General features: G+C 45.4%; 1 protein-coding gene and 1 pseudogene across 2 annotated transcripts; one reads left to right on the top strand and one right to left on the bottom strand.

The window, feature by feature from the left end:
* The first annotated feature begins 15,507 nt into the window (after window positions 1-15,507).
* On the top strand, window positions 15,508-104,404 carry elp3 (elongator acetyltransferase complex subunit 3). 2 transcript variants are annotated; one of them, XM_078213426.1, is made up of 16 exons: window positions 15,508-15,605; window positions 20,442-20,541; window positions 23,578-23,716; window positions 24,644-24,714; window positions 32,356-32,419; window positions 34,664-34,732; window positions 36,105-36,259; window positions 42,172-42,333; window positions 46,222-46,348; window positions 57,340-57,533; window positions 65,001-65,091; window positions 65,807-65,872; window positions 69,151-69,378; window positions 74,623-74,704; window positions 101,373-102,012; window positions 103,623-104,404. In XM_078213426.1, the coding sequence occupies exons 1-15, from the start codon at window positions 15,584-15,586 to the stop codon at window positions 101,447-101,449; spliced, it is 1,647 nt and encodes a 548-aa protein (XP_078069552.1). In that variant the 5' UTR covers window positions 15,508-15,583; the 3' UTR covers window positions 101,450-102,012; window positions 103,623-104,404. The 2 variants fall into 2 exon arrangements, with proteins under 2 accessions (XP_078069552.1, XP_078069551.1); XM_078213425.1 differs by lacking the exons at window positions 15,508-15,605; window positions 74,623-74,704; window positions 103,623-104,404 and adding an exon at window positions 15,880-15,939 and having other exon boundaries at window positions 101,373-101,658.
* A 10,795-nt stretch (window positions 104,405-115,199) lies between these two features.
* Window positions 115,200-125,086, bottom strand: LOC144493932 (serine/threonine-protein kinase PDIK1L pseudogene; annotated as a pseudogene).
* Between the last annotated feature and the right edge of the window lie 7,276 nt (window positions 125,087-132,362).

The following is a 132,362-nucleotide window of genomic DNA, read 5'->3' as shown; positions in this document are numbered from 1 at the left end:
GACCAATCAGTTACTGCCACCTCATCACTGGGCAACACTGCTAATCCATAGGAGTAGTTCCAGTTGACATTTGGTGTTGTTAGTTGATGGATTAATTGTCCTTCCCCAGTAAACACTTTGACTGCTTTGTCTCCATTGGTAACTAGTAACCGTCCATCTCTGGTAGCTTTAACATCCCCCAGGCATTTTACTGGAGCAGATTCATAGGAAAAGCTGTGTTTCTGGAGTCCTTCAGGGCTGAAGACCTGGATCCTGTCATTTCCACTGTCTTTAACTACCAGGTCTCCAGTAGGTGTAAGCGTGACAGAGCTTGGCCAGATTAACTGGCCAGGCTCACAACCGAGTGTTCCAACTTCACCAATCAGTCTATTAAAGAAAATCTGCCTGATTCCGGACAGCTTCCATTCCTGGTCCAGACTATGGAGTGTTGCCTATTAAATAAACAGCATTATTCAATGATAATAATTACGCCTCTACTTTCTCAGGAGGTTAAGGAATTCGGCACGTCTACTTGCGACTCTCACCAACTTTTACAGATGCACCATAGCAAACATCCTTTCCAGATGTATCACAGCTTGGTATGGCTCCTGCTCTGCCCAAGACTGCAAGAAAATACAAAGGGTTGTGAACGTAGCCCAGTCCATCACGTAAACCAGCCTCCCATCCATTGACTCTGTCTACATTTCCTGCTGCCTCGGAAAAGCAGCCAGCATAAGCAAGGACACCAGGCACCCCGGACATTCTCTTTTCCACTTTCTTCCATCGGGAAAAAGATACAGAAGTCTGAGATCACATACCACAACCGACTCAAGAACAGCTTCTTCTCTGCTGCTATCAGACTTTTGAATGGACCTACCTTATATTAAGTTGATCTTTCTCTACATGTTAGTTATGACTGTAACACTACATTCTGCACCCTGCCCTTTCCTTCTCTATGAACGGTATGCTTTGTCTGTATAGCGCGCAAGAAACAATACTTTTCACTGTATAACAATACATGTGACAATAATAAATCAAATCAAGATTAGCTGACATGAAACATAATTTAGAATAGACGATGTCTAAAAAACTTACTTCCTCATCCTCCAGTTCTTTCAGAAAAAATGAGTCCAACAATTCCCTTTTCTTTAACATTTTCAAAATAATATTAACTAAAGTGGCCCAACCCAAAAAGCGACTGATGAAGAAAGGTTTTTAAAAACTGAGTCATTAACTTTTTTTTAGAAGCTCTCACAGTGGTGTACTTTGACTACTGTACGATATACGCCTAGAGTAACATCTGATAGGGGCTTTTTTTAGAGAGCCATATCAATTTAGCAGTTCCTTTAACAATAATTTATAAGGTGACTGAGCCTCTCTTCCAATTTGCTCTCGAAGCCAGGCACAGCCGAAACCACCTGGTAATTGTGCTAATGCAAGTTCCTTGCCAAAGCGCACACAGTCCTTTCCATCTAGGACGGGGTATTCAACTTCATTTAACTTTTTTCCAAGTGTGCAAAACGGACAACAATTCAGCTGTGCACGCAAACATTCCTCTAGGTTAATACTGCAGTCTATTGGTGTAATGTTGTTTGCTCTCTCACTAAGAGGTCTGGAGGCTTGCATAGTTGAACATAAACTGTTTATTGGTAATCCATAACTAAACATAGCCAAGGTACTGCCATGCATGGCTGCTGTCTTCATGCTGGCTCCTTCTAGACTCTAATCTACACAGTCTACTATTGTGTGACTCTCTACATACTAACATGCACAGTACTGTTCTCCTGTCCCACATTAATCCTTTCTCTGCCTGAACACCCTTATACGACATCATCCGCCCCCACCCCTGAGTCCTTACCCAAATGTATTTACAATATAATATTTAATCTACGTGCGACCCCTTCTCCCTGACTCAAATCTTTGACTTTGTACATTCAGATGGTCTGGGGACTTGAAACTTCTACCAGACCTTGTCCTGTCACATTTGGAAGGATGGTGGTTTCAGTTGCTTTGAGTTATCACTCTCGGTTTGGCATTGAAATTGTAGTACTCTGTGTTTCCGGTACTTGGTTGTCTCCATTTGATTCACTTTTTGCACTTTTTGAAGTTGTGTTTTTTGACAACCCATCTGCTTCATTTGAACACCAGGAATTTATTCCGTTCCTTCCGTGGGAATGTTTGCTCTGTTCATTCCAGAAGGTGGACCTCCGGAAGACATCCTCCATCCTCGTGTGAAGGCAAGCGTCCAGGTGAGGGCAGCAGAGCGCTGACGCTGATTGGCTGTTTCAGGTAAGACTTGCATAGGCGCAGTCACTGCGACCAGAAGGTGGTTTGTAGAGGAGCTGTTGTAAAAGGACAGTTAAACCCCAAACACTACTTCAGTGTTTCCCTCCCTACCTCCTCCTCTAACCAAAAAAAAGGTCACTGGGAGGACCACAAGCAGGGGAAAGGTGAGTTGAGATTCTTTTATCCTCTTCCCTGTTTAAGGGCAGTATGGCAGCGAGGGCAGTGGTATGCTCCTTCTGCCAGATGTGGGAAATTAGGAAGCAATCTAGTCTCCCTGACAACTTTGTCTGCAGGAAGTGTGTCCAGTTGCAGCTCCTCACAGGCCACATTGTTCGGTTGGAGCAGCAGATGGACACATTGCAGAGCGTACAGGAGGCAGAGAATGTGATAGACACTAGTTACAGGGAGGTTGTCACACCACAGGTTCAATCAGGTAGATGGGTGACTGCCAGGAGAGGCAGGCAGGTTGTGCAGGAGTCTCCTGTGGCTATTCCCCTTTCAAACAGCTATACCATTTTGGATACTGTTGAGGTGGATAGCCTCTCAGGGAAAATACAAGCAGCAGACAGGCCTGTGGCACCACACCTGGTTCTGCTGTAGGGCAGGGTCGGGCAAAGAGCAAGCGAGCAGTAGTAATAGGGGAACTCGCGAGTTAGAAACACAGACAGTATCTCTGTGGCTGCGTGTGGTGCCAGGTCAAGGATGTTTCTGAGTGGTTGCAGGACATTCTTAAGGGGGAAGGTGAGCAGCCAGATGTCGTTGTACATATTGGTACCAACGACATAGAAAGAAAAAGGGATGAGGTCCTGACATGCGAATATGGAGAGTTAGGCAGAAGGCTAAAGTGCAGAACTTCAAGGTAGTTATTTCTGGACTACTGCCGGCGCCACGTGTTAGTGAGGGTAGGAATAGGAAGATTAGACAGATAAATGCATGGCTTGAGAGCTGGTGCAGGGGGCAGGGATTTAGATTTTTGGATCGTTGGGATCTCTTCTGGGGCAGGGGTGACCTGTTCAAGAGGGACGGGTTACACCTGAACTGGAGGGGGACTTCTATCCTGGTGGGGAGATTTGCTAGAGCCACTCATCAGGAGGGTGGGACCCAAAGCAGTAAAACGACAGAAGAGAAGGTTGAGGACAGCACAGAAGTTAAAGAGAGCACATTAAATAGTAAAGGCAGTGTCAGTAATCCTAGTACTAGACAGGTCAGACAAAAGCAAGACAGAGAGCAAGGGAAGTCCAGATTAAACTGCATTTATTTCAATGCAAGAGGCCTGACGGGCAAGGCAGATGAACTCAGGGCATGGATGGGTATGTGGGACTGGGATATTTTAGCAATTACTGAAACATGGCTAAGGGAAGGACAGAACTGGCAACTCAATGTTCCAGGGTATAATGCCATAGGAAAGATAGAACAGGAGGTAAGAGAGGAGGGGGAGTTGCACTTTTGATTAGGGAAACCATCACGGCCGTACTGAGAGGGGATATATCCAAGGGTTCGCCCACTGAGTCTATATGGGTTGAACTGAGAAATAAGAAGGGGGAAATCACTTTGATAGGTTTGTACTATAGGCCCCCAAATAGTCAGCAGGAAATTGAGGAACAAATATGTAAGATTACAGTTGGCTCCAAGAAAAATAGGGTGGTAATAGTCGGGGATTTTAACTTTCCCAACATTGACTGGGACAGCCATAGTATTCGATGGAGAGAAATTTGTTGAGTGTATTCAGGAGGAATTTCTCATTCAGTACATGGATGGCCCAATTAGAGAGGAGCAAAACTTGACCTCCTCTTGGGAAATAAGGAAGGGCAGGTGACAGAAGTATTAGTGAGAGATCACTTTGGGACCAGTGACCATAATTCTATTAGTTTTAAGATAGCTATGGAGAATGATAGGTCTGGCCCAAAAGTTAAAATTCTAAATTGTGGCAATGCCAATTTTGATGGTTTCAGGCAGGAACTTTCAACAGTTAATTGGGGGAGTCTGTGGAAGGCAAAGGGAAGTCTGGTAAGTGGGAGGCTTTCAAAAGTGTGTTCAGAGTTCAGGATAAGTACATTCCTCTTAGAGTGAAGGTCAAGGCTGGTAGAAGTAGGGAACCCTGGATAATTCGGGATATTGAGGCCCTGATCAAGAAGAAGAAGGAGACACATGACATGCATAGGCAGTTGAGATCAAGTGGATCCCTTGAAGAGTATAGAAGGTGTAGGAGTAGAGTTAAGAGAGAAATCAGGACAGCAAAAAGGGGACACGAGATTGTTTTGGCAGATAAGGCAAAGGAGGATCCAAAGAGCTTCTACAAACACATAAAGGGCAAAACAGTAACTAGGGAGAGAGTAGGACCTCTTAAGGATCAACAAAGTCAACTATGTGTGGATCCACAAGAGATGGCTGAGATCCTAAATGAATATTTCTCATCAGTATTCACTGTTGAGAAAAGCATGGATGTTAGGGAACTTGGGGAAATAAATAGTGATGTCTTGAGGAGTGTACATATAACAGAGAAGGAGGTGCGAGAAGTCTTAAAGCACATCAAGGTAGAAAAATTCCCAGGATCTGATGAAGTGTATCCCAGGACACTGTGGGAGGCCTGGGGAGGAAATTGCGGGTCACCTAGCAGAGATATTTGAATCATCGATAGTCACAGGTGAGGTGCCTGAAGATTGGAGGGTGGCAAATGTTGTGCCTTTGTTTAAGAAGGGCTGCAGGGAACAGCCTGGGAACTATAGGCCGGTGAGCCTCACATCTGTGGTGGGTAAGTTGTTAGAAAGTATTTTGAGAGACAGGATCTATAGGAATTTAGAGACCCAAGGACTGATTAGGGATAGTCAGCATAGCTTTGTGAATGGAAAATCATGTCTCACAAATTTGATTGAGTTTTTTGAAGGGGTAACCAAGAAGGTAGATGAGGGCAGTGCAGTTGATGTTGTCTACATGGACTTTAGCAAGGCCTTTGACAAGGCACCATATGGTAGGTTGTTGAATAAAGTTAAATCTCACAGGATCCAGGGTGAGGTAGCCAAATGGATACAAAATTGGCTTGATGACAGAAGACAGAGAGTGGTTGTGAGAGGGTTGTTTTTCAAACTGGAGGCCTGTGACCAATGGTGTGCCTCAGGGATCAGTACTGGTCCACTGTTATTTGTCATTTATATTACTGATTGGATAAGAATTTAGTAGGCACGGTTAGTAAGTTTGCAGATGACACCAAGGTTGGTGGCATAGTGGACAGTGAACAAGATTATTTAGGATTGCAACGGGATCTTGATCAATTGGGCCAGTAGGTTGGTGAATGGCAGATAGAGTTTATTATGGATAAATGCATTTTGGTAGATAGAACCAGGACAGGACTTACTCAGTTAATGGTAGGGCATTGGGGAGAGTTATAGAATGAAGAGATCTCGGGGTACAGGTTCATAGCTCCTTGAAAGTGGAGTCACAGATGGATAGAGTGGTGAAGAAGGCATTCGGCATGCTTGGTTTCATTGGTCAGAACATTGAATACAGAAGTTGGGACGTCTTGTTGAAGTTGTACAAGACATTGGTAAGGCCACACTTGGAATACTGTGTACAGTTCTGGTCACCCTATTATAGGAAGGATATTATTAAACCAGAAAGAGTGCAGAAAAGATTTACCAGGATGCTACCTGGACTTGATGGATTGAGTTATAAGGAGAGGCTGGATAGACTGGGACTATTTTCCTCTGGAGCGTAGGAGGCTGAGGGGTGATGTTATAGAGGTCTATAAAATAATGAGGGGCATAGATCAGCTAGATTGTCAATATCTTTTCCCAAAGGTAGGGGAGTCTAAAACTAGAGGGCATAGGTTTAAGGTGAGAGGGGAGAGATACCAAAGGGTCCAGAGGGACAATTGTTTCACACAGAGGGTGGTGAGTGTCTGGAATGAGCTGCCAGAGGTAGTAGTAGAAGCGGGCATAATTTTGCCTTTTAAAAAGCGTTTAGACAGCTACATGGGTAAGATGGGTATAGAGGGATATGGGCCAAATGCGAGCAATTGGAACTAGCTTAGGGGTTAAAAAAAGGGGTGGCATGGACAAGTTGGGCCGAAGGGCCTGTTTCGCTGCTGTAAACCTCTATGACTCATTCCTAGAGTGGGCTCAGATTTTCTTTTTCCTTGGAGTCTGTCACGATCTTGCTGGACATTGACATTCATATGTGGAACCATCCAATTCAAATTGTTACTCGGTAACAGATATAGTTAACTCTGCTATGGAGAAGAAGGGAGTGATGTCAACTTCATGAAGACAAACGATGCCTGAAACTATCCAAAATGATAGTGATTCCAAAATAACGGGGAGTATTTAGTCGCAAACCTCTACTTCAGTGATTAATATTGATCTTAATTCTCCCCATTTTCCATGTTCACGTTTTCAGCTATTTGGATTAGACCATAAGACCATAAGACATAGGAGCGGAAGTAAGGCCATTCGGCCCATCGAGTCCACTCCACCATTCAATCATGGTTGATTTCAACTCCATTTACCCGCTCTCTCCCCATAGCCCTTAATAAGATTCAGCTCTGTATAACATGAAACATTCGGTTGCATAGCATAGCACACTACACCTCTGTAGTATTTGCAAGGGGGAGATTATTTGCATTATATAATGCACAAATTGATGTTTTCAAATAATTGTTGCATTTTTTTTTAAAAGCTGAAAAAAAATCACAGACTAGGTTGCCATTATGAATGTTCATTGCTCAAAACTTTCAAGTATTTAAAGGTTTTTTTTCATTCATTCATGGGACATGAGTGTAACTGGCTGGTCAGCATGTATTGCCCGTCCTTAATTGCCCTTGTTCAGAGGGCAGTTGAGTCACCACATTGCTGTGGCTCTGGAGGCACATTTAGGCCAGACCAGGTAAGGATGGCAGAGTTCCTTCCCTAAAGGACATTAGTGAACCAGATGGGTTTTTCTGACAATCGACAATGGTTTCATGGTCATCAGTAGATTCTTAATTCCAGACATTTTTTATTGAATTCAAATTCCACCATCTGCCGTGGCAGGATTTGAATCTGGGTCCCCAGAACATTAGCTGTCACGGGAGATAGAATGATAAACTATAAATATGGATCAAAATGTGGAAAATGACACCACTCCTTTAGATATGATTCAACTTCCAAAGCACTCATGTGGTATATTTTTGTCGACGATACCACTAATAGCTGTCAATACAGTTGCTTATTTATTGTATATTTATTGCATTCAATTGGTGAGGATTAGATTGTAATTTTGTTGTTTACAAGAGAACTGGAAACATCAATTTCAGAACAAAATGAAAGCGTTCAGAAAAGGTGAGGTGGTGGGTGGGATTGAGGAGCGAGCTGGATTTTACCCTTTTTAAATTTCCTCATTGATCCACTGGAGCAAGCTGAGAGGGGTGATTGAAAAGCAGCAGTGCTGGTAAGAGATTAATTGGATTAATTGAATTGTTTATTTATTTAATTAGTCAGCTAGTGTGTGTATTTTTTTTGGCCTTTACTTTAACAGCAGTTTTTCAAGTTTAAAGTGAAAACTAGAAGTGGGCAGCAAAGGAGTCTGGGAAGGGTTTTTATTTTAACTTTAAAAGTCAGTTACCTGGGAGGTTCCCCCTCAGTAGTAGTTTTTTTTTTTTCTCTCGGGCCCCTAGCCCTATAAATTGGTGCAGAGGAGATACCCGATCCTCTACACTGGTAGAGGATCCCACCCTTCCATCCTCCTCTAACCTAATTATAAGTGTGGGGAAGTTTTTTTGTTTTCTTTTTTTCTTGCTGGTAATGGCTTCAGGGATGGCAGTTCAGGCAGTATGCTGCATCTCCTGTGGGATGTATGTGGTGAGGAAATCCAGTAGTGTTTCAGGAGATTTTAGTTGTAAGAAGTGCATTAGATTGCAGCTTCTGGAGGAGCGTGTAAAGGAGCTGGAGGGGGAGGTAGAGGAACTCCGCATAATTCGGGAGGCGGAGGTGGAAGTTGATAGGAGTTATAGAGAAATAGTAACTCCTAGAAATGAGGCTTGGGTCAATGCCAGGAGGAGGGGTAAGAAGCAATCGGGAAGACAATCCCCTGGGGCGGTTCCCCTCCATAATAGGTTTTCGGTGCTGGAGGCTACAGTTGAGGAGGAATCAACTGAGCATAGAGAGCAGATCTCTGGGGGTGAGCCGAGTGAGAAAGCTCAGGTGGTTAGGGGCTGTAAAAGACTGGGCCTTGTGATTGGGGACTCCACAATTAAGGGGACAGATAGGAGGGTCGGAACTAAAGGTAGGGACTCAGGGTTGGTGTGTTGCCTACCAGGGGCTGGGGTCCGGGATGTGTCTGACAGGGTATTCAGGACTCTTAGGGGGGAGGGAGATAAACCACAAGTTATTGTACATGTGGGGACACACGACATAGGGAGGATAGGGGAAGGGGATATTAGGCAGGAATTTATGGAGTTGGGGTGGAAACTAAAGGCCAAGACTGACAGAGTGGTTATCTCTGGACTCTTGCCTGTACCACGGGATAGTTTAGAGAGGAATAGGGAGAGGGAAGGTTTGAATTCATGGCTGAGGGGATGGTGCAGGAGGGAGGGGTTCAGGTACTTAAGCAATTGGGGCTCGTACTGGGGAAGGTGTGACCTCTATGAGAAGGATGGTCTACACCTTAATCAGAAGGGGACCAATATCCTGGGGGGTAAATTTGCTAAGGCCATGCAGGGAGGTTTAAACTGATTCGGGGGGGGGGGAGGGATCCTGAGTAGTGGGGCTGAAAGTGAGGGATGCATGGATGGGGACTGCAATGCACGGCATTGCAGAGGTGGGGTGGAGCAGGGTTTGAAATGTGTATACTTCAATGCCAGGAGTATTCGCAATAAAGTGGGTGAACTTGCAGCGTGGATCAGTACCTGGGACTTCGATGTTGTGGCTATTTCAGAGACATGGATAGAGCAGGGGCAGGAATGGATGCTGCAGGTCCCGGGGTTCAAATGTTTTTGTCGAAGTAGGGAAGGAGGTAGAAGAGGGGGAGGGGTAGCATTATTGGTCAGAGATTGTATCACAGTGTCAGAGAGGAGGTTTGATGAGGACTTATCTGTTGAGGTAGAATGGGCGGAGATTAGAAATAGGAGAGGAGAGGTCACCCTGTTGGGAGTCTTTTATAGACCTCCTAAAAGTTCTAGAGAGGTTGAGGAAAGGATTGCGGAGTCAATCCTGCTTAGGAGTGAAAGTAATAGGGCAATTGTTATGGGGGATTTTAACTTGACTAATATTGACTGGAATTGTTATAGCTCTAGCTCGTTAGAGGGGTCAGTTTTTGTTCAAAGCGTGCAGGAAGGTTTTTTGACTCAGTATGTAGACAGGCCAACTAGAGGTGAGGCTATATTGGATCTGGTGCTGGGAAATGAGCCAGACCAGGTGCTAGACTTGGAAGTTGGTGTGCATTTTGGTGATAGTGACCACAATTCGGTTACGTTCACCTTAGTGATGGAAAGGGATAGGCATGAACCTCGGGCCAGTGGTTTTAGCTGGGGGAAGGGTAATTATGAGGCTATTAGGAGAGAATTAGGAAACATAGGTTGGACTAGGAGATTACAGGGACTGGGAACGTCCGACATGTGGAGTTTTTTCAAGGAGCAGCTACTGCGAGTCTGTGATAGGTATGTCCCTGTCAGGCAAGGAGGAATTGGTAGGGCTAGGGAACCGTGGTGCACCAAAAAAGTTTCTTTGTTGGTTAAAAAGAAAAAGGAGGCTTATGTTCGGATGAGACGTGAGCACTCGGGTAGTGCACTAGAAAGCTTTAGATTGGCTAAGAGGGAGTTGAAGAGCGAGCTTAGAAGGGCTAAAAGGGGACATGAGAAGACTTTGGCGGATAGGGTTAAAGAGAATCCTAAGGCGTTCTATAGGTATGTCAAGAACAGAAGGTTGGTTAGGGCAAGTTTAGGGCCAGTTATAGATGGCAGAGGGAAGTTATGTGTGGAACCGGAGGAGATTGGTGAAGCATTGAACCAATATTTCTCTTCGGTGTTCACGCAAGGGGACATGAATATAGCTGAGGAGGACACTGGGTTGCAAGGGAGTAGAATAGACAGTATTACAGTTGATAAGGAGGATGTGCAGGATATTCTGGAGGGTCTGAAAATAGATAAATCCCCTGGTCCGGATGGGATTTATCCAAGGATTCTCTGGGAGGCAAGAGAAGTGATTGCAGAGCCTCTGGCTCTGATCTTCAGGTCGTCGTTGGCCTCTGGTATAGTACCAGAAGATTGGAGGTTAGCGAATGTTGTCCCATTGTTTAAGAAGGGGAACAGAGACTTCCCCGGGAATTATAGACCGGTGAGTCTCACTTCTGTTGTCGGCAAGATGTTGGAAAAAATTATAAGGGATAGGATTTATAGTTATTTGGAGAGTAATGAATTGATAGGTGATAGTCAGCATGGTTTTGTGGCAGGTAGGTCGTGCCTTACTAACCTTATTGAGTTTTTTGAGAAAGTGACCAAGGAGGTGGATGGGGGCAAGGCAGTGGACGTGGTATATATGGATTTTAGTAAGGCGTTTGATAAGGTTCACCATGGTAGGCTTCTGCAGAAAATGCAGATGTATGGGATTGGGGGTGATCTAGGAAATTGGATCAGGAATTGGCTAGCGGATAGGAAACAGAGGGTGGTGGTTGATAGTAAATATTCATCATGGAGTGCGGTTACAAGTGGTGTACCTCAGGGATCTGTTTTGGGGCCACTGCTGTTTGTAATATTTATTAATGATCTGGATGAGGGTATAGTTGGGTGGATTAGCAAATTTGCTGATGACACCAAAGTCGGTGGTGTGGTAGACAGTGAGGAAGGGTGTCGTAGTTTGCAGGAAGACTTAGACAGGTTGCAAAGTTGGGCCGAGAGGTGGCGGATGGAGTTTAATGCGGAGAAGTGTGAGGTAATTCACTTTGGTAGGAATAACAGATGTGTTGAGTATAGGGCTAACGGGAGGACTTTGAATAGTGTGGAGGAGCAGAGGGATCTAGGTGTATGTGTGCATAGATCCCTGAAAGTTGGGAATCAAGTAGATAAGGTTGTTAAGAAGGCATATGGTGTCTTGGCGTTTATTGGTAGGGGGATTGAATTTAGGAGTCGTAGCGTTATGTTGCAACTGTACACAACTCTGGTGCGGCCGCACTTGGAGTACTGTGTGCAGTTCTGGTCCCCACATTACAGGAAGGATGTGGAGGCTTTGGAGAGGGTGCAGAGGAGGTTTACCAGGATGTTGCCTGGTATGGAGGGGAGATCCTATGAGGAGAGGCTGAGGGATTTGGGATTGTTTTCGCTGGAAAGGCGGCGGCTAAGAGGGGATCTTATTGAAACATATAAGATGATTAGAGGTTTAGATAGGGTGGATAGTGATAGCCTTTTTCCTCTGATGGAGAAATCCAGCACGAGGGGGCATGGCTTTAAATTGAGGGGGGGTAGTTATAGAACCGATGTCAGGGGTAGGTTCTTTACCCAGAGGGTGGTGAGGGATTGGAATGCCCTGCCAGCATCAGTAGTAAATGCGCCTCGTTTGGGGGTGTTTAAGAGATCCGTAGATAGGTTCATGGACGAAAAGAAATTGGTTTAGGTTGGAGGGTCACAGTTTTTTTTTAACTGGTCGGTGCAACATCGTGGGCCGAAGGGCCTGTTCTGCGCTGTAATGTTCTATGTTCTGTACAGCCATGTGCAGAATCACATTTGAATAGAAATCAGTCTACATCAGTTAAAGCAAATATGGAAACTGCCCCAACAATTCTAAACAATTTCTTAACTCAATGGCACTCAAAATAGCACTTGTTGAATTGGGGTTTTTCCCGGTAATGAAGTCTTGTCCTGACTGGTCGGCTATGCACTTTCAATTTCAATACGTTTGCACTAAATGTTCATGAGCTCCGGAGAAAACTGACAGATTTTTCAACAATACATGAACTGCCTTATAAAGAGTTACTATCTGATAATTACTGATAATTACTGGTGGGCTAAGCTTGCCTATCTCGCAGGCACTTTCGCCATCTGAAAGCTGAATACTAAAATGCAGGGGAAGAACAAGGTGATCCTGATATTCACAGATAAACTTCAAGGTTTCAGATCAAAACTGGCCTTTGGTAAGAGCCAGTAGCTGGGATCTCTACGTGCAGAAGGAGGCCATTTGGCCCATTGAGCCTGTACCAACAACAAAGAACAAACAAAGAACAATACAGCACAGGAACAGGCCCTTCGGCCCTCTTTATATTCTCTAAAAAACCTAACACTTCCTCCCTTGTAATGGAGATTTTCTCCAACGGTTCAACACTCCCCTCCGAGACACTCCCTCTCCACACATCCCTCTCCTTTGTGAATACCGACGCAAAGTATTCATTTAGGATCTCCCCTACTTCTTTGGGCTCTAAGCATAATTCCCCACTTTTGTCCCTGAGAGGTCCGATTTTTTCCCTTACAACCCTTTTGTTCCTAACGTATGAATAAAATGCCTTGGGATTCTCCTTAATCCTGTCTGCCAAGGACATTTCGTGACCCCTTTTTGCCCTTCTAATTCCTCATTTGAGTTCTTTCCTACTTTCTTTGTATTCCTCCAGAGCTCCCTCTGTTTTTAGCTGCCTGGACCTAACGTACGCCTCTCTTTTCTTTTTGACCAGTCCCTCAATTTCCCTGGTTATCCACGGTTCTCAAATCCTACACTTCCTATCCTTTTTTACAGGCACATGCCTGTAACAACAATCCCACCCAGGCCCTATCCCGATAACCCCATGTATTTACCCTGCTAATGCCCCTGACACTAAAGCCAATCTAGCATGGCTAATCCACCTAATCAGCATGTCTTTCGGACTGTGGGAGGAAACTGAAGCATCCAGAGGAAACCCACGCAGACACGGGAAGAACGTGCAGACTTTGTATAGATAGTGACCCAATCCAGGAATTGAACCTGGGTCCCTGGCGCTGTGAGGCTGGCGCTGTGAGGAACAAGACCTCTTCACCGCACAGGACCTTCAACCGATGTTATACACTAGATACATCGATGACATTTTCTTCCTTTGGACTCATGGCGAACAATCACTGAAACAACTATATGATGACATCAACAAGTTCCATCCCACCATCAGACTCATCATGGACTACTCTCCGGATTCGGTTGCAGTCTTGGACACACACATCTTCATTAAGGACAGTCACCTGAGCACTTCACTGTACCGCAAGCCCACGGATAACCTCACGATGCTCCACTTCTCCTGCTTCCACCCTAAACATGTTAAAGAAGCCATCCCCTATGGGCAAGCCCTCCGTATACACAGGATCTGCTCAGATGAGGAGGATCGCAACAGACACCTCCAGACGCTGAAAGATGCCCTCATAAGAACAGGATATGGCACTCGACTCATCGATCGACAGTTCCGACGTGCCACAGTGAAAAACCACACCGACCTCCTCAGAAGACAAACACGGGACACGGCGGACAGAGTACTTCCCCGGAGCGGAGAAGCTATGACATCTTCTCCGGAGCCTTCAACATATCATTGATGAAGACGAACATCTCGCCAAGGCCGTCCCCACACCCCCACTTCTCGCCTTCAAACAACCGCACAACCTCAAACAGACGATTGTCCGCAGCAAACTACCCAGCCTTCAGGAGAACAGTGACCACAACACCACACAACCCTGCCACAGCAACCTCTGCAAGATGTGCCGGATCATCGACACGGATGCCATCATCTCACGTGAGAACATCCACCAGGTGCACGGTACATACTCTTGCAACTCGGCCAACATTGTCTACCTGATACGCTGCAGGAAAGGATGTCCCGAGGCATGGTACATTGGGGAGACCATGCAGACGCTACGACAACGGATGAATGAACACCGCTCGACAATCACCAGGCAAGAGTGTTCTCTTCCTGTTGGGGAACACTTCAGCGGTCACGGGCATTTGGCCTCTGATCTTCGGGTAAGCGTTCTCCAAGGTGGCGTTCACGACACACGAGAGCGCAGAGTCGCTGAGCAGAGACTGATAGCCAAGTTCCGCACACATGAGGACGGCCTCAACTGGGATCTTGGGTTCATGTCACACTATCTGTAACCCGCACAACTTGCCTGGGCTTGCAAAATCTCATTAACTATCCTGTCTAGAGACAATACACATCTCTTTAACCTGTGCTTAACCCTCTCTCCACTCACATTGTCTGTACCTTCAGAACCATAGAACATTACAGCTCAGAAACAGGCCTTTTGGCCCTTCTTGTCTGTGCCGAACCATTTTTTGCCTAGTCCCACTGACCTGCACTTGGACCATATCCCTCCACGCCCCTCTCATCCATGAACCCGTCCAAGTTTTTCTGAAACGTTAAAGCATTTACCACTTTATCTGGCAGCTCATTCCACACTACCAACACTCTCTGCGTGAAGAAGCCCCCCCTAATATTCCCTTTACACTTTTCTCCTTTCACCCTTAACCCATGCCCTCTGGTTTTTTTCTCCCCTGGCCTCAGCGGAAAAAGCCTGCTTGCATTCACTCTATCTATACCCATCAAAATCTTATACACCTCTATCAAATCTCCCCTCAATCTTCTACGCTCCAGGGAATAAAGTCCCAACCTATTCACTCTCTCTCTGTAACTCAGCTTCTCAAGTCCCGGCAACATCCTTGTGAACCTTCTCTGCACTCTTTCAACCTTATTTACATCCTTCCTGTAACTAGGTGACCAAAACTGTGCACAATACTCCAAATTCAGCCTCACCAATGCCTTATATAACCTTACCATAACACTCCAACTTTTATACTCGATACTCCGATTTATAAAGGCCAATGTACCAAAGGCACTCTTTACAACCCTATCCACCTGTGACTTTAAGACTTGATTACCTGTAAAGACTCACATCCCAACCATTATCTTGTAAATTGAGTTTGTGTCTTTATATGCCCTGTTTGTGAACAGAACTTCCACCCACCTGATGAAGGGGCAGCGCTCCGAAAGCTCATGGCTTTTGCTACCAAATAAACCTGTTGGACTTTAACCTGGTGTTGTGGGACCTCTTGCTGTGAGGCAGCAGTGCTAACCACTGTGCCACTCTACACTGAGCCCAAACCCCGCCCCCTGAGCTCAGACCCCGCCCCCTGGGCCCAGATCCCGCCTCCCGAGCACAGACCCCGCCCCTGGGCCCAGACCCCGCCCCCTGAGCCGAAACCCCGTCTCCTGAACCCAAACCCCGCCCTGTCATCTGAGCACGTGACCCAGCCGCGGGTCTCCAACAGTGAGGCGTTTTGCGACATCTAGTTTTACGTCAGTGCCGTGCAGTGAGCTCTCGATTTACGGCGGCTGCCCAATTTCTGGAGCCGGGATGGGGAAACCGCGGAGGAAAGGTCGGTGCGGCCCGGGGAGGGGGGCGGTGCGGGCCCGGGGAGGGAGGGGACTCCTGTCCGACCGCGGCCCGGGGAAGAGGCGGTAGGGAGGGGGCTCCTGTCCGGCTGCGGCCCGGGCAGGGAGGGGGCTCCTGTCCGGCTGCAGTCGGTGTGGGAAGCTGTGACGGGGAAGCTCCGGCCTGTTTTGCAGATTGCGGCTTGTAGCAAATCTCCTGTCACCAATTATAACCAATAAAGATGCTGCACATTTTACAGCCTTTAAAATGAGGAGATCAAACCTCACAACAGGATATGGGACAAATGCTGGAAAATTGGGATTATTGTGACTCTAGTGGTAAACATTGGCGGTACAGACTCGATGGGCTGAATGGCCTTTCCGTGCTGCACGGCTCTAACCTGCCTGACACATTCCATTTCATTTCATTTTGATTTGATTTATTATTGTCACATGTATTGGGATACAGTGAAAAGTATTGTTTCTTGTGCACTATGCAGACAAAGCATACCGTTCATAGAGTACATAGGGGAGAAGCAATGGAGAGAGTGCAGAATGCAGCGTTACAGTCATAGCTAGCGTTTAGAGAAAAATCAACTTGATGTGGTAAGTTGATTCAAAAGTCTGATGGCAGCAGGGAAGGAGCTGTTCTTGAGTCGGTTTGTACATAATCTCAGACTTTTGTATCTTTTTCCTGATGGAAGAAGGTGGAAGAGAGAATGTCCGGGGTGCGTGGGGTCCTTGATTATGCTGGCTGCTCTTCTGAGGCAGCGGGAAGTGTAGACAGAGTCAATGGATGAGAGACTGGTTTACATGATGGATTGGGCTACGTTCATGACTTTTTGTAGTTTCCTGCGGTCTTGGGCAGAGCAGGAGCCATACCAAGCTGTGATACAACCAGAAAGGATGCTTTCTATGGTGCATCTGTAAATGTTGATGAGAGCGGACATGCCGAATTCCCTTCGCCTTCTGAGAAAGCACAGTCATTGGCGGGCTTTCTTAACTTTAGCATCGACATGGAGGGCCAGGACAGGTTGTTGGTGATCTGGACGTCTAAAAACTTAAAGCTCTCGACCATTTCCACTTCATCCTCATTGGGATGAAGGGGCATGTCCTCCACTACGCTTCCTTTAATTTCATATCATTGAGGAACTTAAAATAAGGCCAGGGCCTGGTATCCAATTGATTGTGACTACCTATTGAGGATGGGAAGGCTGAAGCAGTGGGGAACTTGTTTAATATTCACTTTTGGTTCATGGGTGTCCATTGACAAGTTTATTCCCCACACCTGATTACATTGCAAAAGTGGTTGTGATTGCATCGCAGTGTGACTTGCTAGGCAGCCACAGAGGGTTAAGAGTCAACAATGCCAGCGCCACATAAAAACACAGACCGTTTGAGGTTGGACGATTTCTTTCCCTAAAGGACATTGGTTGAATTTGAGAAGTTTTACAAATATCTGGCAGATTCATCTTCACTTTTACTTTGGCAATGCATTCTGGAAATGCAACCTGCAAATGCATTCCAATTCTCAAATTGGCATGGTGGGATTTGAACTCATTCTCTCAATCTTTCACCCCAATCTCCAGATTACTATTTCAGTCATTTAATCAGTTCTGTATATTCTGTATATTAATCAGTTCTGTATATTATCCCAGTGTATTTATGGAGAGGGTTAAAATAACAGTTATGGATTAACTGGTGGTTCTAAGGGATGGAGGAGAGGAGGATGGTGAAAGTGAGATGCTGAGGTTTTTAAAAAAGAAAATAAGAAATATGAGCATTATTACTACGAGACTGATCTCCAAACTCTGTGGTCTAGGACTTGGCCCCTTCCCCTGCGACTGAACCCTAGACTTCCTAACTCACAGACCACAATCAGTAAGGATAGGCAGCAACACCTCCACGGTCATCCTCAACACCGGTGCCCCACAAGGCTGTGTCCTCAGCCCCCTACTATACTCCTTATACACCTCTGACTGTATGGCCATATTTTCCTCCAACTCGATTTTCAAGCCTGACAACACCGTTGTGGGTTGGATCTCAAACAATGACGAGACACAGTGCAGGAAAGAGACAGAATCTGGTGAACTGGAGTGACGACAATGATCTCCCTCAATGTCAACAAAATGAAGGAGATAGTCATCGACTTCAGGAAGTGTAGTGGAGGGCGTGCCTTGTCTACATCGATGGGAATGAAGTATAAATGATCGAAAGCTTCAGGTTTTTAGATGTCCAGGTCACCAACAACCTGTTCTGATCCCTCCATGTGGACACTATGGTTAAGAAAGCCCACCAACACCTCTAATTTCTCAGGAAACTACAGCTACAGCTCTCTCCAACTTCTACAGATGCACCATAGAAAGCATTCTTTCTGGTTGTATCACAGCTTGGTATGGCTCCTGCTCTGTCCAAGACCGCAAGAAACTACAAAGTATCGTGAATGAAGTCCAGTCCATCACTCAAACCAGCCTCCCATCCATTGACTTGATCTGCACTTCCCGTTGCCTCGGAAAAGCAGCCAGCATAATCAAGGACCTCACACACCCCGGACATGCCTCTCTTCCACCTTCTTCCGTCGGGAAAAAGGTACAAAAGTCTGAGATTGCGTACCAATCGACTCAAGAAAAGCTTCTTCCCTGCTGTCATCAGACTTTTGAATTGACCTATCTTATATTAAGTTGATCTTTCTCTACACCCTAGCTATAGCTATGACTAGCTATAGCTACTACATTCTCCACTCTCTCCTTTCCTTCTCTAGGTACGATATGCTTTGTCTGTATAATTTGTAAGAAACAGTATTTTTCACTATCCCAATAAATCAAATCAGGAGTTAGCTGTATGGCCCCTCAAGCTTACTCTACCACTCAATGTGATCATGGCTGTACTTCTACATTAATTCTACTTTGCTGCTTTATCCCCATAACCTTAGATTTTTGGGGCACAATTGGAATCAATCAAACTTTGCCTTGAATGTAAACATCAACTGAACATCCACAGCAGCCCTCTTAGAGAATTCCAAAGATTCCCAATCCCCTGAGTGAAGGAATTTCTCCTTATCTCAGCCTTAAATGGCTGATCCCTTATCCTGAGGCAATGATTCCAAATTCTACACCCTCCAGCCAGGGGAAATAGTCTCTTCGCGTAAAACCGTCTAAGAGTTTTGTCTTTTTCAATGAGATCATCTCTCATTGTTGTAAAATTCAGAAAACATAGACTCATTTTACTCAATCTTTCCTCATAGAATATTCCTCTCTATCCCAGGAATAAACCTAGTGAGCCTTGTTGCAACTCATAAGGGCAAATATACATTTCCTTAGGTGAGGAGTCCAAAACTGTACAGCACTCCAGGTGCGGTCTTGCCAAAGCCTTATATAATTGCAGCGAGACTTTCTACCTCTTGTACTCTGACCTCCTTGCAGTAAAGGCTAATGTGCATTTGTTTTACTGAATGTTGCTGAATCTGCAAGTTAACTTTATGCTTTGTACACAGGAGCCCCCAAATGCCACTGATAACATTTACTGTCTCACTAAAATAATTCTGCTTTTCCATTCTTCCAACAAAAGTGGATAATTTCACACTTTCCATCTGCCACCTTGTGTAATCACGTAATCGGTCTATGTATTCTTGCAGCCTCTGTTTCATCCTCCGAGCTTACTTCCCCACCTAACCTTGTATCGTCAGCAAACCTGGATAGTTTACCCTCAGTCCCCACATTTAAGTAGTTTGTAAACAGCTGAGGTCCAAGCACTGACCCACAATCAGCATTCCATAAGTTACTCCTTGTTATCCTGAAAGTAACATGTGTTCATGTGCTCTCTTTTCTATCAATCCTCAACCCATGCCAATATTATCGCCACCATGAACCCTACTCTTGTGTGGCACCCTGTTGAATGCCTTCCGTAAATCCAAACATTCACTGGGACACCAGCAACAAAAACTCAAATAGATTAGTTGAATATAACTTCCCTTTTGTAAAAGACTCTGCCTAATCATATTGTGATTTTCCAAGTGCTATGTAACCACGCTCTTGGTAATAAATTGCAGTGTTTCCCTGACTCCTGATGTCAGGTTAACTGACCTATAGATTCCAGATTTCTCTGTCCCTGTCTCAACACTGATGCCAAACCATCATCCATACCTCCTATTATCCATCGACTTGACTATTCCAGTGTTCCTCTGACCAGCCTCCCATTTCATTTGTTATCCTGTCCTGTCTCCTATCATGCATCAAATCCTACTCGCAAATCGCCCTCAAGATTGTCAATCTTGACTCCCAACCCAGTTTAAAACTCTCAACCTCAAGTTCAAATCTTGCCTTGCTTCTCCCTATTTCTGCGACCTCCTCCTCTCCTACACCCTCCTCTCCTACACCCTCTCCAAACTTTCCCTCTCTGATTCAGTCCTCTTATGCCACCCCTGGCCAATTCCGTTTGCCTCTCCATTGGCGGCCATGTCTTCAGCTTTCTCGACCCTAAGCTCCAGAATTCTCTTCCTAAAGCTTTCTTCCTCCCACTTGTATCTCCTCCTGAAGATGTGCGGTTAAGTGGATTGGCCATGCTAAATTACCCTTGTGTCAGGGGATTAGCAGTGTAAATATGTGGGGTTACGGGAATAGGACCTGGGTGGGATTGTGGTTGGTGCAGACTCGATGGGCCGAATGGCCTCCTTCTGCATTGTAGCGATTCTATGGATGCTAAGATCCTTTTTTGACTGGGATTTTGGTCACCAGGAGTCCTGTTTAGCTCGGTCTGTTCGTGTCTGATTACAGCTGTGTGAAATGCCTTTGGGAAGTTCCTCCACATTAAAGTTGCTTTGTAACATCTGCCCTCTCTTACAGTGGAGTTCAGCCATGCTGAGCGGATGATGATGACAATTGCTGATGTCCTCAAGCAGCTGATTGAGGCACATGAGCAAGGGAAGGATGTCAATCTAAACAAGTAAGCGTCTGCGCTAAACAATCTGCTCAACTTGATTTAATTTGAAACTGCTTGAGCAGTACGACAGAGGTTATCAAGCAGAACTCTGACAGAGAACACATCGGACGGCTTGTTTAGGAGGGCGAGTAAAGCCCAGATATCACCCCAGGGGATTTTCACAGTAACTTCATTGCAGTGTGAATGTAAGCCTACTTGTGACGAATAAACTTTAACTTTACTTTAGTATCCTCTTCAGCTCCCCCATCATGGGGCGTGGGTACAGTGGTTAGCACCGCTGTCCACAGCACCAGGGACCCGGGTTCAATGCCGGCTTCAGCTGACTGTCTGTGTGGAGTTTACATGTTCTCCCCGTATCTGCATGGGTTTCCTTCGGTTTCCCCTCTCAGTCCAAAGATCTGCAAGTTAGGTGGATTGGCCATTGTAAATTGCCCCTTAGTGTCAGGGGGACACGCAGGGTAAATACGTGGGGCTATGGGGATAGGGCCTGGGTGGCATTGTTGTCGGTGCAGACTCAATCGGCCAAATGGCCTCCTTCTGCACTGTAGGGATTCTATGAAAGGTCCAGATATCACTCCAGTATCTCCTATCACCTTCATGTTCCCCTTCACTGGTTAAACTAGTACAAAGTGGTACTGTTGTGCAGTTTTGGTTCTGCCAAGATTAACTTGCACACAGCTCATTTGAAGCCTCTAGCGATCTTAACAAGATAGTGCAGAATTCAGTACAGCCTCATAAGAACAGTAGGTGACTATTCAGCCCCTCGAGCCTGTTCCATAATTGAATTCGATCCTGGCTCATCTGCACCTTAACTTCATTTACCCACCTCGATTCTGTAATCCCTAATACTCTTATCTATCAATCTAGGGCTTGAAATTTTTAATTGATTCCTAGACGTGAAGTCCTTTTGGGGGAGAGAGGTCCTGATTTCCGCTACACTTTGCGAAGAGGTTTTTCTTGGTTTCATTCCTATTAGAGGAAAGAGTTCGCACCATCCATCATATCCAACCCTTTATCATTTTAACTCAAAATCAGAGTTCACTTTTTTAAAGCACTAAACTTGCCTTGTGCTAGGTTGCTCAGTTAGCACAGTTAGATCATTCAAACGCAAAACAAAATAACTTTGAGTGACCACGTGTTGTCTGTGCCATGGATACTGTCGACGCCACCAACTGAAGATAAGAATTACAATGAGATTTTCTGCCAGGAGGCTAGAGTAGCAGGCTGCTCATCTTCTTACTTTGCACTCATTCTTATCTTCAGTTGGGGGGGGTATGCGATGGCCTAATGGTATTATCGCTAGACTATTAATCCAGAAACCCAGCTAATGTTCTGGGGACCCGGGTTCGAATCCCACCATGGCAGATGGTGGAATTTGATTTTAAAAATCTAGAATTAAGAATCTACTGATGACCATGAAACCATTGTCGATTGTCGGGAAAATCCATCTGGTTCACTAATGTCCTTTTAGGGAAGGAAATCTGCCATCCTTACCTGGTCTGGTCTACATTTGACTTCAGAGCCACAGGAATGTGCTTGACTCTAGGGATGGGCAATAAATGCTGGCCGGCCAGCAATGCCCGTGTCCTAACTTGCCTGGTTCCTCCCATACTTTAAATGTTGCTGTTTTTGTCTGATCCACTCCTTGCTAAAAGTTCTTTGCAGGAAAACTGCAACCAAGGAGTTGAGAAGAGAACAACTAACCAAACGGTGCTTGTTAAGTAAACTAAGGTTGGATTTCAACCATGAGATGTTTTTGTTGTGAGTGCAAAAGTTCCGAGAGTGCCCATGTCCAATTGCAAACAGCAATCATAGGTAGTCTGGACTCTGGAGCAGGCAGGATAGTCTGCGTTGCTCTTGTGCAGTCCTGATCCCTCCTGCTGGATTGTTGCTTTAGTTTCACAATTGGAGTCGGATCACTCATTCCACGAATCGCCTGCTTCCAGATATTCTCCTGTCCCTCTCCCCATCCCATCCAGGGTCAGTGTTTGAGACGCTCCACAAACAGAACTCCAAACATTGAAATGTTTAATTAATCAGTTGTGTATTACAATTACTACATGTACCCTAATCACTAATTACTACTTGGTATTGTATAGCAACAACTTACATTTAAACAATGCATTTAACACAGTGAAACATCCCAAGACACTTCAGAGGAACGTAAATCAGTCAAAAATAGAAACCGAGATACAAAAGGAGATTTTGAGAGGGGTGACCAAAATCTTGCTGAGAGAGATGGATTTTAAAGAGTTTATTAAAGGAGGCGAGCGGGGCAGAGAGGGTGTGGGAGAGAGATCCAGACCTTGGCGCCTGGGTATCTAAAGGTCTGACTGCCAGTAGTGGAGTGATTAAAATTGAGTGCTTTCAGATTAACACTGGGAATGCTGAAGAAACCAGGATTAGAAGGGGGCAGAGATTTCAGAACCAGGTTTCTTGATACTGACAGCAGTTGGAGTAGGAAAGACACATTGCTGATGAAGAGTTTGGTAGCTGGATCCCTTGGGCAGAAGGCTTTCCCTGGCATCTGTGGTTGATGAATTGCTTTGTGCTGATGTTGGCCTGCCGATGGTTCCTGCAGCGAGTTAGAGCCCCAGTCTGACTGTTCACGAATACGTAACCCACCAAACACCTTCCAAACCTGTGGCCCCTACCATCTAGAAAGAGCAGCAGATACCTGGGAACACCATCACCTGGAGGTTCCCTTCCAATTCGCTCACCATCCTGACTTGGAAATATATCGCCATTCCTTCATTTTACTTTGTCAAAATCCTGGAACTGTCTTCCTAACAGCACTGTGGGTGTACCTACACCACAGGGACTGCAGCAGTTCAAGATGGCAGCTCACCACTATTTCCTTAAGGGCAACACGGAATGAGCAATAAATGCTGCTATCGCCAACGATGTCCACATCCCATAAAGGAATTGTTAAAAAGCTACGGGGCATACTGGTCCCAGTGGGATTAGTTGCTTCAGTTTGCTATTGAGTGTTTTTGTGCTGTCTGTTTATTTACGCTTCCACCTTCATTTGTTTAAAAGAGTGAAAACCAAGACCTCATCAAAGTATGGACTGACCTCACAACCTCGCCTTGTGGACATCATCGCGGCTGTGCCCCCTCAGTACAGAAAGGTGTTGGTACCAAAACTGAAAGCGAAACCCATCCGGACAGCCAGTGGGGTAAGAGTTTAAAGTTTACTTATTAGTGTCATGAGTAGGCTTACATTAACACTGCAGTGAAGTTACTGTGAAAATCCCCTAATCGGCACACTCTGGTGCCTGTTTGGGTACACTGAGGGAGAATTTAGCATGGCCAATGCACCCGAACCAGCACGTCTTTCAGACTGAGGGAGGAAGCCAGAGTACCCGGAGGAAACCCACGCAGACACGGGGAGAATGTGCAGACTCCACACAGGCAGTGACCCTTGGCCGGAATTTAGCCCGGGTCCCTGGCGCTGAGGCAGCAGTGCTAACCACTGTGCCCCCGTGCTGCCCTTTCCATCCCTAAAGGTCATTAGTGAACTTGATGGCTTTTTTACGACAATCAGTGATGATTTCATGGGCATTATTAGAGCTTTAACTCCAGATTTTTATTGAATTCAAATATCACTATTTGCCACGATGGGATTTGAACCCAGGTCCCCAGAGCATTACCCTGGGCATTTGGATTACTAGAATTTCAACCCCATGCCTGCTGTCGCGAAGTGTATCTGTCTGACTACCTGGAACAGATGTTGCCTAATTACTTAAACTAACAGGAATGCTCAGCTAATAAAAATAGCCTTTCGATTCTGATCGGAACTCTGTTTCTCCCTCCTGACCCGCTGAGTATTTTCAGCATTTTCTGGGGTTTTTTTTCCAGACTTCCCTCATCTGTACTATTTTGCTTTAGCCTTCCAATTTCTTCAGTGATTGTGAAGAGTTTAATTCGTTCATTCAGGGATGAGAATGACCCCACAAGGGTGGGACAAGGGGACTGCTGAGCACATCACTCTGGGCATTGTGTCCTGGATTACTGGGTTCCATCTTGACCTCTGCGTCAGTCTGGTTATATCCAACTTTCTGTTAGTATTTGTCTCTTACAGACCCTCTCTCCTCTGTCCGTAGATTGCTGTGGTCGCAGTGATGTGTAAACCACACCGATGTCCTCACATCACCTTCACAGGAAACATTTGCGTGTAAGTTCTGAAAGTAAAGCTCCCGTCTGTCCTGATTCTTTTAAGTGATTTGAGCATATTTGCTGGTGGACCCCATGTCCCTAAAATAACTGAAAATGGTGATGGTAACCACACGAATCCCAAGTCGGAGAAACAGGAAGAAAATGTCGGTGCTGATCTGCATCAACAAATTGGGCAGAGGCTCCTGGGTGGGTTGCATTGATTTTCTTTATTTTCCCTGTGGCCAGTGGTGGAGAGCTCTATCAACTGGAAACTAGCAGGACCAACCCTGCTGAAGGTGTAGGTTTGAGTGGTATTGCACAGTCACACGGTAGTGTCTGTCCTCTGGTTACGGGAACTTGTTGGCCTGCAGGGATTGGAAAAGAGGCCAAAAAGAAGAACATGTAGACTGGTCATTTTCCAAAATTCTTTGGACCATGGATTGGTCCCTACAGATTGGATGGTAGCTAATGTAAACCCGCTATTCAAAAAGGGAGGCAGAGAGAAAACAGGGAACTATAGACCAGTGAGGCTAATGTCAGTACTGGGGAAGTTGCGAGTCTATTATCAAGGATTTGATAGCTCAGCATTTGGAAGGCAGAGGTATAATCAAAGAGCAAAGAAAATTACAGCACAGGAACAGGCCCTTCAGCCCTCCAAGCCTGCACCGACTATGCTGCCCGACTTAACTAGAAGCCCCTACCCTTCTGGGGACCATATCCCTCTATTCCCATCCTATTCATGTATTTGTGAAGACGCCCCAAAAAGTCACTATCGTATCTGTTTCCACTACCTCCCCCGGCAAGGAGTTCCAGGCACCCACCACCCTCTGTGTAAAAATTCTGCCTTGTACATCTTGCCCCTCGCACCTTAAACCTGTGCCCCCTAGTAATTGACTCTTCCACCTGGGAAAAAGCTTCTGACTATCCACTCTGTCCATACCTCTCATAATCTTCTAGACTTCTATCAGGTCTCCCCTCAACCTCTATAATTCCAGTGAGAACAAACCAAGTTTCTCCAACTTCTCCTCATAGCTAATGCCCTCCATACCAGGCAACATCCTGGTAAATTTTTTCTGTACCCTCTCCAAAGCCTCCACATCCTTCTGGTAGTGTGGCGACCAGAATTGCACTCCATATTCCAAGTGCGGCCTAACTAAGGTTCTATAAAGCTGCAACACGAATTGCCAATTTTTAAACTCAATGCCCCGGCCGATGAAGGCAAGCATGCCGTATGCCTTCTTGACTACCTTCTCCACCTGCATTGCCATTTTCAGTGACCTGTGTACCTGTACACCCAGATCCCTTTGCCTATCAATACTCTTTAAGGGTTCTGCCATTTACTGTATATTTCCTATCTGTATTCGACCTTCCAAAGTGTATTACCTCACATTTGTCCAGATTTGAACTCCATCTGGCACTTCTCCGCCCAAGCCTTAAGCTGATTTATATCCTGCTGTATCCTCTGATGGTCCTCATCGCTATCTGCAAATCCATCAACCTTTGTGTCGTTTGCAAACTTGCTAATCAATCCAGTTACATTTTCCTCCAAATCATTTATGTATATATATATTACAAACAGCAAAGGTCCCAGCACTGATCCCTGAGGAACCCCACTTGTCACAGCCCTCCATTCAGAAATGCACCCTTCCACTGCTACCTTCTGTCTTCTTTGACTGAGCCAGTTTTGTATCCACTTTGCCAGCTCACCTCTGATCCCATGCGACTTCATCTTCTGCACCAGTCTGCCATGAGGGACCTTGTCAAAGGCCTTACTGAAGTCCATTACAACGTCCACTGTCCTACCCATATCAATCATCTTCGTCACTTCCTCGAAAAACTCAATCAAGTTAGTGAGACACGACCTCCCCTTCACACAACCATGTTGCCTCTCACTAATATATCCACTTATTTCCAAGTGGGAATAAATCCTGTCTCGAAGAATCCTCTCCAATAATTTCCCTACCACTGATGTAAGGCTCACCGGCCTGTAATTACCTGGATTATTCTTGCTACCCTTCTTAAGCAAAGGAACAACATTGGCTATTCTCCAATCCTCTGGGGCTTCCCCTGTAGTCAGTGAGGATACAAAGATTTCTCTCAAGGCCCCAGCAGTTTCCTCCCTTGCCTCTCTGTGTTCTGGGGTATATCCCATCAGGCCCTGGGGACATATCTACCTTAATGTTTCTCAAGAACTCCAATACCACCTTTTTGATCTCAACATGACTCAAACTATTTACACACCCTTTCCCAGACTTATCATCCACCAGGTCTTTCTTTTTGGTGAATACTGACGCAAAGTACTCATTTATTACCTCACCCATTTCCTCTGGCTCCACGCATAGATTCCCGCCCTTGTCTTTGAGTGGGCCAACCCTCTCCATGGCTACCCTCTTGCTCTTTACCTATGTATAAAAAGCCTTGGGATTTTCCTTAATCCTGCTGACCAAGGCTTTTTCATGACCCCTTTTAGCCCTCCTTCCTCCTTGCTTAAGTTTCTTTCTACTTTCCTTGTATTCCACACTTGCTTCGTGTGTTCCCAGCCTCCTCGCTTTGACAAATGCTTCCTTTTTCTCTTTGACTAGACTCACAATATCTCTCGTTATCCAAGGTTCCCAAAACTTGCCATACTTATCCTTCATCCTTACAGGAATCTGCTGGTCCTGAATCCCTATCAACTTACACTTGAAAGCCTCCCACATGCCAGATGTTGATTTGCCCTCAAACATCTGCCCCCAATCTACATTCTTCAGTACCTGCCTAATATTGTTGTAATTAGCCTTCCCCCAATTTAGCAGCTTAACTTGAGGACTACACTTATCTTTATCCGTCAGTACCTTGAAGCTTACTGAATTGTGGTCACTGTTCCCGAACTGCTCCCCTACTGAAACATCGACCACCTGGCCGGGCTCATTCCCCAAATTCCAGTATGGCCCCTTCCCTAGTTGGACTATCTACATACTGTTTCAAGAAGCCCTTCTGGATGCTCCTTACAAACTCTGCCCCATCCATGTCCCTTGTTGTAGGTAAATAATACCTCTGAGACTAGTTGTGAGTCAAAGTACAGTGGTTTATTTTCACAAGCTTGTGGGCGAAGTCCAATTCCTAACACGGTCTCCAGACTTCTCCCCGAATGCAGATTAAGAACAAATATTTATACATATATTTTCGCCCCTGGTCGCGTCCACATTTTCTCACGATTATTGCTGCCTCAGCGATTCCATCCTTCGTGTACATAGAACGTAGAACAGTACAGCTCAGTACAGGCCCTTCGGCCCTCGATGTTGTGCCGAGCTTTGTCCGAAACCAAGATCAAGCTATCCCACTCCCTATCATCCTGGTGTGCTCCATGTGCCTATCCAATAACCGCTTGAAAGTTCCTAAAGTGTCCAACTCCACTATCACAGCAGGCAGTCCATTCCACACCCCAACCACTCTCTGAGTCAAGAACCTACCTCAGACATCCCTCCTATATCTTCCACCACGAACCTTATAGTTATGCCTCCTAGTAACAGCTACATCCACCCGAGGAAATAGTCTCTGAACGTCCACTCTATCAATCCCCCTCATCATCTTATAAACCTCTATTAAGTCGCCTCTCAATCTCCTCCGCCCTAAAGAGAAAAGCCCCTTATTTTTCACACGTGTAGTCCATGTAATCGTGGCCATCTCAAGGCTGTCTGTTTTGTCGCCTCGATGTGGACACCTGTGGTTTGTTTAGATTATGAGTTTGCCCAAACAATTTATATCGGCAAGGATGTATAGTATATAATGAATATATATGAATCTATTATTATCCGATCACAGAAGGCATGCATGTAAGCTCCACCATGTTAAACAGCAAAGTACATAATATAAAAGAACACAAAATGGATTCTAGTCCAGCTTCTACTAGCTGGGTTAGCCACATTCCTGAACACAATTAGCTGGGAAAAATCATGAGCTTGTACATAGCAGCTGCTTCTCTTATCTGTTTGGCTACACGAAAACAAGTTCTACAGACACGAAAACAAGTTCTACAATGCTTCTTACAAATCCCAAAGTATTACAAAGTTCATTAACCCATTCCCGTCTTCATCCCTATCACTAAGTGAGTCCCAGTCAATATAGGGGAAGTTAAAATCTCCTCCAGCAACACCCTGTTACTTTTACACTTTGCCAAAATCTGCCTATATATCTGTTCCTCTGTCTCCTGCTGGCAGTTGGTGGCCTATAGTAAACCCCCAACATTGTGACTACACCCTTCCTATTCCTGAGCTATACCCATATTGCCTCGCTCTATGAGCCCTCCGTGGTGTCCTTCCGCAGTACAGCTGTGATATTCTCCTTAACCAGCAGTGCAGCTCCCCCACCTCTGTTACATCCCCCTCTATCCCGCCTGAAGCATCTGTATCCTGGAATGTTAAGCTGCCAATCCTGTCCTTCCCTTAACCAAGTCTCTGTAATAGCAACATCATAGTTCCTATTACTAATCCAAGCTCTAAGTTCATCTGCCTTACCTGTCATACTTCTTGCATTGAAACAAATGCACTTCAGTCCACCAGAACCTCTTTGATTAGCAACCACACCCTCCTGCTGTTTCTCTGAGTCTTACTGGCCCTACTCTCTGGTTCCCCTTCAGTTAATTCACCTTTGCTTTGGTTCCCACCCCCCTGCCAAACTATTTTAAATCCTCCTGTGTGACACTCGCAAACCTCCCGGCCACAATATTTATGCCCTTCCAGTTTAGATGCAACCCGTCCTCCTTGTACAGGTCCCACCTGCCCCGGAAGAGACCCCAATGGTCCAGATATCTGAAACCCTCCCTCTTACACCAGCTGTTTAGCCACGTGTTGAGCTGCAATATCTTCCTATGCCTAGCCTCACTGGCACGTGGCACAGGGAGTAATCCTGAGATTGCAACCCTAGAGGTCCTCCTGCTTTTTAACTTTCTACCTAACTCCCTAAACTGCTGCTGCAGGACCTCATCACTCTTCCTGCCTATGTCGTTAGTACCAATATGTACCGCAACCTCTGGATGTTCACCGTTTCCCTTCAGAATGCTTTCTGTCCATTCAGAGACGCCCTGGCACCAGGGAGGCAACATACCTTCCTGGAGTCTCTTTCATGTCCACAGAAGCGCCTATCTGCACCCCTAACCATAGAGTCCCCTATAACTATTGCTCTAGTCCTCTTTGTCCCTCCCTGCTTAACATCAGAGCCAGCTATGATGCCACTGCTCTGGCTGCTGCTGCTTTTATCCCTTGATAGGCCATTCTCCCCAACAGTATCCAAAATGGTATACCTGTTAGAGAGGGGGACGACCACATGGGATTCCTGCACTGACTGCCTGCCCCTTCTGGCGGTCACCCATCTATCTGCCTGCACCTTCGGTGTGACCATGTCTCTAAAGCTCCTATCTATAACGCTTTCCGCCTCCTTCATGCTCCTAAGTGCATCCAGCTGCTGCTCCAACCTATCCATGCGGCCTGTAAGGAGCTGCAATTGGGTGCACTTCCTGCAGACGTAGTCATCCAAGAAGCTGGAAGCGTCACAGATCTCCCACATCTCACAAGCACAGCACTTAACTCCACTGACCGACATTTCGAACACCAATTCAATTATTTTAAGAAAATTTATAAAACTCTTACCTCCACTTTTACCTTCTCACAGTGGCCTTTTTTTTTCGTCAGAGGGGGAGGGAGAGAAACACTAATGTAGTGTTTGGGGCTTACTGCTCCTTGACACCAGATCTTCCGCTTCCCACTTCTTGGTAGATGTTGCTGGCCTGACGTCTCCCAGAATGCACCAGTGAAGTCCCTCAGCCGCTTCTACCGGATCAGACAGCATGAATTTACAAAGCGGAAATTGTGCTGGGTGAATCTACAGGAATTCTTTGAGGATGTAACTAGTAGAGTTGACAAGTGAAGACCTGGTGATTGTGATCTATTTAGACTTTCAGAAGGTCACAAATAGCATATTACTGTGTAAAGTTAAAGTAGATGGGGTTGCAGGTAGTATCTTGAGATGATAGAAAGCTGGTTAGCAGACAGGAAGCAAAGAGTTGGAACAAATGAAGCTTTTTCTGATTGGCAGTCAGTGACTAGTGGGGTTCTGCAGGGATCTGTGCTAGGACCCCAACTGTTCACATGATATATTAATGATCAGGAAGAGGAAACTGAATGTATTATCTCCAGAATTGCAGACGATACAAAGTTGGGTGGGAGGGTGAGCTGTGAGGAGGGTGTAGAGATGCTTCAGTGTGATTTGGACAGGCTGAATGTGTGGGCATCTGCGTGGCAGGTGCAGTATAGAATGTGGAAATGTGAGGTTATCCACTTTGGTAGCAATAATAGGAAGGCAGATTATTATTTGAATGGGTGTAATTTGAGAGAGGTGGATACTCAGCGAGACCTTGGTGCCTTCGTCTATCAGTTGCTGAAAGTAAGTGCACAGGAACAGCAGGCAGTAAAGAAGGCAAATGGTATGTTGGCCTTAAAAGCGAGAGAATTTGAACATGGGAATGGGGATGTTTTGCTGCAATTGTATAGGGCGTTGGTGATGCCACACCTGGAGTATTGTGTGCAGTTTTGGTGTCCGTATCAGAGGAAGGGTGTTTTTGCTATAGGGGGAGTGCAGCAAAGGATTACCAGGCTGATTCCTGGGATGGCAGGTCTGTCATATGAAAATAGACTCTGTTGATTATATTCATTGGAGTTTAGAAGAGTGAGGGGGATTTCATAGAAACTTACGAAATTCTGACACGATTAAACAGGGTAGATTCAGAAATAATGTTTCTGATGGTGGGGGAGTCCAGAACTGGGGATCATAGTTTGAGGATAAGGAGTAAACCTTTTAGGACTGCGGTGAGGAGATATTTCTTCACCCAGAGAGTGGAACTCACTACCACAGAAAATAGTTGAGGCCAAAATGTTGTCTGAATTTAAGAAGGAAATTGGGGCTAAGGGGATATGGGGCGAAATCAGGATCAGGGAATTGAATTTGATGATCAGCCAGGATCAAAATGAATGCCAGAGCAGGCAAGAAGGGCCAAATGGCCTTTTCCTGCTTCGATTTTCTATGTATGATTATATGTATACAATACCCACTGGAATTGTGGAAAGGTTGAATTCTGTTATTTGCTGCTGAAATATTGGAAAAACTCATAAGATTTTACTTCAATCTCCAGCCATCACTCCTTCACAGGAAATCGTCTCCTCAAAACTCTTCCCAACTCCCAACTGCTCACCTTCAACACAAACAGAAAGAGCTTTTGGATTTCTCTGCCCGTCAAACCTGGGCCCACTGCACTGCTACCTCACTTACTGCCAAGATACCCTGCTGTCCAGAATCCCCTGTCCTTGTAAAGCTTTCTGTCTTAGCTATTTTCCCAAGCTCATTATTTTGATGAGACCTCTTTCCTGCTCCTCAAAGTCGAAACATCTCGAAGCCTTGTTCATCGTGGCTGGGGACTTCAATCAGGCCAAGCTCGAGCGTACTGCCAAGTTACCACCAACACGTCACCTGTTCCACCAGAGGCCCAAACACCCGAGACCACTGCAACACAAATATCAGACGTGCCTACCACTCTATCGCCCGCCCACACTTTGGCTTTTCAGGGGAAACGGGCTCTCCAACGAAGCAAAAACACATTTAGGTCTAAAACGTATTTTGTGAATTCCAGATACTGCCCAGGGGGCCCAGATTCAGACTTTGAATATTCAACCCAGTCGTACACGGGATACGAGGTAAGGAAGCTCTTGTGTTACAAGGAATCAACAATCATTTTTTTGTATAACTTGGTGTCAGTAATTCTTGCCCTCCTGACCCTCAATTATATGTTCTGGAAAACAAAAAAAAGGTGTCTGCTTCCAGCCAAGAACCTGAGAAATGTTTTAATGAAAGGATAACATTTCCTGATCAGTAATTATAAATTGCTGGGTTTATTAAGCAACTTCAGCCTGCATCAGAGTATCACCACAACAATATCATATCCTTGTCAGAGTTGTAGAGATATACAGCATGGGAAGAGGCCCTTCGTCCCAATTCGTCCATGCTGACCAAGCTTCCTAAACGAAACTACTCCCATTTGCCCGCTTTTAGCCCATCGCAGGGTGTAAGGGGAAAAATCCTAATAGGTTAGTAAAGATTTTTAAACCATTTAAGACACTGACAGAACTACCAGCATTGAGTTAAATGATTTTAAAACACATTTATAAGCAAACAAGAAAGCAGTTTATATGAAATGCAGTAAGAGATTTAAACAAGTGATTATGATTTAAAAACACATTTGCTAATATTTTGAATGTATTAATGTATTTTTAAGAATCATTGTTCAAAGGCAGATTGCTGCAAAGCATCATGGTAAAGGACATTCGGACAAAGCCATGTTCTAAGGGAATATTGAAGCCTTGGAAATATCTGTAGAGTTTCTAATGGTAACATTCAGAACACTTAATCAAACTTCATGAATGGGATTTATTCACTGTCCAGATAAGATGGATGCATGCCCAGATGTGAAATCGGGTGTTAATCTGGTTTGGCAGTGACCTGTAGGGGAATTTACGGGAATGTACCCTTCGAACTTTGTGGTTGGCACCTGGTTACCAAGAGATACAGGATGTTGAGTTAGCCAAAATGGGAGGAAGTGTCCGGATTTAAGGACTAAGAAATGCCATTATGCCCGAGGGTAGGATGAGATTGGCTAAAGTATATGATAGGTATTATTGTTGAAGATGATTGATTTAAAGCGAATGAAAGACGGGAGTAATTGATAAGAAAATCTATAATTGATCTGTTTTGAATTGTATACATTGAAATTAATTGGAGAGGTCCAGCTGCTCCAACTCGGGAGCTGTCGCGACCCTTTGATTTCTCCCAGCCCCCACAGATCAAAATAATGGTTATATCTTTAAATTGAGACACTGGCTTCGTGAGTCTTGTATTGTCTAAAATTTCTGACGGTACCCGGCCACCTCGAAAGCCCCACCAACACAGGGTCTGCTCTTGAATCTCTGTGTAAGCTTTCAGTAACAACTCTCATGTTAGCCCTTCAGTGCACCCGGCGACAGGTAAACCCTTCCTTTATTTCCATAGTAAGAAGTCTCACGACACCAGGTTAAAGTCCAACAGGTTTATTTAACTCCGAAAGCTCGTGATTCCATCAGCCAAGTTCTGCACACATGAGGACGGCCTCAACCAGGATCTTGGGTTCATGTCACCTCACATGTAACCCCCACCATTTGGCCTAGGCTTGCAAAATCCTCCTAACTGTCCTGGCTTGAGACAAGTCACACCCCTTTAATTATCCCTCTCTCCACTCGCATTGTCCGTACCCGTAGACACATGATTACCTGTTAAGACTCGCATTCCAACGATCATCTTGCAATTGTCTCTTTGTCTATATATGCCGTGTTTGTGAACCCAACTCTCCACTCACCTGATGAAGGGGCAGCGCTCCAAAGCTCATGATTCCAAATAAACCTGTTGGACTTTAACCTGGGTTTGTGAGACTTCTTACTGTTCCCACCCAAGTCCAACACCAACATCTCCACTTTATTTCCATAGCTATGGGCATGCTCATTTGCTTTTTGGATCCTGTGTCTAACTATGTTCTTTCCATCGGTCTCTCACTCTGTCTTCCCCTTTTTGGTTTATTCCCCATTTGTCATATTTCCCCCAGCACCAATCCTCTCCAGCCTCAGTGGCATTTCCACACAAAATAGTCCCACAGAGATAATAGTCCAAAAAGTTGCAAAATGACTTGGGAGTGTGTGTGTATCTTTGCACAGAGCAGGTGGAATATAAAGTGTAACCCAGCCTGAATGCAATCGTTAAATAATTTTCATATTAAAATATAAGTTCCTATCCTTATAGGATGGGGGTGGGGGGGAGCAGGTTATGAATTGTCCCCATAAAGAAAATTAATCTCGGAGAACTTTATTTTCAGGAATTTGGCTGCATTAGATATTTATCTTTATTCCTTTAAACAGCCAACCTCGATGAGGGCCATTCGTGCAAGATACGACCCCTACTTACAGACAAGACACCGCGTGGAGCAGGTACGTACAAGTCTGCCGTCAATAATCAAACTTCCCTCGACTGCTAGTGTTTTAGTCCAGCCCCAGATTGTGAGATGGTTTCAGAGAGGATTATTAGTGAAGGGCATTGTCGACCAGGTGAAAGAGCCAAGTACTGAGAGTTTGGTCCCACCAGCCTGCGTTTAATGTCACACTTCCAAACCCTGAGAGTTTGTAAAGTTGTGCTTTTACTAATCAACTTTTAATCATCAAAGGGGGAACTGCTATCATTGTTATGAGGTGATTGGATACGTAAATGTGTTTGACATCAAGGTCAAGCAGAGGGCGGCACGGTGGCACAGTGGTTAGCATTGCTGCCTCACAGCACCAGAGACCCATTTTTGATTCCCACCTTGGGTCACTGTCTGTGCGGAGTCTACACGTTCTCCTCATGTCTGCGTGGGTTTTATCCGGGCTCTCCGGTTTCCTCCCAGTCTGAAAGATGTGCATTGACTCGAACAGGTGCCAGGAGTGTGACGACTACGAGAATTTCACAGTAACTTTATTGCAGTGTCAATGTAAGCTTTATTTGTAAAATAAATAACTTTTAAACTTTTAAGTCGCTTTTTTTGGCACCTGCCCCGGTGATTTCTTCATATGTCTGGTGGGCTCAGCTGCTTTCAACAGAGAAGAGAAAAAAGAAGTTTAAAATATAAAAAACGTGGATCTTTATAAAGGAAAATGCAGTATAAAGACAAGTACTAAAAAGTCTAGAGAAGGTTAATGGAGGAAGTGGAGAGACCTTGGTTGATGACCCACTGCTGTTTTGTGATCAGTGACTGAGAGGATCTGTTGAAAGGACGTAAGAAATAGGAGCAGAAGTAGGCCACACAGACTCTTGAACCTGCTCCACCATTTAATAAGATCACACTGATCTTTGATCTTAACTCTGTGTTCCTGTCCAATCTCATATACCTTGATTCCATTAAGAGTCAAAAATCTATCGCTTTTGGCCCTGTGTACACTCAGTGACTGAATATCCACAGCCCCATGCTGTAAAGAATACCAAACCTGAGTGAATAAATTTCTCCTCATCTCAGTCCTAAGTGACTGACCTCTTATCCAGAGATTGGGCCACTTAGCCCTAGACTCTCCACCCAGGGGAAACAGAATCTCAGTAACCTCCCTGTCGAGGGTTTTCAGCAGCAAGTAGGTAATATAGATTTTGCAGGTCTGTGTAGGCCTGGCGAGGAGTTGAGATGAAAATGGGACTGTGTTACTGGACGTAAGGGATATTTACAGGGAGTGAGAGCATGTGGAAGACTTTCAGTATTGTGATTACACAGTAATTTACACAGGTCTTTCCAAAGTGATGTTTCCCCCGTTCCCTTTCCCCCGTCTCAATCTCGTTTAGCTGAAACAACTGGGACACAGTGTGGACAAGGTTGAGTTCATTGTGATGGGAGGGACGTTTATGGCGTTACCAGAAGAATACAGGGATTACTTCATCCGTAACCTGCACGATGCCCTGTCTGGGCACACCTCCAACAGCGTAGCAGAGGCTGTCAAGTAAGTAACTAGTTCAAAGAGTCTTGAGATGATGGAATTGAAAACCTCTCACTTGACTATGATGACTGTGTCACCAGGGCTGGTACGCTGTTGGTTTAACACAATCTGCTGGGTGCTGCACTAACAGAATCTCACCGCTCCAACAGAGCCTTACCGTTCATCCTTGGAAAGCTTCACCCAGTCAGTGATTGGACGTTAGTTTTCCTGCAGTAGCTACTTGTTTCCAGCAGAGGGTAACCTACCCTCGTGTGTGTGTGTGTGTGTGTGTGTGTGTGTGTGTGTGTGTGTGTGTGTGGACCTTTTGCAGATCCTGGCAGTGGTTTGCCAATTTCTTTCAGGACTGACACAGTAACACACTGTCGCAGCTGCTCATGTCCACCCAGCTGTGTACCCTTGCAGCTGCTCATGTCCACCCAGCTGTGTACCCTTGCAGCTGCTCATGTCCACCCAGCTGTGTACCCTTGCAGCTGCTCATGTCCACCCAGCTGTGTACCCTTGCAGCTGCTCATGTCCACCCAGCTGTGTACCCTTGCAGCTACAGGCAGTCGGCTAGCTGTAGTCTTGCAGCTTCACACATCCAGCTAGCTAAGGACCCTTTTTCTTTCTCTGCATCTCTTTTTTTTCTCCCTAACCCTATTTTTGTCACTTTCTATCTCTCTTTGCCCCCTCTCCCTGTCGTGCTGCGTTGTTATCCTGTCAGATGTCTGCTCCATCCTCGGTATCAGTCGAGACTCTGTTGGTAGCGCACTTGGCTCTGTCACCAGGTTTGTATTCAAGTTCTGTTTCAGGACTTGAGCACAAAGACCCAGGCTGACCCCTCAGTGCAGTACTGAGGGAATGTTGCATTGTCAGATGTCTTTTGGATGAGATGTTAAAATGAGGATCCATCTACCCTCTAAATTGGATGCAAAAGATCCCAAAACACATTTCAAAGAAGATCGGGGAGTTATTCCTGATGTCTTGGCCAATTTATATCCCTCAGTCAATACCACAGTAACAGATTAATTGGTCATTATCACATTGCTATGTTTATGGGAGCTTGCTGTGCACGTACTTTCCAACAGTACAACAGTGACTACACTGAAAAAATCTCTCATAAAACACTTTGATTCAACTGGTAGTTATGTCCCATTGTCACCGTGCTCTTCCCATCACTCACGCTGTTGCCATTTACACTTTGTTTTTTCTCTTCCCCCCCCCCCCCCCCCCCCCCCATCCCTGGAATCCTCAATGGATCAGCTGTCTGCTTTCCCCAGACACACCCACGGAGGTGGGGAGCAGTTTGCACGGTTAAACTTGGTGGCGCTTTCTCCTATGAAGGTCTAGTAGCTCATTTCTGTCCAATAACAGAAGGAACATGAAGTACATTTGCCTCAGCTGTCCAAACATTGACTCGGTCTACACCTCCAGCTGTCTGGGGAAAGCAGCCAGCATAATTAAAAACCCCACGCACCCCGGGCATTCTCTCTTCCACCTTCCATTGGGGGAAGAGATACAAAAATCGCCTTTCCTTATTCAGACAGGGCACTGGGAGTTAATCAGAAGCAACGGTAGCTTTGTGACACTTAAGGTGGAGCCGTGAGTACATGCATTTAAATAGCACTGCCCATGTGCAGAAAGACATGTCAGAGAGCAGTGCAATAAGGAAGAGAATGTGGTGTAGTGCAAACGTCACTAGCCTTGTAATCCAGAGGCCCAAGCTAATGATCTGGGAACTCACCATGGGAGCCGGTGGAATTGAAATTCAATCAATAATCTGGAACTGGAAAGCTAGTCCCAGCAATGGTGACCATGAAACCACTATCGATACTCTTAAAAACCCAACTGATTCACTAATATCCTTTTAAGGAAGGAAATCCACAGTCCTTCCCTGGTCTACATGTGACTCCAGACACACACCAATGTGGTTGACTCGTAAACTGCCCTCTGAAATAGTGTGTCAAGCCACTCTGTTCAAATGTTGGCCTTGCCAGCAATGCCCACACCCATGTTTGGAAGGTTGACTTTGAGGAGCTTTTTGAACGTGGGTTTAGATTCTGCTTGCTGAATTGGAATGATAGGAATTTCCTGAGCAAGGCAGTAGAGTGTGGGGCGTGTGGGGGGTGGGCACAGGGGGTGGGGGATTAGGGAACCAACAACTATAAGAGGGTGAATTCCACACACATTCTCTACACTGGACCCTGAGTTCACAGGAGATCTTTAGAATTGTACATTTCAAACTTGGACATGGCATATTGGAAACAAGAGGGAGACAGTTCAGAGAGCAGTCTAGACACAGAACCTTGGACAGGTGTTCGGTCCAAAGAGTAGTCCTGGAGAAGGTATCCAGAGATCAGTATATACACAGAACCCAGCCACAGATCCCCTGGAGGCTGAGACCATCCAGGCTGCAGTCTAAACATAACATCCCTGCAGTGTAGAAAATGCCATTCGGCCCATCGAACCTGCACCGACTCTCTGAAAGAGCATCCCCTCAGACTCTCCCTCTGCCCTATCCCCATAACCCTGTGCATTTACCATAGCTAATCCACCTAACCTGCACATTTTGGGACTCTTAAGGGGCAGTTGAGCATGGCCAATCCACCTAGCCCGCACATCTTTGGACTGTGGGGGGGAAACTGGAGGAACCCCAGACTGACACCGGGGAGAATGTGCAAACTCCACACAGATAGTCACCCAAGGTCTGAATTGAACCCGGGTCTCTGGCACTGTGAGACAGCAGTGCTAACCACTGTGTCGCCGTGCCATCCCCTGACCAGACTGTCCAGGGAGCTGTCTAGAAACTGACCCCTTGACAAGAGTCGGTGGTTGTTCTCGGTCTGTCTGCAATGCTTCAGGCCAATGGGGCCCACCCCATCTTACATTTTTGCCATTTTATCTTTGTTGCTTTGATCTCCCCTCTGGACAGGAGGGCTTCCAGGGAGCAGTCTGGATATTAATCCCCAGGCGATACTCCCTGAAGGATTGTCCATGTGTTGGACCAGCTGTGAATTGGGAAGTCTGTGTTCCTGGCTGGGAAGGCGTTGTGAAGAGGGGAGATCGGGTGCAAGGCGACAAAGATGAAGTGGCAGGAATTTGAGATGGGATGATACCATTGTCCGGAAGCATTGCCCGTTCCAATCCCCATGGAACAGCCCTGAAACATTGACTGGGAGAAGGGGCATTGCCACAGTCCCGCAGCCAAGTGACCAGTGCGATGTTAATCATCATTCTCATCGAGGAGGTCATGTTTGTGCTGTGCGATTTCTAACAAACTTCCATTCCAGCACCTGCTCTACTTAACCATGTTCAGATTGAATATTGATTGGTGAAGTATTTATTAAAACAGATCTTTTTATGGTCTTGTATTCAATGAGATATTTTTAGTGTTTGCCCTCTTAGTAATAGCTTTTTAATGTAGCATCAATGAGTGTGGTTATTGTGGGTAAATTAGACAGGAGAGCAGTAGGCTGGATGGGGGGGTAAGAGCTGATCAGTCATTCCAACAGCCAGCAATGTGTGAATGGGTTGAATGTGAAAGGTTCACTGCAAAGCAACAGCAAGCGAGTCTCCGCTCAGTATTCTCTATCGCATGTCGTGTTCCAGCATTCCCTCTGAGACTTGCTGATACTCATCAGTGGTGCTGACTGTCCCTGTGCAGACCCCACCCTATGGCACATCCAGTGTGTTACTTCAAAATGAGGGAGCATTGTATCGCACCAGTTAACCTGCCCGTCACAAATAATTTTGCTTCCATTTAGCAGCCAGTTGTAAGTGCTCTGTGAACATAAACTTATGTAAGTCTCTGCCGTTTGAATCAGGTTCCATTCACTCACTACCCTCCCTGTTCCCACTGACATACAGGACGGAATTTTCCCACCTCGCCCGCCACAGGAATCGTAGCGACGGGACAGGACCATGTAAAGGTCCATTGATCTCGGGTGGGATTTTCCAGTCTAGGGGTGAGCACGGCTGGAAAATTCCACCCACAAAGTTCCTGCCCCTTTAAAAAGCTTCAATTCCCTGGAAAGGATGCATCCCTAATTTAATCCTTCAGGCTTGAAATTCCCTTCTGAAATCTTCCCTCTCTTCCATCTCTCTCCACCTTCAAGACTTTCACATCTATCTCTTTGCCCAAGCTTTTTGAGTGCTCTCAGCACTTGTCTTAATATTTTGGCTTGGTGTTAATTTTTTGTCTGATGTCTCACCGTGTGAAGCCCCTCGGGGTGTTTCACTCTGTCGTGTGAAGCCCCTCAGGGTGTTTCACTCTGTCGTGTGAAGCCCCTCGGGGTGTTTCACTCTGTCGTGTGAAGCCCCTCGGGGTGTTTCACTCTGTCGTGTGAAGCTCCTCAGGGTGTTTCACTGTGTTGTGTGAAGCCCCTCGGGGTGTTTCACTCTGTCGTGTGAAGCTCCTCGGGGTGTTTCACTGTGTCGTGTGAAGCCCCTCAGGGTGTTTCACTCTGTCGTGTGAAGCCCCTCGGGGTGTTTCACTCTGTCGTGTGAAGCCCCTCGGGGTGTTTCACTCTGTCGTGTGAAGCCCCTCGGGGTGTTTCACTCTGTCGTGTGAAGCCCCTCGGGGTGTTTCACTCTGTCGTGTGAAGCCCCTCGGGGTGTTTCACTCTGTTGTGTGAAGCCCCTCGGGGTGTTTCACTCTGTCGTGTGAAGCCCCTCGGGGTGTTTCACTCTGTCGTGTGAAGCCCCTCGGGGTGTTTCACTCTGTCGTGTGAAGCCCCTCGGGGTGTTTCACTCTGTCGTGTGAAGCCCCTCAGGGTGTTTCACTCTGTTGTGTGAAGCTCCTCGGGGTGTTTCACTCTGTCGTGTGAAGCTCCTCGGGGTGTTTCACTCTGTCGTGTGAAGCCCCTCGGGGTGTTTCACTCTGTTGTGTGAAGCTCCTCGGGGTGTTTCACTGTGTCGTGTGAAGCCCCTCAGGGTGTTTCACTCTGTTGTGTGAAGCTCCTCGGGGTGTTTCACTCTGTCGTGTGAAGCTCCTCGGGGTGTTTCACTCTGTCGTGTGAAGCCCCTCGGGGTGTTTCACTCTGTCGTGTGAAGCTCCTCGGGGTGTTTCACTCTGTTGTGTGAAGCTCCTCGGGGTGTTTCACTCTGTCGTGTGAAGCTCCTCGGGGTGTTTCACTCTGTCGTGTGAAGCCCCTCGGGGTGTTTCACTGTGTCGTGTGAAGCTCCTCGGGGTGTTTCACTCTGTCGTGTGAAGCCCCTCGGGGTGTTTCACTCTGTCGTGTGAAGCTCCTCGGGGTGTTTCACTCTGTCGTGTGAAGCCCCTCGGGGTGTTTCACTGTGTCGTGTGAAGCTCCTCGGGGTGTTTCACTCTGTCGTGTGAAGCCCCTCGGGGTGTTTCACTCTGTCGTGTGAAGCTCCTCGGGGTGTTTCACTGTGTCGTGTGAAGCCCCTCGGGGTGTTTCACTCTGTTGTGTGAAGCCCCTCGGGGTGTTTCACTCTGTTGTGTGAAGCCCCTCGGGGTGTTTCACTCTGTCGTGTGAAGCCCCTCGGGGTGTTTCACTCTGTTGTGTGAAGCCCCTCGGGGTGTTTCACTCTGTCGTGTGAAAGGTGCTGTAAGGTATTGCTGCCATTGATTGGCAGCGGCCAAGGCTGAGTTAGGTGATGCCATTAGATTGAGTTAGTTTGCACAAAGGAATGGATAGAGTGGCCTCGAGCTGGTCTTCCACCCTCGCAACAGATAAATTAAAAGCTGTTTGCTTAATGAAAGATGCCCCACGGAGGGAAGATTACTAACAATGGAATATTTTCCCCCCCATTCGCCCTGAGCGATATTTAATTGTTTTTAACTAAGTGCTTTTCATGAGTCCTGACCATGGTGGTGACTGTGCACCTTGATGTGTATGTGGTGGATGTAGCCTCGCCGCTCCTTATTTTGAAAGTACCACTCACCAGATAACCTTTGGATCGATGGATTTCAGGTACTCTGAGCGCAGCAATACCAAGTGTGTTGGGATCACCATCGAGACCAGACCAGATTACTGCCTGAAGCGCCATCTTAGTGACATGCTGCAATATGGCTGCACACGGCTGGAGATCGGGGTGCAGAGCGTCTACGAGGACGTGGCCAGAGACACCAACAGGTGGGTGTGGTTCAGAACGCAGATGTTTGACTTTGGTGTTGTTAAAATTGCCACATGGAAAATAGGAATGGGGCATTTAGCTTTTCGAGCCTGTTGCGCCATTCAGTAAGATCATGCTAATCTGTGGCCTCACTATATGTCAACCCTTACTCCACGATCCTTCATAATTTCTGTTCTCTAAAAAAAAAATCAATCTCAGATTTAAAATTACCGATTAAGAATGTGTGAAATAGGAGTTGGAGAGGCCCATTCAGGTCTTTTATCCCATTCAGGAAGATTATGGCCCAACACCACCACCTTACACTATCCCCTTCATTCCCTCAATACACAAGAATCCATTGATTTCTGATTTCAATAGACTCAAATACTGAGCTTTCACAGTCTTCTAGGATGGAGAATTCCAAAGATTCACAACCATTTGACTGAAGCAATTTCTCCCCCCCTCAGTCCTAAATGGCAGATCCCTTATTTTGAGACTGTGACCCCCAGTTCTAGGCACCCGAATCAGGAGAAACACCCTCCCGCACTACCCTGACCTAACGTCAATGTTTCCTTGTAAAAGAGAGCTCTAAACTTCCACCACCCTTGGTGTAGAGATGCGTTCCCTAATTTTACTTCTGGAAGGCTTGGTTCTAAACCTTAGGCTATGACTCCTGGTCAGCATATATAGCAGACAGTTTTCCCATCTCGCCCCGATCCGGGAAAATAGTGTGCTGGCAATCATTTCAGTCACTGTCTATTGCCACACACCGGTTAGTTTGAGATTGACTGGATTTCAATCTCATTAGCAAGTTTGTCATGTGATCGTCCAGCCTCTGAAGCTGGGCTTACCAGCATATTTCGGCCTTCCAATAAAGTCAATGAGTGTGGGAGGATTGAAGTGTGAAGCACACCTGAGACCCCGGCACGGATCACTCCATTATCCTCGCCGTTATTACACAGTTTCCCTTAATATCTTGAAAACTTTGGTCATCCCTTGATCTTCTGAATTCCAAAATACAACCCAAGTTAGCATAATCCCTCCTCAGAGTTGAATCATTGGTGTCCACATATTATTCAGCACTCTCAGATCACTCTGTTTATGTTCTAACGAGGATGTTTAAAGTTTATTTATTATTGTCACAAGTAGGCTTACATTAACACTGCAATGAAGTTACTGTGAAAATCCCCTAGTCGCCACACTCTGGGGCCTGTTCGGATACACTGAGGGAGAATTTAGCATGGCCATTGCACCTAACCAGCGCATCTTTCAGACTGTGGGAAGAAACTGGAGCACCCGGAGGAAACCCACGCAGACACGGGGCGAACGTGCAAACTCCACACAGATAGTGACCCAAGCCGGGAATTGAACCCAGGTCCCTGGCGCTGTGAGGCAGCAGTGCTAACCATTGTGCCACCCCAACTTTGTGCAGCTGAAGCATAACTTTGAACCTCTTGTATTCTAGTCATCTCGACATAAGGGCCAGCATTTCAGTGGGTTTTTTTTTGTACCTGTTCATCACCTTTTAATAATCCCTGAGTCTCTGGATTTCCACTGCGTCTAGCATTTCACCAATAAGAAATTACCTTGATCTGTCCAAAGTGGCTGCTCTTGCATTTGCCCATTTACCGCAGTTTTGGTCATTTAGTTAATCTATTAATACCTCTTTGTGACTTCATGCTTCCATCTAAATTACTTACAATGCCCATCTAACTTTGTAGCATTGACAACCTGGACATGTGGCGTTCTATCCCATCACTGATGAATGCAGTAAGCCCCAATACAAATCCTATCAATTTGAATACCTGCCTATGTCCCCACTCTGTCTCTTTTTGCTCAGCTAATTGCAGTTTCAAGGGTTTTAACCCCTCAGTTGCCAGTATTTCCCCGCATATAACACGCATGGACTCTGCATCCTAATTTGCATTGGCTCAATTGACAAAACCATACCTCAGAAAAACCATCTTCATACTGCCTTGTTCCTGATTTTAGTTTATTCTTTGCTGTTCAGCGGAGGCCCTGGCGCTCTATTCAAAGCTAACATTAGTACTGCTCTGTCCTGTTGTGGACACAGCAGAGTAGCTGTCGCTCTCTCTGACAGATCAGATACGTGAACGTGGTCAGTAGGTTTATTGATTATTGGTGTACCTGGCTCTGTCTTTCGCGTAACAAAGCAATCTATGTTTAGAATTGGCTTACAAGAAAGAGAAAGAAAATTGACACCATGTACACGTACATGCGGGACGCTTGGCACCGAGTGCGCGTACGTGCGGGACGCTTGGCGCCGAGTGCGCGTACGTGCGGGACGCTTGGCGCCGAGTGCGCGTACGTGCAGGACGCTTGGCGCGGGGCAGCATGGTGGCACAGTGGTTAGCTGACTCTCAGCGCCAGGGACCCCGGGTTCGATTCCTGGCTTGGGGGTCACTGTCTGTGCGAAGTCTGCACACTCTCCCCGTGTCTGCATGGGGTTCCTCTGGTTTCCCCCCACAGTCTGAAAGACGTGCTGGTTAGGTGTATTGGCCATGCTAAATTCTCCCTCAGTGTACCCGAACAGGTGCCGGAGTGTAGCGACTAGGGGATTTTCACAGTAACTTCATAACAGTAAATGTAAGCCTATTGGTGACACTAATAAATAAAATGAGCGCATGTACGTACAGGAGGCTTGACACCAAGTGCACATACATGTAGGGTGTGTTGATCTGTTTATTCCTGCCTCTTGTGGTCATACTCTGTACTGCAGCAAGAATTTACCCAGAGAGAAAATGGGGGAAAAGGCGAGGCAATCTTTGGTGATAATTTTTAGTGACCCATTTCCAACATCCCGCACACGGGTCGCAACCTCCACTTTGAAAGCGACTAGTCTAGATACTACCCCTGGTGAGGCAAACCTTGTCTACACATGCAACAACTGAGCAATACAGATAGGAGCTGAGTACAAAGTGAGGATCTATGTTTATGTCTAGCAGGAGCAGCATGTGTGTGGAGAAAGGTGACATCACTTTCTAAAGAAAAAGCTAAAGTTTATTTGCTAGTCACAAATAGGCTTACATTAACACTGCAATGAAGTTACTGTGAAAATTCCCGAGTCACCACACTCCGGCACCTGTTCGGGTACACAGAGAGAATTTAGCATGGCCAATGCCTCTAACCAGCACGTCTTTCAGACTGTGGGAGGAAACCGGAGTACGTGGAGGAAACCCACGCAGACACGGGGAGAACATGCAAACTCCGCACAGACAGTGACCCAAGGCCGGAATCGAACCCGGGTCCCTGGCGCTGTGAGCAGCAGTGCTGGCCACCGTGCCACCCTAGGCACAATGACAAGTTGCATCAACCCACAGCCGAAACAGGGATTTGATTAAAGTAAGACTGATTTAAGATCAAAATAAGTGTCAGATGATAAATGAAGTGTCAGATGAACGGCACGGCGGCACAGTGGTTAGCAATGCTGCCTCACAGCACCAGGGACCCGGGTTCGATTCAGAGCTTGAGTCACGATCTGGGTGGAGTTTGCACATTCTCCCCGTGTCTGCGTGGGTTTGCTCTGGATGTTCCAGTTTCCTCCCACAGTCCAAAGGTGTGCAGGTTAGGTTAATTGGCCGTGCTAAATTGCCCCTTAGTGTCAGAGTAAATACGTGAGGTTATGGGAATAGGGACTGGGTAGGATTGTTGTCGATGCAGACACAATGGGCTAAATGGCCTCTTTCTGCACTGTAGGGATTCTATGATTCTATATGCAGTGTGGTTTTTTAAAAAATGTTTTAAGTCATTGGTACACACAAGCAGAAAATTCAACATAAGTTTGCTTTGGATCCTAATGGCATTGAGTCCTTGCTGTTTGACTGTGTCCTGCTGATAGAACTCTTGACTAGCGCCTGGCTAACCCTTTGCTTCTTTTCTCTCCTCAGGGGTCACACTGTCAGGGCCGTGTGTGAGTCATTCCAGCTGGCTAAGGATGCCGGCTTTAAAGTCGTGGCACACATGATGCCTGACCTTCCAAATGTTGGCCTGGAGAGAGACATCGAACAGTTCATTGTAAGTGTCCATGAGCCGGCTCCTTCTTTGCCCAAGTAAATAGTATAGTTTTCACCATTCAAGACTGTCTTCATTATAAACCAGAAAAAAAATACAGTGGCCAGTTCAGCGTACATGAATCTGTGTCCCTGACTTGCGCTTGGCACCATTGCAACAGCACAGGAGGAGACGATCATGCCTTTGCTGGTTCCTTGAAAAGTGACGTCCATCATCCAACTATGCCAAGGTTCATCCCTCTTTCTCTTGCCCTCAAGATCTCAATGAGATCTCAATACTTTTTCTAATCAAATGGCCTAAATGCAGGCATTTCTTTTTCTGAATGTTACATTTCAGAGGCTTTTGATTGCAATTTTGATCATTTGTATCGTGGTCTATATATAAAATTTTCAGCATAAGTCTTAACATCTCTATTTCAAAGGCACCTATTTTTTTCACAGATATTTACTTATTGTCAACGTTTCTGAGGCTGACAAGAAAGTGAATAAAATGCCGCATCTTGTGATCTTTTTTCTTTGTTACCAGCTTAAATTTCCTTGTTGTTAACACATCCTTCATGAAATTACTTCTGGCTATCTTGATCCTTCTGATTTCAGCATCGCATTTGCCATTTTCTGTTATCACTTGTTCCAGATAGACAATCTTATCTCATTATTTCAATGTGACACCATCCACTTCGATCTTCCCTCCAGTTTATTCTAAAGAATTCCTTCTGACTACTATAGCTTTTGCCTTTTAGGTGTTCATACTCAAACCATATTCTAAACGTCTAGATCTTTCTTCATTTATGATCTTTTGCAGAGCCTTTCTTCTGCCAGTTCTGTGTCGTCAACACACTGCAAGTTTGTAATGTTCTTCCTTCCAATTTATACCCCTGAAAGTGCATCTAATTCTCTGAATATTTGTTCTGTGTACAGATTAAATAATTTAGTTGATTGAATAATTTGGGCGGCACGCAGTGGCTAGCGCTGTTACCTCACAGCGCCAGGGACCCGGGTTCAATTCCGACCTCGGGTCACTGTCTGTGTGGAGTTTGCACGTTCTCCCAGTGTCCTCCGGGTCCTCCGGTTGCCCCTCACAGTCCAAAGATGTGCGGTTTAGGTTGATTGACCATACTGAATTGACCCTTAATGTCAGGGGGATTAGCAGGGTAAATATGTGGGTTAAGGGAGCAGGGCTTTGGTGGGATTGTGGTGGGTGCAGACTCGATGGGCCGAATGGCCTCCTTCTGCACTGTAGGGATTCTATGAATTGTGGCTACAGTATACAGCCTTCTCATACTCCTCTTTTCACTTGAAAGATCCCTGATTGTTTGGCTTCTAGTCTGATGTTCACTATTTCATAGAAACCCTACAGTGCAGAAGGAGGCCATTCTGCCCATCGAGTCTGCACCGACCACAATCCCACCCCACATATTTACCCGCTAATCCCTCTAACCTACACATCCCAGGACTCTAAGGGGCAATTTTTAACCTGGCCAATCAACTTAACCCGCACATCTTTGGACTGTGGGAGGAAACCGGAGCACCCGGAGGAAACCCACGCAGACACGAGGAGAATGTGCAAACTCCACACAGACAGTGACCCGAGCCGGGAATCGAACCCAGGACCCTGGAGCTGTGAAGCAGCAGTGCTAACCACTGTGCTACCGTGCCGCCCTTTTGGTCCCAACCATAGTTCTGGATAAAGCTCATGTCTTTAATGACAATCTGACAGCTTCATTAGCTTTTACCACGTTAACATTTATACATTCACGGTGCTTATCATGTTATGTTAGTTAGCGGCTAGGCGACCTTTTCAAAAATGCAGTGTCAGATACTGTAAAAGATTTGTCCCCTGAGGAATATTCGACCATTTAGTTCGGTTTAATTGAATATGTTTCTCTGATCCTTTCTGGTAGTGTTTTTCTATGCAAGACTTATGCCCCAAGCAAGCCAGGTCACGTAGCATTTTTGCAATTTTCATGCAATTTATAATCTGCAGTAAATACCTCGCCTTCCTATATGATTCTTGTAAGCCTGTTTTTATTGATTTTATAATAGGAAGATTACTTATTATAAATCCAGAGACCCTGACAGTATTTTCACACCATATGTCAGTGCGAGAATGGTTTTTGGCTTCACATCAATGCTAAAGCTGTGGAAAGTAAATGGGGCGTCAAGGATGGATTTGACAGGTGAATGAGATGAGACTGTTTTCTCAGGGAGCTTATTCCACGTTTTTTTTTTCAATCCTAAGTCAGGCTCCGCATTTAGACTGTGCTGACACTTTAACTACAGTGTTGTCTTGAAGTGAGACTGCTTTGCACAGATGCTGGCATTCTGGCGAGGATGGCTTCTCCAGATTCTGATGGCAAAACAAACATAAGTCAGTCTCATCCACACTGGGTGAAACTGTGCACTGCAGTGGAGTGAGACCTGCTTAAAATCTGTGAGGCTGATTTTGTACCGTGGAGTGAGAGGTGCCAGATGTTATGTTTTGTAAGCAAATGAGTGAGTCTTGTTCGAAATATGAGAGACTTGTCAAGTCTGGTAGAATCGGAAGTAGCACCTTTGTACCTGGGTTTGAGTTAATTGTTCAAAAGGACATGGAGACTGCTGTAAGTGTTGTCGGTGAAATGAACCTGCCTCCATCCATTTCCAAGTAGTAGTGACTTCAGTTCACTGACCATAAGAAGAAAACATAACATAAGAAATAGGAGCATAAGTATCCCATTCAGCCCTTAAAGACTGCTTAGCTATTCAGTTAATCATCACTGATCTTCTACCTCAACTACACCTTTTCACATTAAAGTTTATTTATTGGTGTCACAGGTAGGCTTATATTAACACAGCAATGAAGTTACTATGAAAATCCCCTTAGTCGCCACGCTCCAGCGCCGGTTCAGTACACTGAGGGAGGAATTAGCATTACCAATGCAGCTAACCAGCACGTCTTTCGAACTGTGGGAGGAAACCGGAGCACCCAGAGGAAACCCTCACAGACTCGGGGAGAATGCGAAGACTCCGCACAGGCAGTGACCCAAGCTTCAAAAGACATGCTGGTCAGGTTCTCCCTCTGTGTACCCGAACAGGCGCCGGGTGTGCCGACTAGGGGATTTTCACAGTAACTTCTTTGCAGTGTTAATGTAAGCCTACTTGTGACACGAATAATTAAACTTGGGTATTAAATGAATGCTTTGCATCTGTCTTTACCAAGGAAGAAGATGCTCCAGAGATCATGGTAAAAGAGTTAATTCAGAAACTATAAAGGTTTAAAATTGGAAAGGAAGACATATTCTGCACTGCAGGGATTCAAAGTCTGCTATCCGTACTTCCTGTTGATAAAACACTGGGACCGGATGAGATGCAACCAAGAATACTGCACAAAATAAGAGTGGAATTTGTAAGGGTACAGGCCATAACTTCTTAGTCTTCCTTAGACTTAGGATTGGTGCCAGAGGACTGGAAAATTGCAAATAATCTACCCTTGTTTAGAAAAAGGTGTCAGGATAACTTCTAGAAACAATAATTTGGGAAAAAGTTAATAGTCACATGGACATTTGTGATTAATTAAGGATTTAAGAGAAAATCAAGTTTAACTAACTTGCTGGTGTTTCTGAAGAGGTAACAGAGAGGATTGATGAGGGCAATGTTGTTGATGTGGTTTACAAAAGGCATTTGATACCGTGCTGCACAACAGTCTAGTGAGCAGAGTCATAGATCATGTAATTAAAGGGACGGTGGCAACATGTATACAGAATTGGCTCAGTGCCAGGAAGCAGAGAGTAATGGATGTTTTCCGTGCTGGAGGAAGGTTTGAAGTGGGGTTCTCCAGGGGTCGGTGTTGGGACCCTTGCTTTTGCTGATCTATATGAATGACCGAGCTTGGTATACAGCGCACCATTTCAAAGTTTGCAGATGGTACAAAACTCAGAAGCGTTGTAAACTGTGAGGAGAATAGTGTAAAACTTGAAAAGGGCATAGACCAGTTGCTGGAATGAGCAGACAAGTGGCAGAGAATGCAGAGAAATGGATGGAAGGAACAGCATAAAATAGCAGGTACATCTCTAAAGGGGATGCAGGAGCAGAGGGATCTGGGTGTGTAAAAATCATTGATGAGAGCATGGTCAATAAATCGTACAGTATCCTAGGCTTTATTAATAGACATGATGTGGAGATGCCGGCGTTGGACTGGGGTAAGCACAGTAAGAAGTCTCACAACACCAGGTTAAAGTCCAACAGGTTTATTTGGTAGCAAATACCAAAGCTTTCGGAGCTTGCTGCTCCTTCGTCAGATGGACAGTTTTCCTTAGAGACTTGATAATGGTATTCAAATCATGAGGAGTCTGGAGTGATGGAGATAGAAGGTAGATGTGGAGAAACTGTTCCCACTTGTGAAAGGCTCAAGAACAAAGAGGCACAAATCTAAAAAAATTAGTAAAAGAAGCAATTGTGATATGAGGAAAAACTTTTTTCATGCAGCGAGTAGCTAGAATCTGGAATGCTCTGCCTGAGAGTGAGGTGAAGGCAGGTTCAACTCCATCTGACGAAGGAGCAGCAAGCTCCGAAAGCTTTGGTATTTGCTACCAAATAAACCTGTTGGACTTTAACCTGGTGTTGTGAGACTTCTTACTTTATTAATAGAGGCATAGAGTACAAATGCAAGGTGGTTATGCTGAACTTGTATAAGTCACTAGTTTGGCCTCGGCTGGGGTATTGTATCCAGTTCTGAGCGCTGCACTTTAGGAGGATGTGAAGACATTGGGGAGAATGCAGAAAAGATTCACAAGAATTTTTTAAAAATCATTCTTGGGATGTGGGCACCACTGGCTGGGCCAGCATTTGTTGCCCGTCCCCAATTGTCCTTGAACTGAGTGTCTTTCTGGGCCATTTCAGAAGGCATTTTAGATTCAGCCACATTGCTGTGGCTTTTTAGTCACATGTAGGCCAGAGTGCATAAGGATGGCAGATTTCCTTCCCGAAAGAACATGAGTGAACCGATGGGTTTTTGCGACCATCAACAACGGCCATCATTAGACTTTTAATTCCATATTTTTTGTTGAATTCAAATTTTGCCACCTGCCATGGTGGGATTTGAACCTGGGTCCCCAGAGCAATACCCTGGATCTCAGGATTACTAGTCCAGCGACAATGCCACTTACACCCATCACCTCTCCTGGGACGGGAATCTTCAGTTATGAAGATAGATTGGAGAAATTGGGACAGTTTTCCTTAGAGACTTGATAATGGTATTCAAATCATGAGGAGTCTGGAGTGATGGAGATAGGTAGGTAGATGTGGAGAAACTGTTCCCACTTGTGAAAGGCTCAAGAACGAGGAGGCACAAATCTAAAAAAATTAGTAAAAGAAGCAATTGTGATATGAGGAAAAACTTTTTTCATGCAGCGAGTAGCTAGAATCTGGAATGCTCTGCCTGAGAGTGGGGTGAAGGCAGGTTCAACTGAAATGTTCACAAATGAATTCAACTGTTATTTGTAAAGAAATCATTTGCAGGATTACCGGAGAAAGGGTGGAGAAACTTGATGAGTTGCCCATTCAAAGAGCCGGCGCAGACATGATGGGCCAAATGGCCTCCATCTGCATTGTAACAGTCCGGTGAAGGCAAATGCCATCGAATCTGCTCCAAAGCTGGCAATCTCCCCCCAAGCTGCACTTAGAAAAATAAAATGTCACAAAACAGGGACGTGGCAGTAGGAATTTTCTGAAGATGTGCTTCAGAACTATGTGACAGAGTGAAGAAACCTTTAATTCTGTTCCTGACTTGAACTGTACTTGGATGCCAGAGATGAAAAAAAGGGGATTAAAAAGTTCCATTCCTTTAGCGGCTACATCACTTCGGCTGATTTAAAAATTGTAAAGGAAATGAAAATAAAGGAATGCAAAATGTAAGAAATAAGAGCTAGAGTAGGCCATTCAGCCCTTTGAGTCTGCATTGCCATTCAATAATGCCATGACCAATCTGATCACAGCCTCAATTCCACCCCACCCCATGACCTTTGACTCCTTTGTAGATCAAAACACTGTCTAACTCAGCTTGAATATATTCAATGACTCCGCCTCCACTGCTTTCTGGACTGGAGAATTCCAAAGATTAACGACTGAGAGAAATTCCTCCTGATGTCCATTTTAAATGAGAGACCCCTTATTCTGAAACCATGTCTCCTGATTCTAGTTTCTGCATGTGGGGGAACATCCTTTCAGCATCTACCCTGTCAATCCCCCCCCTCAGAGTCTTGTATCTAATTAGATCATTTTTCATTCTTCTAAACTTCAATGAGTATAGGCCCAAATGGCTCAATCTGTCCTCATAAGACAACATAGTGCACCTTCTGTGAACTCTAATACAAGCGTATCCCTCCTTGAATAAGGAGACCAAAAGTTTATGCAGTACTCATAAATACTCTGTACAGCCGTAACAAGGCTTTGCCATTTTTATACTCCATCCGCCTTGCAACATTACAGTTGCCTTTCTAATTATATGCTGTGCCAGCATGTCAACTTTGTGATTTATCCTTGTGTGTAAAAGCAAAGGCACTCAAAGAAATTGCTCAAGTGACTGAGACACTGACAGAATAGGAGTCACGAGGAGAGAGTGTCAGAAAAAGACCCGAGAAAGAAGACTAACACAAAACATAGAAAGAAGGAGGCACAGGCAAGATGGAAAAGCATAATATGACCGTAAGAACTAGGAACAGGAGTAGGCTGTTTGACCCCCTCAAGTCTGCTCTGCCATTCAACAGGATCATGGCTGCTCTAATATACCTCACATCCGCTTTCCTGCCCTTTCCCCGTAACCCTTACTGATCAAAAATCTATCTATCTCAGTCCTAAATATACACAAGGACTGCCTCACAGCTCGCTGTGGCAAGGAGTTCCAAAGACTTTCAACCCTCTGAGAGAAGAAACCGCTCCTCCCCTCAGTCTTAAATTGGCACCCCTTTAGTCTGAGACTGCCCGCTGGTCCTAGACTCTCCCCTGAGGGGAAGCATCATCTCAGCATTTACTCTGTCAAGCCCCTTAAGAATCCTGTATGTTCCAGTGAGATCACCTCTCATTCCTCCAAATTCCAATGAGTAGAGTCCCAACCTGCTTAACCTTTCCTCATAAGACAATCCCACGGTGGCACAGTGGTCAGCAGTGCTGCCTCACAGCACCAGGGACCCGGGTTCGATTCCCGGCTTGGGTCACTGTCCGCGTGGAGTCTGTACGTTCTCCCCGTGTCTGCGTGGATTTCCTCCAGGTGCTCTGGTTTCCTCCCACAGGCCAAAGATGTGCGGGTTAAGTGGATTATGCTGAATTGCCCCTTAGTGTCAGGGGTCTAGCTCGGGTAAATGCATGGGGTTATGGGGATAGTGCCTGGGTGGGATTGTGGTCGATGCAGATTCGATGGACTGAATGGCCTCCTTCTGCATTGTTAGGATTCTATGATTCCACCATACCAGGGATCATCCAGTGAACTACCAGGAGACAGGAACAAAGGGGGAAAATGTAATGAAAGACACTTCTATTGAAAGTAGGGCTGTGGCAGAGTCCAATTCTGTGAGACCAATACCAACTGTATGCGTTTTTCTTGAATATAATTGACTTGAGGGTTTAGTGGAATTTAATGGCTTGTATTGTATTTCACCAAAGTGCAGGATTTCTGAGAGACGACCGTTTGAAGGCTTTTTAATATCTCAAAATGTAATGGAAAATCTTTCCTGCATTGTTGATGATTAATAAGCGAGTTTGGAAGCAGCTATAAAATAAACCAGGCCCGGCCACAGGAGAAAATACTCAGACCATTTAAAGAGTTGGATTTTGCTCAGGTTAAACACAAGCGAACGTGACTGACACGGCAAGGACCAGGCCAAGTAGATTGATCTAGGAATTAGTTCGGATATGAGGATGTTGTTTTTGGAAAGCAGTTGACCTCTGCTGAGTACTCTGTCCTGTCGTTGTGCTTTTAATTATGGATAATTGACAATCCTGACTTTAAGAGGCCCCTGAACTCCACTGCGGAATTCTCCCGGGTTCTTACGCTCAGGAGGAAATCCGGATCCTGATGGATTGGCTGTGCCCACATACGTCATATCCGAACAAAGCTTCGCAGACAAACTTGACTCTCATCCAAACTTCCTGTTGCTTAGCAAACTCGGAAGAAATGCTGACTGAAATGTGGGTCTACAAACTGGCTGTGGACTGATCCTGTTGCCATTGTATTTAAGCTCTGTTTCAATTGAGCATCCTGCTGTATATTCCAATTCTGGCCTTTTGTGCAGGCCCAATTTTAACCATTGTTAACCTAGTTCCCTCCACTCTGTAATGCCCTCCCAAACCCCTCTACTCCTCTCTCCTCCTCCTTTTAAGTAGCTCCTTAAAGCTCACATCCGGAACCAAGCTTTTCGTTACCTGCCCTGCTATCCTTTATGTGGCCCAGCGTGAAACTTTTAATTTTATTTATTAGTGTTTAATAAATCACAGCACCGGGGACCCGGGTTCGATTCCCGGCTTGGGTCACTGTCTGTGTGGAGTCTGTATGTTCTCCCCGTGTCTGCGTGGGTTTCCTCCGGGTGCTCCAGTTTCCTCCCACAGTCTGAAAGAAGTGTAGGTTAAGTGGATTGGATTGGCCGTGATAAATGCACAGGTTATGGGGTTAGGATGGAGGGAGGGAGCGCAATGGGGGCCTGGGTAAGTTGCTCTTTTGGAGAATCGGTGCAGGTTAAATTGCTCCTTGGTGTCAGGAGGATTAGCAGGGTAAATATGTGGGGTTATAGGTGGGTTTGTTGTCGGTGCAGACTTGATAAACCAAATGGACTGCTTCTGCACTGTAGGGATTCTATAAATCCACTTAACCTGTACATCTTTGGACATTTAGGGGCAATTTAGGATGGCCAATCTTCCTGATGTGCACATCTTTAGACTGCGGGAGGAAACTGGAGCACCTGCAGGAAACCCACGCAGACACAGGCAGAAAATGCAAACTCCACACAGACAGTGACCCAAAGCCAGAATTGAACCCTGGCACTGCGAGGCAGCAGTGCTAACCACTGCATTTCTGGAGTGAAATAGTAGCAGTGTTCATTGAGGTGTTAATGTTTAAGCCCTGCTAAGTTAGCTTTGTAACACCGCAGAGGACAGGAAGTCATAGATTTTTATTTGCTTCTCTCAGGAGATAAGATGGCTGCTGCTGGGAGGGTGTGTTAACAACCTAATTGAACCTGGCTGAGTGGAACAAGCCCAATGGAGCATTTGGACTTTTCCTGTCTGTCATTTTAAAATGTTTATGTACCTTCACACCTTATACCACTGATAGCGAGGAACTATCATTGGATTTTGGGCTGTGATAGTGGGAAGTGTGTTTTTAAGATTGGATTTTGGGCTGTGATAGCGGGTAGTGTGTTTTAAGATTAGATTTTGGTCTATGATAGTGGGGAGTGTGTTTTAAGATTGGATTTTGGGCTGTGATAGTGGGGAGTGTGTTTTAAGATTGGATTTTGGGCTGTGATAGTGGGGAGTGTGTTTTAAGATTGGATTTTGGGCTATGATAGTGGGGAGTGTGTTTTAAGATTGGATTTTGGGCTATGATAGTGGGGAGTGTATTTTAAGATTGGATTTTGGGCTGTGATAATGCATTCCCCTGTTCTTCCCTGCAGCATGATCGTGGGGACTTTGTTTTTTCGATGAGGTCTAGTGCATGCACTGGGCAGGCCTAGGATATCAGGTGTTTGCATCAGAAACAGCACTGACCTGACTACAACATTACTGGGGGGTTAGACTTGATTGACTGGAAATGATTTCAATTTCATGCCAGATTTGTAATGTAGGTGTGTATGTTATAGAATTCTCAGGATTAATCTTACAGAAAGATGGCAAGGAAATGGAAGAGAAGATAGTTTCAGTGGAACAGCTGGCACTGACATGGGCTCAGTAAACTGAAGTGCATTCTTCTGTGCCTCTGTAAACCAGCTCACAACCCACAAGTTAGCATGATATTGATTAATTAATTCAAATATAATTCATCAATAAGGCTATAAATTAATAGTCACTGATTGTCACACCAAAATTAACTCGACTGCTGACTTCTCTTAGTAAGTGTAATGTTCAATAAATCTGAGACATCTCACTGAGCACTGATAAATGCAACATCCTCCACTAGACATGCTCTAGATTGTCTGACTATTAAAAAGGGATGATAGCCCAAAACCCATACATCAGCTTGGCATAGAGATCATGCATGAGGAGCTGTCAGGCATATTCCGTCAACACAAACCTGTTCCATTACAATAGCAGGTAGCTCAAAGCTTATCAAAGTCACCTCTGTAAAACTCTGCATTTCATGCATTATAATTGACAGGTCAGTCTGCCTGAACTATAATTAGTGAATGATTAGTCATGGGGAAAATCCCCCAGTGTTTTTACACTTTTTACTGTTTTGTGCAATTTACAGTTCTTGTGCTATGTTTTTCTATGGTTTAGGGAAGAAATCCCAGGTAACTGCGTGGCTACCAATGGTGAGGCCATAGGGTCAGAGTCAAAGGAATGGAGGATGAGATCGGGGGATACGGAGGCAGGGAAAATCTGGTATCACCTTCTGGTGTTTCCTGATTTATCACAACATCTTTCCTTGCTTAACCTTTGTAGTGTTAAAGTTTATTTATTAATCACAAGTAAGGCTTATATTAACACTGCAATGAAGTTATTATGAAATTCCCCTAGTCGCCACACTCCGGCACCTGTTCGGGTCAATGCACCTAACCAGCACGTCTTTTGGGCTGGAGAGAGGAAACTGGAGCACCCAGACAAAACCCACACAGACACGGGGAGAACGTGCAGAATCCACACAGACAGTGACCCAAGCCGGGAATCAGATCGGGGTCCTGGCGCTGTGAGGCAGCGGTGCTAACCACTGCTTCAAGTCCCGGCCGTTTACATCCCGTTATCAGTAACATGTTCATAATGGTCTCGTGATGGCTCCTTGTCCAGTGAGTTATACTATTTGTTGTGTTGCAGGAATTCTTTGAGAACCCAGCGTTTCGCCCTGATGGTATGAAGCTGTACCCCACCCTGGTGATCCGTGGCACTGGACTTTATGAGCTCTGGAAAACTGGCAGATACAAGAGTTATACGCCCAGCACCCTTGTGGATTTGGTAGCCCGGATCCTGGCACTTGTCCCTCCATGGACTCGAGTGTATCGCGTTCAGAGGTACTTCGTAGCGATATTGCCCACCAACCTCTTAAGAATATTCATATACTATATAACCCATTTTGTCTCCTTTTGATAGATTACTCAATAAAAATCATAAGAGCATAAGCTATAGGAGCAGAATTAGGCCATTCGGCCCATTGAATCTGCTCTGCCATGGCTGAAACGTTTTTCAGCTCCATTCTCTCACCTTTCCCCCATAACCATTGATCCCTTTACCAATCAACAACCATCCATCTCTGTCTTAAATACGTTCAACTTAAATAGACTCAACGCTGCGAGTAGTGTAAGTAGAACTCATTCAGTTACTCTTTACAATGCAAAACGTGTCCACATTTATCTCAATGTTAACTCTCAGCTGCATGGGGTGTTACAAGAGATTAAACATTCTTCATAAGCACGTCCTTGAGAGGTGAGCGCACTTTTCCCAATCACGGCTATTTGCTTGACCTTGGAGCACTCCCAGTGCTTCCGCAGAATGACTGATGAAGGTCGTGCGTTGAATGTGGTTTGGATTCCAGCCAGGTTCCTGACAAAAGGTCGCACCCAACAGACTGGTCGGAAAAGTAAAGGCCCGTGAGAGAACGTGGCAATTTGGATCCAAAGTTAACCGAGAAGCTGGAACCAAAGGTAATGGTCAATTGGCCACGAGAAATCACAAATGCCCAGAGATCTGAAATAAAGCTGAGGTGGTGGACGTACTCGACAGGTCAGTCAGCACCTATCTGAAAAACAGAAGCAGTTTTAGATACTTCAGGTGGTCAGGGAATGTTTGCTGAGCTGTCGTCCATAGGAACCGGCAGGCTTAACGCTCCATCAATTCCACTGGAGGGAGGCTATTCAGTCCCACGCATCTGTCCTATCATTCTCTTCAATCACAGCAGGCTTATACCTCAGCCCATCGCTCACAATTTCTTGATCCCTCATCAAGCGAAACTCCTCAATGTCAGTCTCTCAAATTTTAGTTAACCCCCAGCATTCGCTGCCTTCAGGGGTCATAGAATCCTTACAGTGCAGAAACAGGCCATTCAGCCCATCAAACCTGCACCAACTCGCCAGCGGGGCAACCCACCCAGACCTTAACCCTGTAACCCCACATATTTACCCTGCTAATCCCCTAACCTGTGCATCCCGGGATACTAATGGCCAATCAACCTAACCGGCACATGGGAGATTCGGGTAGCCACTGCCCTTTGAGGAGAGATGCTTCCGGATTTCACTTCGAAATGTCCAGGCTCCATTATTAAGACAATGAGCGGCACAGTGGTTACCACTACTTCCTCACAGTGCCTGAGACCCTGGTTCGATTCCCGGCTTGGGAAACGTGGAGTTTGCACGTTCTCCCCGTGTCTGCGTGGGTTTCCTCCGGGTGCTCAAGTTTCTTCCCACTGTCCAAAGATGTGCGGGTTAGGTGGATTGGCCATGCTGAATTCTCCCTTAGTGTCAGGGAGACTAGCTAGGGTCAATGCCTGGGGATAGGGCCTGGGTGGGATTGTGGTCAGTGCAGACTCGATGGGCCAAATAGCCTCCTTCTGCACTGTAGGATTCTGTGATCTACCTCCTATTCTGCATTTGTCACCAGAGGAAACAGCTTCGATGTATTGACCCTACCAAATGCCTTTATTATTTTAACAATCTTGATTCTATCACCCCCTCAATACAAACCTGGTGTATTTTAACCTTTATGACTGGTATCATTCTGATGAATCTGCCTTGTTTCACCTCCAAAGCCAGTCAATCCTTTCGAATTTTCGGTGTCTAAATTGAATGGCCTGTCCAGGATTCTGTAAAACCTCTTCATTTTATTCCGAGCTCTGATATAAAATCCACCATTCCATTAGTCATTCCTGTACCTGTTTACCCTCCTTTAATTATTCGCGTAAATGGATATACAATTCCCTTTGCTTCCCCACAGTTCCTCCTCCTCTTACCATTAAGGAAACATTCCTATTTGTCTTTCTTGGAAACAAGTGAATGACCACACGCTTCCCAAAGTTCCACTTCATTTCTCATAGTTTTGTTTGTTCACTTAATCTGTCCTTTTGTAACCTCCTGCTCCCTCGTTCATAACTTCGGTTTTAATATTCTCAGTACTGTACTGCGTCTAAGAATAAAAATCCAATTTCCACGTGACACAGTGAAGTAGGAGCCAGACCTGTCCTCATACTTCTTACTTAAAAGTGGTGCCACAGGAGTGGCGAGGCCAGCTCAGTGTTCTGTTCATTGGGGATCGATAAATGCATTTTCTGCCCATAAGGCAACTCATTGAAGAATGACCATTCTGCTCTTTACAGCGCAGCGTGCTTGATAATCTTTTAAACCTGATTGAATATTGGCCCTTTGAAAAATAAATAGCATTTGGAATCCGCATTGGTGCATTAAAATGGAATGAGCACGTCGCTTGTGCCAGCAGAGCTCTTAAATTATTAACTTGCTCATGAATTAGACCGTTTCTCCCTGATGTCTGTGCAAAAGTAGATGAGTTAATTTGTTCCCTGTAATCGGTGCCTGTTGACTGCCTCTTAACTGGCACATGGGCTCACCAGGTAACTTTTAGTCCCACTGGTGTGTGCGTGAGAAAATAGCTGCTTTACGGAGGGGCCGTTATCTTGGTCCCACTGCTCAGAAAATTTTAAATTGGGGGGGGGGGGCACAAAGTGGAACAAATAGTTCAATATCATTCTAGTGAGTCTTGACGAGGTGCTCAAATGTTGAGGAAGCGCTGCTGCTTCACAGCGCCAGGGACCCGGGTTCAATTCTGGCCTCGGGTCACTGTCTGTGTGGAGTTTGCACATTCTCCCCGTGTCTGCGTGGGTTTCCTCTGGGTGCTCCGGTTTCCTCCCATAGTCCAAAGATGCACAGGTCAGGTTGATTGGCCATATGAAATTGCCCCTTAGGGGGACTAACAGGGTAAATATGAGGGGTTGCGGGAATAGGGGCTGGTTGAGATTGTGGTCGGTGCAAACTCGATGGGCCAAATGGCCTTCTTCTGCACTGTAATATGGAGTTGTCGGCTTTGGTCTGGGGCAGAGAGCATTTCAGTGACTCTGTGGCGCAATGGATAGCACATTGGACTTCTAGTCAATGACTTGAGTTGCCATTCAAAGGTTGTGGCTTCAAGTCCCATCAGAGTCTGTGCTGTAGAGATTCTATGATTCTGTTCTAAGCATAAAACGAAGGAGCTGGGTGGTTTTGTAGTCTGGGCAGTAAATTAAAAAGAGGAAAAATACCACATCTTCCCCCCCTCCTCCCTCGTAAATTATTCGAACTCCCCTGCACGTAATATTTATTACTGAAAGAAGTTGCATATCCAGGTTGAATATTCCCTCCCAGGGAGAGTGGCTATTCTGGGTCTCTGCTTTAATGATCTCGATTGTGGGTTAGGGAGACTTGTGGGAGTGGTTCGCTCACCACCTCCGTATCAGTAAAAGCCCCAGAAGGCCAAAGGCTGTGACTGGTGGTGATTTAACCTGAGGTTCACCACACCTCGGGCAAGGGGCAAAGTTGAGAAGTCGGGGCCTTCGTGAATAACCTCAGCTGGTGCGGGAATTGAACCTGCGCCGTTGCCACTGCTCTGTATTGCTAACTAACTGTCTAGCCAACTGAGCTGAACCAACCTCTATCAATCCCTGGATCAACTCCGTTTATCTCAGGATGGTCCAGAAAGGAGAGGCCATTTGGTCCATTGTAGTTCATTCCAGATAGTCCATGTCCTCCTTTTAGTATATCATCCAATTGGTTCCTAAGTGAGGGCTTTTGCCTTCCAGGAGATCTCTCAATGTTTTTATCAACCTCTGAGAAGAAGGGCTTCTTGATGTCAATCCAACATTTTACTCATTAGAACCTGAGAGTTTACTCTCGCACTTTATATTGTTTAGAAGTTGCCTTATCTGCACTTGGCCTATCTATATCTTTCTGTGCAGAGTCACCTCACAGACGTCTGTTTGGAAAGGTCAATCCCTATGTGCTTTCCTTAATGTTAACTCAGGCTCCTAGTTCTCTGCACCACCACCACCCTCGGTAGAAGTGAGGCTTGCTTTTATGTAGCATCTTTCACAGCCTCAGGTCATTCCACATCACAGCCAGTGAAGGATTTTTGAAATGTACGCGCTGCTGTAATAAAAGGAAACCCGGCTGTCAATTTGTGCACACATAGCAACGTGAAAGAGTCCTGTGATATAGGCCTGTGAATCCGTTTTGTGAGGTTGGTTGAGGGATGAATATTTGCTAGGAATCTGGGAACAGATCCTTTGAATTTGATTTGATTTATTATTGTCACATGTATTGGTATACAGTGAAAAGTATTGTTTCTTGTGTGCTATACAGACAAAGCATACCGTTCATAGAGAAGGAAAGGAGAGGGTGCAGAATGTAGTGTTACAGTCATAGCTAGGGTGTAGAGAAAGATCAACTTAATGCAAGGTAGTAGGTCCATTCAAAAGTCTGATGGCAGCAGAGAAGAAACTGTTCTTGAGTCGGTTGGTACGTGACCTCAGACTTTTATATCTTTTTTCCCAATGTAAGAAGATGGAAGAGAGAATGTCTGGGGTGAGTGGCATCCTTAATTATGCTGACTGCTTTTCTGAGGCAGTGGGAAGTGGAGACCGAGTCAATGGACTGGAGGCTGGTTTGCGTGATGGATTGGGCTACATTCATGACCTTTTGCAGTTTCTTGTGGTCTTGGTCAGAGCAGGAGCCAGAACAAGCTCTGATACATCCGGAAAGGATGCTTTTTTAAAATACTTTTCCAATTCAATCAAATCCAGTCCAATTCAGAGTCTCAACAAGTTGAGACATTTCCGATCCAGGCTGACAAGACAGGGCAAGCGACCATTTACCCTGTCCTGGGCCTGATCTACATGAGCCAAGCTGATTGGAGCAGGCGGAGAATTCCTCCTCCAAGGCTTGATCTCATTTGCATCTAAGCCAAAAGGCCGAGATACCGCTTTTAAAAATTGCTTCATATGAAACATATGAAGCTTTCTATGGTGCACTTGTAAAGGTTGGTGAGAGTCGTAGCTGACGTGCCAAATTTCCTTAATCCTCTGCTGCTCTTCAAAATAATATTGCTTTGATTGTCCATGTGGAAGGCAGGCAGAACTTTGGTTTCATGTCTAAGTTTGTTTATTAGTGTCACAAGTAGACTTACAGTAACATTGCAATGAAGTTACTGTGAAAATCCCCGAGTCGCCACACTCCAGCGCCTGTTCGGGAACACTGAGGGAGAATTTAGCATGGCCAATGACCCTAACCAGCATGTCTTTCAGACTGTGGGAGGAAACCAGAGCACCCGGAGGAAACCCACGCAGACGCGGGGAGAACGTGCAGACTCTGCACAGACAGTGACCCAAGGCCGGAATTGAACCCGGGTCCCTGGCGCTGTGAGGCAGCAGTGCTAACCACTGTGCTGCCCATTTAACACTAGGTTGGGCTCTGTTGGTCGATTGCCTTTTTGGAAACACCCTCTTCATCAGGCAGCTGACGTGATTCTACAACCGAATGAAAAGTGACGTAAAATCCTCCATCCAGCCAGTGCCTAAAGGAATTCCAGCTTAAATTAATATAAACTCCTGAAATCATGCTGAAGATTACTGCTTTAATCGCTGACTCTCTATCATGCTCTGAAGACAGACCTGTTTAAAATTCTGACCCCCCCCCCCATACTCTCATTCCCCCAACCCCACCCCCCATCTTTTTTTTCTTACCTTGATCACCTGAATCAGTACTCCAGCACAGCCATATTTAAAACTCCTCGGTATATTCTTCAAAAGATTGGGCCACTTCTCCAAGTACAAACTGTATCCCAGCATTTGATTTGATTTATTATTGTCACTTGTATTGGGATAGAGTGAAAAGTATTGTTTCTTACGCTATACAAAGCATACCATTTGTAAAGTATAGAGGGGAGAAGGAAAGGAGAGGGAGCAGAATGTAGCGTTACCTAGCTCGGGTGTAGAGAAAGATCAACTGAATATCCTGGTGCCATGTATACACACAAGGTTTTGAGTTTCTTCATAGTGTGTGTCTGACAGTCTCCATATGGCATGACTGCTAGTCCAGTTTGGTAAGATTTTTCAATTTGGCCAAATTTCATTTAACACAGTTGTAATTTATTGATCTGTAACCCCTTCCCCTCCTCTTCATCCCACAACACCTCTTCACACAGTAGATACAATTTTAGTTGTGTTCTGATGCATTATCGACTATTTAACTTCCATGATGCACAGTTTTGTTAGCCTGATCTGGCTTAGCTTGGCTCCCATGTCCTCAATACATTCTGTTTCCCTGTATCTCCAAGCTGAACCCTACTTTTAGCCTAAGGATTAGAGGGATATGGGCCAAACGTAGGCAGGTTCAGTCGGCAGTTAGGAAGGCAAATGCAATGTTAGCATTCATGTCGAGAGGGCTAGAATACAAGAGCAGGGATGTACTTCTGAGGCTGTATAAGGCTCTAGTCAGACCCCATTTGGAGTATTGTGAGCAGTTTTGGGTCCCATATCAAAGGAAGGATGTGCTGGCCTTGGAAAGGGTCCAGAGGAGGTTCACAAGAATGATCCCTGGAATGAAGACCTTGTCATATGAGGAACGGTTGAGAACTCTGGGTCTGTATTCGTTGGAGTTTAGAAGGATGAGGGGGGATCTTATTGAAACTTACAGGATACTGTGAGGCCTGGATAGAGTGGACATGGAGAGGGTGTTTCCACCAGTAGGAAAAACTAGAACCAGAGGACACAACCTCAGGCTAAAGGGACGATCCTTTAAAACAGAGAGTGGTGAATCTGTGGAACTCTTGGCTGCAGAAGGCTGTGGTGGCCAGGTCATTGAGTGTCTTTAAAACAGAGATATTTAAGTTCTTGATCAATAAAGAGATCAGGGGCTTTGGGGAAAAGGCAGGAGAATGGGGATGAGAAAAATATCAGCCATGATTGAATGGCAGACCAGATTGATGGGCCGAGTGGCCTAATTCTGCTCCTATGTCTTATGATCTTATGGTCTAAATGGGACTAGTTCATTTTCTGGTTGGCATGGACGAGTTGGGTCAGAGGGCCTGTTTCCGTGCTGTACATCTCTATGACTCTGTTCTTAACCCCCGTATACAGCTTTGCTTTGTTCTTATCATCATTATTGGGCGGAATTCTCTGGCCTCCCCGTGGCGTGTTTCTCGGCAGCGGGAGGTGGCCGGCTTTGGCCAGTGTTGCGGTCCTGGCACCACTACGGTCAATGGAATTTCCCATTGACTCCAAACCATCCCCCCCGCCCCATCCCCACCCTATTGGTTCCCCCACCCTGGATAATGTATTGACCTATTTTCAACCTGTTCTCCCCACTTGATGCATAAGTCTGCTGTGTGCTAAACAAACGTAGAGTGCAAGAAACCTGAACAAGAATAGTTTTCTGACTGGTTAATGTATCTTTCCCTGAGCTTTCATGAAATCTGATCAGTGTTTTGACTGCTTTCCTTTGCAGAGATATCCCAATGCCCCTGGTCAGCTCTGGAGTGGAGCATGGGAACCTACGAGAACTGGCTTTGGCCAGAATGAAAGACTGGGGAACCGAGGTAAAGAATCAAAAGGAAATGTGTGCACACTTGAATTTAAAGTAGTTTCACTCTGCCTGATCATTTGTTCCAGTGAATTAAAATGTAAGTAATTAATTGATTCAATAAATTATCATCACCAAGTAATTAAATGTTTTAACCTCCGAGAGATATCTGGTAAGATTGAGTCCTTAATAATCGGAACTCTTTGTACTTCTGTGTTAATTCGGTCTCAGGGATGACACAATGCAGAGTTATATGCAGTCAGTAATGCGACGTGTTTGTATGAATAGAATAGAATCCCTACAGCACAGAAGGAGGCCATTCAGCCCATCGAGCCTGCACCAACAACAATCCCACCCACCCACCCGTGCGGTCATGAGGATCCCACCTATCCTCATGACCGCACTTATTTACATCGCTAATCTCCCTGAGATTAAGGGGCAATTTATGACGAAATCCTGGCGAATTAACCCAACCCACACATCTTTGTAGTGTGGGAGGAAACCCACACAGACATCAGGAGAACATGCAGACTCCGCACAGACAGTCACCCAAGGCTGGAATCGAACCCGGGTTCCTGCCGCTGTGAGGTAGCAGTGCTAACCACTATGCCACCGTGCTGCCCTCTTGATGCAGACTTTGTGAGGACCAGTTAACTATGAGGTGATTCTTTTCAAAGATTCCCATGGTACGAGCCTTGGCGATTTGACATTTTGTCCTGTATTATTTTCAGTGTCGCGATGTCCGAACAAGGGAGGTCGGGATCCAGGAAATTCATCACAAAGTGCGACCCTATCAGGTACATGAGCGAAATGAGTTGGTGCTTTTTGTCTTTGATTGGGGCAGAGGCTGACAATCAGACTTCCAATTCTCAAACCTCACTCATTCTAGACTTTCAAACTGAGCCTTTGTTTCTGAAACCTATGGCTTTTTAAAATTACTGTGAAATATTTTAAAAGTTAAGTGAGGATGAGGGAGGCCATTAAGTCCATTTTCTGTTGAAATCTACAGCCTCTTCCTCCATGTAACTAACTTGAATGATATTTGTAACCCCGTTATCTGTTCCAAATATATTTCAAATATTAATCACCATGATGTATGCGAGAAGATGCTTCTTGACATCAATGCTGAATCGTACATTGAGTCAACAGCACAGAAACAAGTCCAATTGACCCAACTGGTTTATGACGATGTTTAGACCCCACAGAATTGTCCTCCCATCCTAATGACTTGTTCCCCCCGCAACACCATAGCCCTCTATTCCCTTCCCCCTCAGACCTATGCAGCGGTATACTATGCTTCAGTCACTTCCTGTGACAGTATGTTTCATGTATTCACCACTGGTCTACGGAAGAGGCTGATGGTAACCGACTCTCTGACTTTGTTCATCTGGCCTGCGCAGAATCGCTGGGGTTCTGTTCAAATGGGCTCTATGTAGAGGATCTGGTCCTTTTGCAGCAGAACACATTGCAACACGCAGCATCTTGCATGTTGATCACTGATGTCCTGGGCTGTGCATCTCTCTCACATCCTGCCCAGAGGTGGTCCCACAGGCTAAACTTAGTGTCTGATTCTCTTCAATGCAAGTCTGTGCCAACTTCTAATCGTTCATAGTTCCTGAAATGATGGGTCAGTAAACTGTACTCTGTAAAGTGGATATTCCTAAATTGTAGGAAGCTTCACCTTTGCCTATTTGCAGCAGCTCGCAAAGGTTAGGAAGAATTCTTGGACACCTTTCCCCCCGTCCCTTATTCCCTCACGCATTTACATTTTTATCACCTTCATTACTCTCAGGATATCAGATTATAATCTGTGGCCTTCCTGAGTGGCAGAAAGCAATTTGGATGATAAAGGAGCTTTGAACTCTTCCTGAAATGCTTCAGGGCTGGCTGCAATTCTGCTCCACATCATTCATTTCTTTACTAACTTTTGATTATCGATTCTCTGGAGGGTAAAGCAGGTTGGGCTGCAGCTCAGAGATAAGATGTGAAGACGAAATAAAAGAAAATTGTCTCTTAGCAGGGATGAGCATTGATAATACCCGAGAGGTCGCACTCACTGATCCTTCCACATCTGAAAATGTACCTGTGCTGCTAACTGCAGATATTGATGACCCGCGCTGGCCAGATCCCGTCCAGATCTCTTCTGAACTTGAAGCGTTTAGATAAGCAGACATTTCCATCGTAAACTGCCAGAGTAAATAATTGGTCATTTAACCAGTTCAGCTTGCTTCAACCACAACCACTTGAGTCCTGTTTATTGGTAAACCCATATATTTTTTTGTTCTTTTCCAACACCCTCCACCCACTCTCTCAAACTGGGGTTGGATCCCCTTGAGACGAGAAGGGGTCAAAGTGTCAAAGCATAATCTAATCTCGATGACAAAGGATTTCATAGGGTAGATAAAGAGAAACTATTTCCTCTGGTGTGGGAGTCCTGAATGAGGGCGCGCAGTCTTAAAAGACAAAATCCTGTGGATGCTGGAATCTGAATCAAAAGCAGAAAATGCTGGAAAATCTCAGCAGGTCTGACAACGTCTTTGGAGAAAGAATAGACTCGAAACGTTGGCTCCATTCTCTCTCCACAGATGCTGTCAGACCTGCTGAAAATTTCCAGCATTTTCTGTCTTTGTTGGCACAATCTTAAAGATAGTTTATTTATTAGAGTCACAAGTAGGCTTACATTAATAGTGCAATGAAGTTACTATGAAAATCCCCTTGTCACCACACTCCAACGCCAATTTGGGTACATTGAGGGAGAATTTAGCACGGCCATTGCAACTAACCAGCATGTTTTTCGGACTGTGGGAGGAAACCGAAGCACCCGGAGGGAGCCCACACAGACATGGGGAGAATGTGCAGACTCCACACAGACGGTGACCCAAGCCGGGAATCGAACCTGGGACCCTGGCACTGTGAGGCAGCAGTGCTAACCACTGTGCCACCGTGCCGTCCCACTGTGCCACCCACAGTACAGCATCCTCCGTAAAGAAGGTACATTTTGGATTCACTAAGATGCCACCTAGAATGACAAACTTTTTTAAACAACTTGCAAAATTCACATCATTTTTATGAAAACAGTGGCAGTTAAGGGATGTTTTGGTCGCAGTGTTTCAAATTCGGAAGGGCTGGGCCATATTGTTTTTCTTGATTGAAGGTCATTAGTTGAGGGGACAGAGAGAAAAGATTAAATGTAAAAGATTTGGGGCAGGAGATTTTGTTTTTCTTACACCGAGGGCTGTGAAGCTGTGGAATACATTTCTGTAGTTGAGTGATTGAAGCAGAGACCATGTCAGCATTTAAGAATAGATTAGACAGGGTGGTGAATGGAATGGAAAATAAGGGAATTTGGATCAGAATGGACACATAGGATTAGGACTGCTGCTGTCAAAGAGGATAAACACCAGCACGAATGGGGCGGCACGGTGGCACAGTGTTTAGCACTGCTGCCTCACAGCACCATGGACCCAGGTTCAATTCCAGCCTCCGCTGACTGTGTGGAGTCTGCATGTTCTCCCTGGGTCCGCATGGGTTTCCTCCGGGTACTCCAGTTTCCTCCCATGCTCCAAAAATGTGGTGTCTGCATAGATTGCCTCCCACAGTCCAAAGATGTGCAGGTTAAGTGGATTGACCGTGGTAAATTACCCATTAATGTCCCAAGATGTGCAGATTGGGGGGATTAGCGGGGTAAATGTGTGGGGACAGGAAGTAAGATTCTCTTTCAGAGAGTTGGTGCAGACTCAATGGGCCGAATGGCCTCCCTCTGCACTGAAGGGATTCTATGATTGTATTGCATGATCTAAGTTGGTTAAGTTGAGGCAGTGCTGTGCTGTAAGCTATATGTTTGCATGCTATATTAGACAAATCATTCTCCCCAACACACTAACAGCTTGCCTCTGTAATAGCAGGCCTGAGTGTGTGGTTAATGGAATAGCCTGCCCCCTGCAATGGGAGGATCTGAGTGTGTGGTTAACGGAATAGCCTGTCCTCTGCAATAGGAGTAACTGAGTGTGTGGTTAACGGAATAGCCTGCCCTCTGCAATAGGATTAACTGAGTGTGTGGTTAATTTTTTTTCAGGTAGAGCTGGTGAGAAGGGATTATGTTGCGAGTGATGGATGGGAAACATTCTTGTCCTATGAAGATCCTGAGCAAGACATTCTGATTGGATTACTCCGCCTGAGGAAGTGCTCCGAGGAAACCTTCAGGAGTGAGCTGAAGGGAGGAGTGTCCATCGTGCGAGAGCTCCATGTTTACGGCAGTGTAGTGCCTGTCAGTGCACGCGATCCATCCAAGTTCCAGCATCAGGTAAGCCTGAAACATTGCAGCAGTTTAACTCCACAAACAAATACTGACACAGATTTTTTCACCAAGATCCCAGTTTCAAAACGCAGCCGTTTATTTTATTTCAAACTCCATTTGTTGACCCTCAGCGAAATGCTGGGAGCTTTACTGTGATAGTTTGTTGACCATTTCACTATCTCCCCACCCGAGGATCGATCGCAGGACAATGGAGGGCACCATTTACCATAATGCAAAGAGGCTGAAACGCCTTCTCTGTAACACACACTGTTTTGCACCTTGAAGAGGTGCTAATAGAAACATAGAAACCCTACAGTGCAGAAGGAGGCCATTCAGCCCATCGAGTCTGCACCGACCACAATCCCACCCAGGCCCTACCCCCACATATTTTACCCGCTAATCCCTCTAACCTACGCATCCCAGGACTCTAAGGGACAATTTTTAACCTGGCCAATCAACCTAATCCGCACATCTTTGGACTGTGGGAGGAAACCGGAGCACCCGGAGGAAACCCACGCAGACACGAGGAGAATGTGCAAACTCCACACAGACAGTGACCCGAGCCGGGAATCGAACCCGGGACCCTGGAGCTGTGAAGCAGCAGTGCTAACCACTGTGAAGTTGCATACTACAGCACAAAAACTGACCATTCGGCCCATTGCCTATGACTATGTTTATGTACCACACAAGCCTTCTCCGATGCTACTTCATTGGGCAGCACAGTGGTTAGCACTACTGCCTCACATCTCCAGGGACCTGTGTTCAATGCCCAGCTTGGGTCAGTGTCTGTATGCAGCTTGTACATTCTCCCTGTGTCTGCGTGGGTTTCCTCCGGGTGCTCCAGTTTCCTCCCACACTCCAAAGATGTGCGGGTTAGGTTGATTGGCCATGCTAAATTGTCCCGGGATGTGTATGTTAGAGGGATTAGCAGGGTAAATATGTGGGGTTTCGGTGATGGGGTCTGGGTGGTATTGTAGTCGGTGCAGGCTCGATGGGTTGAATGGCACCTCCTGCAGTGTAGGGTTTCTATCTCACTCCATGAACATAGCCTATTCCTCTTGCCCTCATGTGCTTACCTAACTTCCCTTAAATGCATTGATTCTATTCATCTCAGCTACTCCTTGTAGTGAATTCCACATTCCCACCACTCTCTGGGTAAAGATGTTTCTCCTGAATTTCCTATTGGAATTATTAATGACTATCTTACTGTAATATTCCCTGGTTGAGATGACCCTCACAAATTTAATCTCCTGCCTTTGAAGTTCAGATGAAACACTTCTATGGCCCCAGAGCTACAAGCTCTATTTTCTTCTCTCAAGATTAAAGTACAGCAACTAAGTGACCACCACCCCCCAAAGAGACCAATCATTAGCATTGATTTTTCAACTAAACCAGTGGACTGACAGATTACAAAGTGGACCCATCACACTGCATTCACTCGGCTTCAGAAAGACAGCACGCTAAATTCTCCCTCAATGTACCCGAACAGGCGCCAGAGTGTGGCGACTAGGGGATTATCACAGTAACTTCATTGCAGTGTTCATGTAAGCCTACTTGTGACTAATGAATAAACTTTATAAAAACTCATTCAGAAAAACCAACAAGCTCCTTAAGCTTTTCTGAATTAGTGAAAAGATCTTTTTTGTTACATTTCTCAGTTTGATAAGGAATTGTCAGTCGGTGAGGAAGGTGGGATAGGTTAGGTCAACTCCATGACATTGCTGTCTGACTCCTGAACCTTTAACTGTTGTTAAAGTATCCTTGTTATATTTGGGAAACTTTCTTCCTCAGTCTGTCGCTGACTGTTAAAAACTAGCCAGTTGATGCAAGCCAGCTTTAGGTGGGGCTGAACAAGTCTAACCAGAATGTACAGGTGTGAATCGTTTTTCAGTTCACTCCTGGATCGACCCCATTGGACATTGAGAAAAATAAGTTCATGAGATATAGGAGCAGAATTAGGCCATTCGGCCCATCGAGTCCGCTCCGCCACTCGATCATGGCTGATATACTCCTTATCTCCATTTTCCTGCCTTCTCCCCATAACCCTTCAACCCATTACCAATTACAAATCTGTCTAACTCCTCAAATTTCCTCTCTGTCCCAGCGTCCACCGCACTTTGGGGTAGCGAATTCCACAGATTTACTATCCTTTAGGAGAAGTAGTTTCTCCTCAACTCTGTTTTAAATTTGCTATCCCTTATCTTAAGACTAAGTGATTATCAATGCTGGTGACTAGTGCTAACTTGCGGGAAGATCTTGCCTGTGCATTGAAAGGAAAAGAATTGAGCCCAATTGTAATTAGTTTTTTTCAACGATTTTTAGTTAATATTAACTTCCTTGCTAAAGTTTATAAAGATATGAATAAGGTAATAAAATAGAACTTTTGCATTACTCTGAACCCAAGCACCAACATAAGCTATGTGACACAGTTTCAAGATTCAAGTACATTGGAAGCTGTAATGAGAATTTCAATGGTTATGAAGTGGGGTAGAGTCTCCAGTTGTCCTGTTCCACCAAAGACTTTGAGGTGGAGATGCCAGGACTGGGGTAGGCACAGTATGAAATCTCACAACACCAGGTTAAAGTCCAACAGGTTTATTTGGAATCACAAGCTTTCGGAGCGCCGCTCCTTCATCAGGAGAGTGGAAGTTAGTTCACAAACAGGGCATATCTAGACAGGGCATATCTAGACAGGGCATATCTAGACAGAGACACAACTGCAAGATATGGTGGAGAAGCCGATGTTGGACTGGGCTGGGCACAGTAAGAAATCTCTCAACACCAGGTTAAAGTTAATTATCTTAATTGTTAAAGAAAAATGATTTTGCAATTGTATCTTTGCCTATATATGCCGTGTTTGTGAACTAACCTCCACTCACCTGATGGAGGAGCAGCGTTCCGAAAGCTCGTGGTTCTAAATAAACCTGTTGAATTTTAACCTGGTGTTGAGATTTCTTACTGTACCAAAGATTTTGACACATTTCCTGACTGTTCTACTCCTGTTCCCATATTTCATTGTCCTGTCTTCTCCACCTGGCTCAGAGGTGCACACGCAATCAGTTCATTTGACCCCCATCTCATTTGTCTCCCATTACGTCATCTAATTGTCTTATTAATGAGTCCAATGTCCTGACCTCAATCTCCTTCCTAGCTATTGATAGCTCTCTAAATAGAAAAATACTCCCTGGCATGGATTTTACACCTGATTTTTCATTTTACCTTGTTGGCTTGTTACAAGTATTGCGGTTCTAGTTTCTGTATCCCATTCAATATCTTGTGAACCTCACTCACTCTTGCTTTCTTTGAGAAAAGAAACAAATAAAGAGAGATTTTCATTTATCTAGAAATCTTTGCAACTTTCTGATACCCAGAGCGCTTTGCAACCAATTAAGTGCTAATTGAAATGCACTGTTTTAGTTCCGAGAAAGCACGGTTCACAAACATAACTTTTAATTTTATTTATGTATTGTCACAAGTAGGCTTACATTAACACTGCAATGAAGTTACTGTGAAAATCCCCTAGCCACCACACTCTGGCGCCTGTTCGGGTTCATTGAGGGAGAATTTAGCATGGCCAATACACCTAACCAGCACGTCTTTCGGATTGTGGGAGGGAACCGGAGCACCCGGAGGAAACCCACACAGACACGTGGAGAACGCACAGATTCCGCACAGACAGTGACCCAAGCCGGGAATCGAACCCCGGTCCCTGGCACTGTGAGGCAGCGGTGCTAAACACTGTGCCACCCATACAACGCTTGACACCCGTCATTGCCATTCTCATCCTGCAGCATGGCTCAGTCACGTTCTCCAGTCGCCAGCCTTTTCATTTTGATCGATAACTTGAACAACTCCTTTTAACAGAAATGAGGAAGGATTTCTTCTCTGAGAGTCGTTCATGTTTGGGATTCATTCTGCACTCAGTACATTCTGCACTTTCTCCTTTCCTTCTCTATGAACGGCATGTTTTGTGTCTATAGCGTGCAAGAAACAATACTTTTCACTATGTTAATACATGTGACAATAATAAATCAAATCAAAATCAAATATATTGAGTTTTAATTGACAAGGGAGTTAAGCATTATGGAGGGTAGGCCACGTTGGATCAGCCATGATCTTACTGACTGACATAGCAGGCTTGAGGGGCCAAATGGCCTTCTCCGGCTCCTGTTCTTATGTTAACTTGCTTTTTTATACCACTGTTAATGTAAATAATCAAGCCGGGGCACTTCACAGATGCCAGCAGAGTGCTTTTGAAGGGCAGTCTCTGTTGTCATGAGGGAAACATGACAGATTGTGTGCAGGTTGTCACATTTCCCACATTACGTCATTAACTGCCCTTTAAAAGTACTCCATTGATATCTGTTTCTCTCCCTGTTCCCGTTTGTGAGTGCCTTGGGATGTTTATTTACATTAACAACACCATTGAATCGATAAACTGCATTTGTAATGGAAAGGCTGATGAGTGGAACATCGGAATTCTACTGCAGGTCGAAAAGGGCAATGGTGTCGGGTGTTGCATTGCGAAGAGTCCTTTATCCGAATTAAAAAAGGAACCTGCATTTCAAGCAAGTTTTCCCATTGTCCTAAATGAAGAATCTTCTCAGCACAAACAATTCCCATGAGAGATCCACTATGTTAGGACATAAGGCGGCTCGGTGGCACAGTGGTTAGCACTGCTGCCTCACAGCGCCAGGGTTCAATCCCAGTCTCGGGTGACTGTGTGGATTTTGCACATTCTCCCCATGTCTGTGAGGGTTCCTCCGGGTGCTCCGGTTTCCTCCCACAGTTCAAAGATCTGCGGGTTAGTTTGATTGGCCGTGATAAAGTCGCCCTTAATGTCAGGGAATTAGCAGGGTAAATACGTGTGGTTATGGGGATAGGGCCCGGGTGGGATTGTTGTCAGTGCAGGCTCGATGGACCAAATGGCCGCCTCCTGCACTGTAGGGATTCTATGACATGGTGTGCCTGGCCAGAAACAGTGGGGGATTAGATTAAAATTATATATATTTGAGAAACAAAATGTAAAAGAGCATTGGGAAAGTAATGAAGAGCTAGAACAGCAAGTGCTGTATGGCCAGTGACGCGCATTGCCAAGGTCTTGACTTCAGAGTTAGCACAGATGTGATGGGCTGAATGGCCTCTTCCAGCGCTGTAAACTCTCTGATTCTAACCTCTTTTAGTGGAGTTCTTTCCTTTCTGGAGTTGCCACCTTGTTCCTCAGTTATGTTGAATGTCTGTGTTTTCCAGGGTTTCGGAATGCTTTTAATGGAAGAGGCAGAACGGATTGCTCAGGAAGAGCATGGCTCATCCAAAATTGCCGTCATTTCAGGTAATCTCCACAGTTAGTTCACAGAATGAAACATTGGTGTGTTTGATATAACTTACAGGTTAAACAATAAGGAACATTTCAAAACAGTGATATTGATATTGGAATCGTGTAGGTTAGATGGGCTTTAGATTGGTTTCAAAGGTCGGCGCAACATCGAGGGCCGAAGGGCCTGTACTGCGCTGTAATGTTCTATCTATCTTCTAGTGTAAAGCTGTTTTAGCCCATACTTCAGTTATAGTGAGTCTTACTAATCCTCTCGATCTGGAATCATTCTTCTTGAAGGAGCACAATTTATTGTGCTACCGGCACGGTAGCACAGTGGTTAGCACTGCTGCTTCACAGCTCCAGGGTCCCGAGTTCGATTCCTGGCTTGGGTCACTGTCTGTGTGGAGTTTGCACATTCTCCTCGTGTTTGCGTGGGTTTCCTCCGGGTGCTCCGGTTTCCTCCCACAGTCCAAAGATGTGCGGGTTAGGTTGATTGGCCAGGTTAAAATTGCCCCTGAGAGGCATAGGTTAGAGGGATTAGCGGGTAAATATGTGGGGGTAGGGCCTGGGTGGGATTGTGGTCGGTGCAGACTCGATGGGCTGAATGGCCTCCTTCTGCACTGTAGGGTTCTATTCTATGGTTTTCTATATTATTACTTTATCAGCAGCATGGGTATCAGTCAAATCTTCTTTTGATAGGGAACTTTTGAGAGTCGGGGCATCGGAAGTGAGTACTAAATAAGGGTGCTCTTTCATAGCTTAGGGCACATAGAAATAGGAGGCCCACAGTTCCTCAAGCTACAATTCAGTTAGATCAAGGCTGATCTACAGAATCATAGAATCCTACAGTGCAGAAGGAGGCCATTCGATCCATTGAGTCTGCACTGACCACAATCCCATCAAGGCCTTATTCCCATAACCCCATGCATTTACCCTAGCTAGTCCCCCTGACACTAAGGGTCAATTTAGCATGGGCAATCTACCTAATCCTCACATCTTTGGAGTGTGGAAGGAAACCGGAGCGCCTGGAGGAAACCCACGCAGACAGGGAGAATGTGCAAACTGCACACAGACAGTGACCCAAACCAGGAATTGAACCCGGGTTCCTGGCACTGAGAGGCAGCAGTGCCATTGTGCAATATATCTATACAACAACTCCATTTGCTTACCTTGGTTCTGTAACTCTAAATACACTGGCCCAACAAAAATCTCTCCATCTCAATTTGAAACCTCCAATTGATCCCCAATTTGCCCTGTCTTTTGGAGGATTGTGTTCCAGATTTCCACGACCCCGCGAGTAAAGAAACAGATGATGACAGGGACATTTCTGATGGATTCTAATGGGAATGTCTAGACCTCAAAAAAGCCTCTTATTAGATTCTAACACTCCTGTATAATAATGCATTATTCACTATGTTTCACTGTTACAATGCCTTGCACATCTTTCCACAACTTGTAGGTAGCACGGTGGCATAGTGGTTAGGTGCATTGGCCATGTTAAATTCTCCCTCAGTGTACCCGAACAGGCGCCGGAGTGTGGCGACTAAGGGATTTTCACAATAACGGGGCGGCACGGTAGCACAGTGGTAAGCACTGCTGCTTCACAGCTCCGGGGACCTGGGTTCGATTCCCGGCTTGGGTCACTGTCTGTGTGGAGTTTGCACATTCTCCTCGTGTCTGCGTGGCTTTCCTCCGGGTGCTCCGGTTTCCTCCCACAGTCCAAAGATGTGCAGGTTAGGTTGATTGGCCATGCTAAAATTGCCCTTAGTGTCCTGAAATGCGTAGGTTAGAGGGATTAGTGGGTAAATATGTAGGGATATGGGGGTAGGGCCTGGGTGGGATTGTGGTCGGTGCAGACTCGATGGGCCGAATGGCCTCTTTGTGCTGTAGGGTTTCTATGATTTCTATGAACTTCTTTGCTGTGTTAATGTAAGCCCACTTGTGACACTGATAAATAAACGTAAACTTACACCATTTCTCACGCACTGTTTAATATTTGACCTTGGCAATGGGCAACGCTGGCCAAACAGCACTTGGTGGGCCAGAGTGCATTTGGAGTCAAGCACACAGGATAGAAGTGGAGTTGCTTAGAGCAGACTAGGTGGATGTGTTCAGATACCCAGCTGGGTTTTTACAACGTTCCAGCAGCTTTTACTGAGTTCCAATGCCAGTTACTCGTATGTTTTCTTTCGGAGTACAGCACAAGGCAATTAAACTTAATGCTATATGTGGATGAGTGCCCTAAGTGTGTTTCAGATTCGAGTGAGTGGCCCTGCTGGGCTGTCCTTGGCCGTGATCATGTGAAAGCAGTTAGTCTGTGTGTGTTTGGGAACACTGCTTCCAAAGTCCAGCACTCACATCTGTTGGTGCTGCTTCATTAGCCTGGTTGCAAATGTGTGTTTGTACTGTCATTACGCTCCAAAAGCTGATATTATCACTGAGGAACCGGCTGCTCCTTAAATTATAAATGGCCAAGGGGACCGGTAGTGAGCACACTGAACATTGAAAGATGATGGCAATCTCATTGTACGCTCATTAACAGCAATCTAAAGGATATTACAGCTCTAACTGGAGAGAAGGGAAGCAGATCAGATTAATTTGTGGATTATTGTTGCTGATTACAACCCGCCGCTATTTGTCTAGTTATCGCACACTTTAAAGGCTTGCGTGCCGTCATCCCAATGAAGGAAGCAATTGTGGCGAACGGCAGTTTTGTTGTACCCAGCTATATATATATATGTGTGTGTGAATTGTCTTCCCTGTTTATGTGTACTATCAGTGAATCTTGCAGCACAACAATAAGCCATTCAGCCCATCACGCCTGTGCTGGCTCTATGCAAGAGCTATACAATTAGTTCCACTTCACTGTTTCTTCCCCAATAGTTCAATAATATTTTGCCAACAAGTATTTTATCCCCTTTTGAAAGTTACTATTGAATCTGCCCTTTCATACAGTGCATTGCAGATCACAACAACTCTTTGATTTGATTTATTATTGTCACATGCATTGGTATACAGTGAAAAGTATTGTTTCTTGCGTGCTATACAGACAAAGCATACTGTTCATAGAGAAGGAGAAGAGAGAGTGCAGAATGTAGTGTTACAGTCATAGCTAGGGTGCAGAGAAAGATCAACTTAATACAAGGTAGGTCCATTCAAAAGTCTGACGGCAGCAGGGAAGAAGCTGTTATACTCACGACATTAAAAAGTTGTATTTACCTCCTGATGGCTCCTTTGCCATTTTAAATACTTGTCTCCTGGTTAATGACCCTCCTGCCAGTTAAAAGAGTTTATCACTTTCTGCTCTATCAAAACACTTGGTAATTTTGAACAGCTCAAATCTTCTTACCTTTTCTGCTCTAAGGAGAAGCCACCCGAGGTTCTCCAGCATTTCCACATAACCAAATTTCCTCATCCTTGGTACCATTCAAGCGGATCTCTCCTGTACCATCTCCAAGGCCTTGACGTCTTTGCCAAAGTGTGTTTCCCAGAATTGGATGCAATTAATTGCCTTTGATGCATTTTCTGGACGAAAAGGGAAAGTGGAGGGGAAATGTTCAGTCTTTTTTTAAGACTTATCTGTAGCGTCGGCGTGGAGGGACCAGGACAGATTAGTGATCTGGACACCGAGAAAGGTGAAACTCTCGCCGTCTGACACGTGCGCACTGGAAATTGCAGCAAAGTTCAGTGCTGCGGAGCACATTTTATTCTTTAAAGTTTATTTATTAGTGTCACAAGTTGGCTTATGTTAACACTGCAGTGAAGTTAGTGTGACAATCCCCTAGTTGCCACACTCCGGCGCCTGTTCGGGTACACTGAGGGAGAATTTAGCATGGCCAATGCACTTAATCAGCGCGTCTTTCGCGAAGAAACCCACGCAGACACGGGGAGAACGTACAGACTTGGCACAGACAGTGACCCAAACCGGCGCTGTGCGGCAGCAGTGCTAACCACTGTGCCACCCCTATGTTAATAATGACTTGAATGATTGTATGGCAGCTGTATTTACCAGTCAAGTATGGCATCAAAAATCTAATCCAATTTTATATTTGTGATGTAACGCTGAATAAAATCATGTGTCCAGCTCCCAATGGGGAAAGTCCGAGTGAATATTCAGGCATCAGGGTGAAACTTATCTATCAAGCCTCTTTGGCACCTTTCAATTTCACTACCATGCAATCCAAACCCCAACACCAGCACACCAGTGACGACCGTTCAAGTGACCGTGAAGACTGCTTGTCAAATTCCGTCTTGTTCTCTCATTCCCTCCCCAACCTGCGCCCACACGCACAGAATTTTGATTACAGGCTGCAACAGAACAAATTGCTGCCATGTACTGAGGAAAATTGTGTATATATGGGTGGCACAGTGGTTAGCACTGCTGCCCCACAGCACCAGGGATCCGGGTTCAATTCCAGCCTCGGGTCTGTGTTGAGTTTGCACGTTCTCCCTGTGTCTGCGTGGGTTTCCTCCGGGTGCTCTGGTTTCCTCCTAAAGGTGTGCAGGTTAGGTTGGTTCACCATGATAAATTGCCCCTTTGTGTCAGCGGGATCAGCAGGGTAAATACATGGAGTTACGGGAATAGGGCCTGGGTGGGATTGTTGTGGGTGCAGGTTTGATGGGCTGAATGGCCTCCTTCGGCACTGTTGGGCTTCAATGATTCTAGATGGGAAACAAAGCAAGGCATTGACAAAGAATAGGAGAGGAAGTAATCAGATTGCAGGGAATAGGAGGGGAATTGCAACAATTCTTGCAACAAATCTGGCAATGAGTATTGAGCCTCAAGTAGTGTAACAGTAAGACAATACCTAGCTACGAGTGACCATAAATGACTGAATTTGATAGTAGGTTTGAGATGGAGATGGGTGAGTCATGAACTAATGTTTTAAATTCAAGTCAGTCTGAGAGAATGGGCAGAGCAAATAATGAATGAAACTACATGATGAGCAGAGGGAGGGACTCATGGGATATTTGGTAAGATAAAAGACCTGTGTGTACCAAGAGATCTGCTTATGTAATTAAACAACCTTTCCAAGATATTTTCTAATTAAACCGTCTTGATCAATAAGAGATTGTAGGAAACTTAAAGAAAGGGCTGATGAAAATGTAAGATTCGGCAGACTGTGAGAGATATGAGGAAATAGCAAAGGATTACAAATAAATCAATAGGAGCAGCAAAAAAACAGGAATACCAGAAAAACCTTGAGGGATATCTAGGACGACACAAGTGTATTAAATGAAGGAAGGTGGCGAAGAGTGATATTGGCTCCTTAAAAACAGATACAGGTGACATGGTAATTGAAAATGAGGAAATGGCAGCCTTCCTAAATACTACTTCTGTGTCGTTCTCCCCAGTACAGGATGAGGATCAAGTACCAGAGATGCAAGGAAATCAAGAGGAGGAATCTAAGAATTTAATACAAGTTTTAAAAATAGGAATAGAAAAAAATACTGTCTCTAGATCGAGGTGGACAAATCTCCAGGATCGAAAAGTTTTCAACCCACATCGATCCCTACAGAAGGGGGCTATTTGGCCCATTGAGCCTGCACGCACAACAATCCCACTCAGGCCCTATGCCCATAACCCCACGTATTTACTCTGCTAATATCCCTGTCATCTCCCTGCTAACCACCCCCCCAGTGCTATCCACTGTGCCATCATGCCGCCCGTGCTTTTTGCCGTCACCCTCCAAAACTCTTTGATTGAGAAATTGTCCTCTTGGTTTGGAAAATTACTGATCTCACTCCATCACTTAAGAAACATAGGAAGGGTAGGCTAAATTATGATAGGCCGCTTAGACTAATTTCTGCAGTGAGAAAGTTACTAGAACGTTAGGGATGGGAAGATTTGGACAAAAACTGATCAGGGAGACCCAGCATGGAAATGAGTAACGGATGAGTTGGGTCGAATGAGCCTAGTTGTATTTTATGAAGTTAATTAGCATGGTAGGTGAGAGATAATAAAGATGTATCTATGGATTCAATCAAAAGATGGGAGAAATCCTCAGCAGGTCAGGCAGCATCTGCGCAGAGAAACAGAGTTAATGTTTCAGATAATCTTTCATTTCTGTCCATGGACACCAGAGGAGATCTGGTAGTTTGTAAACTTTTTAACTTTCAATGGAGTTAATGGCAGTGATATTCCTTTGAATGTTCCTGCTGAATTGGTTCTGATTTCAGACACTGTTGAATGTAATCTCAAGTCAAGCTTTAAAGCGTTGCTGAAAAAGTTACGTGCTGATTCTCCCACACGTCCGATTCATCGGGAAAGAGTGCAATCCTGGTGTATTACATTCGAGGCTTTTAAAAAGTCCATTGTTCCTACCTAATGCACTGCAGTGTTCAGTGCCTATTCTTGTACATATCACACAATGACATGCTTCCCTCTCCTTCAATGCTCTTTCATCCTTTAAGATTTACTGAACAATATACTGAACAATCACTCAAGTAACAAGCTGGATTTTGTGGAGTGGAGCTCGAACCCACAATGCTCTGACTCAGAGGCAAGAATGCTGCCATTGACACCTAATTGAGGGGGAAGACGCACAAATACTGCACTGTACCCGGCCATCTCAGTTATGCAATTTTTATCCGTTTGCAATGTCGATGTCTGCCTCCTGCATTTGTATCAGAGTTTTTGATTTATTGCTGTCACATGTATTGGTATACAAGGGAAAGTATTGTTTCTTGCGTGCTACACAGACAAAACATACCATTCATAGAGAAGGAAAGGAGAGAGTGCAAATTATAGTGTTACAGTCGCAGCGAAGGTGTAATATAAGGTAGGTCCATTCAAAAGTCTGATGGCAGCAGGGAAGAAGTTGTTCTTGAGTCGGTTGGTACGTGACCTCAGACTTTTGTATCTTTTTCCCAATGGAAGAAGGTGGAAGAGAGAATGTCCAGGGTGCGTGGGGTCCTTGATTATGCTGGCTGCCTTTCTGAGGCAGCGGGAAGGTTAGACAGTGTCAATGGATGGGAGTCTGGTTTGCGTAATGGACTGGGTTCATTCACAACCCTTTGTAGTTTCTTGCGGCCTTGGTCAAAGCAGGAGCCATACCAAGCTGTGATACATCCGGAAAGGATGCTTTCTATGGTGTATCTGTAAAAATTGGTGAAAGTCATAGTGGACATACTGAATTTCCTTAGCCTCCTGAGATAGTAGAGTCATTGGTGAGCTTCCTTAACTGTAGCATCGACGTGGAGGGACTGGGACAGGTTGGTGACCTGGACACCTAGAAAGGTGAAACTCTCGACCATTACTCCTTCATCCCCATTGATGTCGATAGGGGCATGTCCTCCACTGCACTTCCTGAAGTCCATGACTAGTTTGCAGTTTAACAGAACCTTTCTCTGCTCATTCATCTGTTGCAGGAAGAATGATTACTATATGCCCCTACCGAAACATTCTGAAATATGAAGCAGCCTAACATGGTGTGTTTGCTGAGAGGAAGATGTAGCATGTGTGGCCCAAGTGGGGAAGTAGCTGTGAGAGCAGCAGCAAGTGTGCGAAATGGAAGCTGCAGGAGTTGGAACAAAGTGCCCCATTGGAGGAGCGTGGGAAGTGGCAGAGGGGAAGGGTGCCAGTGTTGGGGGTGATGCAGGTCTGTTTGAGTATAAGAGATATAGGAAGAGGAGCTTTTACTTTGGTAATCCTGGTGAAGTAAATACATTTCTTACTGCACTGGTGAGTCATACTGATGGCGTTGCTGTACCACCTCTAGTGGCATTTGCTCACTTGCTAACTTGTGATGGCACAAGCCTGCACTGTCTCTTGAACTAGCTTTAGGGCGGCACAGTGGTTAGCACTACTGCCTCACAGCGCCAGGGATCTGGGTTTGATTTCAGCCTTGGGTGACTGTGGCGTTTGCACATTTTCCCTGTGTCTGCGTGAGTTTCCTCCGGGTGCTCCAGTTTCCTCCCACAGTCCAAAGATGTGTGGGTTAGGTGGATTGGGCATGTTAAATTGCCCCTTCGTGTCAGGGGGATTAGCAGGGTAAATATGTTGGAATAAAAGGATAGGCCTGGGTGGGATTGTTGTCGGTGCAGGCTTGATGGGCTGAATGGCCGCCTCTTGCACGGTAGGGATTTTATGATTCTAATGGTAAGAGGTGGGAGGTGGCTCGGAAAGAAATTTCCCAGATTTTGTTATCTGGAAATTGGCCTGGGGTTTAATTTAGTTGCCTGTCTCTGTAAATCACATGGTTTTGGAATGGGCTGGGAAGTACGATATATCATTACTGTGGGACAACGCTGAATGGATCAAGGAGGTCTTTTCCTGTTTGTCATTGCTCATACATTATGTAAAAGGATTGCCCGGTTACCAGCTCAACTTGGAGTGCAAAGAAATTAAATATTTATCAGAAGGTTGCTAAATTCTGATCATTATCAAAAGCCTGGAAGAGCAATAAACTACAGAAAGAGGAACGAAAGCTGGAGAGTGTTTGCGTGCAATTCTGGAGCTCGGTGCTGCTGATAAGTATGAATGTACCTGTCTAAACTCAGAGAGGGCTGGACAATAGATCTTCAAACTAAATAGTCAGCACTGGCCGCCGTTCTTCAGAGGCTTCAGAGTGAGCCAGATATTGAAAGCGCACTTACAACCCACCTGCTTGGATACAGATTGAATTTAAGAAGTGATTTTGTTGTGAAAGGAATCACTAATCTATTGGGGAGCTTTGAGTTTCATTGGTTATTACACCTTTTGTATGAATTGTCCATGTGTCATTCACTGACAAAGAGATAATCGATTGAAAAGTGAGTGTGAAGTCCAAATTAAAATGTCATAATGATTCCTGGATATGTATTTTCGTCAGGGAAGGGGGGAGCTGATGTCGTCTTCATAACACTGGGCTCCCACCAAGACCCAGAGCAAAGGTTTGTCTGTCCATCCCTGAGCATTACGCACCAGAATATCTCCGGTTTAGTCCCTGAGGTAGGTGTTCTTGGCCAGGGGTGCAAGTAAACTCAATATCGCTGCTTAGTTAGAAAGAGTAAGAAGTCTAACACACCAGGTTAAAGTCCAACAGGTTTATTTGGAATCACGAGCTTTTGGACTCACCTGATGAAGGAGTGGTGCTCCGAAAGCTCGCGATACCAAATAAACCTGTTGGACTTTAACCTGGTGTAGTGAGACTTCTTACTGTGCCCACCCCAGTCCAATGCCGGCATCTCCACATCATAGTTAGAAAGAAGAAATGTCACTCTCGTGTCAGGACCAGTGGGGTTAAATCCCAGCACAGGTCTGCAGTGGATCAGAATATGAAGTTTAAACTCTAGTACATGTCAAGAAATGCGGTTCTGAAGTTGTGGAGAAATTTTGCCCTGTGGCCCAGATATTGAAGAGTTGCGTGTATACTGCACTAATCAGCTTCTGCCACAGTTGTGAGGATTAATACATGTATTTGGGCAGTTTACTGGCCAGCGTTCTTACTCACTACACCTGTGCTTGGAGAGATTCTGAAGAAACGCTCCCATGTTTGCTTGATATGGAGTTTTGATACTTACTGTGGAGCTGAGTGGTCTGTGTGAGGTGTCACTCAGTAGTAAAAGTAAAGTTTATTTATTAGTCACAAGTAGGCTTACATTAACACTACAATGAAGTTACTGTGAAATTCCCCTAGTCACCACACTCCAGCACCTGTTCGGGTCAGTGCACCAAACCAGCAGGTCTTTCAGACTGGGAGGAAACCGGAGCACCCGGAGGAAACCCCACAGACACGGGGAGAACATGCAAACTCCACACAGACAGTGACCCAAGCCGGGAATTGAACCCGGGTTCCTGGAGCTGTGAGACAGCAGTGCTAACCACTGTGCCACCGCTGAGTTCCTCAGCATCAGTGTCTCTCTGGTGGTACTCTCTCCTCTGAGTCACAAACTTATGGGTTCAAAGTCCTACTCCAGGACTTGAGCGCAAAAATCAAGGCTGACATTGTGGTAAAGTCCTGAGGACTGCGGCTGTCAGTGGTAGTTTCTTTCAGATAAAGTGTTAAATTGGCCCCCTCAGGTGGATGTCAAATATCCCATGGCACTATTTCATGGGGATTTATCCATTTCATCCAGGCCCTCAGCAAACATAACAAAAATCGGATTTTCTCAGCACTATCAAGTTGCTGTTTGTGGGAGCTTGCTGTGTACTATTTGACTGCTGCGTTTCCTGCGTTACAACCATGACTACACTGCATTGGCTGTGAAGGGTTTTGACATGTGCAGTGGTCATGAAAAGCACGATATAAAAGGGAATCGTTTGAGTTTGTCCCAAGTGTTTGGATTTAGAAGCTCATTAACTGAGCAGATGGCAGAGCTGCTTTGAATGTGAAAGGAACAATGATTGCAGCCAGCCAGTTGAGTTATGGATGCTGCTTGTCAAGTGTCGGTTTTTATTCATTGAGCGATGACTGGTCCTTGATATAGGTGGCACAGTGGTTAGCACTGCTGCCTCACAGTGCCAGGGACCTGGGTTCAATTCTGCCCTTAGGTCACTGTGTGGAGTGTGTACATTCTCCCAGTGTCTGCGTAGGTTTCCTCCAGGTACTCCAGTTTCCTCCCACACTCCAAATGCAGGTTATGTGGATTGACCATGCTAAATTGCTCCTTAGTGTCCCCGGATGTGCAGGTTAGGTGGATTGGCCATGGTTAATGTGCAGGTTTACGGGGGTGGGGAAGGGAGTGTGCCTGGGTGGGTTGCTCTTTCAGAGAGTCGGTGCAAACTCGATGGGCCGAATAGCTTCTCTCCTGCCTCCTTCGGGATTCCGTGATGATGAGAATCTGCAGTCCAGCTTGTCCATTTGGATCCATGTGGTGGATTTGTCCATATTCGGTTTTCTTGTTCATCCAACGGCGACAGGTTCTTGGATTTATCCTGGGCCTCTTTATACAAACAACTTAATAACTCGCCTCAAAGATGTGATTGGTTAAAACAGCAACTTGCATTTATGTTGTGCCTTTTATGGAGAAAAAGGTTCCAGGACATTTTGTAGAGAGTTACTGTAGTCAGAAAACCCAATAGTGGGCGAGTGAAGGGTATAGGAGCAGGTCCTGTTTGGTCAAATAGGTGGATTCTAAGGAGGCAGGGGGGAGACAGGATTGTTCAGAGAGGGAATGCCAATGTAGGCAGCTAAAGGCTCCATCGTTGGTAACGGGTGTAGGGGGAGGGGACGCGTGAGGCCAACAATAACGGCAATGGCCTCCCGATACTTAGCGCAAAACATCACATCCACTCTCTCAAAAATATAACCCCATTTGCTCATGTAGGTGGAGATAAAGTATCTGGAAAGAACAGACTCAGGGAAAGCCGTGTGAATCTTACTGGAATGAGGGAGAGATGTTGTACTGGTCTAAAAGACTAGTATGGGATACTGTTCTTTTCATTTAGTTTCTTATTTGGTCCAAGAAAGAACAATAATATTCTTTCTAATCAACACTGTTCAATCAGAGTTACTAACAACTTATTAACAATTTTAAAGTTTATTTATTAGTGTCACAAGTAGGCTTACATTAACACTGCAAAGAAATTACTGTGAAAATCCCCTAGTCGCCACACTCCGGCGCCTGTTTGGGTACACTGAGGGAGAATTTAACATGGTCAATGCACCTAACCAGCACGGCTTTCAGACTGTGGGAGGAAACCGGAGCACCCAGAGGAAACCCACGCAGACACGGGGAGAATGTGCAAACTCCACACAGACAGTGACCTAAGCCTGGAATTGAACTCTAGTCCCTGGCGCTGCGAGGCAGCAGTGCTAACCACTGGGCCACCCGGGTAGGCTAGACAGGTTGGGGCTCTTTTCCCTGGACATTAGAAAGCTGAGGGGGGACTCAATAGAGGTCTTAGAAATTATCACACAGTTGCATATGGCACTCGAAAGAGAAAATGTTTCCATTTGTGGGAGAAGCCAAAACTAGAGGCTAATAATGGGCGGAATTTTCCAGCCTTTCCCGCTGGTGCCACTGATCCCACCGATGGCAACCCCCTGCCACAGGTTCCCCAGCAATGGTGGGTGCAAACAACTGGAAAGCTCATTGACGGTGGTAGGACCAAAAGATCCACTGTCAGGGTGTGGGGGGGTGTGTGGTGGGGATATGTGTGTGTGTGTGTGTGTGTGTGTGTGTGTGTGGTGGGGGTGTGGAAAATCCCACCCACAACACTGAAGCAGCCAGGAATGGGGCACACGTTTCTACACACTCCCTGTGAACCCCCTTCCACCTTTCTTTGTCTAACCCTGTCCGCAGAACCTCTTATTTCTTGATTTCTCTTGTACGTTTGACACTTCTGCTAAGTAAGATCACCAGCTCCTCAACCTTTGTTCTGGTTCCCTAAAAATACATAGAAATAGGAATTGGCCATTCAGCCCCTCAAGCATGTTTCACTATTCACTTAGATCATGGCAAACTCCATCCATCTACTTTGACTCTATAGCCCTTAATATCTGTGACTGGTAAAAATCTATGGACCTTGGATTTAAAATGATTGATTGTGCTGGTTTCTAATACTATTTGTGGGAGCAAGTTACACATTTCTGCTATCCCTTGCTCTCTCCTGAAATGCCTTGCTCTGATTTTAAGGGTGTGTGCTATTATCCTAAACTTCCCCCCAGCAGTGGAACATGCTTCTCTCCGACTACCCTGTTAACTCCCTTCAAGATCATAAAAACCTCAACTAAATTGCTCCTTAACCTTCTGTATTCCAGGAAAAATAAGCCTAGTTTATGTAGTGTCTCAATCTTATGACTGGGGGCTTGGTACCATTCCGGTGAATCTACACTGGCCAATATCCTCTAAGGTACAGTGCGCAATACTCTAGATGTCTATCCAGGGTTTTGTATAGCAGTAGCAAAACCTCCCCCCTTTTATGTTCTGCCCTAGTGTGGGAGAAGGCGTGTACGAAGCATAACACAAGCAAGCCTGTTCCTAAACACTTTGTAAAGCTTTGGAAATTCTCCGTCTTTCTATCTTCCACCTGTATCAGATGAGGCCAATGTCTACCCCTGTGAAACTGCCATCAGTTGCACCCGACTGTTTCTCCTGCCTGGTAAACACAGCTGGACTCTGTACCTCACCTCTGTCTCCCCTTTTGTTCCATCCTCATTGCCACGACAGCATGAAGTCAGAAAGTTTCTCATCTTTTGACTTTGTAAAATAATTCTGACCTTTCTTTTCAAAGAGGACCAAAAACTAGGCTTTTAGTCAACACTTTTGACACGATCTGAGTAAAAAATGGAATATCTTTGCATTACTTGCCCATGTGGTAACCTCAGTTCTCCCCATTAATTGTAGAGTGGTTTAGATGTAGATAAAGCCTTTACTCAGCCTGCACTACATGCATTAATGTAAAGAACTTTTCACATTGTTCCAGTGTTTCCCAATCCTATGCCATTCAGCTTTAATCATTACTATAGTTTTGTCTTATGAAGTGCCATTAACTACACCATGATTTGAGTCTCTTTATTCATTTGTGGGAGATGGGTGTCGCTGGCTGGCCAGCATTTATTGCCCATCCCTAGTTATCCTTGAGAAGGTGGTGGTGAGCTGCCTTCTTGACAACTGGGTGGCTTGCGAGGCCATTTCAGAGGGCAGTTAAGAGTAAACTACATTGCAGTGGCTCTGGAGTCGCATGTAGGCCAGACCAAATAAGGATGGCAGATTTCCTTCCCTAAAGGACATTAGTGAACGTGATCTGACAAAAAAAAACTTGTATACGTTTCTGGTGCCTGTAAATGTTGTTTCATTGTCCCAGCCTGGACTGGATTCAGATCTAACTCCCCAAAGCAAAGGGTAATGTTTGCAGTTGAACCCCAAAGAGTGAATGTTGAGTGAGTGGGAAAAGATCCGTAGTGAAGTGAATACAATCCTGGGGGAGGAGGGGAATGGTGTCCAATAACCTGGAGAGCAGATTTGTAATCTGAGTGTAGGTTCGATAATCCTTCGGTGAGAATTATGGGGCTAGTAGTCTTTGTATTGTTGCTTTGTGGTGGAAACAATCACTGAACAGAGAACTGAATTACTGGAGCAGCCGCAAAACAAACTCCCCGGCACAGTGGTTAGCACCGCTGCCTCACAGCGCCAGGGACCCGGGTTCGATTCCCGGCTTGGGTCGCTGTCTGTGCGGAGTCTGCACGTTCTCCCCGTGTCTGCGTGGGTTTTCTCCGGGTGCTCCAATTTCTTCCCACAGTCCGAAAGACGTGTGGGTTAGGTGGATTGGCCATGCTAAATTGACCCTGAGTGTCAGGTGGACTAAATGCATTGGGTATGTGAGGATAGGACCTGGGTGGGATTGTGGTCGGTGCAGACTTGATGGGCCAAATGGCCTCCTGCACTGTAGAATTCTATGTACTCATCTGCTAATTCCAATCTTTAGCAGTTGCAGCACAACGTTTAAATGGTTAAGTGAAAGATTTCCAGTGTTCTGGACCACACTAACTTCAGTGGTTGAATCAGCAGTCATTGGGCCTGATGAATTGTCCCTGACCTCTCTAGTTAATCCCTCCGCAGACCCTCATACATCAATGTATGGGTCTAGATTGCATACACTGATTACTTGGAGGCGTTAGTCTATTACCAGAGTTCATGGACTGTGATTTTGACGTGCATTTCCTATCACCCTGATCAGCAAGTGTTGTCCACAGTTAAAAGCCAGTCTGGGTTCTGAGCTATTAATGAGCTGGCTCATTGCGTTGTTTCAGCGTTTTGCTAAAATGCCTATAGCACTCGTTCAATAGTGCAGAGGTATTAGAATCCTCAGTCATGTTTCTGATCTATGAATATGAGGTTAGAGTCTGAAGCAAGTTATGGAGAATTACGTGGCACTGCATTGCTCTATCTAATAGCATTTCCCGTCATTTAAAAAGAGTCAATAAGATGAAATCAAATACCTTTCAGTCCAGGTGAAATCCTACCTTTCGGTCTGTTTCTCGACTGCTTTTTGGGTTAGTTTCTCATTTATACATTTTCTAAAGACAAACATAGGTACAGGGCACCAGTTTGCAATAGAAAGGTTTAAAGTTTATTTATTAGTGTCACAAGTAGGCTTACATTAACACTGCAATGAAGTTACTGTGAAAATCCCCTAGTCCCCACAGTCCGGCGCCTGTTCGGGTACACTGAGGGAGAATTTAGCATGGCCAATGCCCCTAACCAGCACGTCTTTCGGATTGTGGGAGGGAACCGGAGCACCCGGAGGAACCCCACGCAGACAGGGTGAGAATGTGCAGATTCCGCACAGATAATGATCCAAGCCGGGAATCGAACCCGGGTGTCTGGCGCTGTGAGGGAGCAATGCTAACCACTGTGCTGCCCATGAGGTAGATAGATAGGAGGCAGAAAGCCAACAATGCAGCTGATATCAGAGAGTGAACCCTAATGTCCCAGGTTGTAGCCTGATGTCACTGCCCCTTGAATCTGTTACACCAGACCAGGAGGTTGCTATTCAGTCCCTCGAGTCTGTTCCACCATTTGATTATATCCTGGCTGATTTATATGACAGTAAGAAGTCTCACAACACCAGGTTAAAGTCCAACAGGTTTATTTGGTAGCAAATACCATAAGCTTTCAGAGCGCTGCTCCTTCGTCAGATGGAGTGGAATCTGACGAAGGGGCAGCGCTCCGAAAGCTTGTGGTATTTGCTACCAAATAAACCTGTTGGACTTTAACCTGGTGTTGTGAGACTTCTTACTGTGTTTACCCCAGTCCAACGCCGGCATCTCCACATCATGATTTATGTGAAACATACAGCACACTCCTTGCATGAAATTCAGTTTGTGCCAAAGGTGAATTAGCCTGCCAGCATTTACCTCCGAGGGTCACGTGAAGCATGTCCACTGAGGTGAAATACCAGAGGACAGCTTTAATCTTATCAATTGGTCTGTAACATAAAGGCAGCACGGGGTGGCACAGTGGGATGGCACGGTGGCACAGTGGTTAGCATTGCTGCCTCACATCGCCAGGGACCCGGGTTCAATTCCGGCCTTGGGTGTTGTCTGTGTGGCGTTTGCACATTCTCCCCGTGTCTGCGTGGGTTTCCTCTGGGTGCTCCGGTTTCCTCCCACAGTCCAAAGATGTGCGAGTTAGGTTGATTGGCCATGCTAAATTAACTGTTAGTGTTAGGGGGAATTAGCAGGTTAAATACGTGGGGTTACGGGGATAGGGCCTGGGTGGGATTGGTGTCAGTGCAGGCTCGATGGGCCGAATGGACTCCCTCTGCACTATGGGGATTCTATTCTATGATGAAGGATCGAGAATGAAGGAGGAGAAATTTGGATAGGGAGTTCGGGCACTAAACAAACGGTGGTTCCAGTACAGCTCCTGTCACCCATGAAGGGTCAGAAGTCGGAGAAGGAGTTGAGTTTTCAGAAACGTAACAGGAAAGTTTGAGAGAGAGAGAGTAATACGTTTTGCAGAGCATGCACAGCAGGTCAGGCAAATTGTGCTGACAGAAACAGGGTTAACATTTCAGATTGATGATCTTCTGTTGGAACTGAGAAGATTTAAACCATTTTGGGGCCAGGAGGAATAAACAAAAGGCAAGAATTACAATAGGATAGTGGTTAGGAGAGATTAAATGACAAAAAGGATAGTGGAGCAAGGGGGAGGGGATGATAAGAGGAGTAAAAAATTAGTCTATAGGCGCTGTAAATGGCAACAGCAGTACCAATGCCCACTGTCCAAAAAGATTTATTGAACTCAATGTTTAGTCCAGGATAACTGATATCCAACCGGGAGGTGAAACCCACTGTCACGCGCAAAACTAGTTTGTATTGTCCTTGCAGAGAAGTGAAAAATTGGTAGTCACCTGAATTTAAAATAATATTTCTGCTTATTAACAACAATCTTCATTCAGATAGTGCCTTTAATGTTGTAAAATGTTCCAAGGCACTTCATAGGGATCTTGGCAAACAAATTTCAACAAAATCTAAGCCACTGGTATTAGAGATTGGTTTTAAGATGCAAATGGAGAGGCTTATTTCCTGAATCCTCAATTTCTTCCATATCTGGTAAGGGAAATATGGGCCTGGTCTGTCCACACAGATGCCATGTGTTGGGGCGGAGAGAGCACAGGGGCGGAGAGAGCACAGGAGCAGAATGGCTCCCTCCTGTCCCTGTGTGCTCTTTGTTTCAGCACCAATACCTGTGGAATAGCCCTTCCCACCTTCCACCAATCTGAGCAGCATTGGCACTCGGGAAGCTACAGGTTGCTGCTGAACTTTGTGGAATAAAACCTCGGCCTGGAGTAAAAGCAATTTTCAATTCGCTTTTTGAGATCGAGTCCCACTGACCTTCCCTCAATTCTGCAGCATCCAAATCCCAGTGATGCGTGCAGGGGCTGTGTTGTGTATTTATCAACACATTGTTTGGCATGGTGCTGGCGAGCACACCCACACCATATCTGAAGGTTAATGAGATGTCCCATTATCAGCCGTCACCGGGGAAGCTTCTAGTCCCAACCCTCACCTCAGGCTGTAACTTCTAACTGCTGGGGCCTTAATGAAATGCTCCTTTCTCATTACCAGAGCAGTGAATGGAACCGAGCCAGCTGCTTACTCCCGTGGTTCTGGAGAATATTTACATCCATTCAGATCTATTTTAGCTTTTCTTTGAATCCAAGACATCCTTATCCTTAAATCTGGTGGCTTTTAAAGTTAATTGCAAATGTTGTTCCACGGTCTATGTGGACCTTGCTATTTATCTCTTCTATGTTCTCTAATTCTCCTGTCAGTCGATTTAAGTAGCCTTATCGTATTCACAGTCTGCTGTGGTACACCCCACCTGTCACCGTTCTTCATGTTTAGACCTAGTGTGGACATCACTGCAGAGTGAACTACGTTATTACCTGTGAAGTCACAGTGGAGACCTAGCTCGAGTTTCTGTCGAGATTTCTCTCCGATTTTAGCTTATTTATTTTACTATCCAAGCACTGTTCTCCGTTAACTTTCCTTAAACTCTGGGACACCATTTCTTTGTCTCATCCAGGGATGAGCAGAAATCTTAAGCAGGTTGGGCCTATATCCGTTGGAGTTTAGGAGAATGGGGCGGCGGGGGGTTTAATCTTACTGAAACTTACAAGATGCTGAGGGGATTTTACAGGGTAGATACCAAAAGGATGTTTCCACTTGTGGGAGAGACTGGAACCAGGGGACACAGTTTTAAGAATAAGAGGTTAAGACACAGATGAGGAGCACTTTTTTTCCCCTCAAAGAATCATTAGTCTCTTCCCTAGAAAGCAACAAAGGCCAGGTTACTCAATTTCTTCCAGGCTGAGTTAGACTGATTTGAACTGATAGGCCACAACCGGATCAGCTATGATCTTATTGAATGGTTTGAAGGGCTAAATGGCCTATTCCTGCTCCTAAGTCCCATCTTCCTATGAGTTTGAATGATCAAGTGAAGCTTTAATTTCGCTATCCCTTTGGGATAGACGTTTTAGTCTCTTGATACTGCAACAGCAAGGTGGGGTAGGCCCACAAGCTCCTACACAAACTGCCTTTCGCTCTTCAAAAAGCTTCAAAACATCTTCAGAGGTGAATGATCAATTAGTTTATCAAAAACCTTTTTTTTTGAAGCTATGTTGGTCGGTTCTGCCTCTCCATCCTGTTCATGCCAAAACGGTGCATGGCACAGGAAGGCAGGATAATTTAAATGGTATTATTTTGACTGGGGTTTGGGAAGAGAGGGACCTGAGGGAATATATTCAGAAATCTTTTGCGGTTGTAGTCAGGGTGACCAACTGTTTCCAAATGCCCAGGACCGTTCCGTGCCGTGTCCTTGGTTGTCCGCATCCAGTGCACTGTCCTGTATTCTCTATCGCCGAATTGCTCACGCATAGATCATAGAATCCTACAGTGCAGAAATAGGCCATTCGGCCCATCGAGTCTGCACCGACCACGATCCCACCCAGGCCCTATCCCCGTAACCCCATGCATTTACCCTAGCTAATCCCCCTGACACTAAGGGGCAATTTAGCATGGACAATCCACCGAACCCACACATCTTTGGACTGTAGGAGGAAACCGGAGCACCCGGAGGAAACCCACGCAGACACGGGGAGAACGTGCAGACTCCGCACAGACAGTGACCCAAGCCGGGGATCGAACCCGGTTCCCTGGCGCTGTGAGGCAGCAGTGTTAACCACTGTGCCACCGTGCCTGCTGCCCTGTGCAATGACACGTGCAGTAGTGTCTGTGTGTGTGCGCACTGTTCTCTTTTCCCCCCCTACCCCCTTGCCAGCCTCCGCTCCCCCCCCCCCCTTCCCCCTCCCCCGCCTCCCCCAGTTCTCTCCATCTTCTCTTGGATATCCCTTAAGATGTCCCCCGAGTGTTGGTCACTCTGGTTGTAGAGTAGATGAACTGGTTAAGAAAGCACATGGGATACTAATTAGGAACATTGAGTACACATAGAACAGAGCATCTATGCAGGGAACAGATTCCTTTTGCCCAAAGGACTTGCAGAACCAACTAACATCTTATACCGACAACCGCTATCAATGTAGCTTTAACGCCTCACTCGACTAACTCACTAATACATCAGAGGAGCCAGAACAGCCATTTAAAAAGACAAATGATAGTAGTGAGCGTTAGCTCGCATTTATATAATGAGTGTCTTTAATTGAGCAAAATGTCGTAAAGCCTTCAGGTCCCACTGCCCCATCCCCAAGATAAAAACAATTAAATAGACACCGAGGAGGTGTGTGTGTATAAATGTGAAATAAAGTAGTGACTTGGAGAATTCTGCCGGGAGCTGTTGGATGAGGTTTTTTTTTGCAGTAATCTGGTTATGAAATTTCTCATCCAAAGCTGCTGAAATGTGCAAGAAACTCCGGCTCGCTTCATTTCTGGAAATTACATTGAGTCAAGGTGTGAAAATGAACTGAACATGTGTTGCTTGTGCTGTTGACGGGAACAGGCAGTCCTGTGCCAGGTAATTCCCTGAAACTATGCTTCAGAGAAAATAAATCTGCGTTTTGTAAAATAAGTGACACGTTTGAGGCATTGTTGCTGGAGCTACAGATAAATGCAAGGTTTGGGAGTGGAGAGTTACAGCTAGTAGGATGGACAGTAGCTGGCTCCAGAACTCCCTCCCAACAGGAGTGCATTTACATAATGACGCAGTGTATGACGATACTCTCCATTAGACTTGGGTTCAAGGGGCCCTTGTGACTCAGAACGCCTCGTGTAATTACAAGATAAGAGTTGGCAGATGTTACAATTGCAGTGATTAATGACCCTGTGATACAGATTCCCTGGTTGAATCTCCATCCTGTCACCTCTGCTAAAGTTATGCCCCACAGAAAGCTCCGATAACGTTGGAATTCACAACCCTTTGAGCAGCGAGTGAGCTGGCATTACACCCGGCCGTGTAAACTCATACACTTGTTTCACATTTTGCATACTGCTCATTATTTTCCAATAATTCTTATTAGAGAATGATAAAGCGCAATGAAGCCTATCATACCTAAGCCAGTTCAAATTAATACACTTCCCCGTTCTTTCCCATAGCTTATCCAAACTTATCCAATTCTTTTATTCAATGTTGCTGTTCTGTCTGCTTCAATTCTCCTCTTCTCACCTCTGATTCTTTTGTCAATCACTTTAATTCTCAGTGTCCTCCAGTTACCGGTCCTTCTGCCACTCAAAACAGTTTTTCTTCTTTATTTAACAAAACCAGTCCTCATTCTTAATCTTCCCTACCCTAAGGAAAATAGCCGCTGCTTCTCCAGTGTCCCTCATCCCTGGTAGGATTCTATTAAATCTCTTCTGCATCCTCTCCAAGGCTTTTTAATATCCTTTCTCAAGGACATTGTGCTCTAGCTGGGGCCTAGTCACTGTCTTTTTTGAAAGTTTAGCATGACTTCCTTGCATTTTTACTCTATCTCCATGGATAAAGCCAGATAGTCATCGACTTCAGGAAGCATAGTGGAGGACATGCCTCCATACATCAATGGGGGTAAAATAGAAATGGTCGAGGGCTTCAAGTTTCTAGGTATCCACACCACCAACAACCTGTCCTAGTCCCTCCATGCAGACACTATAGTAAAGAAAGCCCACCAACACCTCTACTTTCTCAGGAGGCTAAGGGAATTTGGCTACAACTCTCCAACTTTTACAGATGCACCATAGAAAGCATCCTTTCCAGATGTATCACAGCTTGGTATGGTTCCTGCTCTGTCAAAGGCCGCAAGAAATTACAAAGGGCCGTGAATGTAGCCCAGTCCCATCACACAAACCAGCCTCCCATCCATTGACTCCGTCTACACTTCCCGCTGCCTCCAAAAAACAGCCAGTATAATCAAGGACCCCACGCACCCCGGACATTCTCTCTTCCATCTTCTTCCATTGAGAAAAAGATACAAAAGTCTGAGGACACATACCAACCAACTCGAGAACAGCTTCTTCCCTGCTGCCATCAGGACCTACCTTACATTAAGCTGATTTTTCGCGACACTCTGGCTATGACTATAACACTACTTCTGCACTCTCTCCTTCTCTATGGCTGTGTAGTGTGCAAGACACAACACTTTTCACAGTATCCCAATACATGTGACAATAGTCAAAAACATCCCGCACTTTTTAACAGCCTTCTCAATTTGTCCTACTGACTTCACAGATTTGCAGACCAACTCCCCCAGGTCTCTGTGGAGAGAGAACAGAGCTAACATTTCAACAATGGATGATCCTCGTTGGCTTTATTCTCTCTCCACAGATACCGTCAGACCTGCTGAGATTTTGCAGCATTTTCTGTTTTTGTCTCAGATTCCAGCATCTGCAGTAATTTGCTTTTATAGCCCCACAGGTCTCTTTCCCTGTCTCCCATTTAGGAATGGACCCTTTAGTTTATAATGGCTCCCCTCTGACTTCCTACCAATACGTATCATAATTCACTGCCTTAAATTTCCCCTACCTGTGACTGCCCATTTCACCAGTCTGCCTATGTTTAAAGTTTTTAAAGTTTATTTATTAGTGTCACAAGTAGGCTTACATTAACATGGCAATGAAGTTACTGTGAAAATCCCCTAGTGGCCACACTCTAGCGCCTGTTCGGGTACACCGAGGGAGAACTTAGCATGGCCAACGCATCTAATCAGCACGTCTTTTGGACTGTGGGAGCACCCAGAGAAAACCCACAGAGACATGGGGAGAACGTGCAGACTCCACACTGACAGTCACCCAAGCCGGGAATCGAACCCAAGTCCCTGGCGCTGTGAGGCAGCAGTGCTGACCATGGTGCCATCCTGCTGCTGTAAGTTGCTGTCTCCCTGAACAGTTTCTACGTTTCCAGATTTCGTATCATCAATAAAGGAGTCCAGGTTACTAATGTACATCATAAGGAGCAGTGGTCCAAAGACAGACCACACCAGAATATGCTTTGGTCCAATCTGAAAATCCATTTTCCACTCACTCCCTGTCCCTTAGCCAATTCTGTACCCTTCCTGCTATTATTGCTTCAGTCCCATGATCCTTATTGTTTCTAACAAGAGTTTGTACAATACAATTTGAGTTTTACTCAAAATACTACGTTTGGTACTTTGAGCCTCTTCCGCCATCCAGTCATACATACCTCAAAAGCTTTAATTGTGCCCCAATGTCCATGGCTTTTGGGAACAAAAGTTTGTATATTCACTTACTGAAGTAATAACCTATAGGACTGAGCTGAGACACCCAAGAAGTGAAAGGGAAGTTTAGCAAAAAGTGCTGTGTGCAGTTTAAACCAACACACGTGTATTTCTATATTATTTGTTCATTATTGACCAGAAATAGATGTTCAAAATGCATTCTGAAAGCTGAAAGGCGTCTCAGTATTTATGGGGTTAATATACTGCCTCTGTCAGATGCTGAATTTCCTGTGTTCACTGACTTGTGAGGTGCTTGCGTCAGTAGAATTCCGGCAAATGTTAATATCCTCTACTTGGAAGATTAACTGCTGCCTCTGCTGGGTTTTTATGGTTTATTGTGAAACACAGATGTCTGCTAATAATATCGATCTTTTATTTTCCTCCTCCTAATGATACTTCTGATTGTTCCACCCAGCCGCCTTTCCTGACTGCAGTAACTCATTGTGCAGAGTTTCGGCAGGCATGGCTGACCTTCAGTGCCTTCTCCATAAGGCAGTGAAGGAGTTATCTCTGGGGTGGACCCCTGAGCCAAGGACTGGGCCTGTCCGAGTCGTGTGATCGCTGCTAGTCACAGAGAGCGGGGTGGGGTGGTGGGGGGAGGAAGGTTAGTGTGTCTGATTGTAGAGGCGGAAGCTGCCTCAAACCTGATTGCTGCCATTCAGACAGATCATCACTGATCTGGATGTCTGATGTGGAGATGCCAGCATTGGACTGGGGTAGGCACAGTAAGAAGTCTCACAGCACCAGGTTAAAGTCCAACAGGTTTATTTGGAATCACAAGCTTTCAGAGCGCTGCTCCTTCATCAGGTGACTGGAGAGGTAGGTTTCACAAACACGGCATATATAGATAAAGACACAGACATTAAGTTTCTACAAAGGTGCAAGAAAGCAGACAAATTAAAGTTTATTTATTAGCCACAAGAAAGGCTTACATTAACCCTGCAGTGAAGTTACTGTGAAATTTCTTGAGTCGCAACAGTCCGGCGCCTGTTCAGGCCAATGCACCTGACCAGCAGAATGTCAGAGGAAACTAAAGCACCCGCAGGAAACCCACGCAGACATGGGGAGAATGTGCAAATTCCACACAGACAGTGACCTAAGCCGGGAATTGAACCCGGGTCCCTGGCACTGTGAAGCCAGCAGTGCTAACCACTGTGCTACTGTGCCGCCCAAGACTGCAAGAAACTACAAGGGTCGTGAACTAAGCCCAGTCCATCACGCAAACCAACCTCCCATCTATTGACTCTGTCTGCACTTCCCGCTGCATCGGGAAAGCAGTCAGCATAATCAAGGACCCCACGCACTCGAGGACACTCCAGGGTCCTTGATTATGCTGGCTGCTTTCCCGATGCAGCGGGAAGGGTAGACAATAAGGGAAGAGTCAATAAATGGGATGGTTCGCGTGATGGACTGGGCTTCGTTCACGACCCTTGTAGTTTCTTGGGCAGAGCAGGAGCCATACCAAGCTGTGATCCATCCGGGAAGGATGTTTTCCATGGTGCATCTGTAAAAGTTGGTGAGAGTTGTTGCGGACATGTCGAATTTCCTGAATGTAGTATATTGTATTCGCAGATCACAAAGCAGTCTCCTCAGAATTGGGAGACCAAATGCAGACGGGGTGATCGGTCGCGGGGCACATCCTTCACTCTGCAAGCATGATCCCAGTTTCCTGTCACTTGTCATTTTAATTCAGCAACTTGCTCCCACGCTGATCTTTCTGACAATGCCAGTGAAGCTTAATACAAGCTTGAGAAACAGCTCCTCATGTTTTGTCTCGGGGATGCACTGGTGTAGTGGTATTGTCACTGGACTAGTAATCCAGAGACCCAGGGTAATACTCTGAGGACCTGGGTTCGAATCCCACCACGGCAAATGGTGGAATTTGAATTCAATAAATATCTGGAATTAAAAGTCTAATGACTTCATCATCATCTACTGATGACGGTGAAACCATTGTCGATTGTTTAAAAAACCCATCTGGTTCACTGATGTCCTTTATGGAAGGAAATCTGCTGTCCTTACCTGGTCTGACCTACATGCGACTCCAGAGCCCAGCAATGTGGTTGAGTCTTAAATGGCCTCTGAAATAGCCTAGCAAGCCACACTGCTAAGAATAAGTCAATAAGGAATGAAGCCAGATTGACTACCTGGCATCGACCGAGGCATTGGAAACGACAGCAGCAAACCTGACCCCATCGACCCTGCAAAGTCCTCCTTACTAACATCTGGGGGCTTGATTAGTTTGTTAAAACTTGTGACTAATAAATAATATTGTAATGAAGTTACTGTGAAAATCCCCTAGTCGCCACACTCCTGTGCCTGTTGGGGTACACTGAGGGAGAAGTTAGCATAGCCAGTGGAACTAACCAGCACATCTTTGGACTCTGGGAGGAAACCGGAGCACCCGGAGGAAACCCACGCAGACACGAGGAGAACGTGCACACTCTACACAGACAGTGACCCAAGCTGGGAATTGAATCCAGGTCCCTGGTGCTGTGAGGCAGCAGTGCTAACCACTGTGCCACTGTTGGCTTGTGCCAACATTGGGAGAGCCATTTGACAGACTGGTGACAGACTGCCTCACAGCCTGACATAGTCACACTCACAGAATCAAACCTTAACAATAATGTCCTCAATACCACCATCACCATTCCTGAGTTTGTCCAGTGCCACCGGCAGGACAGACTCAGCAGCAGAGGTGTCAGCACAGCTGGACAGATGGGAGGGAGTTGCCCCGGGAGTCCTCAACATTGACTCCAAATCCCATGAAGTGTCATGGCACCAAGTCAAACGTGGACAAGGAAATCTCCTGCTGATTACCACATTATGTCCCCCTGCCCCTCTGAATCAGTCCCCCTCCAAGTTGAACATCACTTGGAGGAAGCACTGAGGGTGGCAGAGCGCAGAATGTACTCTGAGTGGGAAGTTCAATGTCCATCACTAAGAGTGGCTCGGTAGCACCAGTACCCAGCTGGGGGAGGGAGGTTATTGCTGCTGGACTGGGGCAGGTGGTGAGGGGTTCAGAATGGCTACACAGCCATTCACACTTCATTTGGACACGGGCTGTTTTTATACCCATTACTCTTTAGCTTTTGCATTGTGAAATCTGTTGTCCTGTCCTCCCACCTGATTACAGATCTCCCATTTTGTTCTTCCTGCTGCCTCCCTTCTTTCACAGGCTCAGAAGCTGTGGTATTTCTGTCTTTCTTCGGTTCTGATCAAGGGTTTTCAACATGAAACATTAACCCTATTTCTGTCCGTCAATGCGGCCTGACGGGCTGGATATTTTCAGATTTCCAGAATATGCAGTATTTTGCTTTACTCTTCACCATTGCCTTGTCTCTCACCAGAGAAAAATGTGTGTGAATGGGTTCTCTATCCAATAATGGTGCAGGCAGTGCATCTGTAGGTATTTTTGGGTGCACAAGTGTATTTTTCATAGTGTCTCACATCTCATCCTGTGTTTCGGGGAAGGTGGTGGCCTAGTTGTATTGTCATTAGACAATTAATAGTCTAGACGTGGGTTCAAATCCCGCTACGGCAGATGGTGGAATGTGAATTCAATAAAAAGAAATATCTGGAATAAGAATCTACTGATCGTCAGAAAAACCCATCTGGTTCACTCATGTCCTTTGGGGAACGAAATCTGCCGTCCTTACCTGGTCTGGCCTACATGTGACTCCAGAGCCACAGCAGTGTGGTTGACTCTCAACTGCCCTCCAAGGGCAACTAGGGATGGGCAATAAATGCTGATCAACCAGCGATGCCCATGTCCCACAAATGAATAAAAAAAATACAGCCTGCTGGGTTCAGCACTTGGACCCGTGAATCCAGTAAAGTGGTCACTCGGTATCCAGTGAGAGTGCAGCAACAACGTGGCAATCTGTATCTATTCCAATAGAGCCTGTCCATTCACTTTAGAAAAGAGAATCACTTGCTGTAAACCTTCCAATCAGTCAGTGAGGGGTGAGCCAGTGTTACTGACAAGTGTTTGAGCCATTGGACAGGCATTCAGCCGATACAGCAGCCGGCGAGAGAGACTTGTGGCTTCTTCCTCAACTTCTGTTGTGTTTTATTCCGTTCCAGGTGTCGGCACAAGGAACTACTACAGGAAGATTGGTTACGAATTGGAAGGGCCATACATGGTCAAACGCCTGGACTGAGCTCCTTCATCATGGAGCAGGATTCTGTTTGCAAATCCTGACCATCGCGGGCTGTGCTCAATAAACAATGACTTTGCTACGTTGCACCTTTAAAGGATTTCAGTGCCCAGTTCAACCTCAGACCCCATCAGTCCCAGTCTGCAAAAGCACAGAATCCTGTGGTGGGTTTTGACAAACCGTGTGGCTTGTTTGGATCGCAAATGGGAAGCAAAACTGTTCATTGATTGACTAAGTCCGATGTGGTTCAAGTCACACAGGACGTGAACAGGCTGCATCTCTGTTACAATAGTGGACTGCTCTTGTCTTAAAAGTGTGCATCCAGCCAAAGGAAGAATTCGTATCATCATACAAAATAGAGAAGACCATTTGGCCTATTTTATTTCATCCCCCCCTCCATGCTAACATCCAGTGGTTAAATGATTCTTGCCTCCACCAGAAGCTCATCTCACGTATGGATCGTGTTCTTTATAAGGGAGAATGTCTGCAGTTACCTTTTACTGCTGTGGCCCTTTGCCCCACACTCAATTTATTTGAGTTTTAAAGTTTATTTATTAATGTCACAAGTAGGCTTACATTAACACTGCAATGAAGTTACTGTGAAAATCCTCTAGTCGCCACACTCCAGCAGCTGTTCGGGTACACTGAGGGAGAATTTAGCATAGCCAGTGCACCTGACCAGCACATCCTTTGGACTGGGGAGGAAACTGGAGCACCCGGACGAAACCCACACAGACACGGGGAGAATGTCTGTGTGGAGTCTGCACAATGACCCAAGCCGGGAATCGAACCCGGGTCCCTGGCGCTGTGAGGCAGCAGCGCTAACCACTGTGCATTTGAAGTAATTTTATTGCCTCCTCCTTCCCCGAACTGTCTTCCTTCACTCCATAAGATCTTTCCTGGTTGAAAGGCCCAAGTCCCTCTCTCCGCCAAAGGGCTGTAACATATTTGATCATCAGAAGACAGCACTAATTCTGGGTATCCAAGTGACTCAGCAGCAGAAGGTGGTTACAGGAAAGTGAGTTCAAAGCATGAATAGGTTAACTGGTCAGTCATCAGTGTGATAATTGATTGAGAACAGGAGATGCTGCAGAAACTTCCCATTACAACTGAAGGGATATAATTAATATTTTAAATATTAATTTTTGGGAAGTTAAACCAAGATTTTGCTTGTCAACAAAAAAAGGAAGAGTTATTTTTGAGCTTAAGTAAACTTTGCATTGAGGAAAAGCAGTTTAATTACAAAAGTTTAACGTGTGTCTGAGAGTTTCAGTACTCACCCTTCAACACTGCTGTCTGGAAACAAGCAGACAATTCGACCAGTTTGTGTTAAAACATTTTATCCATCTCATGAGTAAGGGCACCAGGGTAAAGAGCAACAATCAATCCTTATCATGCAAACTCACTTCAAAAGCAACTCTTAACTTCCCAGAATAACTTAATACTTGATGCCATCTGTCTGAGATTTCTGATACTACCCGTGTCGAGGAACTTGACCGAGCTGCCAGGTTCGCTGAGCTCTGAGTCTCTTGTGGTCTTCTTTGCGAAGGTTGGTCTTGCACGCCCTCCTCCGGCGTCACTGGGTCTCCGCCTAGTCTTTGCTGTGGGTCGAATCTTTGCTGGGGTTTGAATCGGGTCTTTGATGAGAGTGGCTTTCGGGTGTTTCTTCTTATCCCCCTCTTCTCGCCCTTCTGGGAGACTTTCTGGCTGTCAGCCAAATGAGGTCATTAGGCAGGGGTCACAGCACCCATAGGGGTTACTGATTCCATATATGGAAAACACCAGGGCCCCCTAGGTGTCCATCCTCAGGTGTATGGGGTGCACGTAGCCCCTTTCCAATAGGGTAACTGAAGGAATCCGTGGTGCCAGAGAGTCTGACTGAAACTGGGGAATACACAAGTGCTGGGCACGGTGGCACAGTGGTTAGCACCGCTGCCTCTCAGCGCCAGGGACCCGTGTTCGATTCCCGGCTTGAGTCGCTGTCTGCGGAGTCTGCACATTCTCCCTGTGTCTGCGTGGGCTTCCTCCGGGTGCTCCGGTTTCCTCTCTCAGTCTGAAAGACATGCTGGTTAGGTGCATTGATCATGCTAAATTCTCCCTCAATGTACCCAAACAGGCACCAGAGTGTGGCGACTGGGAGATTTTCACAATAACTTCATTGCAGTGTTAATGTAAGCCTACTAATAAAATAAATTTTTAAAACTATTTGGTCAGGGCTGAGCACCTCTGGTTCCAGCCTCCAGGGCAAGTCCAGGCTTGCCCTTTCTCGCCTCTGACCCGGTGCCTATGTTTTAAACTTGGCCTGTCCGAATTCCCTTCAGGCCTGGCTGCAGAGTGCTGTTTAATTTAGAATGTCCAATTCTGTGTCGGGTCTAGTTGCTCAGGCTGTCGGCCACAACACTGTAGTAGGAAAGCTGTTGAACTAAACTTCAACCACCATCAGAACCACCCCTCCACCACCAACAAGACCGCAGCACCCACAGGAAGACCCTGGGCTGGTCACACACACACACCCGCCCCCCCCCGGCAGTCCCACTTCTGACCTGAGCCAGAAACTCTCGGCAGCAGTTCAGGAACTGATGATTGCAAGTCCTGCTTACAAGCTCACTAGGATCACTATACATGCAGTCAACATGGAATTTAAAACTATATCAGCGAGCTGTTACAGAGTGAGCTTATTCCCAGTGATCTCGAAGCTGAGATTGTCACTGCTCCTGGAACAAAGCAAGAAATTGTCTGCAAACACATTTTGGAACAAGTGCAGAATGCGGGAGCTTTTCTTACACTGAAAACCCACGCCGTGTGATTAAAGACAAAGATCAAACTTTGCTGCATAACATCTAAAAACAACAAGCTTTGTTGATTTTGCAAATTGGATTAAATGCAGTGGGAGCATTTAAACTCCAGCACTTTCTCACAGAACTTGCCGACAGTAAATGTTAATTTTGATTTGAAGTAGATTTTAGTCCAGCTCTCTCATTTCTGTCAGTACAGATTCCAACCAATCCTGACAATAGCATTGGCCTTGACATGCAGTGATTGATTTAATTTAATTTATTTATTATTGTCACATGTATTGGGATCCAGTGAAAAGTTTCTTGCACGCTATACAAAGCATACCGTTCATAGAGTACAAGGAGAGAGTGCAGAATGTAGTGTTACAGTAATAGCTAGGGTGTAGAGAAAGATCAACTTAATATAAGGTAGGTCCATTCAAAAGTCTGATGGCAGCAGGGAAGAAGCTGTTCTTGAGTCAGTTGGTACATGACCTCAAACTTTTGCATCTTTTTCCTGACGGAAGAAGGTGGAAGAGAGAATGTCTGGGGTGAGTGGGGTCCTTGATTATGCTGACTGCTTTTTAGAGGCAGCGGGAAGTGTAGACGGAGTCAATGGATGGGAGGCTGGTTTGCGCAATGATCTTTGTGACCTCTGACACAGTAAAGAATTCTATATACTGGGTAGTGTCCGTGACAGTTGGTTAAATAGCCCACCACTAATACTGAACAAATTAAGTGCTGCTCCTTTAAGATTTATTACCCCTTTGCTCTTAACTGCTTCAGTCGCCGGTTTCTCTGTTTTGGTCATTTCCCTTAAGCTTCTGCTTATCTCTTCGATTCCAGTGATGATCTGCCTGATTGCCAAGTTATGTTCCACTAAAACTGCCCCAAATGACCAGCGAGAGCTTGCCTGATCATTTGGTTGTCAAATACATCTCCTTTTATTAGATAACACAATGCACATTTGCTACAAGCAAGAACATTTTTCCAAAACGTTGCACTCGGGACTGTTTTATTACACTACAATTGCATGAAAGGGAAACCCATTCATCATGGAATTAATTCCCTCACTGGAAAGCATAATAACAAGAAAGCAGACAGTGAGGGAATGAACTGCCGAATTAGCAGTAGAGGACAAAATAGTGGAGGATTTATCTAAGGGACATGGTGCAGTCTAACCACCCTGGTCCTCTTGAAGACCAGATCGGTAGACTGTGTATGGAACCAAAAGAGATGGGGGAGATACTAAATGGTTTTTTTGCATCCGTATTTACTGAGGAAACGGGCATGGAGTCTACGGAAATAGGGCAAACAGGTAGGGAGGTCATGGAACCTTTACAGATTAAAGGGGAGGAGGTGCTCGCTGTCTTGAGGCAAATCGGAGTGGATAAATCCCCAGGACTGGACAGGGTATTCCCACGGACCTTGAGGGAAGCTAGTGTTGAACTTGCAGGGGCCCTGGCAGACATATTTAAAATGTCAGTATTCACGGGGGAGGTGCCGGATGATTGGAGGGTGGCTCATGTTGTTCCGTTGTTTAAAAAAAGTTCCAAAAGAAATCAGGGAAATTATAGGCCAGTAAGTTTGACGTCGGTGGTGGGCAAGTAATTGGAAGGTGTGATAAGAGATGGGATCTACAAATATTTGGATAGACAGGGACTTATTAGGGAGAGTCAACATGGCTTTGTGCGTGGTAGGTCATGTTTGAACAATCTATTAGAGTTTTTCGAGGAGGTTACCAGGAAAGTGGATGAAGGGAAGGCGGTGGATGTTGTCTACCTGGATTTCAGCAAGGCCTTTGACAAGGTCCCTCATGGGAGGTTAGTTAGGAAGGTTCAGTCGCTAGGTATACATGGGGAGGTAGTAAATTGGATTAGACACTGGCTCAATGGAAGAACAGTAAGAGTTTTAACAACTCCAGGTTAAAGTCCAACAGGTTTATTTGGTAGCAAATACCATTAGCTTTCGGAGCGCTGCTCCTTCGTCAGATGGAGCGGTCACGGGCATTCAGCCTCTGATCTTCGGGGAAGCGTTCTCCAAAGCGGCCTTCACGACACACGACAGCGCAGAGTCACTGAGCAGAAACTGATAGCCAAGTTCCGCACACATGAGGATGGCCTAAACCGGGATGTTGGATTTATGTCACACTATCAGTAACCCCCACAGCTTGCCTCCTGGACTTGCAGAATCTCACTGGCTGTCCTGTCTGGAGACAATACACATCTCTTTAACCTGTGCTTAATGCTCCCTCCACTCACATTGTCTGTATCTTTAAGACCTGGTTGGCTGTAGGGATTTGCATTCTAATCAGTATTCTGTAACTTGATTTTGTGTCTCTGTGCCCTGTTTGAGAGCAGATTTCCACTCCATCTGACGAAGGAGCAGCGCTCCGAAAGCTAATGGTATTTGCTACCAAATAAACCTGTTGGACTTTAACCTGGTGTTGTTAAAACTCTTACTGTGTTTACCCTAGTCCAACGCCAGCATCTCCACATCAATGGAAGAAGCCAGAGAGTGGTTGTGGAAGATTGCTTCTCTGAGGGGAGGCCTGTGACTAGTGGTGTGCCGCAGGGATCGGTGTTGGGTCCATTGTTGTTTGTCATCTATATCAATGGTCTGGATGATAATGTGGTAAATTGGATCAGCAAATTTGCTGATGATACAAAGATTGGGGGTGTAGTGGACAGTGGGGAAGGTTTTCAAAGCTTGCAGAGGGATTTGGACCAGCTAGAAAAATCGGCTGAAAAATGGCAAATGGAATTTAATGCAGACAAGTGTGAGATATTGCACTTTGGAAGGACAAACCAAAGAAGAACGTACAGGGTAAATGGTAGGACTCTGAAGAGTGCAGTTGAACAGAGGGATCTGGGAATACAGGCACAGAATTTCCTAAAAGTGACGTCACAGGTGGATAGGGTTGTAAAGAGTGCCTTTGGTACATTGGCCTTTATAAATCGGAGTATCGAGTATAAAAGTTGGAGTGTTATGGTAAGGTTATATAAGGCATTGGTGAGGCCGAATTTAAAGTATTGTGTACAGTTTTGGTCACCTAGTTACAGGAAGGATGTAAATAAGATTGAAAGAGTGCAGAGAAGGTTCACAAGGATGTTGCCGGGACTTGAGAAGCTGAGTTACAGAGAGAGATTGAATAGGTTGGGACCTTATTCCCTGGAACGTAGAAGAATGAGGGGAGATTTGATAGAGGTGTACAAGATTTTGATGGGTATAGATAGAGTGAATGCAAGCAGGCTTTTTCCACTGAGGCTAGGGGAGAAAAAAAACCAGAGGGCATGGGTTAAGGGTGAAAGGAGAAAAGCTTAAAGGGAATATTAGGGGGGGCTTCTTCACGCAGAGAGTGTTGGGCGTGTGGAATGAGCTACCGGATAAAGTGGTAAATGCGGGGTCAGTTTTAACATTTCAGAAAAACTTGGACGGGTTCATGGATGAGAGAGGTGTGGAGGGATATGGTCCAAGTGCAGGTCAGTGGGATTAGGCAAAAAATGGTTCGGCACAGACAAGAAGGGCCAAAAGGCCTGTTTCTGAGCTGTAATTTTCTATGGTTCTATGGTTTCTAACATTGGAAACCTTTATCAGTACCTCCCATCGCACCTCTTAGTCACAAGTAAGCTTACATTAACACTGCAATGAAGTAACTGTAAATCCGCTAGTCGCCACACTCCGCCGCCTGTTCGGATACACTGAGGGAAAATTTAGCACAGCCAATGCACCTAACCAGCATGTCTTTCAGACTATGGAAGGAATCCGGAGCACCCGGAGGAAACCCACACAGACACAGGGAGAAGGTGCAGACTCCGTGTATAATGTAGTCATAGAATTCCCTACACTACAGGAGGCCATTTGGCCCATCGAGTCTGTACCGAGCACAATCCCATCCAGGACCTATTTCCAGAACCCCACACATTTAGCCTGCTAATCCCCTTGACACCAGGGTCAATTTAGTGACCTATGCTGGGAATCGAACCTGGGTCCCTGGCGTTGTGAGGCAGCAGTGCTAACCACTGTGCAACTGTGCCGCCCTTACCAAGGTAAGAATGGAGCAGATGATTAATTGGACCTTTCCTAATTGAGTTTGCATCGTATTTTGTTGATTAATTTGTGCGTTGATGTTGAACTTTTCACATATAGAAGGTGATCTGTCTTCAGGATTTTTTTAACAATTTGTGTCTTCAAGAATCCTGAGTGTAGGTGTTGTGGCTGTGTTAATTGGTGTTTGGCTAGGAATCTGAAAACACAAATGTTAACCTAATGCTAATAGTCTAAAGGACACTCCAACAAAGCAGCCTCTTTAAGGTTCTAATCCAAAAGCACTTGTTTTGGAGCTGAAGATCATTTTTCTCCCCCACTCCTCCCACAAAAACATTTGACTGGCTGGACACTTCATGTCTAGAAGTGGGTGATGATGTGAGGTTTTGAAACGCGACAGATTGAATTTCTACCCCAGGAGTAGAGCGCACAGAATTTATTTTTAAATTTCATCTAAAATCTTGTTTATTACTATAAAAATATTAGACATGGTGAAATGCATCATTTGACCGACAAGGGATCATGCAACCAACCACACTTGACTGCCCAAAGCATATTTGACCATCGACAAAGGAAAAGCCACAAGTCTGATAGAATACTCTCCATTTGATTTGATTTATTGTCACATGTGTTGGGACAGAGTGAAAAATATTAATTCTTACATGCTATACAGACAAATCATATCGTTCATAGAGTACATAAGGGAGAAGGAAAGAAGAGGGTGTATAATGTCATAGAATTCCCTCCACTCCAGGAGGAGGCCATTTGGCCCATCGAGTTTGTACCGAGCACAATCCTACCCAGGACCTATTCCCACAACCCCATACATTTACCCCACTAATCCCCCAACACTAGGGTCAATTTAGCATGGCCAATCTAACCCACACATCTATGGACTATGGGAGGAAACCAGAGCACCTGGAGGAAACCCACGCACTCACAGGAAGAATGTGCAAATTCCACACAGACAGTGACCCAAGGCCGAAATTGAACCTGGGTCCCTGGTGCTGAAGCAGCAGTGCTGAACACTGTGCCGTCCAACCACTGTGCCACCATGCCGCCTGTGTTAATGTAGTGTTGCTTGGCTAAGTGCAACTCCAGTAAAACTCAAGAAGCCCAGGACCCGCAGCATACTTAACCTTAAATATCCATTCTCTCCATATCTTCACACAGCAGTGTGTGTCCGCTACAAGATGTCCTGTGACCCACCAAGACTTTTGGAGGCACTTCCAAAACCGCAACCTGTGTCACCTAGAAGAAGGGTAGCAGATGCAAGGGTGACCACAATGTGCAACTCACTAACTTGGAACCATATCAATGTCACTGGGTCAAAATTGTTGAACTCTCCCTACCAGCAGCATGGGTGCACCCACCCTATACAGACTACAGCAGTCCAAGGACAGAACTCCACCACTTTCTCCAGGACAAATAGGGATGGGCAATAAATACAGTGATGCCAACCTCTCATGAATTTAAAAAAGGTTGGCAACCTATTACCTGTCTTGAAAAGGTGCCAGTGTGCTGTCTTCTTCCTGAATAGACTCAAATCTGCCTAAAGGGACAGCTACAAAACTAGTGTTTTTGTCGCTGCGTCTAAACATTTTCAGGCAGAATTATGGAGCAGGATTGAGAGAAATTCTGAGGGAAGCTCATTGTGCCATATTCAGTCAGATCCTAGAGGTCGCAATCATTCCAAGTCCCCCAGTTACTCCTACTGTTCACCAGCCAGGTTACTACCACTAATCAATTGGCCATTTAATACACTGACTCTGACAGCAGCAGAAATCCATTCAGGCTGACAGAAATAATATTTCATTTCACAGCTATGTTCCTCTGACTGGTGCTGTCATTTCAGCGCAGAAGATGCATCAGCTGGTGTCAAAATTAATCCTTTCTAATAGGGAAAAAGAAGAGACGCTGCATACAATCATCTTTGACAAACTACCAATCGGGGCTTTTAAGTGAAAATTATACACTTGATGGGAGGTGAATTGTGTGGATATTCTGGGTGAGGAGTAGCAAGCACGTCATGCAATTCCTTCTTGAGAGCTTCAGCAATTTGCACTTCCATTGTTCGGTTTGAATGTAGAGAGGAGTGAATCAGCCATCGATTTACTGAGCCATTGAGAATGGTTCGCATTGTGTGAAGGGACACCGAGATTGGTTTGCTGGTATTTTCAATGGACAAGTACTTAATTGGTTTCAATCATTGAAAAGGTGTTTTTTTTTCCCTTTAACCTTCAGTATGAAACAGATGAAATGCTGCAATGTAATCCGGCGTTCAACATAATAGGGATTTAACAAGTACTCTTCCGGGGTATTTCCCCTTCCCATCCCGCTCTTTCTCTAACCCACAAATTGATCCCAGGGTGGGTTCAACTGCTACCACACTCTGGGTTTTTCTGTTCTTTGCCTATCCTGATGCAGAGTTTTATTCAAGGGGCAGGAGTCCCAAATTGTTAATAATGTTTAAAATCACAGCGCAGAGTAGCCTGACATTCGACGTTTCAGATTCGACTCTCACCAACTTTTACAGATGCACCATCGAAATTATCCTTTCCGGATGTATCGCAGCTTGGTATGGCTCCTGCTCTGTCCAAGACTGCAAGAAACTACAAAGCGTTGTGAACGCAGCCCAGTCCATCACACAAACCAGCCTCCTATCCATTGACTCTGTCAACACTTCCCGCTACCGCAGGAAAGCAGCCAGCATAATCAGAACCCTACACACCCCGGACATTCTCTCTTCCATCTTCTTCCATTGAGAAAAAGATACAAGAGTCTGAGGTTGCGTACTAACTGACAAGAACAGCTTCTTCCTTGCTGCCATTAGACTTTTGATTGGACCTACCTTGCATTAAGTTGATCTTTCTCTACACCCTAGCTATGACTGTAACACTACATTCTGCACCCTCTCCTTTCCTTCTCCTCAACTCTATGAATGGTATGCATTGTATAGCGTGCAAGAAAATACTTTTCACTGAATCCCATACATGTGACAATCAAAAGATCCAGATGTGCAGTTAATATGGATCGAGGTGAGTAAATGATAGAAGGTAAATATAGTCAACAAGTGGTGTGGGGGTAAGACAGCCATACACAGCAGAGAAACTCCAGTCCTTTACTGCCAAGTTGGGTATCATCAGTTAGTGATGGGGTTGGCAGGAATAGCACACATTAATATCATGCACATCTCTCAATGGAGTGGATTTACTGGGCCAAATAATCTTAATTATCACTCTAAACTATGATTTAATTATTCGAAACTGTTTACTATGTCAAATAGGCCAAACTGAATTTGTATCCAAAAGTCAGGAATTAAATATACACTTTCAAGCTTTACTTACAGCACTCAGTTCAAACAAAAACTTAGAAACAATGATTTTTTGAAATTTCTTTCACTGAATGTGGGCATTTTCGACAAGGTCAGCATTTATTTCCCATCCCTAATTTCCCCTCGGAGAAGATGGTGGTGAGCTGCCTTCCTGATCCTCTGCAGTTAGTATAGGTGCGCCCACAGTACTGTTAGGAAGGTGAGCTTTACCCAGCTACAGTGAAGAAACAGCGATATAGTTCCAAGTCAGGCTGGTGCATGGCTTAGAGTGAAATGTGGGAGGTAGTGTTCTCATGTATCTGCTGCCCTTGTCCATCTAGAAAGGGTCCATCGGGGGCGGCCTGACAAGTTGTTGCAGTCACCTTGTAGATGGTGCACACTGCCTCCACGGTGCTGAATGTTTACATGGTGAACAGAGTGGCAATCAAGAAGTGCTTCATCCTGGATGGGGTCAAGCTTCTTGAATGCCCATTTCTGTGCAGGATTAGCTGTCTGAGTAGGAGCAAGTTTTGCTTTTAGTCACACAGTAACAGTGTTTACAGCACAACAACAGGCCATTAATGCCAGTGTTAACACTCCAGAAAAACCTCCTCAAACCTTACTGCCTCTCATCCCATCCACGTCTTTCTATTACTTGACCTTGTGGTTATCCAGCTTCATGTAGCTAGTCAATATTCAAAACACTCTCCAGGTTAAAGAAAAGTTTCTCCTGAATTCCCTATTGGGTTTAGCCATGAGTATTGTGTTTATGGCCTCATAGGAGATGGTACATCTCACTTTCAATCAACACCCTTCACAAACTCAGGACTCCCAGAGCATTCTGCGGCTATCGGAGAGTAGCACTGTCAATGTAGAAAAGGTAACCAATTTACACACAGCAACCACTCACAAAAAGCAGTGGGATAATCTGTTTTTGTGCTGTTGGAGTCCAGGAGAACATTCATCCCTCATCCAGGAATAATCCCATGAGAGTTTTTGCAGCAATTTGCGCGTGGAGTAATTTTTTCAGATGTTGCCAGCATGGCATCTGAAGAGACATTGCATTTAACTGAATCAAGGTTTGGAATTAAAGCAGCTCTTGTATAATACACAAACACTGATATCTTGTTCTTTGCCGCCAACCTTTTGTTTGGTTGGAATTGCAACAAAAATTGAGAAACTGTTTTGCAAACATGAGACTGGATTGTAATGGAGTCAGTGAGAATGAAAAACAAATAGCAGCCAGGAACCAATTCCAGGGTTCCGGACCTCATTCCCAGATGAAAGTCATCTTCGCTCCGAACCTGGCCAGCGTCATAGTGAGGATAGGCATCTCCTAGTTCCACCCCACCCACTCTGCAATTTTCATGGCCAGCTTTTAAATGACTTTGTGGCTCTTGGCCGCTCAGGGGAGTGGGGGAACCAGAATGTGAATGAGGGAGCCTGTTGTAAGGCAAGTTCAAAGGTTCTTCCCATTCCTGTGCAAAGCTGTGACCCTCATACCCTCCGTGCCATGTGATGGCATTTCCACACACATTCACCTACTATACATAGCAATAAACTCTATCGTAATAGGATGGGAAGAAAAGCTTCAAGTCATTTCATTACAGCCCAATAAGAGTATCAACCATTCAGACCTTTTAAACCATCAATAGCAGGATCTTGTAAGTAAGCATGGTGCAATTGACAGAATAGATCAAAGAAAGGGCTGTCAGGTTACCTTATCTCTGGGACACTGCTCTCAGTATGGGCTTTCAGCCAAGACTGATTATGTATTTTTGGCTGAGAGCCCAGATGTATATTATGCATTCAATCACTGAAGCCCTGACCCTTTTGAGATGGGCAGAGGTCGAAAGGTGAAGCTTTGTGAAATGAAGGCTCACTCAGCAGAAACGTCAAGAATAAAGTGTCAATATTCAGGGCAGCACAGTGGTTAGCACTGTTGCCTCTCAGCGCCAAGGACCCGGGTTCAATTCCGGCCTGGGGTGACTGTCTGTGGAGTTTGCACATTCTCCCCATGTCTGCACAGGTGCTCCGGTTTCCTTCCACAGTCGAAAGATGTGCGGGTTAGAGTGACTGGCCATGCTGAATTGCCCGAGTGTAGATTAGGGGGATTAGTGTCAGTGCAGGCTCAATGGGCTGAATGGCCTTCTCCTACAATGTAGGGATTCTATGATTCAGACCCTCCCAGCTTAATGTTTTAACACTGCATTCTCAGTTGGTTTTGTTAAACAACTTGAACTGATGACAGACTGGAGTACAGTTTAATAGAATCCCTACAGTTCAGAAGAGGCCATTCAGCCCATTGAGGCTGCACAGATTCTGAGCGTATCCCTCTACCCCACCCTACCCCTGTAACACCACATTTACCATGGTTAATCCATCTAACCAAAACATCTTGGGACAGTCGGGGGCAATTTAGCATGGCCAATCCACCTGTACAACTTTGAATTGTGGGAGGAAACCCACCCAGACACGGGGAGAATGTGTGGAGTTTGCAGACAGTCACCCAAGGCTGGAATTGAACCCAGGTCCTTGGAGGTGTGAACAGCAGTGCTAACCACTGTACCACCATTGTGGTGGTAATGTTGTGAGGTGTGGTTTCAGGACTTCAGCTGGGAGATGAACAATTAACATTTAAAACACTTTCAGGGATAGAATAGCAGGACATTTTAAACAGTTTCCATCAGACTTCAGGAGAACCCCTTGTATACAACCAACTTGAATAATATCCCCAAAGAACCACCACTTTTGACCCCGGAACATTACTGCGTGCAAACTGGTCTCTGTGGGACTCTGAACTGGCACTCAAAGATCATCAGGTCCCAGTTACAAGCTGGACACAATAGTACAGTCCGAGTGAAGCCCAGGGCAGACAAGGATTCTATCAGATTTACTGGAAATAATGTGGCAAATAAGTCCATGAATAACTGGAAATAAAGGTCACAGCCCAGAGATCCTCAGTCAGAAACCTGTGCCTCTACTCAGTATTGGCAGACCTTCTGTGCATTCTTAGTGTGCCAGGATTACAAGGCAGAGCTGACCAGAATTGGCATAATCAGACCAGATGTACAGCCACAAAAGATGCCAACCAGCTGTCCATCAGATAATTGGGACGAGATCGTACAACAACCAATGGAGTCCACAGCATTCAATTCGGCAATCTCATGGGGACAATCGACCAATCCAGTCATGGGTTTAACACTGTGCCATCTTGTTGTATTTAACAAACAGACCCACAAGAAAATCACCCCTCAGGTGAGTGGCAGACAGATAAAAGTAGAGTAACTGAAGAATGTGCGCAAAATCCCAAATACCATTGGCAAGAAGCCAACCACCCAGCACAAAAATAAATCATTGTCAAAGTAAACAACTGATTCTACCCCATTGTTAAATTAAATCCTTTATTTCTCACAAAATATTTAAAAACATTTCCTTGGAGTCACAAATCATAATCTGTACCGAACACGTGCACTTCAGTTCAAGATGGACCACAAATATCCAATGTAATTCTGCGTCATCTAAAAGCAGGGCCAGTACCAATTGACAAATCCCTTTCCAATCTTCCAGTAAAACAGCAAGGAAAAGGTTTTATGGTCATCACTGCTACCTTGTTGGATCACCTCGTTCCCAGGAACATAACTTGCTCAATTTGTGCCTGTAGGCACAAGGCATCAGGTCGTTCCTGAGGGTTAAAGGCCGTCATGTCTCTTAGAAGTTTCTGGATATCTTTGTTCATAGTCCCTTTACTTTTCATCGGAATTGGAAGTTCCAGACTAGGATTCTCCACCAATGCCTTGCCCACAGGGACCAACTCACGCCCCTGAGAGAAATAGATACCTGCAAAAGCAACCCCAAACATCCCAGATTAGAATGACACTGTGCAACACCCCTTCCGTCAAATAGATTCTCCTCTTCCTAAAAACTGAGGGAGAATGACCACCGCAAAAAGCAGGGCAACAGTTTTGTGAGTTATAATGCAGGTCAGAAACAGTGTTTTATGAAGTCCGCCTGGATCATAAGTTTTGCTATTTGAATTTGGCTACGGTAAGCACGAGGTGTTTCACCTCAGGTATGATTCAAATGGCCCATTGGGGAGCCTTTATCAAACAAAGTTTATTTCAGAATACAGTTTACATATACCAAACAAAGCGCCTTGCCACGGGGGCTGGGGGACACACACGCACCACACACCTGTGTCTGCTGGATTGATGACAATGTTGCGGTTGGTCTTGAGAGCGCAGATGGCGTTGCGTTGTGGTTGGGTGACATTCGGGGCTGTCTTGTGAGTGCGGCTGATTAATCTGGCATTGACGCACCTGATGGCTTGGGCATACATGCCGAGTCGAGGGCAGCGGCCTTCCAGAGGAGTCCAATTCGATTCTTTCCTCTTCAGTTGCTGCACGGCGGATCTCTGTCGGCTGTTCCGGTTCATTGGCTGTCTCATTGTGTTCGCTGTTGGCCTCTTGGGGTTTGTGGAAGAACTCCCGCAGGGGGTCCATTTTGGTGGTGGGGCAGAAATTGAGCCCTCGGCTGAGAACTTTGATTTCCATTGGTTGAAGTGTGTAGTCCGACAAGTTGACAATGGACTTCCTTGCGTTGGTATTATTTTCTACTGTGATACCGGTTGCTGCTGGTGGTAATGCCGAGTTTCTCAAGTTTCCTGTTCTTGGTGTGCATGTAGATGGCGTAGTTCCATTGAACACAACAGACAGTTATCCTCAGATCCGACCAAAGAACATACCCATCAACTCAGACTGATCAAAACCTTTGATCCGGACTTTCAGAGCACACTCCATGCTCTCATCCCACATATTCCCCACGTTGGAGATCTCTATTGCCTTCCAAAGATACACAAGGCCAACACATCCAGCCATCCTGTCATATCAGGCAATGGGACCCTGTGAGAGAACCACTCCGGCTACGTCGAGGGCATCCTGAAACCCATTGTACCCCCAGCTTCTGTCGCGAAACTACGGACTTCCTACAGAAACTCAGCACACATGGAGCAGTTGAACCAGGAACACTCCTGGTCACAATGGATGTCTCAGTACTCTACACCAGCATCCCCCACAATGATGGCATTGCTGCAACTGCCTCAGTACTCAACGCTGACCACTGCCAATCTCCAGATGCAATTCTACAATTCATCTGCTTCATCCTGGACCACAATGTCTTCACCTTCAACAACCAGTTCTTCATCCAGACACATGGAACAGCCATGGGAACCAAATTCACATCTCAATATGCCAACATCTTCATGCACAGGTTCGAACAAGACCTCTTCACTGCACAGGACCTTCAACCGATGCTATACACTAGATACATCGATGACATTTTCTTCCTTGGAACTCATGGCGAACAATCACTGAAACAACTATATAAAAGAAAACTACAGCACACAAACAGGCCCTTTGGCCCTCCAAGCCTGCACCGATCATGCTGCCCGCCTTTACTAAAACCCCCTACTCTTCCGGGGACCATATCCCTCTATTCCCATCCTATTCATGTATTTGTCAAGATGCCCCTTAAAAGCCATCAACAAGTTCCATCCCACCATCAGACTCACCATGGACTACTCTCCAGAATCGGTTGCATTCTTGGACACACGCATCTCCATCAAGGACGGTCACCTCAGCACTGCACTGTACCGCAAGCCCACGGATAACCTCACAATGCTCCACTTCTCCAACTTCCACCCTAAACACGTTAAAGAAGCCCTCCGTATACACAGGATCTGCTCAGATGAGGAGGATCGCAACAGACACCTATAGACGCTGAAAGACGCCCTCATGAGAACAGGATATGCGCTCGACTCATCGAGCGACAGTTCCAACGCACCACAGCGAAAAACTGCACCAACCTCCTCAGAAGACAAACACGGACAGAGTACCCGTCATCGTCCAGTACTTCCCCAGAGTGGAGAAGCTACGACATCTTCTCCGGAGCCTTCAATATGTCATTGATGAAGACGAACATCTCGCCAAGGCCATTCGCACACCCCCACTTCTTGCCTTCAAACAACTGCACAACCTCAAACAGACCATTGTCCGCAGCAAACTACCCAGCCTTCAGGAGAACAGTGACCACAACACCACACAACCCTGCCACAGCAATCTCTGCAAGACGTGCCGGATCATCGACACGGGTGCCACCATCTTACGTGAGAACACCATCCACCAGGTACACGGTACATACTCTTGCCACTCGGTCAATGTTGTCTACCTGATACGTTGCAGGAAAGGATGGCGAGACCATGCAGATGCTACGATGATGGATGAATGGACACCACTCGACAATCACCAGGCAGGAGTGTTCCCTTCCTTTTGGGGAACACTTCAGCAGTCAAGGGCATTCAGCCTCTGATCTTCGGGTAAGCGTTCTCCAAGGCAGCCTTCACCACACACGACAACGCAGAATCGCTGACCAAAAACTGATAACCAGGTTCTGCACGCATGAGGACGGCCTCAACCTTGGGATCATGTCACACTATCTGTAACCCCCACGACTTGCCTGGGCTTGCAAAATCTCACTAACTGTCCTGTCTGGAGACAGTACACATCTCTTTAACCCTCTCTCCACTCGCATTGTCTGAACCTGTAAAGACTCGCATTCCAACCATTATCTTGTAATTGAGTCTGTGTCTATGTATGCCCTGTTTGTGAACACAACTCTTCACTCAACTGATGCAGGAGCAAAGCTCCGAAAGCTCGTGCTACCAAATCAACCTGTTGGACTTTAACCTGTTGTGAGACTTCCTACTGTGCTGACCCCAGTCCAATGCCGGCATCTCCACATATGGTAGGAATGACACCAGCACATTGCACAGAGAGATGCCTTGTTGACCATGGAGGGATCCTGTTCCCTCCTTTTTGAAGCTAGCAGTGATGTGAAAGGTTAGTGCAGTGGAATTAAATATCAGTTTGACATTACCTCAGAGTAAAACATTCAAAAATCCTCCTTTCTTAATTCATGAAGTTAACATTTGGCATTCATTGGGTAACAATACACTGAGCCCAATTGTCAATTTGAAAATACTGATCTTGAACTTACTATCTGGCTGTATCCTGCTACCAGGGACAGCACAGTGGTTAGCACTGCTGCCTCACAGAGCCAGAGACCTGGGTTCAATTCCCGGCTTGGGCCACTGTCTGTGTGGAGTCTGCACGTTCTCCCCGTGTCTACGTGGGTTTCCTCCCACCAGACTGAAAGACGTGCTGGTTAGGTACATAGGGAGAATTTAGCATGGCCAATGTACCCGAACAGGCGCTGAAGTGTGGCAACTGAGGGATTTTCACAGTAACTTCATTGCAGTGTTAATACAAGTCTACTTGTGACATTAATAAATAAACTTTACAAATGGCATTAAGGGATGGACTGTTTATAGAAACTGGAATTGACTTGGGTATGTTGGGTTAGTGTAACAAGTGGGCACTGATTTTACACCCAATCTATCTAATCTGAAAGAGGACAATTTTTTTTTAAAGAAGTAACCACTCAACAGAAAATCTTTAGTTAAAACAACAAGATTTGTAAGTGCAGAAAGCCTCAGCATCTTGTTTGTAGGCTGTATTTTGGGAGAGTCAGCAAGTGATTTTGAACAGAACACGGGACATTATTTCTGGAGAAAGTGGTCCATTTCTCTCCATGATTAAAGACTTTTAAAAATCTCTCTGCTACGAAATATTTTCATGCACAATTAATCTTGATACGCAATGCCCTTCATGATACTTGTCACCATCTGGCAAAGCAGGAGTGAAAAGCAACATTGATAGGCTGACTCACTGACGGACTGAGGCATTTACACCTCTCCCACTGAATGAAGAGATATGCTGATTTTTGATTGCCTGTCACGGGAGATGGTGGGTCAGACCATTCAGAGACAAATGTTTCGGAAAACCTTTGGGAGAAACGTACTGATCACGTCAGCCACAAGTCAGCAGCCAGAGAAATACCGATGCCTCACAGGCGTACAGTGCATGTCTGACAGGGCATTATAATTTAAAGCCTCCATTAATGCAGAGATCTGTAAACAATGCAAGTCAGTGCGAGAGACCAGAGTTAAAGGTTACGTATGTATTCACAGAGGAATCCTAAAGGACATTCATTGTTGAAGAGGTCATGGTCTATTATAGAGACAACAATAGATTAATTTAAAAAGACAAGTTTTAAAACAACACGAAGAGACAACTCCTCTGCAACTCATTAATGCCCAATTGCTGAAACTTGTCCAGAAGTCAAAAATCATACATCAACTTCCCCACATGTTGAATCCATGGCCAGAACAGAGGTGAACTCCAAGCCTCATCTGGCTCAGTGGTAGAGCCAGTTGGTCCTGCTTTTTCCCCCATAGCCCTGGGAATCCACCCCCCTTACAAACTACAAAAGGGTCGTGAACGAAACCCAATCCATCGCGCAAACCAGCCTCCCATCCATTGACTCTGTCTACACTTCCTGCTGCCTTGGAAAAGCAGCCAGCATAATCTAGGACCCCACGCACCCCGGACATTCTCTCTTCCACCTTCTTTTGTCGGGAAAAAGATACAAAAGTCTGAGATCCCGTACCAACTGACGCAAAACAGCTTCTTCGGTTGCAATCTACCTTATATTAAGCTGATCTTTCTCTACACCCTAGCTATGACTGTAACACTACATTCTGCACCCTCTCCTTTCCTTCTCCCCTATGTACTCTATGAACGGTATGCTTTGGCTGTATAGTGTGCACGGTGGCACAGTGGTTAGCACTACTACCTCACAGTGCCAGGGACCCGGGTTCAATTCCCGGCTTGGGTCACTGTCTGTGTGGATTCTGCATATTCTCCCCATGTCTGCGTGGATTTCCCCTGGGTACTCCGGTTTCCTCCCACAGTCCAAAGATGTGACAGTTAGGTGGATTGGCCACGCTAAATTGACCCTAGTTTCCGGGGGGAAATTAGCAGGGTAAATATGTGGGGTTACAGGGATAGGGTGGGATTGTTGTCAGTGCAGGCTCAAAGGGTCGAATGGTCTCCTTCTGTATGTAGGGATTCTATGATTCTAAACAATACTTTTCACTGTATCCCAATACATGTGACAACAATAAATCAAATCAATTTCACTCACTGCACCATTGGTGTTTAGACCTTCATTTGCCAAGGCCCTACCCGTGCTCAATTCTCTCCCTAAACCTCTCTTCTTTTAACACACTCTTTAAAGTCCATCTACCCCAACATCTCATGTGACTCAGCATCCAGTTTTGTTTGATAATATTGCTGAAGTGCCTTGGGATGTCTTATTATGCCAATGACACCATATCAATACACATTGGTGTTCATGCGGAGGTCCATTGCTGGGACCAAGGAGGAAAGAATTGTGCTCAGAGCACAACTGGATTACAAAGGTTAATTTGCCCAGATGAAAGGACAGTATTCCAAGCAAGGCCTTGAGGAGGTTTGACATTTGCCTGCTAACAGCTATCAACACCAACACCCTCCTACTCCCCAAATGGACAGTCACTCACCCAACAGCTCCTTCTTGGCCTCGACATCTCTAAAGGTGATTCTCTCGATCATGGCCCAGAACATGATACCAAGAGCAAAAATGTCAACTTTGGCGGAGTACTGCCCCTCCCAAAGTTCTGGTGCCATGTAGAAATCAGAGCCACAAGCTGTGGACATCTGCCGTCGATTCATACTGCCACTGCTCTGGCACATCTTACTCAGACCAAAATCAGCCACCTGGAATACAAGAGGTGAAGAGAGGTCACAGATTCAATCTCCTCCTGGTAATCTGCAAAAAACCACAGCAACTTTCCACACTCAACATTTATTGAAGTTGTACAGGAGTAAACTACTGATCGGATATTAAAGAATCTACTGATGACCATGAAACCATTGTCAGAAAAACCCATCAGGTTCACTAATCTCCTTTAGGGAAGGAAATCTGCCATCCTTACCCGGTCTGGCCTAGATGTGACTCCAGAGCCACAGCAATGTGGTTGACTCTCAACCGCCTTCCGAAATGGCCGAGCAAGCCTCAACTCAGTTCAAGGGCAATTAGGAATGGGCAATAATGCTGACCCAGCCAGCGACACCCATGTCCTACAAGTGAATTTAAAAATAAATAAATAAAAAAGTTGGAGAGAGGGGGCTGAGAGAACGATTAGTGTTTGAATATTTCAAAAGAGAGAGAGAATGGAGGGATTCATCCATGTTGGACATTTGTTTGTATTGAGTCAGATTTTTAAAAATCGGGAATTTAATTACAATGTAAGCTACTCTATTTTATTTTATGGATATGCAACACAAAGAACATTACAGCACAGGAACAGGCCCTTCAGGCCTCCAAGCCTGCACCAACCATGCTGCCCTACTCTTCCGGGGACCATATCTCTCTATTCCCATCCTATTCATGTATTTGTCAAGACACCCCTTAAAACTCTCTATCGTATCCGCTTCCATTACCTCCCCTGACAGCGAGTTCCAGGCACCCACCACCCTCTGTGTAAAAAAACTTGCCTTGTACATCTCTTTTAAAACTTGTGCCTCGCACCTTAAAACTTTTCCCCCTAGTAATTGACTCTTCCATCATGGGAAAAAGCTTCTGACTATCCACTCTGCCCATGCCCCTCAATCTTGAAGTCATCTATCAAGTCGCCCCCTCAACCTCCATCATTCCAATGAGAACAAACCAAGTTTCTCCAACCTCTCCTCATAGCTAATGCCCTCCATACCAGGCAACATCCTGTTAAATCTTTTCTGTACCCTCTCCAAAAGCCTCCACATCCTTCTGGTAGTGTGGCGACCAGAATTGAGCACTATACTCCAAGTGCTGCCTAAGGTTCTATAAAGCTGCAACATGACTTGCCAATTTTTAAACTCAATGCCCCGGCCGATGAAGGCAAGCATGCCACATGCCTTTGTGACTACCTTCTCCACCTGCACTGCCACTTTCAGTGACCTGTGTACCTGTACACCCAGATCCCTCTGCCTATCAATGCTCTTAGGAGTTCTGCCATTTACTGTATATGTCCATAAAATCCATGGTTGGGCACGCAACTACACAACACAATTGACATTTGGCCTACAGATCCATACTGGTGTCTATCTTATCTGGTAGCAGTGCTAATCCTGAAGTTGTTCCGTTCCCTGCTCCCTTGTGACATGATCTCGGCTTCAATCATTAACTCAACTAGTGCGTGTCGCAGCCACACAATCGGCATTAAAAAAATAGGTTTCCAGCTCCTCTAACCCCACAACTCCCCATGAAATCTATACTGCTCCCAATGGAGCCTCTTGGCAATCCACAATCTTATCAAATATCTCCAACATCTCTCCCTCAATGTCAGTAAAAGGAAGAAGATAGTCATCAACTTCAGGAAGTGTAGTGGAGGACATGCCCCTGTCTACATCAACAGGGATGAAGTGGAACGAGTGGAGAGCTTCAAGATCACCAACATGTCCTGGTCCCGCTATAGTTAAGAAAGCCCACCAACACCTCTACTTTCTGAGGCTAAGGAAGTTTGGTATGTCCACTACAACTCTCACCAATTTTTACAGATGCACAATAGAAAGCATTTCTGGTTGTATCACACCTTGGTACGGCTCCTGCTCTGCCCAAGACCACAAGAAACTACAAAGGGTTGTGAACGTAGCCCAATCCATCAAATCTCAAATTAAAATCCTATCTTAGTGGTTGAAAATCTAGGACACATTCTATCCCATCCCTTCACAGGTTCAAATCTTATCTCTCAACTCTGGTCTAATAGTTCTTTCAGCTAAACAAAAGCTGAAACACTACAGATTGTGAAATCAGCAAGAAAGCAGAAAATGCTGGAAAAAAACTCAGCATCTTTGTAAACAAAGAATAATTCAGTTCCTTATTCCCTGATAATCACGCAGCAATACCATTCAGCAGTGGGTGCTCACTGAAAACGCCAGCCAAGCTTAACATCCATTTCTAAACAAGAAAAAAAACTGAGAAACAACTGAAGAGTTTTGAGAGAGAGAAAAAGTGGAATTAGAATGGTTGCAGGACATTCAACCCATCAGGTCTGTACCAGCTTTCTCCCACCGTTTAGTCCTGGCCCTGCAAATTGTTGTCTTCAGATAATTGTATGCCCCACACTGCTGAATTCTCAAAGACTAAAGTGAATCCCTGGGAAGCAGAGTGGCTATTGTTGGTAAGTGGGTCTAATCATGGGTTCAAACCCCACATTAGAGAGAGTGAAGCACAAATTGCTGGTAGACAGTCCCATGGGGAGTCCCATTGAGGATGGCGCAGCACAGACAGCGCAGGTGAGGCACCACACTGCCGAGCAGCTGACTCCTGCCCTCCCAGGTGGATGTGAAAGATCCCACAACATTGTTGGGCAAGGGGGAGTTCTCGCTCATGTGCTGGCCAATATTTATCCTGATAACACCAGGAATTCAGATTACTCTGTCATCACATTAATGTTCACACATTGGCTGCTATATTTTCTATAATCACTCACTGGTTATGAAGCACTTTGGGGACAGCCCAAGGTCATGAAGGACACAAGTTACAGGGATGATGATGGCCTCATGGTATTATCGCTAGACTATTAATCCAGAAACTCAGCTAATGTTCTGGGGACCTGGGTTTGAATCCCATCACGGCAGATGGTGGAATCTGAAGTCAATTAAAAATATCTGGAATTAAGAATCTACTGACGACCATGAAACCATTGTCAAAAAAACCCATCTGATTCACTAATGTCCCTTAGGGAAGGAAATCTGCCATCATTACCTGGTCTGGCCTACATATGACTCCAGAGCCACAGCAATGTGGTTGATTCTCAACTGTCCTCTGAAATGGCCTAGCAAGTTCAACTCAGTTCAAGGGCGACTAAAGAAGGGCAGTAAATGCTGGCCAGCCAGTGACACCCATGTCCCATGAATGAATTTTAAAAAGTTATTTCTTTAACCTCCTGCAGGGAGTAGGAACAAACTCAGCCCTCACCTTTAGAACAGCTCCCCTCTGGGTGTTGGAGATGAGGACGTTGTCCGGCTTTAGATCTCGATGGATGATTTGATGCTGGTGCAGGTACAGCACAGCAGCACTGAGCTGGTGCATGAAGTTCCTGTTCAGCTCGCAGTCAGGGCTTCTGCTCAACAAATATTCATTCACATCCCCTCCATCACAGAACTCCATCACAAACCACAGAGAGTGGCAAGACCGAGGGTCGAAGCAACACTTCCCTTTCAGGCAGGTCTCGATCAGGAGCAAGTGGCTCTCCGACTCCGGAGCTTTCTTACTGATCTCCTGGAAGGTCCGGTCTCTCTGGAGGATGCACTCCCACAGCCAGATCACATTGGGGTGCCTCTTCCCCATGCTGCTCAGTGTCCAGAGTTCCTGCAGAGCCAGTTCCGAGGTTTCGGGGGAATCACACAGCACTTGCTTCATGGCTACCCTCACTCCAGCCTTGCTGCACTTTGCTTCATAGACAGTCCCATAACTGCCTCGGCCAAGCTCCCTGAGGATCTCATATTTAGATGGTTTTGTCATCTCAGTCCCGAATGTCCACCGAAACTTGCCCGGGCTGGAGGGAGGGTCACTCAGATCTCCTGAAAACCCAACAACTTTGCTGCATGAGCTTCACCTGCAGTTTATTATAGAGAAGGGAAACACAGGGGCTAGAATTAAACCTTATCTGGATCTGTGGAGAGTTCTGTGCTTCCAGGACAACTGTGGGTTAAGACTTCAGATAAGAATCCATCTAATAACACTGAGCAAAACATCAGTTGCATGTAATGCACAGCAATGTACTTTCACCTTGCTTGCCCTCCCTCCCCTCAAGTACCTGATCCTTCCTGTCTCTAATCCAACCTGCATTTCTATGAACTCTTCCCTAATTTTAACAAGGTTCCACCTGACTCTCATTTCCTTTTCTTGCAGTCAGGCCTATTCTCTACTATCTCATTTTTGATTGGTTGGGAACCAAGTCCAAAGCTTATTTGCCACTAAAGAGAGAGAGAGCCAGAACATTATCGGGTAACCCGGATATTTCATCAGAGTAAATAACTGAAACAATGGACCAGTCGGGATCTTTGTCATGACAAATGTCCTTTGAGGGCACCCACTAAGGAACAGTTAAACTGAGAAGATGCCAAATAAGGGGGGGGGGGGTGATGGCCTAGTGGTATTATCAATAGACTATAAATTCAGAAACTCAACTAATGTTCTGGGGGCTCAAGTTCAAATCCCGCCATGGCAGATTGTGGAATTCAATAAATAAATCTAGAATTAAAAATCTGCTGATGACCATGAAACTATTGTTGGAAAAACCCATCAGGTTCACTAATATCCTTTTCGGGGAGGAAATCTGCTATTCTTACCTGGTCTGGCCGACATGTGACTCCTAGAGCCACAGCAATGTGGTTGACCCTCAACTGCCCTCGGGCAGCTAGGATGGAGTTCCAGGGTTTTAGGGAATCCTGTGTCTTCTGCACGCTCAGCCCCGGAGCTCTGACCTGTTATCTTGCTGAGTTCAGTTAATTGCTTTCTCTCAGACTGGAAAAATGCTCACTTAGATCTCGCACATCTATAGGGGAGGCAATAGCCTAGTGGTATTATCACCAGTCTATTAATCCAGACACTCAGCTGATGCCCTGGGGACCCAGATTCGAATCCTGCCTCAGCAGGTGATGGAATTTGAATTCAATAAAAAATATCTGGAATTAAGAATCCAATGATGACGATGAAATGAAAATTGTGCAGGAGTAAACTACTGACTAGTTATTAAAGAATCTACTGATGACCATGAAACCATTGTCGGAAAATCCCATCTGGTTCACTAATGTCCTATAGGGAAGGAAATCTGCCAGTCTTACCTGGTCTGGCCTACATGTGACTCCAGATCCACAGCAATGTGATTGACTCTCAACTGCCCCCATCTAGGGATGGGCAGCTAGCGACACCCATGTCCCACGAATGAATAAAAAAAATCATCAAATGCCACCAAAACAAAAGGATATCTTCCCAACTAACTCAGAATGTTCTTACACATGTCCGTCATAGCCTGCAGTGACTGTCAGTGACAGAAGGCACCAAGCATTCCAGTGCACACCATGTGCCCACTCTCCAACGCCACGTGGGCACAAACAAGACCAGGCAAGAGAACCAGAGAGCAAGAGTGCCTCCCACTAGCCATGTTTGCCCGCCCTGGCCCTGGACTTACTCATTGCCGCTTTAGCTGAGCCTCAGAGCACAAGATCTTGAGACTTAATCATCCCATTCCTATCAGTGAAGTGGGAAAACATTAAGGAGCAGTCCCTTCAGATGGCTACACAGAGGCTGTAACACTGCACATAGACATGGGCTACATAATCCACCAGGCAATGATTTTTTTTTAAATTAATTTGTGGGACATGAGTGTACAGAGCACCCGGAGGAAACCCACGCAGATACGGGGAGAAAATGCAAACTCCGCACAGACAAGTGACTCAAGACGGGAATCAAACCCAGGTCCCTGGCATTGTGAGGCAGCAGCGCTAACCACTGTACCATACTGGGAAAGGAGAGCCACTGGTAGCAACTTTCAGAGTGAAAAATGACATATGGGATTTGATCTTGTGTGGTCATATCAAAAGATATACAAATTGGCCAGGAAAAAACAGCAGACCTGAGGATTGGGAGCAGGTTAGGATTCAGCAAAGGAGGAATTGATTAAGGAGTGGAAAACATAGTACGGCAGTAAGCTTGTGGAAGTGGCCCTAGAAATAATAGATGCATTGGCGATCATCTTCCAAGATTCTATAGACTCTGAAACAGTTCCTACAGATAGGAGGGTAGCTAATGTCATTATTTAAAAAGGGAGGTAGGGAGAAAACTGGGAATTATAGACCAGTCAGCCTGATTTTGTCGTGGGGAAAATGCTGGAGTCCATTATAAAAGATTTAATAACTGAGCATTTGGAAAACAGTGGCAGGATTGGACAGAGTCGGTGTGGATTTATGAAAGGGAAACTGTTCTTGACAAATCTACTGGAATTCTTTGAGGATGTAACGAGTAGAGTTGATGAGGGAGACCCAGTGGATGTGGTTTATTTGGACTTTTCAACAAAGGGCCACATAAGAGATTAACGTGTAAAGTTAAAGCACATGGGATTGGGGGTCATGTATTGAGATGAGACGGATAGAAAACTGGTTGGAAGACAGGAAACAAAGAGTAGGAATAAATGGCTCTTTTTCTGTTTTCTTTGGCAGGCAGTAACCAGTGGGGTACCACGAAGCCCTGATCTCTCATCCAATTTGCCCAAGACACGATCTCTGATGTGGAGACTTCACAGTGCTGCTGCTGAGGGATTTTCAGGACTTTGTCCAAGCGACGATTGCGTTCCCAGGAATTTGTAACATTTGTCCTTCTCAGTGGCAAAGTTCACAGAGGAGAGAGATGCTGTTGAAGTAAGCTTGGTGACTTGCCAGAGTATATGGGGAGGTGATGGCCTAGTGGTATTTTTGCTAGACTTTTAATCCAGAAACTCAGCAAATGTTCTGGGGAATCCAGGTTTGAATCCCGCCACGGCAGATGGTGGAATTTGAATTCAATAAAAAATATCTGGAATTAAGAATCTACTGATGACCATGAAACTGTTGTCCATTGTCAGAAAAACCCATCTGGTTCACTCGTGTCCTTTAGGAAAGGAAATCTGCCGTCCTTACATGGTCTGGCCTACATATGACTCCAGAGCCACAGCAATGTGGTTGACTCTCAATCGCCCTCGGGGCAACTAAGGATGGAAAATAAATGCTGGCCAGCCAGCGGCGCCCATGCCCCATGAATGAATAATATATTCTGCAGATACGTGCCTCTCAAACTGGGGTCCGCAGACCCCTGCGGGATCAGTAGAAGTTTTGTATGAAATAATCTCCCCAGTGGGTGAGAAAGGAGAGACAAAACCACAATAAGCAGAAAAGAAGTATGGAACACAAAGGCAACCCCTCACTTTTTCTAAGTTAAAAGTAGTTCATCTTTATCCCACACAATTCAGCTGACCAGATGTCCACTCCAGAACCCCGGCACTGATAGTGAGGCAGCAGTGCTAACCACTGTGCGACCGTGTCACCCATAACACTGCCTGGTCTGCTGAGTTTTTCCAACATTTCTGTTTCTGTTCATTTCTTGTTGGTTTGATTTTTTTCATTGTGTTAATGCTGTCTATCTGACTGACTTAAGTTTTCACCGCACTGTAATTGCTTGACTAAATAATACTGAAAAGCTGAACTGAGTCTGAACAGGAATATTCCTGAAAATGTCCCATTCTGCTGTAGTATTAGATGGAATGAGACTCCTGTGCTTATGGGAAGTTTAGTTAAATCAAATTAGTAACCGGCTTTTGAGTCTGTTTAAATATCCACCTATGTTAAGACTACAGTTAAGACTGACTTAGCGAATAGCCACTTGTATTAGATAGGAACATATGAATGTGGTCTGTCAACTGATTGATTTGATTTGATTTATTATTGTCACATGTATTGGGATATTGTATTCTTGCACAATACAAAGCATACTGTTCATAGATTGTACACAGGGGAGAAGTAAAGTAGGGAGTGCAGATGTAGTGTTACAGTCATAGCTAGGGTGTAGAGAAAGATCAACTTAATATATGGTAGGTCCATTCAAAAGTCTGATAGCAGCAGAAAAGAAGCTGTTTTTGAGTCAGTTGGTACGTGACCTCAGACTTTTGTATCTTTTTCCCGAAGAAAGTGGAAGAGAGAATGTCCGGGGTGCGTGGGGTCCTTAACTACGCTGGCTGCTTTTCCAAGGCAGCGGGAAGTGTAGACAGAGTCAATGGAAGGGAGCATGGTTTGCGTGATGGATTGGGCTATGTTCACAACCCTTTGTAGTTTCTTGTGGGCTTGGGCAGAGCAGGAGCCATACCAGAAACCAGAAAGGAGGCTTTCTATGGTGCATCTGTAAAAATTGGTGAGAGTCGTAGCAGACATGCTCATGCACACAATAGTTACGGCGCAGAAGGAAACCATTTGGCCCATCGTATCTGGATGCCTGAAGGAGTGGTGAAAGCAGATCCAGCCATTACTTTCAAAGGAGAATTAGATATGCACTTGAAAGGAAGAAAATTGCAGAGCTATGGGGGATGTGCAAGGGGGTGTCAATGGGTTGGCGCAGAGCAAAGAGATGGAGCAAATGACCTTTTCTGTGTTGTGCGATTCTGACTCAGTGACCTCCTGTGAACAGCTTTTTCTTGCCCCGTAAGACCCTTTAACATTTTGTTGTGGTTCACAATTGAAGGTTGAGGGGTGGTCTGAACCTCAGCTATTCAGCCTTTCCTGATTGATTGAGTACCACAGTTCTGGCATCGTTCCAGTATATCTATTTTATAGCTATCCAATGCCTCTATGACCTTTTCAGATATGATGGAGACCTGAACTCTGCATTGTAATCTTAAAAGTGTGGTCTATACAAGTTCAATACTTCTCTCTCTGTAGGAATGAACCCCTATGCTTTGTTTTTCTGATAGCCTTATTAATGGGGCGGCACGGTAGCACAGTGGTTAGCACTGCTGCTTCACAGCTCCAGGGACCTGGGTTCGATTCCAGGCTTGGGTCACTGTCTGTGTGGAGTTTACACATCCTCCTCGTGTCAGCGTGGGTTTCCTCCGGGTGCTCCGGTTTCCTCCCACAGTCCAAAGATGTGCGGGTTAGGTTGATTGGCCATGCTAAAAAATTGCCCCTTAGTGTCCTGAGATGCGTGGGTTAGAGGGATTAGTGGGTAAAATATGTAGGGATATGGGGGTAGGGCCTGGGTGGGATTGTGGTCTGTGCAGACTCGATGGGCCGAATGGCCTCTTTCTGTACTGTAGGGATTCTATGATTCTATGAACCTATGTTACTATTTGTGCGTCTGTAGCCCAGGATCCCTTTGTTCGTTGATGCTGTTTAGGCACATTTCCTAGAACTATGTGGCTTGTTATTCTTCCTATCACTCATTTATATTCAAGTTCTTTTACTAATTTCAGACCCATTCTATGAGTTTATTAATGTTTTCTCTCAGCTCTTCTATTATCTACATCTCCTTCCACAGTTTGATGACATCTACAAATTTTGAAATTGTATTTCCACTTCCTAATTCCAAGTCCTTTATGTACACGGATAAATGTAGTGTTCAGAGAATCAATCCTTCTGGAATACACTTAAAAGCTGTACTTCTGTTTTGTAGCCAGCTAGCTATCCATTCTGCTAGCTGCCCCATGACATGTTCTGACCTTTGAGTCTACAATGTGGTACCTTATCAAAGGAGTTTTAGATATAGAGATGTAGTACAGGCATTTACGTTATATAAATATTGTGTACATTACATAAATATTATGTGTAAAATATATTGCATCTGCTGCATTACCCTTATCTACCCCCTCTGTTACTTCAAAGAACTCAATGAGATTGGTCAAGCATGACCCAACTTTTTGGAATTTATTATTATATTTTCACTTTCAGGATGTTTTTCTGATGAGAGATCACATGGCACTAGGTTGTGGTCCAACAGGTTTATTTGAAATCACAAGCTTTTGGAGGGCGGCACGGTAGCACAGTGGTTAGCACTGCTGGTTCACAGCTCCAGGGTCCTGGGTTCGATTCCTGGCTCGGGTCACTGTCTGTGTGGAGTTTGCACATTCTCCTCGTGTCTGCGTGGGTTTCCTCCGGGTGCTCCGGTTTCCTCCCACAGTCCAAAGATGTGCGGGTTAGGTTGATTGGCCAGGTTAAAAATTGCCCCTTAGAGTCCTGGGATGTGTAGGTTAGAGGGATTAGCGGGTAAAATATGTGGGGGTAGGGCCTGGGTGGGATTGTGGTCGGTGCAGACTCGATGGGCCGAATGGCCTCCTTCTGCACTGTAGGGTTTCTATGATTTCTATGATTTCTATGATTTAATTTCTTTCCCCTCGATGGGCAGTGCACCTGGAACACTTGGACACTTTTACTACCTTCTGCTCTCTTCCTTCATGTCGAACCTGTTCCAGTTACAAAGGTCAGCTGAGTACCAACCTTCTAGATATTTGACTACAAGAAACCTCATAACCTTCAGACAGCCCTTTGCTTTACAAGACCCTCGCTTCAACTTTAAATCATTGAATCCATTCAAAAAACCACAGGCCTGCTACGTGGGAGACCGGAATGCATAAATCAGTGATTGAATTAATTATAATCTGTAAAATTGCACTGTCTTTATCTGTATCCAATCTTTGTCTGTGTGTGTGTGTAAAGCCAAGTATGTGACACTGAAATAATTTGGGGAAAATGGGTGAGAATAAATAATTTGCTTTACTTTGAACTCAAGGAATCTTGTTGTTGGACCATTTAATTGGAACACATACTCCACGGGTAAGAAAAGACATTCCTCTTTGCACATAAATCATGCTGATTATGTTTAAAGTTTATTTATTATTGTCGCAAGTAGACTTCACTGCAATGGAATTACTGTGGAAATTCCCTAGTCGCCACACTCTGGCACCTGTTTGGGTTACACTGAGGGAGAATTTAGCACGGCCAATAAATCTAACCAGCGCGTCTTTCAGACTGTGGGAGGAAACCGCAGCACCCGGAGGAAACCCACGCAGACATGGGGAGAACGTGCAGACTCTGCACAGGCAGTGACCCAAGCCGGGAATCGGAGCCTGGTCCCTGGCGCTGTGAGGCAGTAGTGCTAACCATGTGCCACTGTGCCGCCCCAAGCATTAAGGAAGAAAATACATTCTGTCCGTGACACTTTTCGAAATTTAGAGAAAGCGTGGGCAGTTTGGATCATGCTCTTCACTTTGAAAAGCAGA

Source organism: Mustelus asterias, chromosome 5 (assembly GCF_964213995.1).
Source record: "Mustelus asterias chromosome 5, sMusAst1.hap1.1, whole genome shotgun sequence".
Taxonomy (NCBI): Eukaryota; Metazoa; Chordata; class Chondrichthyes; order Carcharhiniformes; family Triakidae; genus Mustelus; species Mustelus asterias.
This window is presented reverse-complemented; position numbering and strand designations above follow the sequence as displayed.

Coding starts and splice junctions, on each gene's coding strand:
- elp3 (XM_078213425.1), top strand. CDS start 15,897: ATGGGACAAATGCTGGAAAATTGGGATTATTGTGACTCTAGTG. Junction 36,260..42,171: donor AGCGTAGCAGAGGCTGTCAA/GTAAGTAACTAG, acceptor GATGGATTTCAG/GTACTCTGAGCGCAGCAATA. Junction 42,334..46,221: donor GTGGCCAGAGACACCAACAG/GTGGGTGTGGTT, acceptor TTCTCTCCTCAG/GGGTCACACTGTCAGGGCCG.